Source organism: Primulina eburnea, chromosome 11 (genome assembly GCF_022965805.1).
Source record: "Primulina eburnea isolate SZY01 chromosome 11, ASM2296580v1, whole genome shotgun sequence".
Classification (NCBI taxonomy): Eukaryota; Viridiplantae; Streptophyta; class Magnoliopsida; order Lamiales; family Gesneriaceae; genus Primulina; species Primulina eburnea.
Window position 1 is genome coordinate 40,025,455 of NC_133111.1, and position 108,630 is coordinate 40,134,084.

The 108,630-nt window shown below is 34.4% G+C and overlaps 9 protein-coding genes and 2 long non-coding RNA genes across 22 annotated transcripts; 6 read left to right on the forward strand and 5 right to left on the reverse strand.

Annotated features, from left to right (window-relative positions):
• The first annotated feature begins 8,651 nt into the window (after nucleotides 1-8,651).
• Nucleotides 8,652-12,982, forward strand: LOC140806012 (ammonium transporter 3 member 2-like). The gene is made up of 3 exons (XM_073162440.1): nucleotides 8,652-9,503; nucleotides 10,646-10,931; nucleotides 12,284-12,982. Exons 1-3 carry the CDS (start codon nucleotides 8,844-8,846, stop codon nucleotides 12,805-12,807), a joined length of 1,470 nt encoding a protein of 489 aa, XP_073018541.1. The 5' UTR covers nucleotides 8,652-8,843; the 3' UTR covers nucleotides 12,808-12,982.
• Nucleotides 12,983-20,792: 7,810 nt separating this feature from the next.
• Nucleotides 20,793-22,273, forward strand: LOC140805063 (uncharacterized). 2 transcript variants are annotated; one of them, XR_012112259.1, is made up of 4 exons: nucleotides 20,793-20,955; nucleotides 21,272-21,571; nucleotides 21,656-21,831; nucleotides 21,938-22,273. It is a non-coding gene; the product is annotated as an uncharacterized lncRNA (long non-coding RNA). The 2 variants fall into 2 exon arrangements; XR_012112258.1 differs by having other exon boundaries at nucleotides 21,656-22,273.
• Nucleotides 22,274-23,173: 900 nt separating this feature from the next.
• Nucleotides 23,174-24,843, forward strand: LOC140805274 (E3 ubiquitin ligase BIG BROTHER-related-like). Its single transcript, XM_073161529.1, has 7 exons — nucleotides 23,174-23,285; nucleotides 23,381-23,510; nucleotides 23,589-23,641; nucleotides 23,902-23,946; nucleotides 24,199-24,317; nucleotides 24,492-24,600; nucleotides 24,686-24,843. Exons 1-7 carry the CDS (start codon nucleotides 23,226-23,228, stop codon nucleotides 24,761-24,763), a joined length of 594 nt encoding a protein of 197 aa, XP_073017630.1. The 5' UTR covers nucleotides 23,174-23,225; the 3' UTR covers nucleotides 24,764-24,843.
• A 3,278-nt stretch (nucleotides 24,844-28,121) lies between these two features.
• LOC140806015 (beta-1,3-galactosyltransferase 7-like) lies at nucleotides 28,122-31,521 on the forward strand. Of its 2 annotated transcripts, XM_073162444.1 has the most exons (11): nucleotides 28,124-28,557; nucleotides 29,294-29,390; nucleotides 29,495-29,556; nucleotides 29,781-29,992; nucleotides 30,063-30,126; nucleotides 30,210-30,282; nucleotides 30,364-30,484; nucleotides 30,576-30,663; nucleotides 30,755-30,880; nucleotides 30,994-31,103; nucleotides 31,218-31,521. In XM_073162444.1, exons 1-11 carry the CDS (start codon nucleotides 28,430-28,432, stop codon nucleotides 31,364-31,366), a joined length of 1,230 nt encoding a protein of 409 aa, XP_073018545.1. In that variant the 5' UTR covers nucleotides 28,124-28,429; the 3' UTR covers nucleotides 31,367-31,521. The 2 variants fall into 2 exon arrangements, with proteins under 2 accessions (XP_073018546.1, XP_073018545.1); XM_073162445.1 differs by lacking the exons at nucleotides 29,294-29,390; nucleotides 29,495-29,556 and having other exon boundaries at nucleotides 28,122-28,557.
• Nucleotides 31,522-32,651: 1,130 nt separating this feature from the next.
• On the reverse strand, nucleotides 32,652-35,260 carry LOC140804628 (pentatricopeptide repeat-containing protein At2g36730). Of its 2 annotated transcripts, none has more exons than XM_073160702.1 (2): nucleotides 33,765-35,260; nucleotides 32,652-33,364 (listed from the first exon to the last, which is right to left on the reverse strand). In XM_073160702.1, exons 1-2 carry the CDS (start codon nucleotides 35,211-35,213, stop codon nucleotides 33,140-33,142), a joined length of 1,674 nt encoding a protein of 557 aa, XP_073016803.1. In that variant the 5' UTR covers nucleotides 35,214-35,260; the 3' UTR covers nucleotides 32,652-33,139. The 2 variants fall into 2 exon arrangements, with proteins under 2 accessions (XP_073016803.1, XP_073016804.1); XM_073160703.1 differs by having other exon boundaries at nucleotides 32,655-33,266.
• A 466-nt stretch (nucleotides 35,261-35,726) lies between these two features.
• Nucleotides 35,727-61,840, reverse strand: LOC140806017 (DNA topoisomerase 3-alpha). Of its 2 annotated transcripts, XM_073162446.1 has the most exons (24): nucleotides 61,475-61,840; nucleotides 60,503-60,681; nucleotides 60,345-60,417; nucleotides 59,918-60,040; nucleotides 59,664-59,785; nucleotides 59,518-59,590; nucleotides 59,314-59,430; nucleotides 58,708-58,791; nucleotides 56,415-56,594; nucleotides 56,187-56,315; nucleotides 56,011-56,085; nucleotides 54,858-54,947; nucleotides 54,087-54,191; nucleotides 43,165-43,199; nucleotides 41,431-41,560; nucleotides 40,843-40,895; nucleotides 40,678-40,777; nucleotides 39,878-39,916; nucleotides 39,183-39,261; nucleotides 38,961-39,032; nucleotides 37,933-38,016; nucleotides 37,296-37,451; nucleotides 36,638-36,758; nucleotides 35,727-36,189 (listed from the first exon to the last, which is right to left on the reverse strand). In XM_073162446.1, exons 1-24 carry the CDS (start codon nucleotides 61,757-61,759, stop codon nucleotides 35,964-35,966), a joined length of 2,730 nt encoding a protein of 909 aa, XP_073018547.1. In that variant the 5' UTR covers nucleotides 61,760-61,840; the 3' UTR covers nucleotides 35,727-35,963. The 2 variants fall into 2 exon arrangements, with proteins under 2 accessions (XP_073018547.1, XP_073018548.1); XM_073162447.1 differs by lacking the exon at nucleotides 35,727-36,189 and having other exon boundaries at nucleotides 36,636-36,758; nucleotides 37,206-37,451.
• Nucleotides 61,841-64,650: 2,810 nt separating this feature from the next.
• On the forward strand, nucleotides 64,651-68,254 carry LOC140806018 (protein PSK SIMULATOR 1-like). Of its 4 annotated transcripts, none has more exons than XM_073162450.1 (12): nucleotides 64,651-65,272; nucleotides 65,583-65,902; nucleotides 65,991-66,083; nucleotides 66,169-66,259; nucleotides 66,361-66,454; nucleotides 66,607-66,713; nucleotides 66,986-67,094; nucleotides 67,143-67,246; nucleotides 67,329-67,445; nucleotides 67,539-67,615; nucleotides 67,705-67,749; nucleotides 67,866-68,254. In XM_073162450.1, the coding sequence occupies exons 1-12, from the start codon at nucleotides 64,982-64,984 to the stop codon at nucleotides 68,113-68,115; spliced, it is 1,698 nt and encodes a 565-aa protein (XP_073018551.1). In that variant the 5' UTR covers nucleotides 64,651-64,981; the 3' UTR covers nucleotides 68,116-68,254. The 4 variants fall into 4 exon arrangements, with proteins under 4 accessions (XP_073018551.1, XP_073018549.1, XP_073018552.1 ...); XM_073162451.1 differs by having other exon boundaries at nucleotides 64,652-65,272; nucleotides 67,025-67,094; XM_073162448.1 differs by having other exon boundaries at nucleotides 66,986-67,246.
• Nucleotides 68,255-69,417: 1,163 nt separating this feature from the next.
• On the reverse strand, nucleotides 69,418-76,710 carry LOC140806020 (uncharacterized). 3 transcript variants are annotated; one of them, XM_073162453.1, is made up of 15 exons: nucleotides 76,448-76,710; nucleotides 75,836-75,986; nucleotides 75,103-75,200; nucleotides 74,060-74,121; nucleotides 73,883-73,974; nucleotides 73,678-73,801; nucleotides 73,019-73,105; nucleotides 72,307-72,385; nucleotides 71,912-72,019; nucleotides 71,008-71,108; nucleotides 70,731-70,796; nucleotides 70,551-70,642; nucleotides 70,379-70,435; nucleotides 70,001-70,064; nucleotides 69,418-69,677 (listed from the first exon to the last, which is right to left on the reverse strand). In XM_073162453.1, exons 1-15 carry the CDS (start codon nucleotides 76,506-76,508, stop codon nucleotides 69,543-69,545), a joined length of 1,377 nt encoding a protein of 458 aa, XP_073018554.1. In that variant the 5' UTR covers nucleotides 76,509-76,710; the 3' UTR covers nucleotides 69,418-69,542. The 3 variants fall into 3 exon arrangements, with proteins under 3 accessions (XP_073018554.1, XP_073018553.1, XP_073018555.1); XM_073162452.1 differs by having other exon boundaries at nucleotides 72,304-72,385; nucleotides 76,448-76,709; XM_073162454.1 differs by lacking the exon at nucleotides 70,731-70,796 and having other exon boundaries at nucleotides 72,304-72,385.
• Nucleotides 76,711-82,915: 6,205 nt separating this feature from the next.
• LOC140806021 (germin-like protein subfamily 1 member 14) lies at nucleotides 82,916-84,271 on the forward strand. Its single transcript, XM_073162455.1, has 2 exons — nucleotides 82,916-83,453; nucleotides 83,529-84,271. Exons 1-2 carry the CDS (start codon nucleotides 83,330-83,332, stop codon nucleotides 84,071-84,073), a joined length of 669 nt encoding a protein of 222 aa, XP_073018556.1. The 5' UTR covers nucleotides 82,916-83,329; the 3' UTR covers nucleotides 84,074-84,271.
• Nucleotides 84,272-84,735: 464 nt separating this feature from the next.
• On the reverse strand, nucleotides 84,736-101,738 carry LOC140806022 (lysine-specific demethylase JMJ27-like). 3 transcript variants are annotated; one of them, XR_012112433.1, is made up of 14 exons: nucleotides 100,663-101,738; nucleotides 100,451-100,566; nucleotides 99,988-100,087; nucleotides 99,773-99,914; nucleotides 99,265-99,328; nucleotides 98,372-99,185; nucleotides 97,333-97,662; nucleotides 96,467-97,171; nucleotides 95,936-96,008; nucleotides 95,751-95,836; nucleotides 86,212-86,331; nucleotides 85,736-85,805; nucleotides 85,490-85,568; nucleotides 84,736-85,010 (listed from the first exon to the last, which is right to left on the reverse strand). XR_012112433.1 is itself a non-coding variant. In XM_073162456.1 (13 exons), the coding sequence occupies exons 1-13, from the start codon at nucleotides 101,506-101,508 to the stop codon at nucleotides 84,985-84,987; spliced, it is 3,492 nt and encodes a 1,163-aa protein (XP_073018557.1). In that variant the 5' UTR covers nucleotides 101,509-101,738; the 3' UTR covers nucleotides 84,736-84,984. The 3 variants fall into 3 exon arrangements, 1 of the variants encoding a protein (XP_073018557.1); XR_012112434.1 differs by having other exon boundaries at nucleotides 85,454-85,568; XM_073162456.1 differs by lacking the exon at nucleotides 85,490-85,568.
• LOC140806023 (uncharacterized) lies at nucleotides 89,524-95,742 on the reverse strand. The gene is made up of 3 exons (XR_012112435.1): nucleotides 93,018-95,742; nucleotides 92,805-92,922; nucleotides 89,524-92,726 (listed from the first exon to the last, which is right to left on the reverse strand). It is a non-coding gene; the product is annotated as an uncharacterized lncRNA (long non-coding RNA).
• Nucleotides 101,739-108,630: the final 6,892 nt, after the last annotated feature.

Below are 108,630 nucleotides of genomic sequence, written 5' to 3' on the forward strand. Positions count from 1 at the left end.
AAACAATCGAGTTATTTTTGTTTAAAGAAATATATCTTTAATAATAACACATTGTATATCATATAATAAAATTTGAAAATCAAGTCTTGTAATTTTTTTAAAAAATAAACAGTGAATAAAGCTAGGTGTTGAAACTTAAAATATATAATAATCTTGTAGTAAAGCAAAAAATGCAAGGCTAAAAAAGTGAGAGAGATCTAGAATTTTCTCATTTAAATGTACAAACTGTAGTATGTGTGGTTTCCGTATACATATTCATATATATATATATATATATATATATATATATATATATATATATATATATATATAAAATAGTGTGGTGAATTTCCTATCTAATTAAAATATTAAGCTCGCATATATAATAATAATGATGATGATGATGATGGGTACAAGCTCAATATAATTATTTAATCCAACTCGATTAATTATTTGTTGGATTAATAAAAATAAACCCAATTTAATAAGCTTAATTCAATTAGTTATTTGTTTAGTTTTAACATTATCTAGTTCCAAAATTTTGGATTGTGATTGTGAAAGCTCAAGCCCATTAAGCACTCCTAAAAATCTATAAATAGAGGAACTCCCACACAATTCAGGATATGCTCTCATTTTTATAAAATTCCTCTTGTTCTCTGAGTTTTCTTTGAACTGCTTACTGACTTGAGCGTCGGAGTGTCTACGTCGGGAACCCTCCCGATGCCCATTTGACGAGTGTTCGTGATGTAGTTGACGTCCCACAAATTAACTTTGTATTGTCTACATGGATCCGTTTACCAGCAAGTCTACTTGATTCATTTATTTTAGCTGCATCAAATAATAATAATAATAATAATAATAAATTTTCTATCAAGGTCATCTTCATAGTTTGTCGTATTACTAAGAATCTTTTCTAAGTATACAATTTGTCAATTTTTGAAGAATTATATATATATATATATATATATATATATATATATTTAAGTTATAGAACTTAGAAACAATTTGACAAAAAAAAATTACAGAATATAAGAAACAAGAAATGATACTTTGTTAAAAGTCAAATTATATAATCGGGCATGATCACACCCACTTAGAATAATGTACCTCGTTTCCTCATCAACACATCAAGGGAAAACAGCATGAAAGATTCCTTCAATCAAGAAAGGGCCTGCAGAAGATTACGATAATATTAGAAAATTAATAACATTATATTAAAAAAATGTTTGTATTAAGTGTGCGCGCGTTTGTGTGTGAAAAGTTATAAAAATGTACGATAAATCAACTAAAATATTAGAATTTTGATCTTATAACTATGAAAATCATATTAGATGTGAGTGAAATTTAATCAGTTTATTATACTAAGAACGAATTTTAATCAACTAGATGACCAAAAATCTATATATACCAACTTAATTAATTTTAGAATTTTCTGCTTTCACGCAAGAAGTCATCATATCTGACAATCAAATATGAATGTTTATATATATAATATATATTATATATAATAATATTTTGAATTTATTCAATATTCAAATGATGTAAAAATCAGGCATCACGATTCATTTGTCGTTGACATTTGGATTCATGAACACAAACAATTATTACATAATTGTGCGAATGCATGTCAATTTGAGACGATGATGCATAAAAGTTAAAATCTTGCGTCATAAATATTAAATAAAATGAACAAAATTAATTAATTAATTAATCTATCTTACTAGATTTTAATTCGTAAAATTGTCAATTTAGACAATGATGGAGGAGAATATTACATGTTTTTTTTTTTGTCAGAATAATGACTTTGCAAGTTACTACAAGGCTAATGATTTTTTTAAATGTCGTACAAGAGTTCATGGAAATATTGATAATCGATTTGAGTTTTATGTCACATGTGTATATGTGTGCATATATGTAGAAGTGAAAAATAATAAATACAATATTTTTTTTAAAAAAATATCACCTTTCTTGATTAGTTGGCCTTGATAGCACACCAGAACCAACAAACATTTGACGATACAATCTTATAAATTCTAAAATAAATTTACAAAAGATTCTAAAATTGATATAGTAAGAAGTATTATAAGATCAAACACTTGTCACTTTACCAAAATTTACAGTTTAAGGTAATAATACAACTCTAATATTTTAAACCATCCAGCAGCTCAAACAGCATATTTCGATTGTTCTATCGGATAATTAGTGCATCAAACAGTGACTATATAGTTAAAGATTCCAATGGATCCACATAGAATGAGGGCAAAAACTTGTGATCTCACATGTCGTATTTTATAAGACGGATATCTTATTTGAGTCATCCATGAAAAAATATTAATTTTTATGCTAAGGGTATTGCTTTTTATTGTGAATATTGGTAGGGTTGACTCGTCTCACAGATAAAGATTCATGAGACCGTCTCACAAGAGATCTAATCTAGAATGAGTATCATCATAATTGAACCCGATCCGTTTTAAATTTTATTATTCACTACCTTCCTCTCTTGGACATTTTTTATAATATGAGATTTTTTGTAGGTTTTTTTAAATTTATTTATTTATTTTTTAAATCTAATTTTAAATTATTAAAATTAATAATAAAAAAATTATAATTATAATTAAACATTTGTTAAAAAAACGAATGGGATGATTTGGTTGTTGTAGATCAATAGTTATAATCATATTATTTTAAAAAAAATCATTAAACAAATTAAAATAATCTTAGTCTCTTAATTATGTGTCTTTAAATATTTACGCGTTATTTTTTTAACTTTATATATTATTTTTTAATTATATTTTAAAAATAATGTGTAAGCTTTTAAATTTTAATTATATATAATTTTATTGTATATTTAAATATTCAGATATTTAATGAAGTAAAAAATTAATATTTCAACATCGCCAGCATGTAAACAAATGCGACGACATTTTAATTTGCTTCGAAACATTGGGTTCTGGACAAAAAGAAAGAGCTCGCAAAGGAGCCAATAAAATCGGCGGCTCTTTAAATAATTTTTAATCTCTCCAAATTTTTTCCTAATAATTCTACTAACGTATTTAACCAGACAATTTGAAATGTAAAATTTGAATTATTCGAAAAATCGCTTGTGATTAGCTAAACTTCGATGGGTGAATTTGTAATCTCGATTTTATATTTTGTTAAATTTCAGTCTCAATTTGTTATTTTTTTTCCATAATTTTAGTTTTTTTTAAATGTGGAGTCGGTGAGACATTGACGTAGTGCAATGTTACATCAACATTTTCACCGTAAAAGGAAATAAAAAATCAATATTTGAAAGATACATTGAACTAAGATATAAAAAAAAAATTACAATATAAATGAACCAAAATGGGAAAAAAATTATAATTGTCAAAATGATGGATACATTTATGTTCATATGGACGCAGCTATTATTGACATTTTGCCATGAATGGCGAATGCGTGCAATTCCAGCAAATATGTTTTGTTTTTGAGTGGTTCTCTGTGATACCGTCTTACGGATACTAATCTGTGAGACAGGTCAACCCTACTCATATTCACAAATAGAAAGTAATACTCTTAGTATAAAAAATAATACTTTTTCATTGATGACCCAAATAAGATATCCATATCACAAATATGACACGTGAAACCGTCTCACACAAGTTTTTGTCTTTGTTTTTTTTTAAAATAAAATTTCCAGCTAATTAATTTACATTTTTTAAAAAATATTTACATACCGTAGGAGACGACATTAGCAAATATTGGTAAGAATGTGATATAAAATTTTACTATAGGCATATATAGATTGCAATATATAGTAAATTTTATCTTTAAATAATATCATTTCGTGATAATTTTTTATATGATAATTAATTATCTAAAACTATTTGATCCATTAATTAGGGAAATCATTATACGTGATAATTTTTGAAGTAATTTTTTGGGGGATAATATTTCGGTTAATAAAATTTTAGATTAATTTAGTATATGGGTAAAAAAATTATTTTTGTAGTGGCACCAAAAGACCAATAATGATTTTTTTGCTTTGTAGCGCCTTCATCTTTTATCAAATAATAATAACATACATTAAAATATTTATAAACTAATAATACTTATACCATGATATGTTATTAATATAGAGAGTTATTAGCGACAAATTTAAAATTTATTATTTTAAAGAATACTTTACTAGAAAATCCAACATTTTAAAATTCGTTCAGGGATGAAGTACCCTCAAATCTATATGAGTTTAAATCATTAGATAAAGTAGTAGTGATGCCTTGGAAAGGACTTGAGTCATCTTTGAACTCAGACAAGAAGGGAGGTGTGAGACCCGGGGTCGAAGAGGACGGGGGGTGATCGTCGGTGCCATCAGTTGCACAGACAATGAGCGGCTCCTGGCAGGCTTCTAGGTGGAGGGAACATGAATGAACCGACCCACACTGGAATGAGAGGGATTCCGAGACTGTTCAATGTAATGGACTGTACAGTTGAAGAGGGCTTAAAAGATTTTATTGGTATTACTCATATCACGAATGTGCATCTTCTTTTCGGTAGCTCGTCACATAAGAACTCTAAAGTTAAGCATGCTTGACTTGGGACAATTTTGGGATGGGTGACCTCCTGGAAAGTTTCTCAGAGTGCGTGTGAGTGATGACATAAGCACGTTGGAAAGACTCGTCTTGTTACAGTGAGAACAGTCGTCGAATATTGGGCGTTACAGGAGGACCAACACCGTACCAGTCCACGGTTGGTCTCAGGAAACAAAGAGGAGACCAGAAGGAAGTCATCCTGGGTAAACAACCTCGGGCATGCAACAATCCAAGAAGCATACCAGATCACTATGGACTCATAAAAGTATGAGCTCATATTCTTGGCCAGATAAGAAAGTGTTGAGTGATATTGCTTGGGTAAAAAAAGTATTTGGCCAGGCAGGGAAGCCGTTGACATCCCGAGCACTTACAACACTTTGGAATCTTCCTTATCTAGGCAATGTAGAGTACCCGAGAATATTAAGTTAAATGATCGTGGACTCTATCAACGGGTAATCGAGGAGTCCGATCCATGTTCTAGTCCAGGCCACTCGAGCTCATCCTACCAAGTCAAAGGTATGCACAGTACAGGTCAGGTCACCCAAGCTTATCCTACCCGATCAAGAATACTCACAGTAGATGCCAGGTCACGCCACCTGAGCTCACCCCAACTTGGTCAAAAGTACTCACAGTGCAAGTCAAGCCACCTAAACTCATCATACCCAGTCAAGATTACTCACAGTAGATGGCATACAAAGCCATCTGAGCTCATCTTACTCGGTCAAAGTGCTCATAATGCAGGTCAGACCACCCGAGCTCATCATAACTGGTCAAGATTACTCACTGTACAGCCATGCCGGAACACCTGAGTTCATCCTACCTGATCAAGAATGCTCACAGTGCAGGCTAGGCCAACCTGGCTCATCTCATCAAGTCAAAAATCTTCACATGAAAAGTACACATCTTTGTCTGATAGATTGCCCACCCAGTTCACTCAATCGACCCTGACAACATCATTGACGTCATGTGTGAGAAATCAAATCTACAGAAACTCGACTCAAAGGGATCCATTCGGAAGAGAGACTATTATAATGAACTCATACAAGCCCGAGCTCATACTCTTGGCCGGATAAGACATGGTTGAGTGAAACCGCCCAAGTAGAAAATGTGTCTGGCTAGGCAGGGAAGCTCTTGGCATCCCTGGCGGCTGGCATCCCAAGCAACCCAGGCTCATCTCGTCAGGTAAAAAATATTCACACAAAAGTAAACATCTATGTCCGATAAATTGTGCACCAATTCACATAATCGACTCGGACATCATCAAGAAGCCTCAATGAACTCAAATGGAGAAACTATATACGAAAGACCACATTCAGGGACTTGAGAGTTGAGACAATGATCAACGATCTCGGTTACCTAAATAAAATGGACGTCGATCGCTTATTAGATCATATGAGTGAACGAGATGCATGTTTAGAGTTTCAAATCTTATAAAATCATTATTTTACTAAATTGTCCTAATTATGCTTGTAATTTTAGAGAATTTTTAATTTATGATTAGTGGGATTCCGAAAAATTATTGTCTCATTAATTTATCGAAATTATTAATTTAGTAAATCGTCCAAGTTGGAACTGAGGAAAAAATATTATTTTAGAAAACTATTAATTTATTGAGTATTATTTATATGGAAGAGTCTAAGATAGCTAACTTTGTTGTTATTAAATAGTAAAAATATAACTTATTATTTTTAAAATTCTATGAATTTAACCAGGTCGTTGATATTCTTCGTATTTTTTTATTTTGTGGGTCAAATATTTTGACGTGTGTATATTTTAAATGAGTAATACTACATGTACAATAATTTATGTATTATAAAAAATTCAATATAAAAATTTTATTTATCAAATTTCATGTTACATTAAATATAAAATTTCACGATATAATATTAAAATATTTCGATATAATTATGGTAAATATCATTATATAATATATCGATTTTATTTAGAAATACTGATTTTAAATATGATATTATATTTTTATTGTATGTATATAATGTTCGGCAAAAACTTGTGTGAGACGGTCTCACGAGTCGAATTTGTGAGACAGATATCTTATTTGGGCATCCATGAAAAAGTATAATTTTTTATGCTAAGAATATTAATTTTTATTGTGAATATGGGTATGGATTGACCCGTCTCACAAATTAGTATCTGTGAGACGGTCTCACATGAGACCCACTCATATTATTCAGCCCAAAGAAGTTGGGATTCATGGGAGAATCTCAAACCTTAGATCACGGAATGCTACACTGATCAATTAAGATTCTCTCTATCAAAGCATGTGATTGCCAAGATACAGTTGTCACACACCCTTGAATAGTTATATTATATATATAATTATATATGTATATAACTTTGTAAGTCACGAGTATTCCATTTTAATTAGAATTAATAAAATGACTTCAAAAATAAAATCATTTGTAAAAATATTTTTATCAGACAAATTAGGAATTATATTTCCATCCTTTGTATTTGAATCTTGGTGATTCTCATCCGCTATCTTATCAATTTTAGTCATATATATTTCATTTTTTGAAAATTTTGTCATTTATTTTACAAATTTAAGCTCCAAATTGGAGGGGGAAGCAAAGATAACTTGTTAAAATAAAATTTAATAACACAGAAGACCAAAAATTGCAAATCGACGCATTTTAGTTAGGGGTGATCACAGTGCGTTTTACGGTTTTTTTTTTAAAAAAAATTCAAACCGAATTGCCATATGCGGTCGGTTAGTATTTTGAAAAATTAATCGCGGTTTTACATGAAAAATTAGCCTTACGGTTTTGAGCGGTTTCAAGCTGTTGTGGTTGGTTTACGATTTTTTAATGAAAAATATTAGAATATATATTCTAATTTATTTGAAAAATAACAATAATATATTGTCTTCAAATATAAAATATAGTTTTAAACAAATAAAGATCAAAATAGAAAAAACAATAATCAAGATTCAAAACTAAGTTAATAATTTAACAATACAACACATTCACAATAAAAATGACATTTACATTATTTTATCCTTTTTTTACTTTCACACTTCAAACAAAATATTGTAGTAAAAGAAATAAATAATTAATAAAAGACTAATATGAAGAATAATTAAGAAAAAGATGAGTTCAATTTGTAAGAATAATAATTTTGAAGAGAGTTGAGATATAATGAATGCTGACTTCTTTATTTGAATATGTTGTTTACAAATTATTATAATTCTAGGCCAAATATTATGACAAGCGGTTTAAGCGTTGCGGTTCTTGGCAAAAAAATAATCGAAACGCGTATGCAGTTCGGTTTATGGTTAATATTTTTAATCGCGATTTTTATAAAACATTATGAAAAACGATGTGGCGCAATTCGGTTAGAGTGGTTCGGGCTGTTAATAAAAAAATTTGATCACTCCTAATTTTAGTAACCAAACTTGTAATTTTCCCCACAAATTTTTTATGGTATAATTGGCCCTTAATTCTTATTATTTAGTAAATAAATATTGTATCCAATTGAAATTATTATACGTAATCAGGATTTCAATATAAAGGTTAGAGGAAACTTAAAATTATATTTTTGGTGGGGAAAACATAATATTTTTATTGTTTTTAATAATAAAAAATATGGGTAAATATATATATATATATATATATATATATATATTGAAGAATTAATTGAAAATTAAAATATTTTAGAGTTGAAGGATGGATCCATTTATAAGTATATGATTCCATGTACCGCTTAATTTCGAATCTTTTTAAATATCCATTCGTGTGAACAGCGTAGCAAGCAAATATATTCCCTGTGATGTTAGATTTCGATAGATGAGATCATATCTATGTGGTATTATCTTTATTTCATTTCAACGGGTAAGATTTTATCACATATATAATTTCAAAAAAAAAGTGGGTCCTATATATGCATGGACAAATCTTAGTCCATCCATCCTATCATAAGAACAATATCTATATAGATATGATGAAATAAACCTTAGAGTTCTACATTTAATTACATGGATCGTATATATATATAATTTATGCGTAAAATAAAAGATCTAATAATTAAAAAATGACACTATATATATAGAAATGGGATTCCCTTTTTATAAAATAGCAATATAATCATTCTTTCCTTAATCTATTTTCCTTTTATAAAATCAACGTATTTCAAGATTCCTAGCAGTTGAATATTCTCTCCGAATTTCATTCTCCTTTCCCAGAAAAGATTTCCATTCATGCTGTTCATTAACTCTTATATATAAACCTTTGAATTTTCAGTATATATACATATAGTAGCCGATTAAGATCTGTAATCATGGCGGCAAATGCTAGCGTTGTACCGTCGGCGTACCAGGCCTACACCTCTGCGGCGGTGCCTGACTGGCTTAACAAAGGAGACAACGCATGGCAGATGACCTCCGCCACCCTTGTTGGCCTGCAGAGCATCCCCGGTCTGGTGATTCTATACGGCAGCATAGTGAAGAAGAAATGGGCCGTCAACTCCGCGTTCATGGCGCTCTACGCCTTCGCCGCCGTCGTCTTATGCTGGGTGTTGTGGGCGTACAAAATGTCCTTCGGGGAGAAGCTCCTCCCATTCTGGGGGAAGGCCGGCCCTGCCCTCGGCCAGAAGTTCCTTATCAACCAGGCGGCGCTTCCTGCCACCGTCCATTACCACAAAGACGGCACGGTGGAGACGGCCATGGCCACGCCCTACTATCCAATGGCTTCGATGGTGTGGTTCCAGTGCGTGTTCGCGGCTATCACGGTGATCCTGCTTGCGGGGTCGTTGCTGGGGAGGATGAACATAAAGGCGTGGATGATGTTCGTGCCGCTGTGGCTGACGTTCTCGTACACGGTGGGGGCTTTCAGCTTGTGGGGCGGCGGCTTTCTGTTCCATTGGGGGGTGATTGACTACTCCGGCGGGTATGTGATCCATCTCTCGTCGGGGATCGCCGGAATCACCGCTGCATACTGGGTTAGTGCTGTATTGTTCTCTTTACTTTTTTCTTCCATTTTGTTCTCTCATGCGACGACCAAAGACTAATAAAATTCCAAGAACCATGATTAAATCATTTTAAATTTAATTCACTAGTCAAATAATTTCTTTAGTTATCACCTTTTAAATTTTTGGGAAATAATTTTTTGTCCACTAAATTGTTTTATTTCCGGTTTTGATCTAACAAAAATTTTCAAAATTTTCTTATCGAAATTTTTTATTATTTTAGTCTAATCGTTGACGTATCATCAACAAATCAACAATTTCTGATTCCAAATCAATTTTTTCAAAAATTTCATGCTACCATAAGAGATTATAATTGAGATTCACTGAAAAATCAACAAATTTCTTATGTATTTTGATAAATGTCCCCTGTTGGATATATATATATATATATATATATATATATATATATATATATATATATATTAAAAAATAAAATTAAAGTTAGTATATCAAATCAAAATTTTAAAAATGAGTGGATCAAAACAAAAATAAGAAAATTTAATCGACAAAAAAAAGTAATTTCCTCATTTTTGTAAAATAACATTCGAATATCTATTACAAATAACAATTAAATAAATTTGAACTTTAAAAATTTATATAAAATTTTTGGGAAAAAAATATGTTTTAAATTTATTTTAATACTTTTAAGGACGGGAATGGGAAAATTAAATGCCTGAGATAGGGTAATAGGAAGTGGAAGACTCATTCAAGGAAATAGGCATCCCCAATGAATGCGCGTAGGCCCGTAGAGTTTGGAAGAGTCTTGAAAAACAACAAATATTAATCAATTAATTAATGGTGCAAAGTCTCATGCATGCTTGCCATTCACTTTCCGAGCCATCCACCTCCTTTGTCGACTTTTTTTTATGAGTAATACTAAATTTACATATCAATCAAATTTTAAAAAATTATAATTTTTATTTATCATTTATAATAAAAATATTTCAAAGAATAATATAATTTGAAATGGATATTTTTCAACTGGAAATTGACATACTTTATTATTTAATTAATCATATTAAAAATATACCTTTTTGTTTATAATGAACATAAAATTCGCATGAAATGGACTAAGAATTAATATATGTATATATATATATATTTATTGAATTCAGGTTGGTCCGAGGACGAAGGCGGACCGGGAGAGATTCCCGCCGAACAACGTATTGCTGATGCTTGCGGGGGCGGGGTTGCTGTGGATGGGCTGGGCGGGGTTCAACGGCGGTGACCCTTACAGCGCCAACATCGACTCTTCCATGGCGGTGCTCAACACCAACATCTGCGCCGCCACCAGCCTCCTCGTGTGGACTTGGCTCGACGTTATCTTCTTCGACAAACCTTCTGTTATTGGCGCCGTCCAAGGGATGATCACTGGCCTGGTTTGCATCACTCCTGGCGCAGGTAATTTTATCATCTTCTCTTTGTCAAATCTGATGAAATTCAGTCCACGCACCAATCATCGTCATTTAAAAATGGCTATACAACTAGTTTTAGATTCTATTACTGCCCCCTAAATACTTCTCATGATTTAATAATAGTTTTTGAAAAATCAAGGTTAATTTGTACGTTGAACAAAATTTTCAAAGCTTTCAAAACCAAAATTCGAAATGAAAAAGTTAGCAGACAAAATGTTATTTTCTAGTAGTTTAAATACGACTAGCTCGTTTCGTTTTCTTTGCAATGCGACGTGACAATGATGTGATGTTAATATGACATCGACTTATATACGGTTATATTAATATTCTAGATAGAACAAATAAATTTATTAAAATTTTAGGATATTAAAAACTAAATAATTTGATAATATTGATAATCAAAATCATAAATCAATAAATATATTTAATTAAAAATATATTTTTTCTTTTTAAAATTATATTCACAATTAAATAATAATAATAATAATAATATATTTATATTACAACAAAACAAACTACATCACATATCCCACGAAGTCGCCGGACGATGGACTCCACAAATTGTTCCAAACTTCCAAACCGAATGCCGCATGTGAAATTAAGTCCATATTTCTACGTATAAACGGTAACTTACGAGACATCTCTACATTCTGTAGGAAAATATTTAGAATTCCCCTTGCAAATAAATCTTGTACATTTATTTGCAAACTAAAAGTTGTATTATGAAGCTCTGTCAAAAAAAAAAAAAAGTTGTATTATGAAGAATAAAGTGATACTTATATAATGATAATAACATAAATAACGGGTGCGCTTGGATCGAAGAGTTTAAAACCGTGAATTCAAATCTATTTGATTGTTGAGTAGGTCTCATGTGAGACGGTCTCACGAATTTTTATCTGTGAGACGGTCAATCAAATCGATATTCACAATAAAACATAATACTTTTAGCATAAAAAAATAATATTTTTTCATGAATGACCCAAATAAGAGATCCGTCTCACAAAATATGACCCGTGAGACCGTCTCACACAAGTTTTTGTCTTAATTGTTTGAATCAATTTATATTATGTTAGATGAATTATATTTATGTTACTTTTAAATCCATCTATTTGATTTATGGATGTGCATTGGTAATTACGATGAATATGAAATGCTTAATTTAAAATCCCAACGTTTAAATCAAATTTTTATATCCAATCGGAACCTAAAATAACATTAATTGGTAAAAAAAATATGAATGTAAAAAATGTATTTCCATTATATGTCAATTGTTATTGCAGATATTATAACTCATTATGATTAATTGCCCTTATTGCCTATTAAAATCCGGTTCACCAGGTCTGGTTCAAGGATGGGCAGCAATAATTATGGGAATCCTCTCCGGAAGCGTGCCGTGGTTTACCATGATGATCATCCACAAGAAGTGGTGGCTCCTCCAGGCAATCGACGACACCCTCGGCGTCTTCCACACGCACGCGGTGGCAGGATATCTCGGCGGCATACTCACTGGTCTGTTCGCCGAGCCGATCCTCTGCTCGCTCTTCCTGCCTGTCACGAACTCAAGAGGCGGTGTCTACGGTGGTGTGGGCGGAGTGCAGCTCCTCAAACAGATCGTGGGCGGCGGCTTCATCATCGGATGGAACATCGTCGTCACTTCCATTATTTGTGTTGTTATCGGTTTCGTGACGCCACTGCGCATGCCGGAGGAGCAGTTGCTGATCGGAGACGACGCGGTGCATGGGGAGGAGGCGTATGCATTGTGGGGAGACGGGGAGAAGTATGATTCTACTCGGCATGGTGGCACGTCGGATGATCAGACGCTGCGGCAGAAGTCGTCCATTGGTTCTACGCAGGTGGTTTGAGGCGGAAGATGCATGGTTCTGCAAAGCTCTATTGTGTGTGAATTTTAGGAAAATAGATTTGAATTTTTTATTTAGTTACTCAACTCGTAATTGATTATACTGTTTACATGAGATATCTTTGAATGTAAAAGTGTTTGAAAAGATTTTTTTGAAACAACTTTTGGAAGTTTTTGTGATTTTATTATTTAAAAATATATTTTGATTTTATTTTGAAATATTCTTTATAATAAAATTTAAATATACAAAGGGTACTTTTTTACTCCTTTTTTTGTGAGCAAAAATTTGTGCGAGATGGTCTCATAGATCGTATTTTGTGAGACATATCTCTTCTTGTGAATATCGATAGAGTTGACCCGTCTCACATATAAAGATTTGTGAGACCGTCTCACAAGAGATCTAATCTTATCGTTTATTTGTAGGTGTTGGAAGGGATAGCTGAGGTTGGTGAATTAACAAAATACTTTTTTTATATACAATGAGATTACATGTTATTTTTTAATTATAAAGTTATCTCAACTGTATTTTAAAAAAAAGTTTTTCAATTAAAGTGTGTTTGAGGTAGTTTCGTAATTTCATATATAACATGTAACACAACGTACAACTTTTATTGTACATATAACACAACTCGTGAATGAAAGTGTAATCCAACGAGGTTTTGAGCAGGTCGCTTAGTTTTTTTTTTTTAAAATAAAACAAAATTGCTAAATAAGAAGGGTATATTCATTCTAAAAATTTATGACGGTTTAAATGATAGATTTAGGTGGATTCGAAATATTGTTATTGATTTGTGTACAATTCCATGAAAATTTGAAAAGATTTTTATAAACTCTTATAAATTTATTTTACCAGATTTTTATAGCCAAAATTTATAACTTATTATTGCAATTGAATATGGAGAACTTCCTTCAATGTAAATTAATTGTTATTTGTTTTTATAAATGGATTTTTCTTAATAGCTAAATCTATTGATTAATAAATAATAATAAAAAAATCTAGTCCAAAGCACACAGCGCGTAATTGAATTAGAGTTTGAACTTGGATAGGATGACAGTGGAAGGATCAGTAGAAGCAAGAACATGTCGAATCGAGGATGATGAAAACTCGAATATATTGTTAAAGAAAGAAAGGAAGAAAAACAAAAGGAAGAATTGAAGAGCTTGATGAAGGAATTAAGCCGAAAAGGCGGGGAGTTTTCTATTTAAGTAGGGTACGTACCTCCTCATATGGATCCGAAGTATCTTAGTTTTTCAGAAGAAATGGATGGAGAAATTATTGATTCAAAAGGGAGTTTTTGGGCTACATGTTTTAGTTACTTTTTTTTACCAACTGCAGATTTTATAGAATGGTATATGTTTTAGTTAATAAAATGCTATCTATGTCAAGCAAGAAAGGTATTCGAAATTTTTTACCAGACTGAGACTGCTATATATTAGCTAGTCTTTACTTGCAGATCCTGCTGCACAAGTCCGTCGTAAAAAGTCCGGTGGATTCCGAGGACAAGAATTCTCAGAGGGGCATGTTTAGTGCCCAAATGTCTCTGTAGTTTACTTTTGTTATATTCAACATGTAAGGAATTGTTGTACAGGAAATAAATTAAAATAATATTATGTGTGTATCAGAAGTTAGTGTTGTGTCCGGTGTTGTCAACACTGTACACAACATGACAGCGGAATTAAGTATTTAACACACAAATATAACTTTAATAAATTAACTCTAGATTTAAATTATGCACAAGTACGAATACTTGTGCGATGCCTCATGGTAAAAAATTCACTAGAAAATTATGTAAATCGTTTACACCAAAAACAATACTAGTGAGAAAACAAAACAAAATTCCTTGACACTCCAAGGAATTAAAAATGCATCAAAACACACCACATAAAACTAGATGCATTAAATAAAAAAAGTGTGTTGCTTAAAACCAAACGAAACCACTCTTCGATCAACACTCTGCGTCAGTGTTGTTCTTGAGTGTTGGCAACACCAATCGGCAACACGGTATAACAGTGAATCAATCACACAAACTCTTCACAATCTGAACTCCGTGTGTGCACTCCCGAAAACCTCCAGCAGATCCTCTCCACAGCAAATTGATCACACGATCACACAAAAACGCCTCAACAAAATATAGGTTCGGCTTTTGTATTTTTCGTCTGTGTATGCGCTCTTCTACCGACCTCACGAAAGAGTCACATCAAAAGACTCACACGAAAAGCTTCGACTCTCCAACTCTCTCCTCTATCCCACACACATGACGGCTACAAGGCACTCCATATTTATATCTAATGCTTGACCTAAATATCTTCCCATAAAAGAGTCCTACAAAATATAAAAAGAAGATTTCATTAGATATAAAAACCTTTTAAACAAAGATAAAATATCTTGGAGATAAAAATCGTATTAAAACAAATCATATAATATCTATACATAATATTATCATTTAGAAATAAATCAAGCAAGATTTGATAATCTAGAAATAAATCAAATAAAATCTTTTTAGTCTAGAAAGGCAAAATCTTAAACTGATATTATCAATTTAACAAAATAATAAAGGAATAAAATATTCCTTTCAATCTCCCCTTTTTGCTTTTCTGGACAAAACATCCAAAAATGATAATCTTGGTAAGCATCACCGTCATTAAGCTCCCCCTGCATTTGAGTATGTCTCCCCCTGAGTCAAAGTTCGTCTCCCCCTGAATTAGACATGTTAGAGCACTGGTGTTGTTGACAGTGTTGTCAACACCATCGTTAGAACACCTGAAAACATAAGAAGACATACGAAAGAAAGATTCAATAATCAAGCAAACAGATATAAGAGCAACCCACAAACAACATTACAGACAGAGTCTCAGCAACTCGAGATGCTTCAGCACCATCCATAGAACCATGTCATTTTTGGTTCTCCTTCTCCCCCTTTTTGGCCAGAATGTAAGCCAACTTCCAAAAGCAGATTATACTCAGTTATATGTAGAACGTGAGAGAAAATTATAAAGATATATCAGGAGTTGAGCACAGAAAAAACCTCAAAGAAATCACGAGAGTAAGGAAAGATGCGAGAGTAAGTGAAAATAAGCAAGAGTAATTAAAGGCATTTAACGACAGCAAAACATATTTACTCTTACACAAAAAATTGATTCAATCATTCAGCACCAAAAAAATCCACATGGTAAAGGTAATATTTATGAAATTTACCAAAAACACTAATTACGGTTCTATCCCAAAAACAAACAGTAAAATTGATTCAAACTCATGTTATGACAATTTCAAAAGAATATCCAGTGAAACCCACATCGATTATAACCCACTGACACAAGTAGTCACATAAATTCAAAATTTAGGTAATCAAGGTTTTCATCAACCGTCATAAGTCAATACTGATATGTCACTATACATGATGAATTCACGAAACAAACATCAATATGCATGTCCTAAATATGCCTCCAATATGATGAATTATCGAAATGTCAGGCAGTGTAAAAATTGTGCAGTGTCTGAACTTGGTGTTGGCAACACCTCCTGGCAACACCACTGAGTTTTAGTCAAACTTCCATAAAATTTTATTTTGATTCAGAAATGGTAGCTCCCACACTAGAAGAACGGTCTTCAATGGACTCCCCTAGGTAGCTTTTTCCATTACTTTTTACTTAGAAGTGGTAGCTCCCACACTAGAAGAACGGTCTTCAATGGACTCCTCTAGGTAGCTTTTTCCATTTTCTTCTAAACAATTTTTTTTTTTATTTACCTCTTTTCTGTTTTTCTCCTTTTGCTTACATTTTCCAAGTCATCTTTTCACTTTAGACAAGATCATGATTTTCATGAATATCCTCAACTACTCAATGCCTTGGATTTGAGCAAAAACTATTTCTCAACATACGATTGGAAGTATGAACAATCAGATGGTACCTTTCAGAAATTTGCCTTCATTGTTCAGTCATTACAAAAATAAATAAGATGATTATGATTATGCAGTATGCCTAACATCCTAAAAATAGTCATGCACAAACGGATGTTGTCTCTGGTGTTGGCAATACCTTGGACAACACTGAACAAATGTTTAAAGTACACACATGCTGAGAGATTTCCAAAGATTGGAAAATCTCTCAAAAATCCAAAGGTTTCGTGAATATATCAGTCAGTTGATTCTCAGTCCTAACAAATTCCAGTCGAATTATGCCTTTTTCAACCAAATCTCGAATAAAGTGACGCCTTATATCTATGTGTTTTGTTCGAGTGTGTTGAACATGATTCTTAGAAATGTCTATAGCACTTGAGTTGACACAATGTACCATCATTATTATTGTTGGGTTCAATTTGAGATACAAAACACGAGTGACTTACCTGGGAAAACGTGGAGCTCATGCATATTAAACCAATCATTTTGCGGTAGTCCACCTTTTCTTGGTTTCTTGTTTGCACACCATCATGTAATTCACCAATGATTTGTGATGATGGATGATTCTTCTGAATCTTGCTGGGAATTTCTCTTTCACAATTAATCACCACATCATCATTATCATTGTTATCATTATCCACAGTTTCTGTTCGGTTCAGAGGCGGTGTTGTGCTTGGTGTTGCCTCACTGGTCTCAACACCAGGCTCAACACTGTTTCTGGTCATTGCCTCACTTATCTCCAGCCATTCTTCTACATCAGCCTCCGATGTTTTAACTGTCAGATCTGCAAGACCATCAAACACAACGTTAATTGATTCCATTGTAGTCCTAGTTCTCAGATTAAATACACGATAAGCACGACCATTAGTAGAGTATCCAAGAAAGAGACATTTAACACTTTTTGAATCAAATTTAGCTAGATGATCTCTATCATTCAACACATAACCTACACATCCAAAAATATGAAAATTTTTGAGGTTTGGTTTTCTTCCCATGATAATCTCATATGAGGTCATTGTAGAACCACTCCTTAAATAAACACGGTTGGAAATGTGACATGCCGTATTTAAAGCTTCGGCCCAAAAACATTTTAACACATTCTTAGAACTAAGCATGACCCGAGCCATTTCTAGGAGGGTTCGATTTTTCCTTTCAGCTATGCCGAATTTTTGAGGGGTCTTCGGAGATGAATATTCATGAATGATACCTTTCTTATGACACAAAAAAACAAAATGAGAATTTTCAAACTCCTCACCATGATCGGTTCTTATTTTAACCACCCTCATATCATACAGATTTGTTATCCTAGCATGCAACTTCTTAAAAGCATCAAATGTATCCGATTTTTCTCTAAGAAAACTTACCCAAGTAAAATGTGAAAAATCATCAACACAAACAAACGAATATTTCTTACCACCCAAACTCTCAACATCCATTGGACCGAGTACATCCATATGCAAAAGTTCAAGGCACTGTGTTGTCCCAAAGTGTTGCAACACCGGGTGCGCAACACGGGTTTGTTTACTCTTCTGGCATGGACCACAGACATACACAACACCTAAATTTAAATTGGGCATACCTCTCACAGCATCAAACTTACGCAGATTCTTCAAGGAATTGATACTCACGTGTCCCAGTTTTTGATGCCATATGTCTAAATCACTCACCTTGGCACTTCGGCAATCATCACCTTCTCCCAATTGATAGCAATTTTCAGCGGAACGAGTACCTGACATTACACAAACATTGGAATCATTAAAAACTTCACAATTATTTTTATTGAACTTAACATGTAAATCATCATCACAAAGTTGACTTATGCTTATTAAGTTTGAGTTAAGTCCTTCAACATGTAGAACATTGTGAAGTTCAGGAAGCCCATCAACATTCAGGGTTCCTTTGCCTACAATTCTTCCTTTGGCACCACCACCATAGGTTACACACCCACTTTTTACTTCAACATAATCCGTGAGGCGTGCTTTAGATCCTGTCATGTGGTGTGAGCACCCACTGTCAAAGTACCATGCACCTGCAATGTTAGTTTTTAAAGAAGTATAAATGATATTGCAATGAATAACATTTTTAGGTACCCAAACTTTCCCTGTGGAAGATTTCTTGACTACGGTGTTGCGCCTGGTGTTGGACAACACTGTGGGCAACACCCGATTTGATTTCCAATTCAGGTAGTCGTTTCTTAGTTTGTAGCAGAAGGGTCTGATGTGCCCAGGCTTATAGCAGTAGTGGCAAATAAAATGTCGCTTTCTTTGCTTTGGTTTGGAAGTTGACACTGGTTTCTTGATTTGTGATATCTTCACTGGAGGATCAACTTTCAAAGGAGAGGAAGAAGCTCTATTTTGTTTCGGCCTTTGTTCCGATGCTAGCTTTGAGATTGCCAGATTCTCCATAGGAGGGTTCACCATTAAAGGGACAGAATTGTCTTTAATTCCCTTTACAAACACAGTTGGTTTTGATCCGGAGTTGGAAGATTCACCATGTTCATATGCGCTTTCAACATATCCAAGACCAGTTCTGCCATCCTTTCCCATTGTTAACATTGAGTCAAGTTTTGACGAACTTGAGTTGAATTTTCCAATAGTCTTTGAGGCCTTCTCAAGCTCATCCTTGACTTTGCACAATTCAAGATCTCTTCTATTCAACAAGACTTCGAGTCGCGACAAATTGCCTTTTAACTCAACATTTTCTTTTGAAAGAATTGAATTTGTCTCGTTTCTTTTAAGCCAATCAACATACAACTCTTCATACATAGCCTGCACACTTTCAAAGGTGAGTTCCTCAGAATCAGTATCCTGTATTTCATGATTACCTGAGTCATTGTGAGATTTAGCATTGAGACACAAGGATTTTGAAGTGGTGTTGCGGCCGGGTGATGCAACACCAGCGGCAACACCGTGTGGGTTGACTTGCAGCCAGCATTTTTCCTTCAAAACAGCAGTGTTCTTGGATAATATGTCCATCGGGATTCTGTTAAATTTCCTGAAAAAAAAAACAACAATAAATCAGAATCAATCACTTAGTGTATCAAGCGTTGGCTCTGATACCACTTGTAAAGAATTGTTGTACAGGAAATAAATTAAAATAATATTATGTGTGTATCAGAAGTTAGTGTTGTGTCCGGTGTTGTCAACACTGTACACAACATGGCAGCGGAATTAAGTATTTAACACACAAATATAACTTTAATAAATTAACTCTAGATTTAAATTATGCACAAGTACGAATACTTGTGTGATCCCTCATGGCAAAAAATTCACTAGAAAATTATGTAAATCGTTTACACCAAAAACAATACTAGTGAGAAAACAAAACAAAATTCCTTGACACTCCAAGGAATTAAAAATGCATCAAAACACACCACATAAAAACTAGATGCATTAAATAAAAAAAGTGTGTTGCTTAAAACCAAACGAAACCACTCTTCGATCAACACTCTGCGTCAGTGTTGTTCTTGAGTGTTGGCAACACCAATCGGCAACACGGTATAACAGTGAATCAATCACACAAACTCTTCACAATCTGAACTCCGTGTGTGCACTCCCGAAAACCTCCAGCAGATCCTCTCCACAGCAAATTGATCACACGATCACACAAAAACGCCTCAACAAAATATAGGTTCGGCTTTTGTATTTTTCGTCTGTGTATGCGCTCTTCTACCGACCTCACGAAAGAGTCACATCAAAAGACTCACACGAAAAGCTTCGACTCTCCAACTCTCTCCTCTATCCCACACACATGACGGCTACAAGGCACTCCATATTTATATCTAATGCTTGACCTAAATATCTTCCCATAAAAGAGTCCTACAAAATATAGAAAAAAGATTTCATTAGATATAAAAACCTTTTAAACAAAGATAAAATATCTTGGAGATAAAAATCGTATTAAAACAAATCATATAATATCTATACATAATATTATCATTTAGAAATAAATCAAGCAAGATTTGATAATCTAAAAATAAATCAAATAAAATTTTTTTAATCTAGAAAAGCAAAATCTTAAACTGATATTATCAATTTAACAAAATAATAAAGGAATAAAATATTCCTTTCACAACATCCTTAAACTAGGATGCTTCTTTGTTACTTCGTATGGTTTTCTACTTTCCCCCCTCCTTCTGATGCAGGTCTTAAAATCAGTGAAGTTTTTACGCCTTTTTCGCTGCAGGTGGGTTGAGTTCACTGAGAAAGGTGTCGCTAAGAGCCTAAGAGGAAAAATCTTAAATGGTGAACAAATTGGTATGCTGCAACTCTTTTTAATTGTTGCTCTCTATGCTGTTGTTGCATTGTGGTTGTAACTTGCAAGACTACCGTATCTGATCGCGAACGGTATCCTGCACTGATCAATGCTGTAGCTGTTCTTGATTTCTTTACATGAAAGAGAACCATTTATTTTTTCCATGCGTGATAGTGTTATCTTTCCCTAGCTATTTTTCCCAAAAGGGAATCATGTGTTTCTATAGGAATCAATTCAGTTTGATGATTTCTTATAAATTTAATTATTCTTGTATTAGGAGCATTACTTTATGATTGACACTTTCATACTCTGCTTCAGGTGGCAGGAAAAGGCCAGCATTCTGTTATGTCCTTTGGGATATCAAACACTTGAGAGTAAATTCAAATGGGATGATCTTACTGAAGAGATAGGTGCTTCAAATTTCAATTAAGTTGTTCCATATCTTCCCACACAGTACAGTCCGTAAATTCGACATGTAGTGAGCTAATGCACACAAATGTTTAGAACAATCAAGAATGCCACTCAGAGATCAGAAACCGGCCTTGGAACTCTCCGCTGCCAAAGAGAGTGGGGCTTTAGCATATCGAAAGTCGACCAGTCTGATATAATTTATCTTGCGTAGGATTTCATCATCTTGATGAACATAACTCAAGTTTTCCCCTTCAAATTAACCACCGTTGACATTATTTTTTGCTGATGCAGAAACACACAGTGGAAATGACACCTAAAAGTGATACTCATCAATTCCCTCGGAAAAACCAGTTGATGAAACTGGAGAGAACAAGGAACCCTCTAGCCTCTAGGGATATCCTAGCAGGAGTAAACTATCTCTTAGTGGAGGATTTTCTTGTGATACTTCTGATATAGTAAACGACATGGTATGTTTATTAACTAGGTAGTGCATCCAAATTTTCAAAAATAACACAAGCAAAATCATGTTTGTGTTCTAAATGAATATTACTCGCGATGTACGCTTCTATCAAGGTGTTCTCCTGTGTCTGGATGTATCAGAAACTGGCCAGGCGTTGATCGATTACTTGTTAACGCCGAGATGAAGCATGTTTATCATATCAATAAAATCGCTAGCAGTGTGAAAGTTTAAAAGTATGACGATATATATTGTCCAGGCTTGAGATAAATGGTTCCAGTATGGTAGTAGAATGAGAGGCTGAAGGGGTTAAGAGCATTGGAGAAAGATTATTTCATTAAGCTAGCAGAAGTTGCTGAATCAATTAAGTAATCCAGGAATAATGGTTTTCCAAATGAAAAAGGGCTGAAAGATTTTGAAAGCAATAGGACACAACATGAAAAGAGTGAAAAGGGTCAATAAAATTGTTAATTTGTTAAATCCACTACTCTTTTATACTATCTTATATTTTGAAAAGCTAATTATATTATTATTCTAACTCTACCTAGGGGTGAACATAAATTCAATTAAACCGACCGACCCGAACCCAACCGAAATAAGTTGAAAATTCTGTTCGATTAATTTAGAAATTCAGTTATAATATCGGTCAGCCCATTTAACTATTTGTTTATTAAAAATAATTTTATGTTAAATGTCTTACATCTGATTGATTAAATCTTTGATAGTTGTATATATGAAATTGGACAATTCTACTCTTTTAAGCTAAATTTTGAGATTGAGTTATGTTTAAGTCTTAATCTAAAACATATTTATTTTTTGACAAAAACTTGTGTGAGACGGTCTCACAAGTCGTATTTTTGTGAGACGGTTTCACGGATCTTTATCCATAAAACATGTCAATTATGTCTATATTTAAAATAATAATTAATATTTTTTAATGAGTAACTCAAATAAGAAATACATCTCACAAAATTGACCCGTGAGATCTTTCGGTTTTTGTGTTTTTTTAATACACCACAATTAACATAGAAACCCACAATCATTAATTTAATCAAACAAATACCCTTCAAACTACTCATACATTCTAACTTGACTAAATTTAACAGACGAATTATATAAAAATTGACGTTCGGAATTCGATTTATTCCGATCCACAAAATAAAAAACCCGACCCTTTTTTTTATTTATCTAATCTAAATCTAAAAGGCAAAAAAGGTCGATGATGTACCCAAAATTGAGAGGCCTGGAATATCGGAATGTTGAGATGAATACGGAATGTTTTAGGATTACTTTTCTTTGAACAAAAGTTTGCCTTAACTCTAACACACCATTCATATACAATCTTACTATTATTTCCCTTTGCTCGACATTTAGCTTCTCACAGACTAATACCTCGACACGACAATGGACGAGGAAAGAAGGAAACGAGCGAGAAGCGCGACCTTAGACGACGAACTCGAAGAGGTTTTTTATTTAGTATTTTACTATTCAAGATTTTCTTATCTGATCAAAATTGCATCATTATATTAAGTGATTGGTTTTCTTGATTTCTGATCTAGGAAAGAACAAATGAGATGATATCCATGGTAGAAAGTGAAACCGACGAGGACGAGACGAGTTCTTCCGACCTATCGACTGATGAAGATCTTGAGCTTAGTGAAGATGAATTTTTATATAGTGAGATCCAATGTAAGTAATACAATTAATGGTATAATTTTTTTTAAAAAAATGGAAATAGTTATTTAATCTGGTTTGTGATTATTGCAGCTGAAGAATTAGGGTTTGTGGATGAGGATCAGTATGACTTCGACTACCATGAGGTTTCATTCTATTTTTCTATCAACTTAGGCTCATTATTTGATTAAACTTATTAATTATTTTTAATTTGATCAAGTTCTTTTCAATCCATTAATGGCGATTTACTTCGATTCAATCGAAAAATCGAGACTCGATCGCGTATTTTAGTTAATGTTTGCGACCTCTAAAAAATTATATTATGAATTAATATTTTTCCTTCACAAATTTCTGTAATGGGAAACATTCTGACCTATAATAAATATATGTGCTGTAACATGTATAGGAAATGGAGGAAGATGATATTGATCCAGATGAATTATCATATGAGGTAAATAAAATCAAAACTGACGCTAATTTTAATTAACATATATCTATAATTTTAATTGATTGTCGAGAAGCAATAATTGTGTCTGTCTGGAAAGCGATTGAAACGTAATTTTTTTTTTCTTTTTGCTATTATACGGTTTAAAATAATTAGGTTTTACGAATACTAATAATTATAGTTTTGGTTTAAACAACAATCATTCGATCCTATATTAATATGCATGATATGATAAATGAACATGTAATTTTTAAACAGGAATTGATTGCTCTTGGGGAAATGGTTGGAGCAGAGAGCAAAGGAATATCAGAAGCTGAAATCAGTAAACATTTGAATCCATTAACATGTCAATCTACTACCAATTTGCTAATTGACAGGTATTCATTCTAATCTATGCCATTTTTCCTAATTCTATTATTTTTTCTACATAGTAATAAAAAGAAAATTTATAATTTTCGCCTATTATTTATACGACATAACACTACCAAATTTAATTTTGATTATTAATTCGGGTCGAATTTGAAATTTTTATCGAGGCGATATATATATAGGTGTGTGATATGCCAAGTTGAGTATGAAGAAGGGGAAAAAATAGTCACTCTACAATGTGACCATCCATACCATTCCGATTGTATAACCCAGTGGCTTCAGATTAAGAAGGTAGATTTAATTTTATTATATTTTTTTTTATTTAATAGCATTATGGTTTCTAAATTCAAATTATATTAATATATTTTATTTGCAGATTTGCCCCGTATGTGGGAAAGAGGTTTCAACTGCTGAAATGGCCAATAGTAGTAATTTGAATAAAAAAATAGGGTAATTATTTTGTGCAGCTTCGTTCAAATTTATTTGTATAATAGTTGAAATTTTAGTGCAAATTATATGTTCTAAATTATTAGTTATTACATTTTTTTACGCAAGTAATTCGCATAAATTTTTCAATATTTTCATAAATTAAATGGGTTGGTCCAGTCATTTTACAATTTTTTGGTTTCAGTCTACTAATTTTTCAATTTTTTGTCTCGATACATAATCTTTTCATATTTGAGTTTTCTCTCTGAGTGGTCAATTTTTGTTGGAAAAAGCTGATTAGGCAATGCATGAAGCTGGTGCAACTTAAAAATTGAGGATTTCTTGATTTATTTCGTTACATTTCCACTAAGATATCACGTTATATCCAAGTCTAGTCAGTTTTTAGGCAAAAATTGACAACTCCGGAAGAAAATTGACCAAAATAGCCAAATATGATAAGTTAATATATCGAGACCAAAATTGAAAAGTCAGTGAACTGAAACTCAAAAATGCTAATTTATGGATCAAAACATTGTATTAACCCTTTCATAAAATATTCCGTTCTTGAATAAAACGAAAAATTAAATTATCTTTGAGCCCATATCAGAATTATAATCGGACTTTTCAGACTATAAATATATACAAAATTATAACTAACGATTACGATATAATTCAAATCTATATATATATAAAAGCAGAGTTTTTGCCAAAAATAGTAATTTCCCGCCAAAATGTCATTTCTATAAAAGGAAAGATTTATCATCAACATTGAAATATGTGCCCTGCAATAAATGATCACTTCAATTATTGTTTGCATTGATTATATCAATTCATTTAATTCAATTTTGAATTTAATTAATTTTTATATTAATTCAAATGTAATTTATGTATTAAATATTTTTTTATTTTTTTACTCAAATTAAAACTAAACTATATTGAAAAAGTAAACTATATTAAATTTTTTTTCATTAATTATATCAATCAGTTTAAGTAAAAACTATATAAATAAATTTAAAATAAAAATGATTGCAATGTTCAGTATCACTTATGAAGTAAATCATCCAAAAATAAATTTTGCTATTTTAAGTAATTTATTTCTCAAAATACTTACTAAAAAAGAAATACTTTATTTAATTAGTTTATTTAAATTTTCTAAAAATAAAATTGGTTGAGTGTTAAAAATTATCATTACAACAAAATATTCCAATGGACATTAATGTACTATTTAATAATCATAAATTTTTTATCTCAAATACATATTATTTCGAAATTACCTTAATTTTAAAGAATTATTGCATTGTAGTTTTCTTCCAAAATCATATGTATATTGTATATCTTGATTTGTCTTCTTAAAAATTCAAATAAGATAGCACAAGAAAATTAAAAGAAATAGATTCAAAAGAATTTCAAATGGTCATTAAATTACTTTCAATACACATGTATATTACTCTCAATAATCAGAAATGTTTGACACTCAATGCATGCAATTCGAGATTTTCATAATTTGAAAGAGTTATTAATGTATGTTATAATTCTGTCAAAAGCATCCAATGTATACTTTTTATCCCTTGAGATGTCTTATTTGAATTTTAAATTATAAATAATGCAATATTGTATATTATATTATAAACCAATTTTATTAAAATTTATCTTATTAAATTTATCTATTCCAAAATTTAATTCTGAAATGGATCTTCTTTTCAGCACCATATATGAGTTGAATCCTTTCAAGATGTAATGTTCGTTTAAATTTAGATTTATTCGTTGTTATGAAATACCTACATATGAAAACAACGAGACATTGAGTCTGAAATCTATCTTTCATGATCAAGAAATAAAAAATATTATTATTCTATTTATACAAAATTTTAATTATTTATTACTGATGAGATAATTTTCTTTTATATTACAAAGTTCACGGATACATGATAGTATAATATCCCGTAATGGAAATGATTAAACCAATTCTAAAGAAAGCAAATATCTTATTAGAAGACACTTTTTAAAATTTGTTGACATTATTTTGGAATACACATAATAAATGTTAATAAAATAACTTTTCTGATTTATACATAATCTACTTATGATAAAATGTTTCATTTTTCTTTCGGAGTAATAGGCTGTTGTGTATAGTACGAAGAGATTTTGTAAATTAAATCACAACACATTTGGATAAAGATATTGATGAAAAAATTATTGTTATCATTTAAATGTGTCAAACATGTGTCATGTCACAAAATTGTTTGTGAATGTGGATTTAGACGAAATTACTGAATTTTTAAAAAAATATTTTTTATTAATTTTATTGAATGTGATTTAAAAATATTTTCTTATTACTTTTTTAAAAAATAATAATATATAACTTCTCGAAAAGTAAATAATTAAATATGTATTGAGGTTGATGGCCGATATCAATACACTAAACATGATAAACATCATGTTATTGTCTTAGGCTAACACGATCTAAAATTTTGATATATGATAGAGATTATTATCCAAAAAAATTAATCGATATGCGTTGTATATAAGAAAATTTTTAACATTAGTGAAAAAATAGTTTTTATTTTTATTTTTTATAATTGTATTATTTTTAAAAATTTAAATATCTATTCATTTTTCACTAATTTTTAATAATATCATCCCGTGCATCGCACGGGTTAAATACTAATCTTATAAATAATATAACAGTTCAAACTCAACATGTCAACTATTTTTCTCATGTGAGCAACTATGGCTCCATGACCTCAACGGCTCAATATAAATAATGGCAAATTTGTCAAACACATAACCAAACACCCCCCAAATTATATGCATGTTCCACTATAATTAATGTATCTAAACTCTATAATTTTTTAAATATTTTATTTCTCCTATTAAATATCCATCTCATAATTTTATAAATTATTAATACTATACTGTTTTGAAATCTTAATATTTTGAATTGCTTTTTATTTAATGAAACATCTCACGTTAATAGTAATATTATAGCCCATCATTCACTCAAAAATAAAATATTGTAATACATCAAGTTATGATATTTAAAAGAATCATTGTATAGTATATAATTAATTTAGACAAAAAAAAAAAGAGAAGATATCACAAACTAAATTATTTCAAAATTCTTAAATTCTCTTTTCATTAACATCTCACAATTATATTTTTAATAATGTAATAAATTATCTAGAAATTACATACAAGGCAATAAAACTTATGAAATCTTTTGATTCAAAGATTTAATTTCTCAAAAAAATTACTTATTAATTAAGAACAAAAAATTATGAATTCGTTATGTGAACTGACAATTTTACCCCTGGTTGCCGTTGGAATCTCGTCTACGAATAAATTCAACGAGTTTGGCCATTTCAACCCTCCATTCAAAGAACTTGACCGGAGTCTTGTCCGGTTCGGCAACTCAAAGTCGTGCATGGAAATAACTCTCCATTATTAACAACCTAATGGAAGAATCTAACCAATTTAATTTCCTAATTCTCTCAATTCTAGCATAAAATCCGCATACCCGTCAAACATTATGCTGCAAAGACAAAAATCAGTTCAATAATTGACATCAAACTTAGTAAATCCTGCCCGTATTTGCATATATATATATATATATATATATATATATATATATATATATATATGATTTGAAGATGATTGATGGGTTCACTTGGGCTGCTTGAAGGGTTTATTTGTGATGACGAGTTTTGAAGAATCAAGAATCAGGATGAGGAACAGGAACGGCCGGGGGAAAGTGTCTTTTGAATGGATTTTGATCCTCTGCATCATCATCAGCTTTGGTCTTGGAGTTCTTTTTAGCAACAGGTTTTGAATCTGTAGACAAATAATGAATCTTGGTTTGAATTGAAATTCGAATATGTTGTTGATTTTGTGTTCTTTGGGCTCAAATTTAATGTTATCTGCGTGGTTCATATATTACCATTCATGTAATGGAATTGAAATATTCATGAGATCATATTCAAGTTAGGCAAGTTGACTGGGTCAGTTTGAATTTTTCTGTCACTGCCCTCGTTCGAATCCCCGAGTTATTCGGGTTAAAGAGTTGGTGAAGCCTAGAAGGGTTGGGCAGGCTCATGTATCCAAATTTCATGTGTACTTATTTTTAAAAGATCCAATCTTTACCCTTAGTAGAACATTACATATTCGAACATCAAGTATACTGGTTTGTCTGGAACTTGAAATTATGGTAATTGATATAGTATTATTCAGCTTTAGCAGGTGATAGAATAAGATTTGATCTTGATCCTATTCCATTCCAATTCCATTCAAAAAATGAAAAGTTCTACACAATTGCGATTCTTGTGTTTCAGCAGTAATATATTGTTTTATGGAGCTAATGTCTAAAATATGGAAGAAAGAAGCGTTTTGCTAATATTCGCCGGTCAGCTATATGGCGGTACATAATCTCCAAATGATTTTTTGGAAAAAAGATCTTTTTTATTAATTATTCGAGAAGTGTTGAATATATAACTTTTTTTTGTTGTTGTAAATTTGCTGATTTTCTTGCTCTGACCCTGTGCTTGGGATCATTTGACTGTAGAATCCTGGTTCCTACTGAACCAAACGATCAGATTATTCATGCGAGAAGGGGTTCAGTCGATTTTGAATTAACATCTGAGGACAGTGCAACTAATAAGGTTTATTTCATGGCACCACTCTTACTCAAATAAAATTCATGCTCAAAAAGATTGATTGCTACTTTGTGCGTATCTGTAATTTTTTTGGTGGTTTGGAATGGTAGAAACTGCCTCTGGAAAAGGAAGATGTGGTGGGAGAGTTAAACAAAGCCAATGGAGCAATTGAGTGAGTGATTTGCATCACATTTCCTAACGAAAGTTAAGCATGTTTTGTGTACTTAATGGAGAACATCAATGTAAAACGTCCCACTATTAAAAAACTAATCTTATAAATCTTAGAAGGTTGGTTTTATTGAGAAATAAAGCTGATGTAAAAGGTTATATAAATTTCTGAAGCTACTTTTAATTCATGGCATTTCGATGTTATGGTGATGTGAATTTTCTTGACAGATCTTTGGACAATTCTATAGCTAAACTACGTTTGAAGTTGCCGTCGACTAAGAACTCCCACACGACTGAAAACTTTGAGAATTTTACAGCCGTTGATATCTTTCCTGACAGTACTTTAACTAGGAAGAAAGCCTTCATGGTCGTAGGTATAAACACGGCATTTAGCAGCAGAAAGAGGCGTGATTCTGTTAGAGAAACATGGATGCCTAGAGGTGTGATTTCCTATACTGTTCTTCGTTAATGATGTATTTTTGCTAAAAATTAACGAAGTTGTCTGATTAGGCAGGAGTCTACTTAAACTTGAGCAAGAAAAGGGTATCGTTGTCCGTTTCATGATCGGACACAGGTTAATATTTTCATCAAATACTTGGACATTATGTCGTTTTCTATGCATGTCTCTATGTTAAATAATATTTGTGTTTTGTTCAGCTCAACATCCAACAGCATTCTAGACCGTGCAATTGCCTCAGAGGATGCACAACATAAGGACTTCCTCAGACTTGTATGAGCAAGTAGAATAAAGACATCATTCGCCCGCCCCACTGTTTCTCATTTCATTATTGATGAATTTTCTGTCTTGAAGGAACATGTGGAAGGATATCATGAATTATCAGCAAAAACAAAGGCATTCTTTTCCACTGCTGTGAAAAGATGGGATGCTGAGTTCTATGTCAAAGTGGATGATGATGTTCATGTAAATTTAGGTGCATACGCCTTTTTCATCTACAGGCAACAAAAGTACGTAACTTTGTTTCTTTTCAGGTTGATCAGAGTATGTTGTTTCTCATATTGCAGGAACGCTAGCTGCAACTCTGGTACGTCACCGTGCCAAGCCCCGAGTATACATAGGATGTATGAAATCAGGGCCAGTTCTTTATCAGAAGTAAATGCTGCTACTAATTTTTGTCTTGAACTAACCTGGTTACCTTGATTCATAGTTTTTTCCACTGCTCACCTGTGATTCTCTTTTGTAGAAATGTGAAGTACCATGAACCAGAGTATTGGAAGTTTGGAGAGGAGGGAAATAGGTATTTTCGACATGCAACTGGGCAGATTTACGCCATTTCTAAGGAACTTGCACAATATATCTCCATGAATCAGTAAGAAACAATAAAAGCTCCAATCTGATAAAGATGGTTAATCCATAAACTGCTTCAAAGGCTATTAACAACATTTCGAGTAACCATTATTTACGCTTCGGATGTAATTTCAGACCCATTCTTCATAAATACGCTAACGAGGATGTATCACTTGGCGCTTGGTTTATTGGTCTTGAAGTCGATCATGTTGACGACCACAACTTCTGTTGCGGAACACCACCTGGTATAGAAATTCTCTACGCTCCTTAATTCTGCTTTGTTTCCGTATTTAAATACTGATGCTACATATATTGAGCGAAATCGATTTTTGATAACTTTATTTTTATTCTCTGCGCAGAATGCGAATGGAGAGCACAAGCAGGTAATATGTGTGTAGCATCATTTGATTGGAGCTGCAGTGGAATTTGCAAGTCCGTGGAAAGAATAAAGGATGTTCACGCCAAGTGTGGTGAAGATACTGCCACTCTTTGGAATGCCCTCGTCTAGTTTTAGCAGCTACACGATGAAAAAGGGACTACGGTCGACAATCTCGTTCTTTCTGTTTCCTGGAAACCATTTGTCATACTATTGACATGGAAATTAAGATGGACGCTTGAAGATGGTGGATAACATGTCTTCTGTATATCTAAACGTTTTTTGACCAAGAAAGGTTAAAATTAAAGTTAGATGAGCTTTCGAACCAGATGCTCGTGTTCGACCGAAAGGGAGTAGGATTACAGGGTATAGTTAAGTTAAAAAACCTCATCAACATGATGATTACTTCATGTTTTCACTCTATATATTCCAATTTAGTGTATAGTTTTACACCATTATCGACTCAGATGATCTGTCTCAAAGATAAAAAAATTCTCCAAATCGTTATAAACTAAATGTTATTGCTGACCATGGATCATTGAACCATAAGAGATAATAAAGCAATAAAGAAAAGTTAAGAGAAATGTGGAAATTGTTCATTCTCATCAAAATTTTCAAAACAGATAGATTTCTTCAAAGCTTTAATGCAGAAGGAAGCCTAAAAGATAAATATAAAAATAAACTCTAAATTCAAAGCTTAATTCTTTCAGCTTGATGTATCTCTCTACTTATTTGCGGCTTCTTTGACGGGAACTTTGATTGAGCCTGAGCATATTCCTTGGTTTCTAGTGTATTGTTCCCTCTCCGATTATTATGCAAATTCGAGAGAAATTCACTTACTTTCTAACGTAAAAGACAAAAAAAATACATACTTGATATGCATCAAAAGAAAGAAGAAACCAGCTATGGCTTTGAAATTAGATTTGAATACGAGAAAAATTGGTATCGTGAAATCTATATGTACACCAATGCACGTTGCGTACTTGTATAATTTTCTTTTTTATAATTAATTCGATTTATATTCAATACCATGATACCAAAACCTTTATCTTTGTTATACCCAAACTCAATGATATAGGAGAGATATATGAGACCACTTACGTTATCTTCAGCGTAAATGAATTAATGGAAGCACCCACAGGTTCAATCAATCACCTAAAAATATTGAAGTCCAACCTAAATTTCAGCCATTAATACCATTTTGAATTCGAAGCTTCCAAACTGGGAGGATATGATTAAATTGGGAATTTTGGTGTAAAAAATTGATTATAATGTTTAATTAAGAGAAAAGTTGAATTTTTTGTTTGTAAAATGATATTGCTTCGATATAATACTCACTACTCTAGGCAATTTGCATCTCAAGATACATGTATCAGTATTTTGATATAGAAATACTACACATCTCGAAGTTTATATACTGATATATGTTGGAGACCAAGCTTTTGGCACCAAAGGGAGAATGGTTGTCTCGATTTTCATGCATCTTGAACTGTACTTGGTTGCACAGGTTTCCTGATAATTGCTGTGGATAATCTGCATAACTTGTTAGCGGAATTGGAACTCAATTTTTATGGCATCAGCATTGGCAGAAGACGAAGTTTGTTCATATTTGTGGCACTAATTATGATGCCTACGGTTTGGATAAACAATAGGAGAACTATTTTAGCGTTAGCTCTAAAGTGGCTATCTACATTGCCCTTGTTAGTCCTTAAAATAAGCACTGATGCTAAGGCCAATTATCGACGGATTCGAAGATCTGATACAATCTCATTGTGGAAAGAAATCTTATGGTCTTTTTGTAAGGACAATCTTGGTGATCAGCAGTGCCGTTGTGGCCTTAACATTACCATTTTTGGGTATCGAACGTCACTTGTTGGAGCCTTTTTTAGTGTCACAGCTTCGATATTACTTCCATGCTTTTGCTACTTGAAGATTTCGGGTGCTTATAGAAGATTTGGCATTGAAGTGGCGATTATCGGATTCATAGGGTTGATGGGACTTGCTATCCTTGTTTGGTACCCACACGTCTTTGCTACAAATAATCCAAAATCTATAAATGTATAGGTTTTGGAATTTGGATAACCACGCTTTGCATTCTGAACAGAAAATTATTAGGCCCAAGTGTTTTTTCTGTCCAAAGTTTTCAACATGGAACTTCAAATGCCATACGTTAGACGAGTAGAAACATAGCGAATAGTTGCAGCACTTGTTTTGTTATAGCACAGTGAAACAAAAACTGAAAGTTGAAGATTATAACATTTTCTGTTAAATATTCAAGGAACCCAATGCTATTTTCTTGATGAATGTCACTTATATACTATTTTCCAACAGTAAATCGCATTCCATATAGTGTTCATGTCTCCATTGAAAAGAGTACTCCAAGGACTCGTCAAAATTCATTGATGAATGAGTATTCGCTCAAATTTATCATTTTTACATGCAGATTTAATCTAGTCAATAACAAAAAAAATTCCTCACAAGCAATACAAGAGTAATCTCCAGAAACGAATCTATAGTTAGATCCACCTACCTCCAGACAACTCTCTCCGGCCATCTTCTTTAAACCTCTGTCTCTCATTGTAGCTCTCAAATGCTCCGCTTCCTTCCACATCCCCACTTCGGCATAATTATTTGCCATCATTACTAAATTTCCACTCCTCTTGGGTTCCAGTTCAATTAGTATCTTTCTAACCTTCTTACCCACCCCACAATAGTCGTTTATGTCATGAATATTGCATGCACAGAGCAAAGTTCTCCACACGACACTATCAGCTTCAATGGGCATACACATTATAAACTTGTATGCTTCTTTAAGATGGCCGGCACGGCCTAAGATATCAACCACTGCACCAAAATGTGCCATCTTTGGCTTGATCCCATGCATGTTCTCCATTTCGTGAAAATAACATTTTCCATCTTCTACAAGTCCAGCATGACTACAAGCACAAAGAACCCCAAGAAAGGTCACATGATTAGGCTTGATCAAACAATTACCCATCTCAGTGAAAAGTTCGAGGGCACGATTTGCATAGCCATGTTGTGCAAACCCAAGAATCATTGAACTCCATGTCCACACGTTTCGATATACCATCCTATCAAACACTAATCTTGCATAATTAACTTCTCCAGACTTCCCATACATGTCAACAAGAGCGGTACCTAACTGACAATTTATCAAAATACATTTTGAGATTATTTGGGAATGGATCCATTTTCCTAGACTCAAGTTACCAAGCTCTGCAATGGCTGAGAGCACCACTACCATGGTAGTCTGGTCTGGCTCAATCCCACTGTCCGTCATCTTAATGAAAACCTCAATCGAATCGTAAAACCACGAACTCTCTATGCAGGCCAAGATCATCGAGTTCCAGGAGACAACAGTTCTATACAACATTTCATCAAACACTTTGTATGAATCTACAACTTTCTTACAGGACCCATAAAAATGAATGAGAGTATTCTGTACATACACATTGAAAATGTAACCATGCTTTGTCACATCTCCATGAATCTGTCTCCCCTCGTTTAATCCCGAGAACGAAGAACTCCCCTTGAACAGAAAAGGGAAAGTATGCTCATCGGGTCTAATCCCCAAACGCCGCATATCAACAAAAACCCATATGGCCTTTCTTTCTGAACCACGATTCGAAGTGGCGTAAGCCCTTATCACGTTGTTCCATGAAGAGGGTTCCAAGATTCCCGATGAATATAAAGTGAACTGGGCATGATTGATTAAGTTAACTTCATGATTTGTCCTCAATGCATTCGAAGTACAAAATTGGATTATTCTTTCTGTTATATCAGAATTATGTTGGAGCCCAGAGATCAAGATCTGCGCTCGAATCTTGAAGAATTCCTTCAGAGAAGAGCAAGAGTTTAAGAGAGCAATGAATCTTTGCAATATTAAAGAATCGGAACTGTAGTTTAACGGCTTCGGCGGGTGAACTATACTGGCCGTTGAGATAGTTAATCGAACCATGCCAAGCCCAAAAACCAAGGGTATCCACTCCAATAAATCTCATATAATTCAAGTTCGTTCTTAGTTTAATAAACTCTTTTATTTTTTTTTTCCACTTTTAGTCTTTTTCATTGGTACGTTGAAGAGCTGATGTAACATCGGATGATCAATCCAATTGAACTCGTAATTTATTTGGGAGCTATGAGTTTAGTAAAATTCAAGTTGAATGATCATTTCATAAACATGAGTTGGCCTAATACGTAACTAAATTATAAAATCACGTGTATCAGTATTTTCAATTCCTTGTCAGATTTCTAAGTACTTATTAATATCAAGTAATAACTACAAAATCATCTTCTACACCAATAATTTTAGCACTTTTAAATTGAATCACTAATGAATGTTTCTCGAAGTAAGCACGACTAAACTTGTTTAAATTGTCTTTTACTCTATCTAAATGATTATTACATTATGCTAATTATACCATTTTGTTTTCAATCGATTCACATGACTTGAATAATATCTAAATATCGCTGTTGCTTAATATGGTGAACGGTATCATATATTAAAGTCGAACGTTCACATTAAGATTACTATCCAACGAGATATTTCTGCAAACAACCTACAGCAGCAGTTTCCATTGCTTAAGGAATACATAGAGCCTAATAACATAAGATATACTGATTCTATCACTCTTCGGTATGGACAATTATGCATCCACCTCAAATCGATAGGATGGTATAGACTCCACTAAACGAGGAGGTTCGAGGGTTACCTACCACGACTTGGACATGCGTTTGCAAAGTGTGATGGATCACCACATACAAAACATCGACCTGATATAGGTTCACCAGTTGCAGAAACAAATGCTGAATCATTGGCTTGTCTTCCACCTCGTCTAGTCCTGCCACGACCACCTCTCCTGCTGGGATTTGATGCTGATCTACTATTGCTTCCGTGGGAAACTGAACCACCAGCATTGGCGTCGTCTTCCCAACTGCATATTGGAGAAATATAACTAAAAATAAATCATGGGCATAGGGATCCATTAGATTTGTTTCTATCAGCAAGTGTGATGCGCCTGAATAGAAATATGTCTAGCTGGTTTTATTATCTCAATATCTTTCATCTTTTTTCAGTGGACTACTCATATTATTGTTGAAATTTCGGCATACTCTAGTTGTAGTCGTCCACACTATATATACACACCACCCTGATTTCTATCTGGACACTCAAAAACGAGGTGGTGCTTGAGGTAAACATTTGGCCATGGGATGACATTTTCTCTTGCTTGAGGTCAGAAGCCATGAAAGAGTCAAACAAGCTATATATGCAGTAATTGGTTAATGTCAGAGAAATGCCAAATAAATCTTTGGGCAGACACCAACAGTTTTCATGCAAAGAAGCACTCAAAAAACAAAATAATTGATGGGCAAAAGGCATACACGAAGAAGTTGCAACCGTGGCCTCGACATGAATAAAACTTCCTCCCCCTGTTAGCTGAAGTGGTAGCAGTGAGCAGATTACAAGGTGCACCACAAGAGGTACAAGGAATTGAAGATTCTCCTGCATCATCATGATACAAGGAAAACATAAAAGAAATTGGATTTCTGTTTCTAAAATACCCGTTTCATGACCTTAACTTAGATGGAATGGCAGACGTGACATTAACATGCCTGATGATGCAGTGAAAGCTTTCATAATATGAAATTGTTATATACTCTTTCATCGCGTCTTTCTCCTTAAAATAAGGGAACAATACCCTTGACAAGAACCATGCATAGTAGAGGCATAGCCCATCCTACACGAAGATTGTAAAAGGTGGCAATACCATGACAAATACACTTTATACTCGTAAATATTTTAGAAAGATACACCAGCACACATTATTTTCTGCCACTTTATATATTATTTTGGATAAACGGCTTGTTTAGATCAACTCAGTTTTTCACAGACCAGAAGATGGGTGCAACATGTTAAAATTAAGCAATAAAAAAATCATGGCTATCTTACAAGTGCCACAGTGTAGATTGATATAGCACCCACAAGAACAAATGCCAGAAAACACAAATAACGCACTAAAAAGTTGTAAAGCCATCAAACCATTTTGCCCATTAGCTTCTTGTGATCGCATATTACGGCCAAGTGAGTTCTGAGAAGAAAATGAGTCAGATGAATGTGTGGTCTGCCAAGCACCCTGGCCTCTAGAATTACTCTGCTGAGCATTGCTGGATGATGATGCATTCCCTTGTCCCCTTCCTGGGAAAGAGTAAGTAAAAAATCTTAAATTGCAGTACAACATGGTAAAACAATAGCAAGGATTTGACGCCATTAAATTTCCATGCATGCAGAAGTTTCACTGTACCTACCTTATTAACTTCCACTTCTGTGCCAATGCAAAAAAAAAAAAAAAAAACCACTGAATCACATACATGGGGATCAATTTAACATGGTTTAATAGCCAAAAATATATGTACAATTTAAGTTCATACGTAATGTGAGTCTACCCTGCTATGCCCACATATAATTTGTGAATGGACTAAGAACATCAGTTTCAGTTTTTCATTAAGCTGATCGGGTAATGAAATAACCTAAATCCAACCTGGTACAGTTGAAAATGCTGTTCCACTATTTTTCCTTTTCTTATAAGAGGATTATTTCCCCTCCATAAACCCATCGAGAACTTTCATGCGCATCAGGGATTTAAAGCCACTAATCTCATAGTCCTAAATGTATATACCAGGTACACTAGAGTTGTTGCGAGAACCAGTTCCACAAATTTCCACTAGCTGTTTTAGGGTATTGTCACAACCACCAATGCAACCTGACAAGATAAAAGAACACTGTTAAACGTTCTTTACTTAACAGGTGCAGCATATTAAAACATACAAATAAGTCCATTATAATATAAGTAATTTAAGCACCACCACATTAAGGTAAAAGTAAGATATGGAAAGTAAACTAAAATGTTAGAGAAGCACAGTTCCATGTGACGAAATCCATAACATTGTATTGTCTCAATTCTCAAAGCATTTTAAAAATTTTCCCCAAATTATGCATAAAAGGTAAAATGACCAGAACTACCAAATCCCAGAAGTCTATTCACACATATCTGGTCAGGGAGCACTCTGCCGTTCTTAATTCAGTCATTGCAAAGAAAACTTCATCTCTCCAGGTTAATCAACTTCGTACCAAAACATCAAAATTACATTCAGCGAAGAACGGAAAATGAAAGTTCTTAGGGAGCTTATGTGACTCAGTCATGATATAGCCGCAGGATCTAAAATTGATTATACCCTGAATTGAAGGCAAATCGGATATCAACAATGTGAATAATTTGATTTTTAGGCACCAAAATTTCATTCTAAACCATATTTAGTTTAGTGCAAATACATGGTATTTGGATTGCATAATAGTGAAGTTATTCAATATATCTAGAAGCATAGACCTCAATCTAAAGCATACAATCTTCTCAGACCAAAGATACAGTAGTAACAGAGGCATTTCTGTTTAGCTTTACTCTAAGCCCACATAGATCGTGATTATAATTCCCAAAAACAGCTTACAATCTTTCTTCTAGAGAATTAGACTTTTTGATTTCTCATTCCAACCTCTCAAGCCATACATAACACCACCAAGAGCTTCAAGTTAAGTCATCCCTTAGGGGTACTCAGAATATGAAAAAAATTATAGGAAGCAGAACGTTTAAAGAAAAAAAATAAAAGCATAAACAAAACAGAACAAAAATTTCTTAAACTCCTATCTCACCCAAATGATCAACACTGTAGTTTGGTGGTATTTCCAGCCGACGAAATTTAAATTGGATCATATAAACAGGTCCTGAAAAATAAATGGTTTGCATATCAAACAGGAGTTTCTTGAGACAAGAAATATGGATAAAAGTATTTTTCAGAGGAGATTTAAAGCACGGTGAACTTGATAGTGTGGTATATATCAAAAAATTAAAAAACAATAATCAATATCAGAAACCTGGATTGCAAGTACTGCAGATGTTTGGGGTAACAATTGCTTCTGAAACAGATCCCGGAAGCCAAACAACATTCCTACACTGGAAAGATGCGGGAAACAGCAAGACTTACTAGAAAAGATTAGAATAATTCTAATTCTCAGTTTTCATAGTTTTATTCTTCAATCCATGTAATTTTAACAAATGGGTGCGGATTAGATCCACAACCAATCTAATTCTGCCAGGTTTTATTCCCAAAAACATCTGCATTCTTGAAAATTGTGATCCAACCAGTTAGTCTAGTTGCAAGTTAAATCCTATGTAGCACGGATACTCCTAAAAAAAATTCTGAAGTATCAGACACAGATACAGATACGACACGCTGATACCCGTGTCGGATACGGAAAAATCTATGTCATTGACTTTTGTAGGGTTGATCATTCGGATACATCTTGGACACAGCTAGGATCCTAATCATATCGTATCTTATATTTTCAAAATTTATCATATCCGTAGCGTATGCGATACGATACTCGTATCCGTATCCATACTACATAGGTTATATCTGATTTAGTTAATGGCCATAGATACACTACATTACAGTTGTAGTAGTTCAAGTTTTGTTGTTTTCGTCTCATCACAAGATTTTTTAATCTAGTAAATGTTATACAAGTGAAAGGAAGTTGCTAATTTTGTCAAAGTAGTTGACAGCACGTACTTGGGGGTAGCCCAAGCAACCAACCATGAAATTTCCATCCTGCACATAGGAGAAGCTAGCAGTAAAGTGCGCCCAAAAAAATGCCAAAACGTAACAATCCTATTTAATATACAGATATACAGTTCAGGCATTCCCAAAGCAACAAATATACCTATTTCCCATCCACATTAATTACTTTTTGGGGCCGAGGGTGTGGGTGGTTGGAGGTGAATGTCAGACACAGGAAATAGAACCACTACAGAAAAATGAAAATATACTAATGGAAAATAACCAAATATATGTGTGGACGGTCTTTTGTTTCATCTAAACTTGAATGGGCAATGGGCATTCGAAAGAGAGGAAATAGTTTCACAAGGCTTACACTTGGTGATAGAGGCACTGGATGTAACTTCCTGGAACTGTCTTAACCCAAAAAGTAAGCATTTACAAAATAGAAACACGAGGAACATCTGACTGGTGGCTAAAGGAAGTTACATCATGCACAGTCTAAGTTGCTAAAATACATCAAAGGTCTTAAAGAATAGGCACCAAGGACATATATTTTTACCAATACAACTACTTCCGGGAGAGCTTATAAACATCAAGAGAGGAATTTAATGAAGAAAACGATTGTAAATAAAAGTGTGGAGTCGTGTCAAACAACAGTCTAAACCACATATAAATCAATGCCAAAATTATTTAATAATTAATCTCACGCTGCACCTAAGTAATCACCAATGTCCCTGAAAACATTTCACGTCAATTTAATGTCTGACGTTTTATTAAAACCAGCAATCTGATAAACAGTATCATGGAAATACCGGCTTTTTCCTGAGCACCATGTCTGATTCCTGGCAGAGACCACATCGCCTAACAATGTCCCCAGTTGTTTGCTGCTCATTGCCGTTAGATCTATTTGACCTACACAGACAGCTTAGGTTAATCAGTAAATTACAGAACCACACATCACCGAGTACCCAATTTACCTCTCAAAGAAAACTGCCATAGCATCAAAGAGTTTTCCTTTGTTTGATTTAGCCTGTAAACAAAGTATTTACATAAAAAGGATGCAAAGAAACGATAAAAATAAGAGAATTCTACAAGTCAAAAACATGCACAAGGGAAAAAGGCTAAATAATAATAATAATAAACCACAAATGAAATGCATATGCTGAAATCATATTCTAAGAATTGGCTGAATTTCAGACTACAATCGACTATTGTGATTTGTTGTGCTCATTACAAGGGCGGCACAAAATATTCCAAGTTATGGCACATAAATAATGAAGTAATGCACATGCCGATCTAAAGCATTTCTATCACAGTTTCAAACAGACATTCATGCACTAGAGATCTAATTCCAGGTTTTAACTATAGGGCCACTCCTAGAACACAACATTTTATTGCATCGAATATTAACATAGCTAGAGCTCCAACAGAAAATCAACCTAGTGAAGCCAAGTGTCCACGTTCACAATTGAAAAGGGCGTGGAAAAAGAAAGACAAATGATTGCATGCTACTCTAGTGGGGGAGGGAAAAAGAATCTTTATATTACAGAAAAGGGTTAACTAACATCGACAAAACAAGCTTTCATCTGCTGTAGGCAAGTTTCCAGAACTTCAGCTTTTCTCTTTGTGCCCATGCTAACTGCTTTCATATCACTCTCCATCATTGACCTCAAATTTGGTTTCCATAATTCATAACTGAAACAAAGAAAACCCAGTAACTCATCAAACATGAGCTTGGTTTATCAGTCACTAAACACGATTAGTTTTAATTTCTCAGCAAGAGAGTGCATGATGATGTTATGAAGAGTGATATTCACTATGCCGATGCCAAAAAAACAACTTATAAGATTAGAAAAGCCTGATAAATTATTAAATTTAAGCCCAAGACAAAGTTCATAGCATTAATCACGAACTTAAAACAAGGAAGATAGATAAAACTCCTAAAGTTCAAAATATATTCGTATTTCCTAAAGTTCAAAATATATTCGTACTATGTTTGTCTACAAACTAATTGTGGCGTCTGCAGATCATCGTCAATCTCGATTCATAATTCCCCTCGCCATCTACCTCACATTAATCAACACTTCTTGATCAAGTGTGTTTTGAAGGTCTAGAATATCTGAATACAAAACTTAAATCAAAACCACTTAGATAGTTATCAGCAAAATAAATTATGGCGTAAAAAGGTGAAATTCCGCCTGCTCTTATAAGCCGAAGGACTGTGACTCAGATTCAGAGAAATAATTAAAAGGATTTGTTGGATTGACATAAATTCACTTGGTGATCGAGAATTGGTTTGCGCTTTATGGCACTTCCACTAAAAAAAAAAATCCTGCAAAGGATTGTTTATATAGTTATGTAAGTTGAGTGCTGGAAAATAAGAGAAATTTTAAATGTAATAAATTAGGAATGTATATTTTTGACTTCCTAGAATTATGTTGTTATTAGTGGTGATTAGTCTTGTCAATTGTATAGGAGATTTATTTTCCTTTTTCCTTTTACCGTAGTCAAGGTTAGAGATTAGTGTTCATTCTTGAATAGATAGAGGTGTTGACCTTATTCAAATATACAAAAATTATTTCTCTCAAACTAACAGTAAGATAAGATAAGTGGAAACTAGTACTTCCAGACAACTCTTCATATTTCTCATCAAACAGAAGGAAATCGATTTTGATGCTTGAAGTGCAATATGGAGAAAAAGGGAATTTAGGTTGTGTTTGGTTGGCCATTCCATTATTTCATCGCAAGTTTCATGAAGAAAATGAAAGTATGTGGAAGAGATAAATTTTAAAACTATGACTGGATAATCTCTAAGGAAAGTTGATGTATTTAAGGATTGATTTAATGTGTTGATTGTTTAAAAACATATTGAAAAAAGTTTGACTCGAGTAACTATTGTGTATGAAAATGATATTTTCATTCATAAAATGATGTGTGATTTGAAAATGAAGGAAAAAAGATAAAAGATGGATAATTTTTTTGAAAAAATATATAGATAGAATATTAAAAAAGATGCGGAGGTCACCATCAAAAATAGCAACAGTTTGTGAAGACATGAGAAGTATGCTACTGGCATCAGAAGAAATGAGAATCATCTTGCATCATTTAGTTTTATTTGAGTATTTCAACAATTATATCTTCTTGAAAACAGCATTTCTTCTGAAATTGATGTGTAGCGCCAAGGTAATATTTGGTTACATGGCTTCAGTTCATGTCTCTAGCTCTACTAAAGAAGAATAACATGGAATTTGCGATGAATAATAAATGACAAGATGGCAAACTAAACATCATTCACTCACCCCATATCATCATATCCCATTACAAGTGCTTCACCCTGAAATTGCATAAGCTCAAGTTAGAAGTCTCTGACACCCGATAACACATAAATATTGTCATAGCTTGTAAAAACAGATAGATAAGCTGAGTGAGAAACTAATAACTACAGAATCAATTTTATTGCCCGAAAATTTCAGCAAGGGAACACATTAACACAAACAAATTATCAGCATTCAATGGCGTAAAAATGAAATCGAATGAAAGCAAACAAGTCCTCTAAATTTTGCTTCAACAAATATTTTTCAAAGAAACTAGAATATGACACATTCTTCAAAAGAAAAATAGGCAAATGAAATCTTTATTACTTATTTAGCAAGGCCATAAGCACTAAATATTAAAGCAAGGACAGATCCCCAAAATTGTCACTCAAAAACACTAGGCAAAAATTCATGGTGCTCTTCATTAAAGAACTAAACTTTTGCCATGTCTAGAAAGAGATTCTCTCATCTCTCACTAAAACTGAGGCGACATGTGTGTTCACTCTGAGTTCCTCCCTTCTGTTTGTCACCTTATTTCCGATTATTGTTTTCGGTTTTGGTTGGGCTTTTTTCTCGTGTATTCTACTTAGCTACATCTTCAGTTCGTCATGGCCCGTAGCTTGGGACACATCCGTCACAGGCTGTGTTCCCTGGTCGTCCGCTGATTTACGATGCCGAAGATGGACAAGAGAATGAACGTCAGGACCGAGCAAAGCCCCGGTTATTGTGAAACTTCATTTATAGAATAAACGCAGACGAACCTCCTGGAAAATGGCAAATCATCTGGTTCCTCACAACCTTGTGGGGAAAAGAAAGGTCTGCAATTTATCAGGGTAAAGTTCCATATGCCAACTTCTTTAGAGATAATCGTATTCCAGATGACAAGTCAAAACTGGAGTTTATTCATCTCGGGAAAGGCGAATTTGTGGTCCATTTTGATGAAATTGAAACAGTAGAACAAGCCCATGGCTTCAGCTTGGTTGGGTATGCGATAGGCTTACAGAAAAATTGGGGAAAGAATGTGAAATTCGAATAGCGGAAAAATGGCTGAATTATTTTTTACTTTTCCTACTGCGACGGAAAGGAATAAAATACTCAATGGAGGTCCATATCTAATTGTTGGTATGCATCTGATTCTTAAGATGTTGCCCATGTGTTTCTTGTTCGAAACAAAATATGTGAGTTTCATTCTCATCTAGGTCAAAGTTTATGGTCTTCCTTCTAACCGTTGGACCAACAAATTCCTCATTCGTGTGGCCTCGGTCATGGGTAAGGCTCTCTATACTGATAAATTAACACAAATGAAGAGCGAACTACTTATGCCCGTTTGTTGATTGAAATAGATGCCACGAAACCTCGAGTAAATTATCTAAATATCCCGTTGCCTACTGAGGAAAGAATACACCAAGCTAGAGTTTTTGTATGAATATGAGGCAAAATATTGTGTGGATTGTAAGCCATTAGGTCATTCTACAGGTGGTTGTGATAAGAAAAATGGCAACACCAACACGGGAGATTCGGATAAGAGAATGAATGGAACTGCTCATCCAATAGCCACAAGAGAAAGGGAAACACTTATCGTATGAGGGGAAGATCTCGGACCCACAAAATTTGTGATCATGCATTGTCCCAAGATACTTCACCTATTGAAGAGGACTGCAACAAGATAGGGGCTCCCGCTTTGAATCAGACAGAACCAATGATCACTCAAGAAGGAAAACAAGTTGTGCATAAAAAAGTGACCGCTGAGATTGTTAAGCTTGGAGTAATACATGAAGAACCAACTAATGAATACATTTTAGATGTGAATCATCATTCTTCAGAGAGTTATGAAGTGAATCCCAAAATTCATTAGGGGGAGGAAAAAAATAGATGCAGTGACGGAGGTGATGCTTCACAAACATGGACCCAAGAACCTTTAGACCAACGATCATATGAAAGTCTAAGTGATACTGAATGGATACAAGTAATATACAATAAAAAGAAAAAGGCAAGGGATGCACAAAAAAAGATAGAAAAAGAAAGATTTTGAGGGACGACAACCCTTTAATTGCTCCGGTTCTTAGATAAAGGCTGCTTGCTGGAACATAAGAGGTCTTAATAAGCCTCTAAAACTTACTTAAACAGTTAAACATGACTTTGAGATACTCTGCCTAGTTGAGATTAAGATGGATTTGGTTGCGACAGATAAGTTCGTGGGGTTTTATTGCTTGGGTTTAAGGCACCTTAGTAACTGCCCGGTTAGTGGTAAAGATAGAACTCTTCTTTTATTGAATGACAAACATGTAAATGTGGCTTTGGTGGACACGGATTTGCAATATATTCACGTTAAAATGACATGTCTATCTTCTAGGACAGATTCTATGATATTTTTTGTTCATGGGCTACGTTCGATTCCTTCCCACAGACCCTTGTGGAATAATTTTAAGGATTTTGGTGCATCAACCTCTGTTTCGTGGCTGATTATGGGTGACTTTAAGAGTATCTTATCTTCGACTGACAAATGTGGAATTGTTGCTGTCAAGCCCTCGGAAAGTTGTGATTTTGATGATTGTGTCTCGCAATTGGAGCTCTTGGGCCTATAACATGTAGGTTGTTTCTTTACTTGGGCTAATATTAATGTCCGTACAAAGATTTTCAGGGCCTTGGTCAATGCTCATTGGTTACAATCTAATCTAGATCCTTACGCTGAATTCTTAGTTCCTGGATGTCTTTCAGACCACTCAATGGGTATTGTTTCAACTCTTGCTCCCAAAAAAAAGTTGGCTAGACCCTTCAATTTCTTCAACATGTGGACCTTGCATGACAAGTTTGACAAATCAGTGATGAATAATTGGAGGTTTTATGTATGGGACGACCCAGTTTGTACTAAAAAAGAAACTTAACCAATGTAAGAAGCCTCTGTAGTTGTTAAATTCCACTCACTTTAGCCATATCTCTGTAGGGAAACTAGAGCTAAGGCGGAACTTGAATCTCTCCAATTGATATGCTTGAATGGAGGGCTGGTCCATTAAATTTGAGGTTTGTTAAGGGATCAACAGAAAAAATCCTTGGAGCTGAAAGGATGTTTCTCATGCAAAAAGCGAAATGCACTTACCTCAAGAACAGCGATCGTTGCACCAAGTTTTTTCACGACTTGATTAAGAGGAATAACAAACGGAATGCAATTGTAGCAATTGATTTGGATGATTGAAACCCAACAATTGATGAAAACATTATTGTGAATGAGTTTGTGAAGTATTACAAAAATAGAGTTGATGATGAACCTTTGAATGAGAATTGGTTAAAGGATGAGAATATGGTTTCGCAGATCAACATAAGAAGCTTATTGAACCAGTTTCTGCCGATGAGATCAAAATGGCACTCAGGGATATTGACAATGATAAAACCCCCAGACCTGACAGTTTTGGATCATTATTTTTCAAGAAAACATGGAACATAGTTGGGTACGATGTGTGTACGGCCTTCAGGGAAACTTCTCAAACAATGGAATCACACTTCAATTGTTCTAATCCCTAAATAAAAGAATGCTTCCAAAGTTCATGATTTTTTATCGATATCGCGTTGCTCTATCTTTTACAAGATAATTTCGAAAATTCTCACTAACCGGCTTAGCACTGTCATGGAGCAACTTATTGATATTTCTCAAGCGGCGTTCATTCAAGGCAGGTCCATTGTGGATAATATACGTTTGGCTCAAGAGTTACTTCTTCATTATACCAGGAAACATATCTCTCTCAAATGTACTATGAAAGTGGATTTACGGATTGACAAGGAAACTCGACTATCTAGGAAGAGAACCGGGTTTCAAACATCAACCCAAACGTGCTTTTCTGAATATCACACATTTTTCTTACGCATGCAAACTTGAGCTCACAAGGGTTGTCATTCAAGGGATAGAATGCTTCTGGCTTCAGATTCTCCCTATTCCTTTCGGTATCATTGACAAAATTTACTCGTTGTGTAGGAAATTAATGTGGACAAGTAATCATTCACTGGTCGCCTGGTCCACTTTTTGTGAATCAAAAGAAAATGGTGGAATGGTATTATGGGATTTGAGGTCGTGGAATAATGCTCTACTTGCCAAGACATTGTGGAATATTAAAAAAAAAAAGATATCTTGTGGATCAAATGGATGTATCAAGTTTTTCTTTGGGGGAGAAGTATATGAGACAGAAGGGAATGTAAGAATAACTATTGTCTTGTTACGGAAATCTTTTCGATCCGTGATGAGATCCTGGTTTATGGCTCGGTGGATGACAATGATATGTCAAGCCTACAGTTTTTTTGCCCCAAATTATGGAAACTGGTCTTGGAAGCCACTGGTGTGGAAAATTTGCCTCATTCCCAAACACAAGTTCTATGTATGTTGTTTGCTCATCGGAAGTTTTTGGCCAGAGATAGACAGCCTTTGTGGTGGGAAATAAATGTATTCTTTGTGGTGATTTTAATGAATGTGGAGATAGGAAATGGATCGGGTGTCAGCAAAGGAAATCGGAAGGAAGAGCAGGGCTCGAGGAATATGGGGGAGGAGAAGAATATTCCATCTGATTTGAGCGGGAATTCATCAAGGTTTCGGGGTAAGGTGACTAAGATCTTACAGAGAATTATCCCTAGAGAAATTGCGTCATTCGGCAACTCTCCAATCAACACTATGGATGCCAACGAGCCTGCGGTCCAGGGAATCGGGGAGGGTACTTTCAGCAATAAGAAAATATTGCCAACTTTCGGGAATACTTATCAGAGAAGGAAAAAGATGGTAGAATCTGTAAAAAAGGCCGAAGAAGACATCGTCGAGTGTATTAATATGGGGAACATAGGCAGCTCGAAGGGGACGTGTGATATGGATGCCAGTGATGAGTTCGACTTTGAGGATTCCCTTGATGATCCGCTGGAAGTAGATTCAGAATCAGATGACTCAGATTATCAGAATTCAATACAATCTGAAGGGAGTGAGGCTTCGGAGGAAGCAGTTGACTCATTGGCGGGGCTTTTCTCATCTCCACAAGGTTCAATTATTTCTCCCGAATCACTTAAAACGGTAAACACGAAGACTACTGTGGGTCAGGTACTTCCATGTATTAACTCTGATTCTTTTTTACATCATTCCTTCAACCTTCAAACTTTTCTTCCAGCTTCGCTTTCAGCTTTGGGTTTGTCTAGTGGGTTGTTAGGGGGAGGGTTGGGGAGGTTAGATGAAAAGCCGGGAATCCAGAAAGGTAATTTCGAAGGGACAGAAGTGGTTATCACATCGACTGAGGAAGGTATAAGGGAGAAAGATGTTAAAGATGGTATTTGGGGGGAAGGGGTCAAGAAAGCAGATCTTATGTTAAGCAGGGAGTTATACAGACTCAAGTGGGGGATGAGTTACGAGAGAGGCTCTACCTCGAAGGGAGTAAATTTTTCATCATGAAAATATTCTCTTGGAATATCAGAGGAGGAGGGGCGGCTGGTAGGAGAGCACTTGTTCGCAAAGTAATACGTCAAGAAAATCCTAATATTGTGGTACTCTTGGAAACCAAAAGAGAGAGGATAGATAGAAGTTTTATTACCAGTGTTTGGAAACCGAGATTTGTTGAATGGGTTTGCCTACCGTCGGTGGGAAGTGCGGGGGGTATTGTAGTAATGTGGGATCCCAGAATTGTGGAAGTCATAGACAATTTGATAGGAGAGTTTTCAGTCTCAGTTGAGATACGTTGGCAAGAAGCAACTACCTGGTGGTTCTCGGCCATCTATAGGACCTGTCAAGCCGAGTCATAGGGAATTATTTTGGGATGAGTTAGCTGGCCTGAACTCGATTTGTGGGGATAGGAGGTGTTTGGGAGAGGATTTTAATGTGGTCAGAAACACTGGGGAAAAGCTGAATAGCATATCTCTCACCACAAGTATGACATGCTTCGACTGCTTAATAGATGAATTACTCCTTATCGATCCGCCGCTACTTAATGCAAAATTTACTTGGTCAAATCTTCGGGTGGATCCAATCTGTTGTCGGCTTGACAGATTCCTCATCACAAGAGGTTGGGCTGAAATTTTTCCAACATTTAGACAAAAGGTGCTACCAAAGATTCCCTCGGTTCATTGCCCGGTGATTTTTGACACGGCTAAGTTGCGGTGGGGATCGGCTCCGTTTAGATTTGAGAATGTTTGGTTGTCTCATTATAAATTCAAGGAGTTAATTAGGACTTGGTGGATCGATGGTAATATTAGCGGGTGGGAAGGATATAAATTTATGAATGAATTGAAAGTCTAAAAAAAGAGATTTTGAGATGGAACAGGGAGGAGTGGGGAGAAGTGGGCAGCAGAATTAAAGAAATAAGCTTTCAGATTATGAATTTGGATGAACTAGAAGGAAACGGTTTGTGGGCTGAATCTTCTCAAGAAGAAAGGAAAAATTTAAGATGTGAATTGGAAAAATTGATAATACGAAGAGCTCAAATGGATAGTCAACGAGCAAAACTGAAATGGATGAAGGAAGGAGATCATAACTCGAGATTTTTCCATTCTTTGCTGACTAACAGAAAAAATAAAGCTATGATAGACAAAGTGGAATTGGAGGATGGGTCTGTGGTCTCCGAGGATACACTAATCGAGAAGGAAATCATAGGTTTTTATCGGAATTTGTATAGCAAAGTGGTTGGGGCAGAAAGGGGGTTAATCGGGGATGAGGGAAATCTACAGGGCTTGGAATGGGGGGAATTGGAACTAAATCAAGCAGAGGGGTTGGAGCTGCCATTTTCAGAGGATGAGGTTAAAAAAGTTGTGTTCGAAAGCGACGGTTCCAAAGCCCCAGGTCCAGACGGTTTCACAATGGCATTTTACCAACAAAATTGGGAAACGTTAAAAGATGATGTGATGAAAGTTTTTGCTGAATTCTTCGACAGTGGGATCGTTAACGGTATTACTAATGAAACTTACATTTGCCTAATCGCAAAGAAAAAAGATGTGACCAAGATCAGCGACTTCAGACCTATTAGCTTGATTACGAGCTTATATAAGATATTAGCGAAGGTATTGGCTAATAGACTGAAGAAAGTCATGAGCTTCACAGTTGCGAATAATCAAAGTGCCTTTATTAAGGGAAGACAAATTCTGGACTGCTGTCTTATTGCAAATGAGGTCTACTAGGTGTATCGGAAAAATAAGAAAGAGGGGTGGGTGTTTAAAGTGGACTTGGAAAAGGCTTATGACAATGTCGATTAGAAATTTTTGGAGTATGTGTTAAGGAAAAAGGGATTCGGAGAGAGATGGCGGAAATGGATAATGGGGTGCGTTTCAAGTGTATCATTCTCGATATTCATTAATGGAAGACCACGAGGAAAAATCAAGGGGGAAAGAGGACTTAGGCAGGCTGATCCATTGTCTCCTTTCCTTTTCAATTTCGTTGTAGATGGGTTGGGAAGAATGATTGACAAGGCTAAACAAGAGGGGTTTGTCGAGGGACTCGAGGTTGGTAGACATAAAATTCAAGTTTCGCATATTCAATTTGCGGACGACACTTTATTCTTTGCGAAATCAGCTCAACATGTATTGGCTATCGTGGAAAAACTAAATACCTTCGGCCAACTCTCAGGATTGAGGATAAATTGGGATAAAAGCGAATTGTTAGGATTGAACATATCGGCTGATGGAATAGAGGAATTGGCAACCGCAATAGGATGTAAGAAAGGAAAATGGCCGATTAAGTATTTGGGGCTCCCTTTGGGAGGGAACCCGAGGGCAATGGTTTTTTGGGAACGGTGCTCTCCAAAATGGTAAAAAAATTGGCAAGCTGGAAAAAGTCGTTTCTTTCGAGGGGGGACGGCTAACTTTGATTAAGGCAGTGTTGTGTGCTATGCCATCTTACTTTATGTCACTATTCAGGGTGCCTAATCACGTTGCATCTAAGATGGAAAAAATAATGAGGAACTTTCTGTGGATGGTGCAGATGGGGAAAAACATTGTCATATTGTAGGATGGAAGCAAGTGTGCAAACCAAAAGATAGGGGAAGGGTGGGGTTGGGAAATATTCGATTAAGGAACAAAGCTTTACTTGGAAAATGGTGGTGGAGAGGGTCGGTGGAAAAAGAAACACTTTGGAAGAAGGTTATTACCAGTATTTATGGTATTCATGAAAATGGATGGGATTTGGGGCAGGCGGAGAAATCGACGTTTAGAAGTCCTTGGAAATGCATTTCTCGATCCTTCCCGGCTTTTCATCAGTTGGTTAGTGGTGTGTTCAGAGAGGGCAACATCATACGTTTTTGGGAGGATGAGTGGGTGGGGGGAGTTTCGTTTAAAGAGCGTTTCCCATCTTTGTTTCGTCTTTCAAATGTCATTAACAAACCTATCATTTCTTTTTTAGAATATGCTTCTTCTCAAGACAACTCTGTTATCAGTTGGGTTTTACATTTTAGAAGGAATTTTAATGATACAGAAGTAGTTGAGTTTGCTTGTCTGTTGGGGGTCCTAGATACAGTGAGAATTCAGCGGGGAGTGGGGGATTTTAGGGAGTGGTTGGGGGACTCATCGGGTGTGTTTTCTGTGAGATCTTTCTATAACTCTTTCTTCTCAGATCATCAACTCCAGTCTTTTTCTTTTGTGCACAACATCTGAGAGGTACCTGTACCTACAGTCCTACACCTACAAAGGTCCAAGTGTTCTCGTGGATAGTGGCATTGGGGAAATTACAGACGTGTGACTCTGTGCAAAAAAGATGGCCGGAATGCGCATTAAGCCCGAATTGGTGTAGTCTTTGCCGGGAGAAAGAAGAAGATCAGGATCATTTGTTACTGCATTGCTCGTTTTCGTATGGCATTTGGCAGAAGATCTTGCAAAAGTTGGGCTTCCTGTGGAGCTTTCCATGCGAGGCAAAAGAGATGTTTTCAATGCGACCGAGTGGCCACGCAGGGAGATTACATGCGAGATTCTGGTTGGTGATTGTTCATTGCACATTTTGGTCCATATGGTTGGAAAGAAACAAAAGGATATTTGAAGACAAACCGACGCCGCAGGACGAATTATGGGAAACAATCAAATTCAGGGTTGCTAGTTGGTTGGTTGTAATGCCAGAGTTTAAACATCTCTGTCTCTCAGATTTAGTCAGGGATTGGAATTATGTTTGGTCTTGATTTTTGATGTGTTGTAGCTTTGTTCTAGTTTTTCTATAGCTATTTACTCGCGGAACTCTTATCCGCTGTTGAAAAACTTATTATCATTTTAATATATTACTGTTTCTACTAAAAAAAAAAATGTTTTGATCTTTTTTTTTCAGCTGCCACTTGTTGAATTCTCTTTGGACCAAAATTCGAGAATGACCATGAATGAACAAATTCACGAGTTCTCATAAAGCCCTGCTAAAGGCCTTAAGAAAGATTTACCGAGGGACTTTGTCACATGACAGCTATCATTTTTCGCATTTGGAGTGAAAGAAAGAGTAGGCTATTTGAGAACGAAGAACAGAGAGTTGATGACATATTTCGGAAAATAAAGATTAATGTTCATCATTGTATGAGCCTAGGAGGTTTTGAGTAATCTGTGTTTGTTAGATGTCAGGTGGTTAGTGTTGGTTCAAGGAGTTAATGTTCTTGTAGATCTCATGGGCATGCCCAATGTACTTATATCCATTTTTTTTACCTTAAGGATATGATTGTTTCATGTAAAAAAAAATCATGGTGGCATCCAATTGGAATCTACATGCATGACTCTCAGTAAGCTAGCATGAACTGAGTTGTGGTGCCATGGAGGTTGGAAGTGCAGATGAGGTAGATAGTCGTGTGGAAACTCAAGATTCAGTGAAGTAGTTAACTTAACCTAAACAAAGTAAATGTAATTTTGACGGCTCTTCCTTATCTTCTGAATAAGTATTTAAGGTTGTGTTTGGATTAGAGGAAATGATTTGATTAGAAATTCAACTGACACTTATCTTTGGTGTATTAGAAATCCACCACTATTAGAATTGCTTAACTTAATAGAAAACAGATTTAAAATTTACTTTAATTTTGTTCATCCAAATAAGTAAAAGAATTTTTAAATCCATTAACCAAACACATCTAAAATATTTATTAATAACGACACTTTTATTAGATACAAGAAAAATAAGTCATGCAACAAGTTAGTGAGGGAGATAATCCTTTGAACTAATACAAAATTCTCAAAATTATGATGTTCACATAGTGTGCCACCATTCCAGAAAACCTGCAAATGACATAAATTATTGTGTGCATCAACAAAAGGGATGCGAAGTTTAACCACGGATAAACCACTGCATGCAAAAAATTGTCAAAAGTTGCTTTGTTCTCAATAACCACCTTTCCTACCAGCTCAAAGCTAATTGGTGGCAAACATTTGTTCTCAAGTTATCATCTTAACCATAAGATATTAATCCTCTGTATTCAGAATTTTAATAAGTTGAATCTAGCCAGGACCAAAAGTTAATACATATGAACCCATATGCTTTAAATGGTGATAGGAAACATGTTAATACGAAGGTATGACAAACCTTGAGAAAAAAGTCTTGCAAGCATCTATCCTGCTGTCAAATAGATTTTCAGATGTGTCCTTGAAACAATTATCAACTTTGTGAACTGTAAACTGTTCATTGGGGAACATTGTCCATGCTCCAATTTCAAATCTAATTACTATCATGCATTCTTTCAATAATAACTTGGAGCCCATATTGTTGCTGATCAATTAATCACATAAACTCATCACCGTCTACCCTATAGTGTCACTGACATAACATAGTCACTCAACCTCATAATACTTCATTCCTTGGTGAACATAAATTGATAACCACTCATAGTTGCAACGAACATTTGAAGTAAACAGACAATCATAACATTACCAAGAAAGGGAGAAAATCGCAGAAAGAAGGAAATGTTGTACATAAATCATGAAATAAAATCTCAAAGAAAGGAATTAGTTACAAGATTTGTAGGTGAGAAACGAGTGCTTGAATCTTTGGTGGCGTAAAATCTATCAAGAAGCTTTTTTATGTGATCGTGCATAGTTGCATCTGTTCCAATGCCTGCCTATGGAAAATGAATAAAGTTATACCTCATTATCAATAACATTAGTAACTGATTCATAGTTGTCAAAGGCGAGCGCCTCTCGCCTTGATGCGAGAGGCGCCACCAGGCGTGGGCGTTGCGCCTGGGGCCGTCCCAGGCGCAACGATTCACAAAGGCTCGCCCAGGCGCGCGCCTAGGCTCGCCTTGGAAAGGCTCTCGGGCGCGCCTTAGGCGCGCCTGAGTTGCTTTTTTTAAAAAACAAATTCAGTAACAGAGAAGTTGCATTTTGAAAATGCAACTTCTCTGTTTTTTTGTAATAGTAACTTAAAATGTAAAAGCCCAAATCAACCCCAAACGTAACTGCTCAGGATGATTGAAGAATTTTAATTGTGTTACTTATTGTTATAAACTTATTAATTATTTGTTGTTTTGTGTGACAGTGTGACTTAATTAGTTCATATTTTAATATATTATTCTAAGATAAATATATTTTAAAAAAAATAAAAAATGTGCGCCTTGCTTCGGTAAGGCGCGCGCCTCGCCTTGTGCCTTGCGCCTCAGGCTCCAGAGCCCTTGTGCGCCTCGGTGCGCCTTGCGCCCTTGACAACTATGAACTGATTACTGTTTTCCACTAATTTCACCAAATGAGATCATGCATGTTTCCACTACAAAACACAAGTTTCTTACCTTGTCCATACAACTTAATAAATCAGCTTCGCTTAGAAGAGGTGGAGGTCTCGTAACTCCTGAATCAAGTGTCAATGCAGTAGGAGTAAACTGAAAATCATCAACAAGCATTATCAATCAGTATTACATGTTCTAAATTCATAAATTTAAAAGGTAGCCAAAATCAGAATTTGATTAATTGCATAAGCAAGACATATAGCTTTAACATTCCAATGTGACATTTTGGCTTCTTGCCATTTCTTGCTTTCGGCTTCTCCTTGTTTTCAGTGGCGGAGCTTCTCATCCATTTAAGATGTATGTACTCTTTGAAGAAAATTGGCATTAATTCGAACAATTTTTTAAGGCACAATAAGCTATTTCATCCTATTTATTATTCAAAATTATCAGTCAACTGTCAAGCACTGCAAACACTTTTTGAGATTTATATGAACTTAAAACCTATATATATGTATCTATGTTTCATTATCTTTTGTGAAATGTTATTTAATCAAGAATATAATTGAATAAACTACTCTTTTGGATTGACATTAACAAATTTCAACAACCTCATTGATGGACAATATTCCAATTTTAACTGTTTCTGACGAGAAGCAAAAGAGAAAATTCACAAGCCAACGCTAGTGCTTAAGAGTGAAGATAAATAAACTTAATTTCATATCTTGCTTGACCGACTGAACGTGTACATAATATCTATGATAAAATGACCAAATATTTCAACCACGAGACAGAAATCATAGTTGTAGCAAACATTGTGGAATGTGGACAATAATATAGCACTTAGCAGGTGTATATAGAAAGGTATATCACTTGAATTTTTCATCATGAAGCTAAATACAAATTCTAGTTTATTTTTCTTCTCAGAATAGTAAAACAAAGAAATGTTTCAATGAAGGATCACATAATATCCCATTGTAGAAAACAGTTAAAAGAACCTAAGTAAAGGACGTTTTTCATAACAAATCAATTGATTGGCGTCCAATATCTTACCATCTTTGTACTGGAATGAATCTGAAAAGCACAATTATTTGTGGAATGTATGCAACAGTAATATCACAGTAATTTGAATTCAAATATTATTTCTAATCAAAAACAATATAACAGAATTGATCAACACTTTTCTTAATAGCATATGATGTAAGGGTGAGCATAATACCTGTTGTCCAAAGGTATATGTAGGGATCATAGAACCACCCCATGTTTCAAAACGATATACATCCAAGTAATTTTTCTGGACAGTATTAATCAACAAGTTAGCCTACTTAAACGTATTTAACAGAAAGGTAACTACCTCAATCACATTAAAAATAACTCAAGCAGCAGGAAAGACACCTCAATTATCACCCTCCCAGAAGCAGAAAATTGTTCGCCTGCAATGTCAATTTCAACTATAGTTTCAGCTCCTACGGCTGGTTTGGAAACACATGCCAGAAAATGGCGAACAACCAATTCGTACACTTTCTGTTACAAACCAAATTCACATAATACTCAATTTCAAATCAGTTAAAGTTTTAAAAACATGAATGTTATCTACAAAATTCAGTAAAATCACAAACTAACATGGTGATCCTGACTCCATCCAGCTTCTCCATCTGAAAATTTTGTTGGGTGAATGGGAGGGTGGGCCTTGTCATCATGTCCACCACCATTAGGATTCCTCCAAAGACCTGCTTCAGCATCTAGCAAGCGCTGGGCATATGATCCCCATACTGGGTGATGTTGCTGCTCTTGTACCATTGTCTATACCAAAGAAGAAAAGATCCAACTGTAAATTTAAACAGTCAAACAACGTACAGCTCAAATGTTCCTGAGGCTTTAGCGAAGTTACAGAAGTAGCACAATAGATAAAATATTCTAAAAAGTAAAATAAATTCTTTTTTTTTTAATTATGAAACTTAAGATATCAAATATTGAAATCATCTTCATCTTATAAAGATCAAGTATTAAAATGCGAGGAAAAAATATCGAGGTGACACAAGGGCAAAGGTGGGGTAAAAGGCAACACTATGTTGGGGTTTTTGTGCTCTTTTTATGGCAAACAAAGGAGAAATCGCAATTTAAAAGACAATTCACCTCTATTATAAATTTTTTCGAACAAATTCTATTTTTCAAAGAAGCGCGCTTTGGAGCACAAAAAAACGCACACATCATGGAAGTTGTGGGCAATGCGTTTAAAGCACGTACTTCTACGCTTTTGATAACTATGGTAAAACTAATAAAAAATGTCAGGAACCGTAGAAAGTCTCGGTGGGTTAGACAACTTTTTCTTGACAAAGCCGTTATGAGACATCTTTGAAAAGTATTATTGTTATCTTTCAAACCGAAGCACAATAAGGTTTGGGAAAATTTAAAGGACCCAATTGAGAATTATGGGACATTTTCAATCCATATGGGACCTTAAAAGCTTAAACTTTTTTCACATATGCATATCAAATAGATAATTACGTGATTATGTCACATGAAAGTTTCACTTTTTTTACTAAAGAAGTTTAGACCAACTTTAGCCTTCAACTTCCCGCTTTTCTATTTTTCAAATTCATACATAAAATGAGATATATTATTTAGAGCTGGAAACATAGAGCATAAAAGTATATTACAAAACAAAACAAAAATAGAGTCTTATCATAGAGATTTTTCAGTTCATCAATCCTAATCCACCATTCATGACTTCAAAATTACATAATTTGAGTTAGATAATGGAAATCACAAGTTTAAGTAAAATTTGAGGTCGGTGGCCAGGAATGTAATCCTAAACTCAAAAATTTTGAAGAGAGAGCTGCAGATTGATAAAGATGTTATGGGACATCCGGACATCAGACATGCTCAAGTTGAATTTTTAACAGAAATAAGAAAAATAACCATGTTACATAAAATGTCAATCTGTATTTTCCCCAGCTAACAATGCATATGAATTTAACGCTGCTTTAAATCGAACTTTTCTTTTTCTAGTCACAGAAGTTTGAAACTTGGTGAGAAGGAGTTCATGACATTACCTTTGGAAACACTAAAGGTAGAAAGTAATCCATAATTACTTCACCTAAGATAGCATGTAAGTCCAGAATTATTTTCTTCAATGGCAACATCTAGATTCTAGCACTACTTAAGAATCGCCAGCAAGGTTGATTTCAAGCTAGTGAAAATTATCTATCAAGCATTCAAGCTTTGTTAGAAAACAACATATGTATGAATTATCTGGTAAAATGTTAATAGTCTTGTGATTACCTAAATGTTTCGATGGAATTTCTATTCTTGTGAACAGACACCAAAGAAAAGCAAACTTGACTGTCATCGTTCAACCTGATTTCCATATCATATTTCATTTTATATATGATAAATTACAAAAAAAATGATCCCTAAATCTGCATGCTTAGAAGCTTCGTCCATTTAATCATCACTGCAAAGTTGCACCACACAAGCATCTGACAAATTCAGAGAAGCACATTCAAACTCTTTGTTTTTTATACTCAAGCACATTTACCACATTTGCAAGGGGTTTTATGTCAGATTTTAAAACACGTGAGGTTTTAAATGCAACTAATGTTACACAGGATTTTTCGCTTTTTTCAATATTCACAGGGGTGATGATGCAATTTGCCCGAAGGAACAATTAATTTCAGTCTTAATATGATACAATTGGCCTAAACTCCAACTTCATTCTTCACTCTCCTTATGCCTGTGACATTGTTATTTTGCATGTCCAAATTCTTTAGAAATCTGTTTCAATTGTTCACTGACAAGTAATGTTAATTCTTTAGTTTTCTAACTACTTCATGAGTTCACTTCTTATGTGTTAAAAAGCGCTCTGGTAATGAAAACAAATCACTCGAAATCAATTAAACTAGTTGGTACGTACACGGAGATCAGTTCTCTCTGAGAAGCCGTCAGTTTCTGTGCGAGGATAACTGATAAAACCAGCTTGATACAAATCTTCTGCCACCTAGTCGTGAATGAAGATAACAAAATTTAATCTTGTGCTAGAAATATATTTGTTGAATAAAAGTTGTTCACAACAACGTGAAATATGAAAACAACAAAATAAAATTATTAATCTTCATAACATGATAGGGTCATACTACAAAAATCTCCATTTGCAATAATTTTACAGGTCAATACATCTACAAACCACGAATAAAACAAAAACAGTGTACTTAAGGGTAAGCTTAAAGATACAATCATGGAAAATTTACCAACATTTTCTCCTGAAAATAAGTGTAGCTTAAATTTTCAAATCACAAATAAATGTCAATGACAATTTCCTGGGATTCCGATATTGTAAAACTTCAGTAGTGAGTCGGAAATTCTATGCAGACAATAGAAGTATTTAGCTATGCAAAAGTATGGGAAATCTAATCATTCGCATCTAATACATCATCTGATGGTCCAGCACACATCAGTAAAATCGAAAAGGTGAAGAACACTAGAATGTTGACAAAAGCATAAATGGTTGGTAGAAGCTAACCTTCATAGTCTGCTCTGAACTCATTCTAAAGTACCGTGATGCACGCTTCTCAAGCTCAATGGTACTCAAAGGATGAGGAGGATATTTCAGCTTTTCCTGCTGCCTGACATTTATTACCTGAAGATGAAAATCACGGGTTCAACATTCCAACCATTGACACTGAGTTTGGTCTCCAAAAATTATTTTCATTGCACGGAAACTCACAGTTGCAGTGGATTCTAGGGCGCACAATTCATATAAGATTGTTGCACAAGTGTAATCAAACAAATGCCCGCGCCTGCTAATTCACTCTGTTAGGCTTCAACACCAAAAGATTTAATTACTAGATGATGCAAGATTATGACAATTACATCCAACTAAATGTAGCAGTGCCTTCATCTGAATTGTGAGTACAGTTAATAGTCCAGAACTCTTCAGGTTCATGTGATTGAATTTCCCAGAACCTCTCCACAACAAAACCCAAGGTAGGGAACTGCAGCCAACCCAAAAACAAAAATATGCAGAACGCATCTGGTCAACAAGAGTGGAAGAACAAAAGGTAGATTGTACACAACAAATGGTGAATATTCCTTTATACTTTCTAGCTAGTTGAGGAGTTGCTTACCTGGCAAGGACCATAGCTTAGAACAAGATTTCTGTTGTCTGTTGAAACATCAAGAACAAATGCATCTCTCAAAAGCATAGTCTGAAACCGGGTGAAAGAAGCACCAATCCGCAGATCTATTTCCTGTAAGATATTCTTTGTTAAGTCAATTCTTCAGAATTTGAGTCATCAACCCAAATAACAAAAATTGGAAGCATAGATTCATGAAAAGAATCCAAGAAAATGTATTTGGACAAGCCTCCAAGTTTCATCCCCAGCACCATTCCGAGATTTTGCACCAAAAGTATCTTAGAGATAAATTTGTTAAAATAGGGGGAAAATTATGTGCGGCAGATAGCTAAAAAATTGAATGACAAAGTGAAAGAAAGTTATCAGTGCCGCTGTCGACAGATAAATATGTAAAGGATATGAAATATTAAGAACCCACTTGTCGAACATCTACAGCGTCGGCAAATAACTGATTAGGCCGAACAAGGTGCTGCACTGCATAATGAATATCCCTGAGAAATAAAAATTTGTTATTGGATGACAATCAATATAAATGAGAAGACAATCAAGTGTAGAATATTATCCGGTCATCAAGACCTGTCAATTAAAGCAGAGAAACGAGCTCTCCAGATGTTGAGATTATGATTTGCTCGTGTACAGACTTCTACAACCTCAAATGCTATATTTTCACCTTCTCTATCACAATCAAGCCACAAGATAAGCCATTGGCACTTTCTAGCTTCTTCCTCCAGTGTCTTTTGGATGTCTGACTTATCCTATATTAGCCAAAAGGAAGTGAGCAAATCACTCATTGTGAACAACAAAATTCAGAGATCAAGTATAGTGATAACAGTCATGTGTTCATTCTTCAATAAATATTTATACAGGATCTTCTACATGATTTTCAAAATGATATTGTATCATGCTCACTGCCATTGTCCACAAAAACCGAGTTACAATTGGCCATGGTCAACTGTTGTTCCTTCAAAAACAACTTTCATTCGATACTTTTAGTAAAACTTCAAAGATTTAAAAGCGTAGCCTGGAAAGCATAAAAGAGAAGAACCCAACATTTCATCATAGATCATCATGCCTCTAGAGCAAAATTCATAATCTTTAAACATGTAAAATACTTAATATCGGCCGATAGAATATCCGTGTGACAGTTTGTGCCTTGTTCCAAGAAATGTCCTAAGCTGATCAACTCTGAAACATCAACCTCATCAGGTACACGAGCTTAAAAATCGCATATATCACAAGTTTTGGATGCTTCCAAGATCCATCAAATGACCCATTCAACAACAATCAATACAAATCCTCTCGGCTACAAAGCTACTGGCTTTGGTGAACATTGATACAGGGTGTATAACAGTGGATACACGACTCTAGTGCATTGATAACTGTCAATATACACAAAATATTGGCTTCCACCGAAAGAATAACCCGACAGTAAAAGCTAAACCAGCATCTATCTAGACTCAACACCAAGATAAAATCTTTGGAGCAAATTGTGAAAAACAGACGACCGTAATCATAATCCACGCATATTACATAACCCATTTACATTACCTGGGGGACATGTTTCCTGATAGAGGCATGGTAGAGATCGACGGGGTCGCAAGAGTGCCACTTGCGATATCGTTCCTCGAATTCAATCTCCATGAGATGGCCGGTGACTGAAGTGAATGCCATTTGGAATTGCTGATTTTGAATGGGGTAATTGAACTCAAAGATCCTGTTGAATCTCGACCGTCCATCTCTCACCCTCAGCCCGCCGCTGGCTGGGTTCTTCGAGAGTATTCCAGCGACCGCCTTAGCCACCGACGGCTTCTCCGCCACGTTCAGCGCCCGCATTGCACCTGTTTGGTGTAAAGCCTTCGCCTTGCGGCAAGCCAACCTTTTGCTTCTGGGATTTCCCGCCTTTACCTTGGTTAGAATTACTAAAAAATTGATTGAATTGAAAACAAATTTCATAAAATTCCAAATATACATTTGAGTAAATTTTCATACATTAATTACTGTAAATAATTTAATTGATAGATGAATTACTCGTAAATTAACAAATTTTTATATGACCAAGGTAAAAAAATTCAATTTTAATTTTAACCTAAATTGTTTTTAAGTCTAGTTACCGATAATAAATTCAATTAAGTATACAATTTTATTTTCAAGATTTTTTAATTTAATTTGTTGATTGATTTTTTTAAAAAAAAATTATTTGATAAATATTACCAACTCAAATATACAACTAATTTATTTTTATCATATTAATAGAAATATAATAAATGCATATATGTCACAAAAGTTCGGAAGTATTATTTTTGGTCAACCGAAACAAAAAAATATTCATCATTTTTTTCAAAATCTAATATTGATAAATTAAAATTCAGGAAAATGTTTAATAAGAAAATAGTATATCACGAGAAGACAATTTTTTTGTAAAAAAACCGATAGTATGAGGGGCTAAAGTACTGATACGATAACATATGAAAAATCTCACTCATTTCCGATTTTCGTAAAACCATGCTAGAATGTTTTATGCACTGATTTAGACATTTACGGTAAATTGCCTTTTCGACTTCTACAGTAATTAATTAAATTAAGTTTCGTGACTTTTTCAATGGCTTGTGACGGTCGAATCATCAGTACGAAAGTTTATGAACAATATTCACTTATTCTCGATCACAGAAAGTTTTTCATATCTATTCTCGCTCAAACGTCATACGAAAGTAAAATATAATTTCGATCTACTAAATTTCTCGATATGAACAATTTTTGTTTTTATATTAAGGATCAATACCAGATTTTGAAAAACTAAATAATTATTTTTTTTCGATCATTCCGACAATAATATATTCCGAATTATGTTGGCATATAATATATAGATATATATATTATAATATATATATATATATATATATATATATATATATATAAAAATCTCAAAACATTATGTTGAGATTTCGTCACTCCGTCACCTACGTAGGCACCATCACGATCGCATCGAGTCCTTGGAATGAATACAACATGCCTCATTAACATAGTTTGAGCTTTTTTATAAAATGAGCACAAGACTATTGGGTTGAATTCTCGAAAGAAACGAGTTAGGTTGAGCTCCCTTCTATTGGTCGGGAAAGGATATGAGCCACCAAGTGTAGCACACTCGATGGGCTATCCGCTGATGCGGGTTTACACATTTTGTATGGTTTCATATCTGACGATATCCGAGTGAATCGAGTGAGCTGGGTCGGGGCAATCCACCAAATTTGATAAGAATTTTTGTTTAGGGAAAATGAGCAAGTAGATATATCTGTAATGAAGTTTATCTGTGATGAAGGTATATTTGTAAGTTATGGCCTTCACTGTGACCTGCAGACAAAGAAATGAACTCGTGAATGGCGTCGAAAAGGTGTCTGGCATGACCAATCCGATAACATGCTCATTAACTTAGTTTGAGCTTTTTTATAGGCTGAGGTTTATAAAATGAGCACAAGACTATTGGGTTGAATTCTGAAAAGAAACGAGTTAGGTTGAACTTCTTCTATTGATCGGGAAAGGATATGCGCCACCAAGTGTAGCACACTCGATGGGCTATCCGCTGATGAGGGTTTACACATTTTGTGTGGTTTCATACCTGACGATATCCGAGTGAATCGGGTGAGCTGGGTCGGGGCAATCCACCGAATTTGATAAGAATTTTTTATTTAGGAAAAATGAGCAAGTAGATATATTTGTAATGAAGTATATCTGTGATGAAGGTATATTTGTAAGTTATGGCTTCCACCGTGACCTGCAGAAAAAGAAATGAACTCGTGAATGGCGTCGGAAAGGTGTCTGGCATGACCACTTCGATACTTAAGTCAGCAGGTATATGTGAATGCAAGAACTTCGAAACAAGAATGTCTGAATCCTTGAAATGTAAAACATTAATGCTATTTATAGGAAAGAAGTTGATGATACCTTGTATTCAGTGTCTACTTACCACTTGTAATCTTAATGTTGACTTCTTGTCACGCCGTCTTACTTTTCCATCATGTCACATCAGTAGGATTTTGTCAAGAACGCTTATCGATGTAAGATTTTACCTACTGTCGCACTCGAGTGCGGCACTGTTATCGAGGTATCCGGGTAGAAATCATCCGGGAACTTATAAGAGAACCCGGGCTCCGGTAGCCCGAGAAGAAAATGTCTCGGACATCCACATTCTCGGCTTCAGAAGAATCCATCTCCAAATTGACCTTGATTTGGGATATCCATTTAATCAGTTTTGATATGCTGCACACCTACCGTGTACACCTATGTGAGCACCGATGAGGTGTCACTCACCCATTAGACACGGTAAGGTGTGCAGCATATCAAAACTGTCCACTTAATATAATGGTCATGGATGACTCGAGCTCTTATACTAAACTGAGGTGAAATTATTCAGTGGAGCGTGATATTTGTTTTATTGATCCTCTATCCATGCTTCAGTTTTTATTTAATTTAATAGTGAAGTTTGATCGAAATTTTAAATTTATAGCAAATAGATGTAATGAAAAAAATCAATAAGAAATATGGAGTCTGGACAATGATATTTGATGGGAGTTTCACAAACCATATTGAATACAAAATGCCATCCAGTGAGAAAAGGATCAGTTGGAAATTAGGTATATCCCCACCAATTTTTTTCCCACTAATCATGGAACCTTCTAAATCTGATAAATTGAATAGTTCCGAGTCCAATGTGGTTGGCCTTGTGTCATAAAGTCATTCAGCAGCAGCCATTTTCTTTCCCCAGTTTCCACCTCCTTTAATCACCAACAAATCATGTAAAAGCACTTGTTGGAGTTCAACAGTTATCCACTTATATATACAGATAGATATAGATAACACTAGCGCTCTTTTAACAGCATTTTCCTAAGTAATCAATCAAAATAGCACGAGATTCTTTCACTGTTACTTGTATGAACCAGAGACTTTCTTTATGACTTGCAGTTGCTTCAGCATATTGACTTTTGGATTCTTGTTGAGTTTTTTGTGGATGATACGATGTTAAAAGTATTGGGTTTTCCTTAAGGACGAGGAAAGAAAAAGATGGGAGGACTGTGTTCAAAGCAGAATCTGAAGCCGAATCCTTACGCAGGTAGAGGCATGGGTGGAGAAAAATTGCATCATGAGAGGAAACAGGTTCATGCGGATGCGGCTAAGGTTCTGATGACTCCACCTGCTGTGAAAGAACCCATGGAAAAGCATGTGGTAGTGAAGGAGTATCCAAGATATTCGGCTAGGAACAACGCAAGTAGTGGTTGTGATGAGTTCTATGATGGGATTCCACGGTACCAGAGGAGTGCATCCTTGAAATCCAGATCACGGAGAGCCGCCAAGGTGGTTATAATAATATATGTATTTATCACCGTTAGGAGTGGTGTTCTTAACCGAAAATACAACAAAAGACGAAATGTTCGAACACCTGGTGGCAGAGGTAGAGGGTGGCAAGTGGGGAAGCTACCATCCTCTCGCTTAAAATCTTCCACTAGCATGTGTATACTTTCTTGTTTATTATATGTATACGACTATATGAAATTTTTTCCTCTCCATATTGTTGTCGATGACACAAGGTTTTTACGTTGATGTGAGAATCGAGAATGACCCGTGTAATAAATATCATGGCGTTACCTGTTCAAACTTTTTGCAGGTTTCAGATGGGAGTTCTGGTTTAAGCCGGGTCGGCAGTTTTGGGCTTGAAAGAACACTGGAAGTATTGGGGAGACTTGGGAGCAGTGCGAGCTTAACAGGTGGATTTGTTTCAGGAACAACAGCAACCAAAACCAATAAACTTTCGATTCTAGCTTTTGAGGTTGCTAACACGATTCTTAAAGCTTCAACGCTTATGCAATCACTTTCAAGGCGAAGCATACGACAACTCAAAGAAGTGGTTTTTCCTGCAGTAGGCGTTCAACAGTTAATATCACAAGACATGGATGAACTTTTAAGGATTGTTGCCGCAGACAAAAGGTCGGCTATGTAAAGATTTCAGATAGATTGAATAATGTTGTGCCGTATTAGCAGTTTTAACTCTTTGAGTTGTGAAAGTTTATTACAGGGAAGAGCTGAAAGTGTTCTCCGGAGAAGTGGTTCGTTTTGGAAACCGGTGTAAAGATCCTCAGTGGCACGATTTGGACCGTTTCTTCGAGAAGTAAATCTTCATAACCTTATCCATCTTTTTGTGTTTTAAGGTCATTTTGATTTTTGACTATGATTGCAAAGTTTTACCTTTCCAGACGTAGCAGAAACTGTACCCCTCAGAATCAATCAAGGGAACTAGTAGAATCAATGATGCTGCAACTGATGAGCTTGGTTCAACTTACAGCTGTTAGTGTTTTATTTTCTTCTTTACCATTGTCAACTTGGTTTCATTATAAAACTGCCAAAAGATTGAGCAAAATTTGTTTTACCGCGCGGTGTGTCCACAGGAACTACAACGGGAGCTGCACACATTGGACAGGCTTGAACAAGATTATCAGTTTCAACGAATAGAGGAGCTCAAATTCAATGCTGCTGGAAGAGGTTACATTAACTTTATCAATGTCATTGTGATACATTATATCAACATGCACCTGTCAACTGATATTTATGGGGGAAAAAGGCAGTTGAGTGTTCCTGAAAGGCGCTTTCAAAGTTTTGAAGCGTGTAAGGCAATTATTTTTGTTTGATCTTAGGTGACATGGACAGAAGCCTAACCATTTTGGCAGCTGAACTGAAAAGCCAAAGGAAGTTAGTGAAAAACATTAAAAAGAAATCGCTGTGGTCCAAAAGTATGGAAGAGGTAGCCATCTCTCATGCTTATTTTTAAGAAAAATATATTCCCTTTAATTGTATACAAGCTCACCTCGTGTTCGAGATTTTATCTATGAACTTCTGTCTCAGCAGTACGAGTCTAAAATCTTCAATAATAGTCAACAACTCACTTTTATCTTAAGTCAAATGTAGTTTAGCAGCATTTGATCTTGTAAACTTTCAAAATTTTAGCAGTATTATAACATGGCTTGATTTGTTGAATCTTTGCTGTTTTTACTTTCCCTCTCTCAAATTTTCCAGGACGTTTCTTTGCAAGTTCTGTCTAACACCGTATGGCAGGTTATGGAGAAGCTTGTAGATATCGTGCTATTTTTAAATCAAGAAATAAGCAATGCCTTTGGCAACACAGGTAGTAGTTCAGTCTCAAAGGAAGTTATCATCTCTGTACCTAAAGCAGAAGAAAAAACACCAGAAAAAGGATCCGTCACTTATCAGCAAAAGTTAGGATCTGTGGGACTCGCATTACACTATGCTAATATCATTCTCCAAATTGACGCAATTGTGAGTGAGTAGTTAGATTTTCTCCCATGCAATTTCATCTTATGAGTTTCAGTTTCGTGAATCGCATTTCTTGTGTGATTAGGCAGCACGTTCGAATTCCATACCCCCAAACTCGAGAGATACATTGTATCAGAGCTTGACACCAAACTTCAAAGCTTCTTTACGATCCAAAACACATTTTTTCCACATTGAAAAGAAGGTAACAGCTTATATTCTTATGTTAATTTCTTCCAATATCAGCTGTTGTTAGCCATCCTGAAAAACACAAGCTCGAATTTTTGCTTGTTTGAAGCCCAATGTGGCAGACATCAAGGACGAGATGGAAAAGACGTTGTGTTGGCTAGTTCCTATGGCCACAAACACAGTCAAGTAAGATTCAAAATCTCGACCAAGTTCACAGTTCTAAATAGCCTTTTCCACACGTCATGAATGCTTTTCTTCATCATGTATGTCTACAGAGCTCATCATGGATTTGGTTGGGTCGGAGAGTGGGCAAACACCGGGTTAGTACCTAGTACTACTGCTTTTAATGGATTATTTATTTGTTTATACTCATCTGCTTATATTCTTGATAATATTTTGGAATTCGCGGGCATGGTTTGTCTGAACTGAATCGCAGGACAGTTGGAGCAATTGATGTTATGCAAATGGAGACGCTCCACCATGCGGACAGGCAAAAGACAGAAGCTTATATTCTTGAGCTCCTGTTGTGGCTCGACTATTTGGTAAACCAGTCCAAGTCTAGTAAAGCTGGAATTGTCAGGATCGATACTTCAGCTAGTTTCTCGCAAAGTTCGAGCCGAGCCAATCACAGTTTTCAGCATGATATGAAATCCAGGAACCAAGATCAAGAAATCAGCAAAGCATGACAAAAGTAATGTGGTGATTGTAGAGGCAAGCTTAAGATAATGGATGACTTCCTGTGGTTTTTTTTTTTTTTTTACAGAAATAATGTAATAAACTCGTTTATTTTTCATGCCCCAAATAAAAAATGCTTGTTGTGCCTGATTTATGCTTGTAAAGATTGGAACTTGGACCTAACTCAACCCCAAAAGCTAGTTCAAGGGGAGATGATTGTCCAAGCCAATATATGTCACTCAAAGGTTATTTATCCAACCGATGTGGGAAAATTAACACATCCCTCTCACGCCCAGGAATGAACATCTGGAGCGTGGAGTTTACAAATGACCCAATTTTGGGCAGAACGGGTGGCCTAATTATAGGCAGTCCAACACATAACGGTGAAACCCGGGCTCTGATACCATGTAAAGATTGGAACTTGCTCTTGGGGTTGAGTTAGGTCCAAGTTCCAATCTTAACAATACTAGTTCCAAGCAGTGGGAAACTCTCACGAGGGACTTCTATTATGACTATTGAGCTAAACAATGCTTTAAAATATTTAACAAAAAAAGAAAAAATAATAAAAATCACTCAACTTGATTTAAAATATCACGTCTGTCAGATGTATGTTTTTAAGGTATTGGGTTATTCTTTAAAATAGCTATCCTTGAGCAATAAAAAAAAAACCAATTTTTTTATTAGTTTCACAAAATTATTATTACACCTTCAAAATCGGAAAAAAAAAAAAAAAAGAGAACAATAACATGCTTAGAATGATTGGCTAAAAACGGAATAGATCGTAATCTTGAACATATGACATTATTTAAAAATGGAGAATGTTAATATCTGAGAATCTGTCAAACTTGAGAGACTCCTGAATTGTTAAATTGGTATGATAAAAGATAATGGTGCAAATAAATCGCGCCGGATCGACATATCATTCAAATGTTATCCGATTCAAATCGAAGTCATATATGTTTGAACCTCAAGTCGAGATTATTTTTTTTCGATAACCGATGAGCAAGTAAGAACCTTTTGTTAAACCCGAATTATTTTATATACGGTAGTTCACAAAATTTGATATTTTATAAACATAATATAATGATATATTAAACAAATGTATTTCAAGCCATTTGAGCAAATTTTCAAGAAATATTTTAAAAATCTATGAATATTTCGAGGTGAGCTTGATCTCTCGAACTCTAATTGAAGCCAAATTTCTGCTAAAAATATTTGATTATTCAATTTTATCGAGCTCGAGGTCGAATTCGAATTGGTATTCCACTGGATTCAGTTTCTTTATACCGTAGCAAAACCCAAAGGGACAATAATAACAATTATGAAATTGTGATGGTTATTACGGTAAAAGAAAAGGAGACAATCACCATCAACTGATAAAGTTTTGCCAAATTCTGCATAAAATATTTCACTACTTGGGACAAAAACAGTGAAAACATTACGACATATGGGTACCCCTTGTCGGACGACAGACATGGTTCCTCTTACGAGCATGTTCTTCGTTGTGATGCTGTGTTCGACATGCTGATCCGTACCAACAGTCTTCCCTCTGTAGTGCCTCTGGAGGTAGATACTACAAAAATATACAAATAATTTAATCATCAGAAATTGCCATCAAGAAATGATAGTTACTTTCACGAGGAAAAGATCTTGGGATTAGTTCATGCATGTTGATGGGTGAAAGGTTAGAATTTATTCTAGGAGTTAAACTAATCACAAAGAAAGTTGTCCAAAATTGCGAAACTAAAATCAGAAAGAAAGTTGTCAGAATATGTGCCTGTAATATTCTACTTGATTCCTAACTAGTACAGTTACTAACTAAACTTCCAACTCGACAGTGCAGAAAATTATGAGAATAAGCCACTGAAATTGAAAAATTGCTCAAGGAAAGCTTACATGTTTTGGTAATGTGACTCGGAACCAGTATAAGAGAAACGAGACTAATTTGTCGTAGCACTCGCTGCAATTAAAGACGAACAAAAATAACAATTTACTTTGTGCTCGGATTCAAGAAAAAATGGAGGTATGAGAAGAATGAGTTATAAAAAAATTAATCCTCACATGTGCTAATTAGATTTAATGAAAGGCAAAGAACATAGCACGATGGCAGCCATCATCTTTAACCAACTTTACGAGGTCTAATTATATTCAGTCGACAGTAAATCCCAATTCAGTAGCTTGTTGAGTTTTTCAGGTTTACGTAATAATGAAATCGATCTGATTTGCATATAAGCAGACATGTATAATAACATAGTGATGTACAGAATAACTTACTTGCAGATGTATGTCTGTGGATTGATCATCTCAGAATGATTCAACGGTAGCCTTGCCCTATCTAAAAAGAAGGTGAAAACCATTCCCGTAAAACTTTATGAGAGTTGTGTCAAGTGACATAAGACAGTAGTCACAACGTTTGCGTTAATAAACAAAAGTGATAAAAAAGGACTTGCCTATTTCTCGGTTATGCATTTTCATAACCCATTCTGAGATGACATCGTGCAATGATCTTCCCATCTGGCTTATGCATTTTTCAGTTATCTGCAAAGAGAGAGAATAAATGAAGATAACAAACAAAAAAGAAAGAAAAGAACAAAGAGAAGAAAGAGAAGTATAAAGATTTCCACACGTCTTGTTCATGTCTATTCTTTTCGTGCACCAAAAAGGGTATCCTAGAGACAGAGCGCTCCATAATCTGCAGAATAATATTCATCAAGGAAAAAACAAAAAACATAGAAAATGGTATTTTCAACAACAAAGACAATTCACCATGAAAGATATGGAAAATTCTACATTCGGCGCAATTCTCCAAAATTACGAGACACGCATTACACCAAGTCAGAGACAAAAATCCAAAATCACTCAGCTAACGATTAATCAGCATCAGGAGAAAAACATGTGCTTACGGGTTTCAAAATTTCAAGACTGCAGACAGGATGGATATCACTTCCTGTAACCCCAAGGGAATGCCAATAGGCACCACAAAATGCACGATCACATCCTAAACCTTCAAAAGAAAGGAATATTCTCAAGTTCGTACAGATTTGTTGCAACTCATGGTATACGATGAAAATACAGTTAAACGCGGAACCAATGCACCACAACTTAAATATAAGAACAAATGGTTTTCCTACCAATGCTAGTAGTTTTCACATTCAAACCAATTATGGTAGTTCCGAGTTAGATGTTTCCTTCCTCCTTCTAGTAGACTATAGATGCTAGTGACATGTATGATCATTTACAAAGTAAATCACGACCTAACCATCCTCAAGGTAACATACCACTTGAATGGCAGGTATTTATGTGCAAAGGCACAAACCATAGCAGTGAAACAATACCTCAACTATGTGTTAGAAACTGTCACTTCACTGCTTAGGCTTAGTCCTAAGAATATATTTTCATAAATGAAAATACAGGAAATAACCTTTTTCATTATGTTTTGAAAATAATTTAGATAATCCATAACCAATTTCCTTTTCCTCCCTCCTCTTTCGTTCTTTTACTTGTGTCTTGGTTATTAGTGGTTGGGATTCACGTGGAGGCTTTCGTTGAAAGTTTCAGGTTTATTCAACCTAATAACTTAAAGCACATATATGATATGGGGGGAGGGGGGAGGAGAAACAAAACCATTCAGAATTTACAATCAGAATACATCAAAATTTTGCAAGTGCTCTAGTTCTAACAACAGTTGCAGAGCAGCCCACCGCCCAACCCCCACCCCAAAGAAAAGGAAACAGTTGCATTTGTTCAAATACATAAACCCAAATCTGCAGACAAATTGACAGAAAATGAGAATCAACAAGCCATTACAGTGTTGTGGTACACTGGCATTTGATCTGGAAGGCATCATCCCACCACATGTTTGACATTGAAGATGAATTGTGTTTTGGTTGCACTGGAAACCAGCATACTCATTGCCTGAGATACATGCATGAAAATTTCACAAATGAAAGATACATCTAAAATTTGAGTAAGCTAGTGAGAAATATATCGAATAACTGATTAAAAATTTAAAACTCCAGATAAAATCAGCAATGACACTAAAAATTCTATCACCATAAATGAATAAGAATGCAGAAGTTTTGAGTCGTAAGTAGCTAATGGGTTTGCAATGAAAATAGAGTGGTTTATATCTGCCTCCTCTAAAACATTAGCCAGAGTTTTGACACTCAAGCGTCAAGTCATAAAATGTTTATGATCACCACATTGAGGGCATGGTGCATTCTCCTCATCTGGTGAAGCACGTGCTCTCTTCCTGTTAAATTTCCTTCCGCTGCTGATTACCTATAACAACACATTGGCATTCAGCAAGTCACTCTAAACGTATGTACCAAATTCTGACAGCTTAATGAACCTATACCGATATGTAAGATTTAAAAATTACACAGAACCCACATAAAAGGCATCTAGACATGGCTCAAGAGCTTTGTATAGTCATCCATGTTCAACTCAATCAGAATTTTAGGAAATACTTAATATCCAAATACTTATCAAGCATCGTCTACCAAGTTGTTTAGCGGATAAGTGGAAAGTGGGATGAGAAGGTCTAGGATTTCTCTAGTTAGTGGGATGGGTATATGCAGAATAATGAACGGTAAAAGTCAGTTACTTAAAACATTTGAACACATGGTACAAAATAATCCTTCAATAAATTATGGTGTTTCTTCAGAGGAGAGTAGAAACAATACATCAAATATTTTATCATTGATTTTATAAATGCATATATATGAATCACAGAGCAAAAATCTAGCATGAAAGCAGGTTTATAGTTGAGCATATAACTGAATAATATAACCTCAGTGACACAAAGGAAAAAAAAAGATATGAAGAATTCTCAAGTTCAGCGTGCTAAAAATTCATCCACAATTGCAGCTGAAGTTTGACTTATTTTCTGATCAGCGCAAATATACCACTTACAAGGGGAGATTTAATTGATGCATATGAATCTAAAAGTGCAATGTCTTCACTTGAACGCCTTAGAGTAGAATCAGCTCGCAATATATCCTGTGCAGACAAAATATGAATTTAAGACATAAAGAACTGTAACCCATGCCTTTCCAAGCAATTCACACCTTGTTCTTGAAAACAGCAAATAACTGATGCAAGAATGCATTCTGCTTGATTGGACTTCATGTTTTATGGAACTTAACATATGAATATTTTTTCCAAGCTTTGCTCAATAGAAATCAAGTTCAAATACAAAAATTAATATTTTATCAAATTTAATTAACTTCCAAATTTTTACTGAAGAATTGGATAGAAACAGAACCCACCAGTATCTATCTTCACCTACATATGTGCATGATAAAGATTAAAGGGAAGAGAAAAAAGTGTTTTCCAAATGAAATTCGACAAGAAAGCGAATAGGAAAATGCTTGACAAAATGTTCAAGTTTGCTCCCATTATAAAAGAAGAACAAAAAATACAACAAAGATGGAAATAGTCAATTTGACCAGTAAAACATGTAAAAGATTTAAGAAAGTCGTACAAGATAGAGAAAACATTCTTTGATTGAATTTGTGTGCTAATAACAAATAAACAGCTATACACAATACTGGCAGCAGAAAACCCCATACCTCTTCAATATTATGCAAAAAATGGTTCCTTCCAACAAATTGCACAACTGCTCTACACTGTGGACATAAAATACTAGAATGTTTCTCTCGACACCTTTTCAACCACTCCGAGAAGCACCCATTGCTGGATGAGACAGGAAGAGGTAAATGATAAAAAAAATATATGAGATGGAAACTGGTAGGAATTAGAGGTTGGCAGATATACCAGAAATTGTGAAGGCAAGGAGCTACAGTTACAACGTCATGCCAAACACTTAAACAAATAGAACATTTTGTGTGTTCGCTATCAAGAACTATCTGGCACAGACAAATTGAAATCAATGTCAACTGTATCAACAAAATTAAGAGAGCAAAGATTATGCTTGAGACTGGATTCCGTCACCTGCAGCTGTTTCTGGCAAATTTTCTCAGCAGGCATTACTTTGAATCTGTACCTCATAAACCCTGATAGCAGTAAAAGATGGGTAACTTAAGTCCCCCATTTCTAAGAAATTTATAAAACATGATTATTTAACCATCAATCGTTTGTGATGAAACAAACTTCTTAAAAAGCTGGAAATGTATTGAATTTTAACAGATGAATGGTTTTGGGCGAAGGATTACAAGCATCAGCAGAAATTTTGTTAAAATACATTTCAGAAAGCTTTGTCGACTGGCTGATAACAAATCTCAAAGTCCATGTATGCACTAGTTGCTATTATTCCCAAATACTATTGCACCTCAATCTCACGACATTTCAAGCAATCTTTTAAGCCATCGAATACCTGATGCATTTCAATTCCATAGTGTATAGTGATGATAGACATGTGTGAAGCCAACATCATTAGTGTTCGAAAAATAAATAAATATGAACTATGTTGGAAACTTAAAAAGCAGAGCCTCGACCATATGCCGTCCTGGAAAGTGCTTCAGATGCTTGGACACCAAGATAGAGAGAAATGTATATAGACAGTGATTCTCCTTGAACATTAGATTCCATAAAAACTTCTCAAGCATTCACAGCAACTTAGTGGTAAAGTTCCTCCAACTCTCATTGGCAATGTATCACATGTCTGAACTAAACAAAGCTGAAAGCTAGTGTTACACAGATGGTGGGAGAGAAAAAGGAGGACAGGTTCAGACAAGAGACTTAGAAGTGTATGGATTATACATACATTCCTTCATTCTAATACATGTTTTTTCTGCAGATTTTCTACCTGTTTTGTACCAACTCAGCTTCTGTTTCATAATAATTAATTATTCCCTGCAGCTTTTCTTGTAAGAACAAGTACGCATGAACCCTAGTTGCTATTGTAGAGGATCAGCTAGGACACATACAGAGGTGGTTAGACATTTACCACCAACTAATAGTTCCATAATATGACATAGATACAGAGTCAAATGCATAACCAACTAAAAATGGAAATGACCAAAATTAACTTTTACCTTGAGCCTCAGGACCCAGGATTATTTCGCTGCCACAAGTGATGGTAGTTGTATCATCATCTTGAATCGCCGTGTCATCAACAAATATCGAATGAGAACTAGATAGCAAAAAACATAACTGTCAAGTGCTTGGGGATTTTTAAATGTAAGCATCTTATTTTACAAAAGAATATAGTGCACCTCAAAATGAATCAAACATGCAACTGGCTTTCTCCAAATATCTCAATCAGTATCAAATGTCAAGCAAATGATAGTGCTATCGACCAAATTTAATGCACTAGCACATAGATACTTTTCAAAGGAACAGTTCTTGTCGCTAAACTTTTAATAGCACTTATTCTTTGCTAGAGAATCAAATTATTAAAACCATCAAAACTAAAACAAATATTCCCCATTGGTAAATAAATTAAATTTGAACCAAGAATCCATGACATCAACTTTTTGGTTGAAGTCAATTCATCTTCCCAACATCATGTTCATTTCAAAAAGGGAGCTCATTCTCAAAGCCAACAAGCGCATTTTTTACTGGCAACTTCAATTGTTATAGGTAAAAACTTTATTCGGCAATTAAATAGAGGATTTCAAGATCATTCTAACAAACTTCCAGAAAGACATTGACTTTAAATTTTGAGCAGATGCAATTCTATCACAACAAAAACTTCTTCCCAAAACTAACACAAAAGCAGAGAAAAATTCAGCAAACACAAAATAAAGTAGGAAAAAAATCACAAACCACATATTCTTCATCAAGGCAGAAACTTGATCCTTGTTCCTCTCTATCCTGCACCACTCTTGCTTTTCACTTGAAGAACTCTTGATCTCCGATAAGACAGTGACATTATTTGATCTCAACTCTACATCTGGATATCGTGAGTCCAACGGCACTGCAGAAAGAGGGAGCAAATGTTTATGAAGTCCAAGTTAAAGAAACAGTGTATCTAAGTCACCATCAAAAATCCAAAATTGTATAAGGGACACAAAAAGATTCCAACTTGCTCTCATTCCCAAAAACAGGCAGTCATTTGAATTGAAAAAAGAAAAAAAATCAACCAAAAACAAAAAACCAAGGAATATTACATTGCACACCTCTCGTCATGCCAAGCGAAGGTCACAGAACAGTATCTGATCAATCTTACACTACATATCACATACTAGAATTTGAACGCACATTGATCATCAAATTTCCAGAGACCTGGAAACTATACGCATCGCAGAGTTGACTCAATCTAATAAATTTAAATCCACAATCAAAAAGAGAAAAACGAAACAACATGCTTAATCTTTTCTTTTAAACTTAAAAAACATAAAAAAAAACATGTCATGATTCTATTCTTTCCCTACTTACCCAGTTTAGCCCAAATATCTTCACCGGAAGAAGCGGCCCCAGAGTTTTCTCCCCTTTCCATTCTCGATTCTGCAAACGGCGTCCACTTGTATTATTATTGAAAGGCCTAATAATTGGTTTATTACACGGAGAGTTTACATAGAAGAACAGGATGAAGGTTACAGAAAACTAAATTAATAATAATAACAAAAACTTGTCTCGGAAGGATTTAAAACTAACACCGTTTCGTTTCAAAAAAGCTGTTGCTACTCGCGGTGGTGGTTTTTAGTATGGGCTAATTGGACCAATTTTCCCATAAAATATCTATAATGCATTAAATACTTTATTAATAGCTTAGGGGTGTATTCAACGTGGAAATTTATTGATTTTTAATGATTTTTGTAGATTTTAAAAATCTAGAGGTATTCAATCAAGATTTTTGCATACTCTATAGAAGTCTTGTGGTATTCAAAATAGACTTTCATGAGTTTTAAAAAGTCAAGTGGTATTCAACATTGACTTTTATAAACTCTATAAAAATCTACAGGTATTCAAATTTTCCATGGACTTTTAATAACTCCATGAAATTCATTGACATACAAACATTAAAGCCTAAGGTACAACTACAAATTGTAAAAAATTGTATTTGGTTCACCCCAAAGATTTGAATGGATTTTTAAAACTTCTAACTTTCTCTTTGTCGCTTCACATCACATATCTTCATATCTTCTCTCCTCTCATCTATTTTTATTACTCTCTCAAATTTTCGAAGTGTATCTCTATATATATTTTCATATTTCTTTTTCAAATTTTTCATTTTATGGCTGATTGTTCATTTAATAATTTTTTATTTTAATAACACGGGGAAATTTTGAATTATAGAATTGATTTTGTGATTCTTAATTTATGATTTATACAAATTAATGTAATATTCGATAATAATAAAAGATGATCAAAAAAATGTTGTTTAATTCTTAATAATTGAATAGTTTCGTAACAACAATGTTTTTTAAATTCATTTTCGTATTTTTAATTAATATGTAAGCTATGATATTTTTATACAAAATTATATTCACACAATAATAAATAATATTATTTTTACATTTATATTATCAATTTAAAAATAAGATTACATGTTAATCAATTGATGTATTTTAAAAAATTTACAAACATGCATATAAACCCACATATATATACATGTAAGGATTAAACGATTTAACTTTTAAACAAATAAATTTATTTATTAATATAAATATTAAAAAATCACATGTTATAGTTAAGTACAAAATTTATAAAATTCTATAAAAAAAAAATTTACAAAAGTCTATAAAAATCTTGCAAAAAAGTCTACATAAATCCACATAAATCTGTTTATAAATCTGTGAGATTCCATAAAAGTCAATAAAAATTTATCAAATCCATAAAAGTCTATCATTTAAAAAAGTCATTAAAAGTCATCAAAACTCTGAATTGAATACACCCCACTTAGTATATTTTTTTTTCAAAATTATAAAAATTCAATTACATACCCCATCTATATATATAGGTGTATGTAGAACAATCAAAACGGATTAGATGCTCTTTGTCTTACCAAATAAACGAGTTGAGTTGATAATTTCTTGATTCGTCGACACGGTCCACCTTTTAGATGGGTTGGGAAAACATCGCGGATTAATCCGATGAGCTTGTATGTGATTGGTTGGCTGAGACGGGCTTATCCGCAACCCACTACAACCTACTATTAGACGGGGCGGGGTGGCTTATCATTTGGTGGATTGTGAAATTATCAATCCAACTCACCTATTTTGCAAAATGATCGTTCATGTCTAGCATGATATTAGTTCACGTGCCGCTTACGAGAATTAATATTTTGTTCAAATAATATAATTATATATTAAATAAATATTTTTCATCATTTTATTTTCGATACTCGCAAACATGTTTGAATATTTCAAACCGATATCTAGCATTGATTAGAACTAAGAACCAAAAACTTAAAATTTTCTCTAATAAAAAAATTAAATTTCCAATCTTCGAAAAACTCGAGCTTCAATACATTTATTTGAGATCAAATTCAAGTCTTAAAATTGTGGTGATATCTATCTCTTACACAACTATGTTATGATCACAATTTAAAAATCAATTGTCTTCTAAAATCCTAAATGTTTACAACTCTCAAACACATGTATTAATCCATTCATATTTCACTCCCGGAAATACTGTATTTGTGCTTTAAAAGCACGAGATTTTTTTTAAACTTTATTGATTTTACAAGAGTGAATTTCCAGGATAGGAAATGCAATTTGTGCACAACCAAACTACGAACAATAAATATGCTTAATAGAAATAATACATGATATGGTCGTCAGTCAGAGAGCATGGAATGTTCGAGCACATATATAAATAATAATGGGTGAGTGATATTGACGTCACTCAGTAAGCAGTGGTCGTTCGAGTAGATATATAATAAATACACACGATCTTCGAAAAGAAGCATATCATGCAAAACATATTTCGTATAACATATATCATAAGCATAAACATAAGTATAACATTGGCATAAACTCTGATATTCATATATTTTACATAGTTTACTGATATAAGTCCTTAATTTTTACTTCTCTAAAAGAGCGAGACCATATAACGGTTACAATCTCACCGTGTAAGGGCCATAAATTTTTGTACGTTGAGATTCACACTCATATTCAGTTAAATTCTCACATCACCAAAATATTGGGTATCTTATCACAAGAAGAAGAAGAAAAAGAAAAAGAGTAATTTTGAAAAGTTTCAAAAACAAACTGAAACAATTCATATATAAATTATTTTAAAACATTAGCTCACTTACATTAAACTTGATAAAATAAATGTAGATGGATGGCTTGGTTTGAAATCCTTGAAGAACAATTGCAGGTATTCGGTCAGCGTCTGGGCAATACTTTGATACCAAGTAAAACTTTAACTCAAAAATTTGACAGCACTTAGGGAGAGAATTTCGAAAATATATAGTGAAATTTAGGTGTGATAATGGGGCCTTGGTTATTTGTAGAGGAAAAAATCTTACCATAACTTAGTTGATATTTCTTCCATAATTTTGAGATAATGCTTCCATAATTTCGAGATGTTTCTTCCATATAAATATTATCTTGAAAATTTTGAAAACTCGGACGTCAAGTTTATATAATTTTTGAAATTTATATTGGAGTGCGTGATTGAATGTAAACTGTTTTCTTATACAGGTTCATAACGTATCTAGACTGCATTAAATTTATTACCTTCCTTGTTGGGAAAAGTACATTGCATCTGTTATTTTCTTCCAAATTTGATTGATACTCTGATCCCTAAATTTCGAATCCTTGAATATATTGTACTAGATTTTCAAATTTAATATATTTATTGGCTTGAAAATTCTATATATCATGTTTTATTTAATATTTTCGAATTTATTATTACTTACAATAGTACCAAAATTTAGAAAATACAATCTTGTACATGTCTATAATTAAATAAATAATTAAATACCAAAAAATCGTAGTTCTCACATCACTCTCTCTTTACTGGAAGTTTCATCCTCGAAACTCGAGTTAACTTAATCTTCAAAAAAGTAGGGATATTACTTGAGCATTTTCTGTTCAGTAACTTCTATTTTGTGTGGTTGGATCATTGCACCTTGATGTAGGGATTAGCACATCGTCTCAATATTTGGTCCTTGGTGTCCACAATCCTAACAGAGACATTTACATATTTCAGCTCTTCACATAGATTATCTTCGATCATGAGCGGTTTAATTTCTGAAACATGGCTTGCGTCGAGATTTATTTTCTTAAATGGGACACGTGGAAGACATTGTGAATCTTTGACATATCTGGTGACAATGATAATTCGTAAGCCTATGTGCGCATTCTCTCCAGAATTTCGAATGGTCTTACATATCGAGGATTCAATTTTCCAGTTTTACTGAATCAAACGACTCATTTCATCGGCAAGACCCTTATATAGGCTTTTTCACCAATTGTGAATTTCACGTGTCTCTTTTTAAGATTGGCCCAACTCTTTCGCCAGTCTCTGATAATGATCGATTTATCCATTGTTTCTTGGATAAGTTCTGACCAGTTATGACTTTCTCCCCTACTTCATCCCAGTATAGTGGTGATCGACACTTTTGTCTGTACAAAGATTCATATAGAGTCATTCCAATGCTGATGAGATAACTGTTATTGTAAGGGGGCGTTTGGTTTGGGTGACAAGGTGGGTTTATTTTTTTAACCCACCTTATCCCTCATTTGGTACGCGTGATTATTTAACCAAGTCAATCCCTCCTATAAATGATTAGGTTATATTAGGTAGGTTAAAATAATACCTCCTTACCCCCTAGGATTATTTATCCTACTCTTAAACCATCCTATTTTCCAATTTTACCATTCTCCTAAATTCAAACTCACCACCACTTCCCTCCACCGACCGCCCACCGGCCGTCGCCGCCGCAGACTGCCGACCGCCACGATTCCGGTCGGTCACCTCCGGCAGCCGCTTCCAGCCGACCACCTCCGGCAGCCGCCGGATGCCGCCAGCCGTCGGAGCGCAGCTGGCCGTCGGAGCACCTCCGTTGCCGGAGTAAAGAAAAAAAATTATCAAAAAATTCAAAATTATCAAAAAATTCAAAATTATCTTATACTTAAAAATCATACCAAACATAATACTATTTTACGTCATATATTATATTTCTATCACAATCATTTTTTTATCATTTACATACTAATCATTAGTTTATCATATCCTTCCAACCAAACGTAGCCTAAGAGAACTCTATCAGGGGTAGATTTTCACTCTAATTACTATTGAAGTCTAGGGCACATGCTTTCAGCATTTCACTTTTGTTTGACCATCAGTTTGAGGGTGATAAGACATACTAAGAGTAACTTTCGTTCTCATGTCTTCTTAGAAGCTCTTCCCAAAGCATGAGACAAATCTCACATCTTTTCCTGACAATATGCTGGCTTGAACTCCGTGTAATCATACGATATTGTCCATGTACAGGATAGCCAACTTTTCCAAGCTATAGTTCACGTGGACGGGGCAGAAAGTGCGTAGATTTTGTGAGTCTATCTAATATTATTCGTATTACATCAAAATTCTTGAGGTCTCTGTACATTTTTGTACTATCAGGGTGAATCGAGAATTTTGATTTGTGTTCGGTCATCAGTTCCTGGCGAAGGTTATCGGTGTTAGGTACGCACAAGTGTCTTTTCATCCTTAAGACTCCTTTGTCATCAATATGAAGATATTGGGACTTCCTTTCTTTGACTCGTTCTTTAATTTTTTTCAACATTTGGTCTTGATCCTTATTTAACTTGACGGTTTTCGCAAATATGTCTGAGTAAAGAGTGAAATTATGATCACTTTACTCATGTTCTTTCGACTTAAAGCATTAGCCACCTTGTTTGCTTTACCTGGATGATAGCTTATGGTCAAGTCGTAGTCTTTTAAATCTATCGTTTTTGTCTCATATTTAACTCTTTTTGGGTAATCAAATATTATTTGAGGCATTGGTAGTGTGTGATGATTTCACACTTGACACTATATAGATATTGTCTCCAAATTTTCAAAGCAAATATCATTGCTACCAACTCGAGATTGTAAATATGATAGTTTTGTTCATGTTGTTTAAACTGTTTGGGTACATATGCAATCACTATTCCTTTTGGTTGAGTACGCATATCAGTCATTGCTTTGATGCGTTACTGTAGATGGTAAAATAATTACCCTCGGTAGGCAACACCACACTGACGTGGATGTGAGCTTCTCTTTCAATGTTTGGAAGGTTTTCATGAGTGACTCAAATTAAATATGTCTCACAAAATTAATACGTGAGACTGCTCACTTGAGTTTTTGTTCTAAAAAAACTATAATTTTTTGAATAAACCCCGAAAATTACCAGTTTTAAATTATTTGCTTTCTACAAAACATTTCTCACCCTCTCTAAAACCAGATCCAAAAACAAATCTAAAAAGCAAAATAATATATTCAAATAAATATTAGATCAGCGAAGCATTAACATTCATATGTTTGATTAAACAAGATTTCAACCAATAAATTAATTAGAACAGTAAAAATATACAAAAGGAGAGCAATTCCACCAACCAACACGTCTGTGTCATAACTGAACCGAGGGAAAACAAAATCGTAAGACAAATTTGTAACATTTTTTCCTCGTGCAAACACATATATATTTATATATTAAAAATATGTAGCAGGACAGAAATAATAAATCTAAATATCATAAAAATTCATTTTTTACGATATGTTGTCAACTTCGATTGTTGTACATTTTTAGAAGTAAATTATCTACGAGTAGTACTAAAAAGTAGGTGATCCAATGTTGTCCCTACAGGGAGAAAAAAAATACAAATCCAGAAAGTTTTTTTTGGCTGCTAACTTTTATTGGATTAACGTGGCATCTACTTATAGTGTAACACCCAAAATCAAGTGTCAAAGCTCAAATTTCAAAGGCCAATTAAGTGAACAATGTTCCTTAGGTTGCCTATTTAATTTTTTTTATTGTTCGTGAATTTTCCTTCCGATTTTCTTCATGTTTCTAACTTAGTTTCATCGTTTAACCGAAGGAGATGGAGCTATCGGGACCTATTCTTGCTTGATTTCGAAGTTCGATTTCAAAATATTTGGCAGGTCTGCGGAATATTTTCCTGAACTTCTTCAAATTGGCAACCTCTTCATTTTAGAAAATTAAAGAAATTAAATAAGTTATCTTTTGACATACTCGAGGCCATGAATTTTCCCACGTACCCAATTCTGTAACCTTCAATCTTCAACTATAAATTGCTGGCTTTCTTGAACAAATACGCAGCATATATAAATTTGACGTATTCTTCTTGCAAATAAAAGATGTTGGCTACTCGCTTTGCGTTGTTTTTGGCCATTTTGGCCGTGGTTTGTTCAGTTTCCTATGCCGCCGATCCCGACCCGTTGCAGGACTTCTGCGTCGGATTCAACGACTCTTTCTCTATGGGTAACATTCTTGGATTCATGTCTTCATATATATGTATATAGGTGTAGATTTCGGCTAACCATCATTGTATTGCAGTATCTGTGAATGGACAGTTCTGCAAGAACCCGGAACTCGTGAAGCCGGAAGATTTCTTCTACTCGGGCCTGGACAAAGTCGGGGACACCTCAAATCCACTGGGATCAAAGCTCACACAGGTCTTCGATGACCAGCTAGGAGGCCTCAACCATTTGGGAGTCGGGATGGTCAAAATCGAGCTGGAGCCGAAAGGCCTCAACCCGCCCCACGAGCACCCTCGTGCCTCCGAGATTATTTTCGTGTCCGAAGGGACCATGTACGTTGGTTTCATAGAGTCGAATCCTTCGGACCCGAATGTGCCCAACAAGCTTTACGCCAAGACACTATCTCCAGGAGACGTCTACGTGTTCCCGCGGGGGACGCTACACTTCCAATACAATTTTGGGAAAACTAATGCTGTTGCATATGCCAGCTTCAACAGCCAAAATCCTGGAGTGGTGACGGTAGCGAGTTCGTTATTCGGATCGATACCGCCTGTTCATCCTGAGGTTCTTGCTAAAGCATTCCAAATTGATGTGAAAACGGTGGAGTATCTCAATCGCTAACCTGGAAAAGGAACAACTGAAACTATATATTGCATGTGTTGCCGTTTTATATATATGTTGTAGATATCGATATTGAATGTATACAAAAATAAATAAGCAAGGCCCTTCGCATGGCCGAATATGTATAAATAATTAAGCATGTTTGATTTTGTATTGATAATTTGGAATTGAATGAGCAGCAAATGAAGATTTTGAATAGGAGTGAAAAAAAACAATTTATTAGATGAAAATCAAACACTAACAAGTTATAGAACTAAAACGCAAAAACATGTTAATTTACAATACTAGAATTGTAATTTTCTTTAAAAGAATGCTTTTGAGAATCAAGAAATCTATGCTTTTGCGGAAACGCGTGTGGATTTGGAATAAATATGATATTTTGGTAAATTAATTTTCTAATTCATGATCAACCATTCAAAACTAACTACTACGAATTTTGATATCTAAAGTGTGTACGCCGGAATACCATTAATTATGTAAATTTTATTCATTATTATTGATAATAAAAATTTAATTTCATTAATATATGATTTCTTTCGCCTATAAATTGTTCAATCCTTAAGACAGTAACTTATCATGAAACATTTCACCTACGACCATATTGATACGAATAGCAGAGTTCAGGAGTCGCGACCAAAGTTGAAAAGTTGAGCATGCCAAGATAAGAATAAATCTGAGGATAATTGCACTAAACCCACACTCGTAATCTTGTAACATGGTACACATAAATAATGAAGTGAAGGATAACTAGTCACTGACAATAGAAATTGCCATGTCCAGCAGTTTATCAGTAATGCAACTAAATAACAATAACACACCCCACTGAAGTCTACCTACGCAAACGGATCGAGGAAACAGATAGCGTCCCGTAATTCGTGTTAAACAATAATGATGTTCCTTTGCTTGAACCATCAAGAAGGTGGCATCCCGTTGACACCTGCAGAAACACAGTACAACAAAAAAGAAGAGGTTGGATCTCAACACGAGCTGCTAACACAGTATTTATCATTGGGACAAAATATGGGGGCATATGCATTGGCCAATTGGGTATTTATGTACAGCAGATTAATATTTTTTAGGAAGTTCCTGAATCCGGCATTTGCTTTCAACCTCCAGATAGAAATGGCTGAACAACTATAACCATCTTAACAATCCATTCCCTGTACCACTAGCACTACCACTACATCGAGTTGGCACATCACAGAACATAGAAAATACAAGGAGCCAGAGTCAAATCTAGGAAATACGACACAACATAATCGTGAAAACCTCGAATACCAAAATATTTGCCGGTACAGTTAGAAAGTTCAATAAAACATAATCGGTACCTTATATTTGATTCTCAGTAGGAAAAGGAAGAGAATAAAAAAACATGGAGACCTTTCATAAACTGTCAAGAGGATGGAATAGAATCACAATTTTTTTATTGTGTTGTCAACCCATCCTTGCTTAGCAAATGTTTCAAACAAAAGTATAAGGATTCAACGTGATTGAGCTGACAGATTCAAGGGTGACAAGATTCAGAAATGAAAAAGAGAATATAGTCACTTACAATTTTATCTGAAAATAAAGTACACATATTGCACTTACAATCTTATCTGAAAATAAATACCTGTATGGGCAAGAGATGGATCAAAATAACTTTACATGGGAAAAACCTACCTGTTGAACTTGAAAGTGCTTCCAAATCCTTAACAGCTTGTCCAATTGCGTGAAGAGCGATTTTCTTCACCTTCATATAAAAAAAGAAAAATCAAATTTCCAGGTCCATAACATTAATTTTCTTTTTCTCTCAATTGAAACTTTTAATTGCTTCGTTTGAAACACCCCTTCCGTTGCACCAGCAAATCCAAGCATCATATTAGTAAAAAATGTGTTCCAACTGAGAACTTCGCATGCAACCCCTTGAATGAGCGTAAAGTGGCTATAGTTGCTGGAATTTGAGCACCAAACAAACCAATTGCCTTTTATGGTCATAGAAGAATGTACGATATGACCATACACAAGTGACATGGATGCAAATCTAGAAGATATGAAATCAATATAAATGAACCATAGATGGTGCCACAATGTTTCTTCTCCGAAGCAAAAAACAAGTATGGCTCAAGATCCCAAACACATGCCCATAAAAATTGTACCTCTAACTTGTCTTCCTTAGCAATGTGATTCCGGGGAAGAATGCGGAATTCCTCAGTCAACCGAACACATTCTTGGACATTTTCTGGCGAAACAAAGTCGACTGCAACCTTTATGCAAGACTGCTAACAGAAGGAAACAGTTTTAGCCAAAAGGAAAATAATAAAGAAGTAACTCCAGTTTTCATGAGCTACAGATCTCATGAAAATTTGCATCCAACTGTAAACTAGCTATTGACAGTTGTAAATCCATTAAAAAAACAAAAAACCAAAACAAGTACCTTACGAGATAGTCAATGTTTCAGTTTGCAATACAATCTACATGTTTCCTTGGTTTCCATGGATCACAAACTATATTAATAACTAGGAGAATTTTGAATATTATATTGACATCCATAATTATTGTTCTTCCATACTTATTAAAGGCCAAAGTGCATCAAGATGCAAAGATGAAAGGGCCTAGGGCACGGCACATCCTACCATGTGAGTCTCGAACTGAATCCTGAAAGTTTAGCTAATTGGAGGCTAAATATGAAAAATGATAGAAAAAATATGAACCTTGGAACCTGAGAATAAATATGTTACATATTAAAGTATCAAATCATGGGAGGTGCAAGAGGGAATTCTTGTAAGAAAAACTTAATTGAGGACAAAACATTAATTCTGTTTTGCCTTCTTATACTCTCGTTCATATCCACATAACCTTTATATTATTACATGCATCAGTTTGCCTCAGCTGACTATGTCCCACAACACAATCAACCCTCTTATTATTAATTGCATATATTTAACTCAAACAATGCAACATTTCTTATATTACAACACGTTTATGTTTATGATTAAGAGAAGGCATTTGTATTATAATTGCACGATTAAATAAATGAATGTTATCTGAATATATAATTTAATAACAAAAGTATTATGAAAGTAAATGAAAATTGGTCTGAACCATTGTTCAACACAAACCCCTGACAAATCCTTGAGTTTTCATTCAAATTCCAATCAATTTGTATGTGATTTTACAATAGACTTATTTAACTAGATGCTTTTAATCGCACAATCGTTATACAATTACTTCATCATAATTATAATTGTTATCTAGAATTCGAGATATATCAAATTACATCTAACAAGTGTTGAACAGGCGATGCAATTAATAATGCAATGGATAAAGTCGTCTAACTAATGATGCAAGTGGAACCTATATAGAATTCATATAGTTGAATAGATAAACTGATGTGATTGGCAATATGAAGGAGAAGTGAACACAAACTATAGTTCAATGGGGTAAATCGAATCAACATTATAAAGATCAAATTGCAAATGCACTTTCAGAAAAGCCAGACTTGTGGCAAAATAAATAATTTCAGTCAAAAGTGTAAGTTGACAGAGAAGAAATAATGGATATGTTTTTATTATTTCTCCACCCTTGCTCAATACATTACACGCTAATTTAAAGCAAAAGAAAAAAAAATAAAGGAAAGTAAAGTGAATAAAATCACATATGCAATGGGATTAAAATCAACTACTCTATCAGTCCCTTGTGTTGAAAATCTAATCTTATCTCATTAGTTTGGTTGGATAGAAACTTATCTTTCTTTATTTATATTTTAGTATTTTAAATTCTTAGGATTAGGTTGTTTTACCTTCTAAGCTTGTTATATAATTCTTTTTAAAACTCTAATTTTTATTCAGTGGAATGAAACATTTGTTTCCCATTCTCCTTCCTTTCAAGCTACATGGTATCAGTTAGCACAGGTTTGACATGACCAAATACGGCATGGCGGCCCAGCCCAAACTACATAACCCACCCTGCGGCTACTGAGTTTCCTTCTGTTCTGATCACCTGTCACAAATTGAATGGTAGAAACTTTCTCCACTGGTCACAATCTGTGGTGATGTTTATCTGTGGCGAAGGGAAGGATGAATTTCTCTTTGGCTCCTCGTCCTGTCCAGCAGCAGACGACCCAAAGTTTCGGGCCTGGAAATCGGAAAACTACACGGTCATGTCGTGGCTGATTAACTCAATGACGATATAGATTGGCGAGAACTTCTTTCTCTATCGCAGTGCTAAATAAATCCGGGATGCTTCCCGCGACACCTATTCCTCCAAAGACAGCAGCTCCAAATTATTTGCCATCTAATGCAGCCTGCAAGAACTGCATCAATGGGAGTTCTTTGTTACAGAGTATTTCAATTCCCTTACCCGCCTATGACAGCAACTGGGTCACTTCGAAGTTTATGAGTGGAAGTATAAAGTTGATGGGGGTCGTTTTCATGAAATTGTTGATAAGAAGCGCATCTACAAACTCTTATCGGGCCTCACTCCTCACTCGATGATGTGCGCAGCCGGATTCTGGGATCCAAGCCATATCCGAGCCTTTGAGGTGTTTTTTCCAATGTGCATCATGAGGAGAGTAGCCATAAGATCTTATTGGGCCATCAGCACCGTCTTCCTCTGTTGATGCATCGGCGTTGGCTGCCCAACACCACATGTCCCATCACAGCGACGATTCTGGTAGTGTGCGTCATTCACAGCCACAGCCCACCACTGGGCAATTCAAATAAGGTCGCATGTGGTATCCTAAATGCCGCTGGCCAACACATACACTGGAAACATGTTGGACGATACATGGGAAACCTGCTGATTGGAAGTCAGCGAGTGACAGACATGCCAATACACAGCAGTTTCCGAGACTCCACTTTCCGAGCAACAACCAGTCACGAAAGATCAGCTCAAGGCACTTCAGAATTTGTTTGGCCAGCAAACTCACACCTGCTCAATCACTTATTGGCACCGGTAATGTGGCCCAGTCAAGTATTTTCTCGTTTTCGATTCCATACCATGCTTTTTCATCATCTTGGACCAAATGACTGGGAGCTTCAGCTTGTTTAATTTTTTTCTGACTTGTCATGCTCCCAATACCGTGTTTACAGCAAATGGTACACTTTCTCAAGTTACTCAGTTCTGTTCACTTGAATAAGGATCTTTGTCTTCATTCGGTCTTACTTGTGCCAGCCCTTGTAATCTGCTGTCAGTCGATAAAGTCAATCATGATCTCATCTGCACGACTAAGTTCTTCGTTGATTCTTGTGTTTTCCAAGATTTCGCATCGGGAAAGACGATTGGCAGTGTCAATCTTTCTGCGAGCTTGTACGTTCTCAAGACGGATGCTTCCTTGGCCGAGACTCCTGTCCCACCATCCGTGTCTCACTCCGTTTCTGCCTTGATTCAAATGATGTTAAGGATGTTTTATTGTGGCATTATCGTTTAGCTCACCCAAACCCATTATATCTAAAGACATTTCCTTTTCCTTTTTAATAATAAAAGTTCTCTTTCTTTTTCAATGTCATTTTTGTCAGGTTCTCTAAACATACTCTTGTGCATCTTTCACACCAAACCACTATATACGGTAATGCTTCTCTCTCTTATACACATCAATATTTGGGGGACCTATAACGTACCCAATCTTGGGTGTACTCGTTGGTTTATCTTATTTGTCGATGATCACACACGTGTCTTGGGTCTTCATCATGAAAATAAAAAACTGCTCAGATTTTCAAGCATTTCCATAGCTTGGTTCAAACACAATTTATCCAGGTATTACGCACTCGTAGAGCTCGTGATTATTCAATTCTATTTTTGGGGGTTACCTGCAGACACGGCATAATTCACCAAACCTCGTATGTTGACACACAACAACAAAATGGGGTCTGCGCGAAAAAATGGGTACCTTCTTGAGGTTGCTCGTTCATCAATGTTTACCACAAACGTTCGCAAATACCACTGAGGTGATGCCATCCTATCAACCACTTATCTTATAAATAGGATGCCCTTCCGGGTACTGACTTTTAAAACTCGTATCCAAACCTTCCTAGAGTCTTACCTTTATTCTCATCTCATTCTTCATGACGTTCTTCTTAAGGTGTTCGATTGTTCGTCTTTTGTTCACATTCACTCCAATAATCGTGGGAACTTGAACCACATGTTGTCAAGTGTATCTTCCTCGGTTATTCTCCTAACCCGAAAGGCTGCTAGTGTTATTCCCCCGTCACCAAAAAATGCTACATCTCAATGAATGTCACCTTCTTTGAATCTGAGCCATTCTACCCCAATTCCTCGGTTTAGGGGGAGTCTTCCACCAATGAACCGCGAGGTTGGGAATCTACACTACCATCCATCTTTATATAGAAAACCGCCTACATTGGATACTACCCCATCACATCCACCTCATTTCCTAGGAGAATAAAACTCAATGAGCCAATTTCTACCTATTCTCAAAGGAACCATCCTCATCAAGATAATATACAAGTACATGCACAAACTCAAGGTCATGAACTCTCTGCTGCAAAATTCAGGTACAAACTCACAAGACTTAAACTGGTTCTGATTCACCTGTCATTAACATTATAGATCTCGATGACAGACCCATTGTATGGTGAAAAAAAGTCCTAACATATGCATGGCATCCTATTAATAACTTTGTCTCACTTGAGCATTTTTCACCTACGTATCTTGCCTTTCTTTCCCATCTTGATCAGGTCAACATTCATCCCACTATTGACGAGGCCTAAATGATCAAGACCGGAACGTTGTTGCCTGCAAACAAATAAGTGCACTTGAAAAGAATTATAGATGGAACATCATTGATCTCCAATCTTGGAAAAACTTGTTGGATGAAAATGGATATTCACCATGAAGTATAAATCTTATGGGAGCATAAAATGACTAAAGATGAGACTTGTAGCCGAGAAATACACAAAATTCATTTGCCATTGACTACCAAGAAACTCTTTTCTGTTGCGAGACTAAACACTGATCGAGTTCTCCTATCAGTTACAGCTAACTCGGACATGCCATTATATCAACTTGATGCTAAGAATGCAATTATTAACGGTGATCTTGAGGAAGAAGCATACATGAAAATTCAACCTGGCTTTGAATCAACATTGACAATGAATAGAGTGTGCCAACTTCGAGAGTCTCTTTGTGGGCTTAAACAATCACCTAGAGCTTGGTTTTACCGATTCACAAAGTATTAAAGAAAGATGGTTACACTCGATGTCAATCCGACCACAACTTATTTGTGAAGTACTCCAGAGAAAGTAAAATTGCAATCCTCGTTGTGTATGTGGATTGCATTGTACTTACAGATAACCATGCTAAAGAAATAGCTCATGTGAAACTTCTCCTCACAAGATAATTTGAGATGAAAGACCTTGGGCGTTTAATATATTTTCTGGGAATGGAATACACATTTCTATCTCTGATGGCCAAAAGTTACCAAACTACACATTCTCTCATAATGTTGATTATTTTATTTTCTTGGCACACCAGATCACCTTAATCTCATTTTGCATCTCTAAAATACTACCCATCACGATTATTATAAGTAACATTACAACACACACATTACATGAGTATATATATTAACTATAAATATTAGTGTTAATTATGTATAATATATTTTTATTTTTCAAATAAATGGTTTAGTTAATGATTTTTTACAGAATAAAGAGTTTTAATTATTTGATGTAGAGATGATTATCAAGATTTTTTACATTTAAATTGATTAATAAATAGATTAAAAAGTGAGTAATTCTATCTGTAGAAGTTAATCGAGGAAAAGGTGGAAAAAATTAGTTAGGGATGTTAGAAATTACTAATATATACACGGAGTAAAATTTACACAAGAAAAATAATGTTTGGGCAAAGGTGAACAAAAAATTTGGTATGATAAACCACCATATCAAAAGTGGTTACTCTAATACCCTCAAGTATTATAATCAATGTTGTAAATGGCAGAAGCCGGTGGCGGGCGATCGGTGACCACCTAGGCGGTGTTTAGGAGATTGAATTTTTTTAAGTTATTTTTTATAGATGATCATATATAATCATACAATATAATCACAAATAGTCATCATTTTTTATGTAAGATGTGTAATAAAATAATGTTTAAACATAAAGAAAATTCTTACACTATAATATCATCTAGATAATGTGCAAATAAATATATAAATGCAAACTAACAAGATAATTAATAAAGATTCAACATCATGTTAATGCCATAAATAATTACTTTCACCAAAAAACTAAGTTCAATCCATCTTTAGAACAAATATTATACTAAACATAACTAATCTTCCAAATCATATACATATGCATCATCTACTACATTCATAATCCTCTCATCATCGGACTCAAAATCAATATCTTCTTCATTCTCCTCCTCCAATGTATCTAAATCTTTGTCAAGTTCTCTAATGGGGATGTTCCTTGCACTCCTTCTTGGTTGTAGCACTTCATCCGCTCCCGAGACCTCCGCTACCATTTCCCAGGTAAGTCTTGAACCCGGCTCGGCCTCATCCTCATCACCACCATCAACAAGCCAACCTTTAAGCAAATCTCCACCCATTTCTATTTTACTCTTCTTCTTCATAAGATTGGCATTAAATTTGACGTATACAAGATCATTCAATCTTGATGTCTCAAGCCTATTCCTCTTCTTAGTATGTATCTAAAAATTTTAGACCATTGTTATTAATAAAAAAAAATGATAGATAACATAATTTATGAATTAATTCTCAATATTTACCCCTTCATATTGACTTCAATTCCTTTCACACCCCGATGAGCTACTTGTCAAAGAGAGAAATCTCATTGCCATTTTTTGTAAGTTGGAGTGTCACCACCATAATTGGATCACCATCCAACTTAAAAAAGCAAAGAGGAAAAAACAATTAAACCAAATATGGGTAAAACAAATACATGTACTAACATGAATAAAAATAAAGGAAAAATGATTTACCCGACTCAAAGTCAAGGTACACATTCACCTTCTCATATGCCGCGACCGCCATTTTTCTTCCAAAGTTTCCAGATTTACTCATACTTCAACAATTCATCATTAGCAATGGTAGATTGTATATCCTCGTCAGTGGGAAAAATTATCTCAACACACTTCAAAAACTCATTCATAACATTGGTGTCATTTGATATGCTTGAATATTGGAAGTAAAAAAACGGATTCAATAAGTAAATGGTGGCATAATGCAAAGGACTATCAAGTCTACCCTTGAACTTCTCATTAATAATCTTCAAAATAGGGATGGCATTTTCCTCTTTTTTAAAAGATTTTTTAATGTCTTCTTTGGCTTATTTAAGAGCACCCAATAAAAAGGTCATTGAGGGCTTCTTGTCACCGTCAACAAGACGTAAAACTTTCACTAAAGGGGTGAACATTCAAAGCCAAATAAACATCATTCCAAAAATATATACTTGTTACTGTCGCCTCCGCCGCTTTCCCCATCCCACTACTCCTTAACTTTGTTTTGCTCCACTCATCGGATGTAAACATGAGTCTCAATTTTGTTTCTTGTCTTTGAGACTTTCCAAAGTCAAACTCGGGCCTCTCACGATATCACTCTTCTTGGTATATTTTCTCATAATAGCCAAAGTTCTATGATGTGCATAGATGAATATGGACAAGGCCTTTGCTTTCTCAAGCATTCCGCTAAACTGAGTGGTTTACAACTGCTTCAAGCATGAGGTTGATTGTATGAGTCGCACAAGAGGTCTAAAAAATTTAAGGTTGTGTAAGCTTCAATGAATCCGTTGCCAAAATATTGTTTGTGGCATTGTCCATCACTGCTTGAACATGTTGCGGGCCAATCTCAATGATATATTTTTCAACAATCTCAAATATATAAACCCCAGTGTGTGCTCCATGGATTCTTCAATAGAACCAAGGAATGAAGTGCCTAGCTTGCAATTAACTTTGATTGTCAATTGAATGAAAAGGAACCCTCGTTTCGTATATACATCTAGCAACATACTCATGCACATCATTTGTAAACTTTAACTTCAAGGTATCATTTATGTTTTGTTGTCTTGCCTTTGTTGGATCGATTGCATATGTCCATTTATCAATATGCCCGAGGTTTTTTGGCTTCTTTTTTGAAGCATCTCCCACCACTTGACAATCATCATCCTTTCCATCAACACATATGTTTACCTCCGACCCTTCTTCTTTAAGTTCTTCCACCCTTAGTTACTTTTATTCTTGTTATTTTCAAAATAGCCTCACTCTTTTTTGTCCTCATCGGATGCTTTAGGACATGCTTCAACTTGTCATAAAATACCCGCAATATGATGTTTCATCTCATAAACTCCTCCTTTAATAAGCCTCTTACACAACTTGCATGTGATCCAATCCTTTTTTCTCTTTATTATACAACACCTCATATTCTCAAATATTATCATTAAACTATGGCTTAAATTCCAACTTAGGTTGTTTATCCTTTTACGTCATTAATATGCAACAATATATCAGTAATAATAGAAAACTAAAAACAAATTTGATTTTTGAAATCACAAAATATGAAATATTATAAAAAATATGTTATATAATAAATATACAATGCCTGACCTCAAGCTTCTTGCTGGCGGCGGCGGTAAGCGACAGCGGCAGACAGTTTGTGTGGTAGGCTTTGTGGTTGATAGTGAGAGAGTGAGAACCAAAAGTTAAAAAAAGAAAGTGGGATGTCATTTAAATAACTAGGGTTTTGAGTTTTAAAATTAGTTGATTTTAACTATGTTTTTAAAATTTGTTGACTAGAACTTAAAATTGTTGATTGTCTCACCAAGCCAGCCTGATCACCGCCTCCACCAACCTCGAGCGCCTGGCACTGTTGTTAGCTTGGGCAGCCTAAAACAGCCGCCTCATGCTTAGGCTGCGCGATCGAGGGCCGCCTACCTCCTAGGCACTTCCTAGACAGCCGACTCGACCCATTTAGAATACTGATTATAATATAATAATAACAATAATAATCAGTGTTCTAAAAGACGCGAAAAAATGCCGATTAAGCGTGAAGTGTGAGGAAAAAGCTTTGCTTTAGGTAAAAGCGTGAAAAAAATGCTCGATCAAATGGTTGACCATATTAAGCGTGAAAAACACTAAAAAGTATGAAAAAAGTGCAATTTTTTTAAATAAAATTTTAATTTATTTTTTTATAAAATTTAAATTATACATTTTATTTTAAATAATATATATTTAATAACATAATTTTTTCAAACAAAATAAAAACGTTAAATGCACCGAAATAAAAATTGTACTCTACATAATTTGTGATTTTGAGACTTAAAGTGTTTGATAACTGTAAATATATGCATTTATTCTTAAAATTTGTATGTTTATTTATTATTTAATTATTTGATATAATTAAAATATAATAAAAATTAAAAACGTTTTTTCAAGCTTATTCTCATACTAAGCTCGCTCGAGTTTATAAAGTTTTAAGCACGTTTCGCAATTTTTAGAACCTTGATAATAATAATAATAATAATAATAATAATAATATTATTATTATACATAAGTCATCCATCCAACAGTTGGTCTTTGGAGTAAAGAATTATAAAATCGATATAGATGCACATAAACATATGGATAGCCCGCGTAACTATGGCACACTATAGTTAAATACACATAACATCAAAACTTCATGCAATCAAAACATAAAAAGACTTCTACAAACTAATCTACCTTTAAATTTCTGACTTGATGCGGGCAGCCAGCAGGAATGAAAACTGCATCACCTAATTTCTGAATAAATGTCCACGGTTCGATTCCTAAACAAAAATAAGAAAAACAAAAGGCCAAAAATCAACACAAAACAAATTATTTAGATTGATCGCAGATATTAGATACATTATGGTGAGAAGATTGACCATATTCTTCCTTGAGTTTCCTCTTATGCTGCCTAGTCAAGTAAACAGTTTGATCGTGAATAGGATGGATAATCTACATCAAATGAGATCACAAAATAAGAATAAACAGTCACACTAAGTCAAATAAGACTTTCCTGATATCCAGAAAAGAGCAGAACCATAAGTCAAATTCAACAATACATAAAGATGCAGACCAGAGAGCAAATCAGACTCAACAACTGGCATATTTGAGCTGTGCTTCTAAGTCATAAGGTTGCCAAGACCCATGCTCATTGCACTGAACGAAGAAAGACTGGTTTATTGGTACTTTACACATATTGAGAAGGGAATGCTACAATAAAATTAATATAATATACTGATCATAGTTCGAATGGATGTGCGGCTGTGCGCTATCTATGAGTCAATTTCCCTAGAAAATCCAGCCTAGCTGATCTTAATCTGGTGAATGTATCTTCCTTTTTAACACCTAAAATGCAAACAGAAGATACATCATGAACCTTTAAACTGCTTAGTTTTTCATATTAACATTACCTGTGGCAAGGGATTGCCATAGATGTGTCTGAACTCCTTGTAGTGCTTCCTCACATATTCCTCCAATTTTGGGACATCTTGCCTTCTAAAAATATCCCAGAGAGCACCACCGTCAACATCTTCAATATTTTCCAACATGTTTCTTGAAATCGGTATTTCGTAATTTGCACATTCTTCCTCTTGGGACTTTTCCACTATTTCAGAAGCTTCCAACAATTTCTCCCGACCATCATTAATTATTATGTCACTCGAGCTCACCATTTCTACTTCAACACAAGATTTTCCACAGGATTCATAGGTTGAATTGTTGGTCTCAGTTAAATAATTTTGGCTATCTAAGTTTTCATCTTCATTCCTTCCTATGTTAAGCCCCATTCCCTCCTCTATATCACTGACTTTCTGATCCAATATTTGAGTTTCAATGCTGGCCTTTTCATGAGGTCTTTCATTTAGTCTGTTTCCTTTTGCAAGATTAGGAGCTCTAACTTCATTGGTATTATTCCTTTCAAAGGCTGGTAAGAAAGTCTTTTCGTTCAACCTAGACAATCCGTTTTCATTGAGTCGCTGACTTTGTAGCATTTCAGTTGATTCCTGATTATTTCCATACAATTCACGTTCATCCTGAGCAGCATGCTGCTTTTGCAGCTTTTTTATAGTCGAAATATCCTTGATGGTAACTGCCTCAGAATGGGTCAATACATTCACCTAGCGGACAAAAAAAGGTAAATGACTGCTACATAACACAAAGTCAGAGTAATAAAAAAAAACCCAGAGTATCAGGCAAAACAGAGTTAATGGCGCCCTATCATAACCAACATAAAAAAGGTAGCGGCAAGATAACGCGAAGTTAGAAGGGGAGAGCTTACTGCATCAGACATATCACAATGTAATTTTGTTACAGAATCTCCTCGAAGCAATTCCTGAGAAAATCCATAAGCAATGTATGTTTTCGGCCCCATATCAGGTTTAAGAGAGTTCTCGGGCAGTTTAACAGCAAGGTTTAAGTAACCACAACTAGGATGTGTATATTCTTTGAAAGGCAAGCAGCTGAGAAACTCAGCACCATGACGAGGTAACCGTTCGTCAAACAAGTTAGATGGAGGCCAGTCTTTCAACTTAAGAAACTGAGGCCAACCAAAAGGGTCAGCCCGACCATTTGAATATCCTTGGAAAAATTGGCTGACATCTATGTTAACCTGCGCATCAATGACAACTAATAATTTATCCATCACTCACACCTCTAAACACCAGGATAAAGGCATGAAAAAATCTAAGAAGTAGGCAAGTAGGAAGCAAAAAACCTAGATGGTCAGCAAAGCCATTTTATAAAATTTTAAAAGCCTATAATGCCATAAATGTCAAAATTCCGCACTATTTCATAGTTTCAGCAAGGGAGAATTAGGTCAATGACCTTACTCAAATTTGAATTTAAAATAATAACCACCATTACTTAGAATAGCGTTGTGCAATAGGTTGCATTATGTGTTTGTAGGAGGTCATTCTTTTAAATAAATGCGGAGGGGAGGCCATAAACTTAAATGACTCACGCATAAAACTATTATCATAAACAATCCAATATATAGTAAAAATTCAGAGTCTGCATTTATTCCAAAAGGGAACGGCCCAAAACAAGCACCCCAAAGGTGCACTAAACAAATTAGTAGAGCTTGAAATCGGGCACTGCATGAAACAATCATCAAGGAAATCAGACAAGATTCATTAATGGGATCAAACGAGAAATGGCTTACATAAGAGTTCATAAATCAATCAGCTACTCCAATTGAGGGTACTTTCATAAAAAAAATATACATAAAATTTAGAATCTTAACAATCTTAAATCTTGTTTCAGTATAAAAACTTCAGATTACAGTTGCTTGAAGAAACAAAAAATGAAGAACAACTGACCTCACACCAATTTAAGCAATTTATAGCAGACACATCAAGTAGAGGTTTGTGTTTATAGCCAGATTTCTGACGAAAGGCACGCCACATAACCATGGGTTCCCAGCTCAAACCAGATGTACTTTCAAGGACATCGCTAATGATTACTGGCTCTCCCTTTAACCAATGAGATTGAAAGTGCTTCAAATCAGTATAATGAAGGTCTTTTGCCGATGGGTTATATAAGAAATTGTCCTCTAAGTTTCCTCGAGAAGAGACCCTGCGTGATTTATCCATGTCAAAATTTTCACCAACAAATTTCGAACATGAACACTCCTGCCCAAAATTTTCAGTCACTTTCTCAAGGTCATGTTTTCTGTATATTTCTTCCACTTCCAGTAGCAACTCGGAGACCCAGTTATCTGGAAAAATGCATTTGAAATCTAAAATCCCTTCACCACAGCCACCAGCACTTGGTGGCGGGCATGGGATGGCACCTGCTTCCGTAGATCTCCATTCATACTTGAACTTGGCAGCGTCCCCAGCAATAGAGTTAACCACTTCGCTACATGTGTCATTGTTATTCGAAATCGCATCATGTAACTCAAAAGGATCTCTGGTATCAACGTTTACTCCACCACAAGGTTCATGATGAGTTGGAGTAGCATCACCACCGTGCAAGTATTTAAACCCGCGATTCTCATATCGCATTATCACTTCCTCGTCACCTCCTTGAAGGAAACCATCCCGAAGCTCTCGACAACATGTAAGGCAGAGATCATAGAAACATTGTGGGCAGCTTCGGTGAAAGTCAACAATGGAAGTCTGGCAATTATTGCTGCATAGATTCATAGCCAAAATAAGTCTAACATGTACCTACGGATGAAGGAAAGAAGAAGAGTTCCACCAATATCTACCAGTATATTCTCTCATTCGCCTGGCAATTTGAATTCTTTGGTTTTATTTCTGAGACCGGCAACCCTGCTCAAACAAGCTTCAATAGTCAAAGAATTTCCAAATTGGAAGTTGAAATTAACATGAAATTTATATCATTGAGGCACAGAATTTGACATTGCGGGTGAGAATTTAATATACTTTTAGTAAAGCAAATAGGTGCATCCATAATTCCACAAAAATCTAAAGCACTCCATGATTTAAGTCTGGACAAATGTGTTCCCCACTACATAAGAGTGACTTCTTGACTAAAACGCTTTTTCAAACAACAAATTACCAAAACCCCTTTTGCAGTTCTCAAGCAATCTTTGAACATTAAGAGTAATAGAAAAGCCCATATTTTTCAATCATATGACACTAACTTGTTTTATTACTATATGAGAAACTCCGACACTAACCTGGAGATTAGAAGAGTTTCAGCCAAAAAATACACACTGAATTCATTTTACTCCCAGGATCATAAAAAAATACCTTTTATCTTAGCCTCCATTTCCCTCTCACACATTTGCTCTGCATGGAATTGTTTCAAGAAAGGCAGAAGGATTCGCAAAATGTACTTAGAATACTGCAACTTCTCTTCATTACTGAACTTCAGCATCAAATTATTCGATTTCTATTAAAAAAAATAAGTATTCAGATAAATGTGGAGGAAGAGGAGGAGAAGAAAAAAAGGAGCAATAACCAACCGCAGTTGGCCCATCCAACCGCAGACAACTCTTGCAATTGCAGTTGTTGCGACAAACAGGACAAGCTTCAACAAAAGCCTCTTCTGACAGCCGCGGATACCTGAGAACATGCCAGATTGATACAATGCCAGTCCACGGGTTGAAGAGAACAGGAGAAAATTACGAGAGAGTATCAAGTTATTTGTGGCTAGATATGCATGCTAAGATTCAGAGCATAACAAACAAATAGGGAAAAATGATGTATGGCTTGAACAGATTGTACTCCAACTCTTTCAGGTTAGTACTTATACTATTCTTCTTTGAATACATGCCTCTGTCAAAGAAAGTTCTTGTTCAGCAAATGGAAATGTTTAAAAAATATATATGCTATGCGCACCACATATTCCACGGCACATAATATAATCTGTAAGATACTATTACAGTGAAGTGCCAAAAAAAGCTGACCCAGCAGAACTGTACATACCATCTAGTTATGCAAAGAACGCAGTATCTCCTTTTTTCACATCTGGTGCATCGTACAACTCTCCCTTTATCATTCCTCTTGCACTGGTGACACGTGTTACGCTCTATCTCCTTACCCTGAAAATGGAAAACCGAAAAAAATTAGCCAAATGACATGGAAGAAACCGCAAATTGCTAAGAATTCAAAAAGGAACAACAAAATAATATGTTTACATCTTCACTAAGCTCCTTCCCACCCTTGCAGTTGAATTCATTTTCCGGTCTAACCTTCTTCGCTCTTTTCTCCTCGCCTTCCTCCTCTTCACCAGCTCTCAACGACTTTGTGCAGTTTCCTCGAATCTGGCTACTGTCGTTTTTTTCTTCTGCCACAGTCTCACCATCATTCTGCTCATTTTTTACTCTCGTCCTCTTTGACGGACGACCCCTTCTCCGCTTTTCCTCAATTCCCTGGTGTGCCACAGTCTGATAATCAATCTGCTCATTATTGACTCCCTCTCTCTTGGACAGATGACTGCTTCCCGGTGTCTCCTCGTTTACATGTGCCACATTCTCATAACCATTCTCCTCATTCTTCACTACCTTAACCTTTGCCGGTCGCCCCCTTTTCCGCTTCTCCTGTTGTGTCAAAATCTCGTTATCAATCTCCTCGTTTCTAACACCCTTCATATTCCTCTGACGACCCCTCCCCGGCTTCTCGTCAAATTCCCAGTCGTACACATCCTCACTCGATTTCTCGATTTTCTCTTTCGCCAGCTGACTACACTTCCTTGAAGATTCCCTCTTACTAAGAACACCATATTTCACCGCATTTTCGTCCATATCAATAACCTCATTTGCCTTTCCCTCTTCTTTCCTCTTCCTACCCCTCCTTTTCCCTCCACTTCCCACTGTTACAAATACTCCATCAATCTCCAGTTCTTCTCGCTCCCCAAGTTTCCCTTTTTTCTTCTCATCCTCTTCTTCCTCCCTCACATCTTCCAACCCCTTAGTCACACTCTCCATATTCTCTTCCGCCTCAAGTTTTCCCTCTTCCACTACTGCTGGAAAATTCAAATCCATGATCTCACTTGCCAAGAAACCTATATTCTTCGTTCAAAACCCTCCTCAGGATCTTTTCTTTTGCCTTCAATCAGACAGCCTCGAGAGGTTTAATAGCACAGATTCCTGGGTTTCGAAAATTTGAGAATTCCTCGTCGTACGGCGACTTTGGGATTCTCAAATCGCAGATGGTCTTGCCCTGCAACTGAAATTGGGCCACGTTTCATTTGAACTTTTCAAGGGAATTAAACAAAGTAATGTTATTTTTTTTAAACAAACTCAGTACTTAGAAAACCGTAAAAGGTGAAATGTAATGTATGTGAACATTGGGAAATGCAAATAATTTGTATCTTCTTCCGATCAAGGAAATGCAACAAATTGGTGTAAATAAAATTAAATTGGCGTCCACTGTTTGAATTGAAAGAAATATAATTTTTTTTTTCAATCAAAAGAGTGGACTTACAATTTAGACTATTTCATTCTAGCAAAATTTTGTGTGAGACAATCTCACGGATCGTATTTTGTGAGACGGTCTCACGGGTCGTATTTTGTGAGACGGATCTCTTATTTGGGTCATCCATTAAAAAATATTATTTTTTATGAAAAGAGTGTTACTTTTTATTGTAAACATCGGTAGAGTTTACTCGTCGACTAGTGAGACCGTCTCACAAGAGATCTACTCTTTCATTCTTATGATACACAAACTCAAGCTATTTTACACAGCAAGCATCTTACCGGGCTATTTTATTTTTGGAAAAAACTTGTGTGAGACGGTCTCACGAGTCGTATTTGTGAGACGGATCTCTTATTTGGGTCATCCATGAAAAATTATTACTTTTTATGTTAAAAATATTACTTTTTATTGTGAATATCGGTAGGGTTGACTCGTCTCACATATTAACATCCGTGAGACGATCTCACATGAGACACACTCTTTATTTTTAACCCAAGTCAACACTTTTTTAAAAAAAACTCATTTAGTATATTTGTTCAACACATGGAGAGATTTTTTTTAAAAAAAATGTGGACTTGGTCCATTTCCCCAAATATCCTACATCCTTACCATTACAGTATCATATATTTCATTGAACACTTGGGTAAACAATAAAATAAAAACATAAATTTTATGTCAAGATTTTACATTTGGGTCAAGTCTGGTCGAATTTTTATTTTTTGGATCTAGTTTTTTATATTTGGATAAAAAAAATTATATATTTGGGTTGAGTTTTCATCATTTAGTCAAGCTTTTGGGTGGTTTGGGTTGAGTTTTCGGGTGGAGTTTTTGGCTCTAGTTTTTTTATGTCTGAGTTGATTTTGAGTGAAGTTTTATTTTGATTAATTTAGGTTTTTATTTATATGGAGAAATAGTAAAATTATGGTGACTCTCTTTTTTCGATTTAGAACATAATCGTCTATCTATCCCCTAATTTTTCCCATTAAACGATATATTTATAATATGAAATACCCAAAAAATTTAGTTGTTTAGTCGAAATTTAATAGATTTGAATAATAATATTAAATTATTTATTTAATAAAATGAAGTGAATATCAAAATAAAAATAACTTAAATAAAATAATATATATAAATATAAATTAAATAAAACTTAAATATTAAAGTATTATATTAATTAATGAAAGTTATTTGTTTATAATTAATTTAAATGGAAAATAAAAGTCATCAAATTAGGCCCACACTTAATTATGTATAGTGACTCGTCTCATATCACTTACTTATAAAAAGGCTTCATGTGATGCATTTCATCACAAAAAAATCCTCTAAATTCGTGGCTTTAGAGAAAAAATGAGAGCGGAAATAGAGCAGGAGAAGTGGAGAAAACAATAAGAAACGGTAAAAAAAATTACAAATCATCTCCAAAATTCCGAAAATTTTACATAAAACTCATCTTGACTCAATTACTGTGTGTAGGTATCAGATACATTAAGTTAAATTAGTAGGTTAAATAGTTAGTTAGTTAGACGACGGTTATGATAGAGAGCCAACAGAAGAGATATTAATACACAAGCTTGCAAACTCTGCATGTTGGTTTTTTCACGAAGATTACGTTCAATGAGAATGAATTCTCAGTTCGAGAAGTTCTACATCTGCACGTAATAGTAGGAGCCGTGAAAAAATCATCAACTAATTTTCTCCAAAAATTCAAGATTCACAAATAACAATTTCTGAAAAAAAAAAATCTAGGAACTTGTTTTTAATGTAGCTACTTTCAGTCAATATTCATCCTTATTTTTGAATGATTTCAATGCAATTTTTAAATAAAATTTATTCAAAATGTTTTATAGTTTACAAATGTGCCGATCAATCATTTAATAGATGATTTCAACTTTTGTGTAGGAAATGTTTTTTGGTTTACAAATGATTTCAATTTGGATGGTTTATACTGGTAATAGGTTGTGGGTCCTGATTAGTTACCAATCACATATTGACTAATGACTGAATGACTGGAGCGCTGGACAACGATCAATGTAACGGATTGCTAGTTCGATAAACAGCGCGACTTCGGCCCAGAAAGTGAGTTCAATAACCAATAGTTTAAGCACCGGTATATGGTTCATCTAAACAACGTAACTAAGATCCGAAACTCATGAATAAGCGATTATATAAATCCTGCTTGACTAAATGATAAAAACGTTACATCGAATGTTAGTGAGAGCTACATCTTTAGCTAACAACATTCACTTTAAAACCATAAACAATCACTATATTTCACTTAACAAAATATTTCCATAATCATGCCTAATCAAGATATAAATGTTCGTTGATAAACATTGGAAATGGCAAATGATTGGCGTTATAGAAAAATATATTTAATTGATTGGATTAAACAATGATCAATAAAACCGAGCTTCTGCGTGTGATTTTACAACTTCCTTTGTTTCTCACAAAAAATTATAGAGACGTGCCAAGGACGTAATGTATTAAAGTTTGGAGTAAGTCTTTTGTAAGACGATCTAACGAATTTTTATCTGTGAGACGAGTCAATCATATCGATATTCATAATAAAAAATAGAGTGAGTCTCATGTGAGACCGTCTCACAGATATTAATCTGTGAAACGGTTTTTAATGGATGACCCAAATAAAAGATCTGTCTCACAAATACGATCCATGAGACCGTCTCACACAAGTTTTTGCCTAAAAAGTAATACTCTTAGCATAAAAAGTAATATTTTTTATGGATGACCAAATAAGATATCCATATCACAAAATACGCCTCATGAGACCGTCTCACACAAGTTTTTGCCCTTTGTTTGAAATCTAACTCATGAACGTAAGCGGAAATATCCATCAGCTGTTATTTCTAGTCGCTCAAGTATTCAACCAGTATTTAATTACTATAATAATGAGAGAGAGAAAAAAAATAAAAATTTAAATGAAATAAAAAGACTGACTTTCTCAATTATTTAGTTTTCATTTACTTTTTCGATTATCTCAAATGCATAGTTCTATTTCTATGTTAATGGTATTTTTAGTCCTATTTCTATGTTAATGGTATTTTTCGTGACTGATATAATATAAATATATCAAATGAGTCTTGAAAAATATGCAAATTTATGGAATAAATTAAATAAAAATAAAATAGAAAATATATTGATAAATTTTATTTTTATTATGATTTTAGTTATGGGTAATTTGTAGAAAAATACATCTGTGCAAGATTAATTTAAGATTCAGTACCCAACAGTTTTTTTTTTAAATTTAGTACCTGACAAAACACCAACTTAGCTTTTACTACATATTTCATGCATTTTTACATTTTTACCCTTTCAATTAATAAAAAAAGTATATAAATACTTATTTTGGTTGCACATCTTCTCTTTCCACTCATCAATCCCGATTCATTTGGATGACTTGTATATTTAATTTAAATATTTTTTATTAAAAAAAAAACAAATTCACAACTAATTGAATTTTTTGAAATACTTAGTTTTACTTATGAAATACTTAATTTCAATTTTAAAATACTTGATTTAGTAAATGAAATACTCAGAATGTTTATTAAAAACTGGATATTCGAATATGCATTTAAATAAAAACCGCAACTAATTGAATTTTTTGAAATACTTAGTTTTACTTGTAAAATACTTAATTTCAATTTTAAAATACTTGATTTAGTAAATGAAATACTCAGAATGTGTATTAAAAACCTGGATATTCGAGTATGCATTTTAAAAAAAAAACTTTACGCAACTAATTGAATTTTTTGAAATACTTAGTTTTACTTATGAAATACTTAATTTAAATTTTAAAATACTTGATTTAATAAATGAAATACTCAGAATTTGTATTAAAAAGCTGGATATTCGAATATGCATTTAAAAAAAAATCGTAACAAACTGAATTTTTTGAAATACTTAGTTTTACTTGGGAAATACTTACTTTTAATTTTAAAACTACTTGATTTAGAAAATGAAATACTCAGAATGTGTATTAAAAACTGGATATTCGAATATGCATTTTAAAAAAAAAAACAAATTCGCAACTAATTGAATTTTTGAAATACTTAGTTTTACTTATGAAATACTTAATTTTAATTTTAAAATACTTGATTTATTAAATGAAATACTCAGAATGTGTATTAAAAAGCTGGATATTCGAATATGCATTTAAAAAACAAAAACAAATTCGCAACTAATTGAATTTTTTGAAATACTTAGTTTTATTTGTGAAATACTTAATTTAAATTTTAAAATACTTGATTTAGTAAATGAAATACTCAGAATGTGTATTAAAAAGCTGGATATTCGAATATGCATTTTAAAAAAAAATCGTAACTAACTGAATTTTTTGAAATACTTAGTTTTACTTATGAAATACTTACTTTTAATTTTAAAACTACTTGATTTAGAAAATGAAATACTCAGAATGTGTATTAAAAACTGGATATTCAAATATGCATTTAAAAAAAAATAAATTCGCAAATAATTGAATTTTTGAAATACTTAGTTTTACTTATGAAATACTTAATTTTAATTTTAAAATATTTGATTTATTAAATGAAATATTCAGAATGTGTATTAAAAAGCTGGATATTCGAATATGCATTTAAAAAACAAAAATAAATTCGTAACTAATTGAATTTTTTGAAATACTTAGTTTTATTTGTGAAATACTTAATTGTAATTTTAAAATACTTGATTTAGTAAATGAAATACTCAGAATGTGTATTAAAAAACTGGATATTCGAATAAACATTTAAAAAAAAAATCGCAACTAATTGAATTTTTTGAAATACTTAGTTTTACTTGTGAAATACTTAATTTTAATTTTAAAATACTTGATTTAGTAAATGAAATACTCAGAATGTGTATTAAAAAGCTAGATATTCGAATATGCATTTAAAAAAAAAAAAACAAATTCGCAACTAATTGAATTTTTTGAAATACTTAGTTTTACTTGTGAAATAATTAATTTCAATTTTAAAATACTTGATTTTGTAAATGAAATACTCAGAATGTGTATTAAAAAACTGGATATTCGAATATACAACGCAAGTTCACCAAATGCTCGCATTTCCATCCAAGATTCATTTGGATGAAATGTTTATTTCATTTAATTATTTTTTTTTGTTAAAAATCAAATTCGCAACTAAGCATTGAACTTTTTCAAGTACCTAGTTTTACTTGCGAAATACCTAATTTCAATTTTAAAATACTTGATTTGGTAAATGAGATACTCAGAATGAGTATTAAAATACTGGAAATTCGAATATGCAACGTAAGTTCACCAAATGCTCGCATTCTATCCAATATGCATTTGGATGACATGTTCATTTTATTTATATATTTTCTTTATTTTTTTTTAAAAAAAATCGCAACTAAGTATTGAACTTTTTCAAGTACTTAGTTTTATCTGCGAAATAATTAATTTCAGTTTTAAAATACTTGATTTGGTAGATGAGATACTCATAATGAGTATTAAAATACTGGATATTCGAATATGTAGCGTAAATTCACCAAGTGCTCACGTTTCCATCCAAGATGCATTTGGATGACATGTTCAAGGACTTTTCAGCAGCCACAAAGCTTTGAAAAAGAAAAAAGGCTTAGAGCGAAGATTTGAAGATTTCCGGACAATGTTCTTTAAGAGAATATCCCGTGATAGGAACAAGTAACTTAATCCGTGTATTTAAAATTTACAGATAAATATGAAGTCGGATATACGTCGATAGTCATAGTTCAGTAGGTCGAAAGCTAGTGGATTTAATAAAACGACATGCAATTCACCCTTGATAAATAATTAAAGAGATTTAATTACTTCACTGAGTTGAATTAGTTTGGCATAGCTTGAGAGGGCGTGTTCAATTGGATATGAAATCTCGTCGAAAGCATAGATCATTGTCGAACCAATTAAGTAGTTTAGCGATGGGTAAATGAAATACTTAGAATGTTGTATTAAAATACTGGATATTCGAATATGTAACGTAAGTTCACCAAATGCTCGCATTTTCTTTCAAGATACATTTGGATGACATGTTCATTTCATTTTAATATACTTGATTTAGTAAATGAAATACTCAGAATGTGTATTAAAAAATTGGATATTCGAATATGCATTTAAAAAAAAAAATTCGCAACTAATTGAATTTTTTAAATACTTAGTTTTACTTGTGAAATACTTAATTTTAATTTTAAAATACTTGATTTAGTAGATGAAATACTCATAATGTGTATTAAAAATTGGATATTCAAATATGCATTTAAAAGAAACAAATTCGCAACTAATTGAATTTTTTGAAATACTTAGTTTTACTTGTGAAATAATTAATTTCAATTTTAAAATATTTGATTTTGTAAATGAAATACTCAGAATGTATATTAAAAAAATGGATATTCGAATATGCATTTAAAAAAAAGTCGCAACTAATTGAATTTTTTGAAATAATTACTTTTAGTTGTGAAATACTTAATTTTAATTTTTAAAATACTTGATTTAGTAAATGAAATACTCAGAATGTGTATAAAAAACCGGATATTCGAATATACAACGCAAGTTCACCAAATGCTCGCATTTCCATCCAAGATCTATTTGGATGACATGTTCATTTCATTTAATTATTTTTTTTATTGTTAAAAAAATAATTTCGCAACTAAGCATTGAACTTTGTCAAGTACTTAGTTTTACT

What these genes read in the sequence shown, in the direction of transcription:
- LOC140806012 (XM_073162440.1), top strand. Translation starts at nt 8,844, where the DNA reads ATGGCGGCAAATGCTAGCGTTGTACCGTCGGCGTACCAGGCCTACACC. An exon ending in GAATCACCGCTGCATACTGG is followed by an intron (nt 9,504 to 10,645) that starts GTTAGTGCTGTA and finishes TATTGAATTCAG; the next exon opens with GTTGGTCCGAGGACGAAGGC. An exon ending in TTGCATCACTCCTGGCGCAG is followed by an intron (nt 10,932 to 12,283) that starts GTAATTTTATCA and finishes CCGGTTCACCAG; the next exon opens with GTCTGGTTCAAGGATGGGCA.
- LOC140804628 (XM_073160702.1), bottom strand. Translation starts at nt 35,213, where the DNA reads ATGGTTCGATTAACTATCTCAACGGCCAGTATAGTTCACCCGCCGAAG. An exon ending in CCGGAGAGAGTTGTCTGGAG is followed by an intron (nt 33,365 to 33,764) that starts GTAGGTGGATCT and finishes AACTTTGGACAG; the next exon opens with AAAAAACACTTGGGCCTAAT.
- LOC140805274 (XM_073161529.1), top strand. Translation starts at nt 23,226, where the DNA reads ATGGACGAGGAAAGAAGGAAACGAGCGAGAAGCGCGACCTTAGACGAC. An exon ending in TAGACGACGAACTCGAAGAG is followed by an intron (nt 23,286 to 23,380) that starts GTTTTTTATTTA and finishes TTTCTGATCTAG; the next exon opens with GAAAGAACAAATGAGATGAT. An exon ending in AGTGGCTTCAGATTAAGAAG is followed by an intron (nt 24,601 to 24,685) that starts GTAGATTTAATT and finishes TTTTATTTGCAG; the next exon opens with ATTTGCCCCGTATGTGGGAA.
- LOC140806017 (XM_073162446.1), bottom strand. Translation starts at nt 61,759, where the DNA reads ATGCGGGCGCTGAACGTGGCGGAGAAGCCGTCGGTGGCTAAGGCGGTC. An exon ending in TGAAAGCTTGTTTTGTCGAT is followed by an intron (nt 40,896 to 41,430) that starts GTTAGTTAACCC and finishes CTTTGTTTACAG; the next exon opens with GCTAAATCAAACAAAGGAAA. An exon ending in GTTGCTTGGGCTACCCCCAA is followed by an intron (nt 39,262 to 39,877) that starts GTACGTGCTGTC and finishes GCATCTTTCCAG; the next exon opens with TGTAGGAATGTTGTTTGGCT.
- LOC140806015 (XM_073162444.1), top strand. Translation starts at nt 28,430, where the DNA reads ATGACGAGTTTTGAAGAATCAAGAATCAGGATGAGGAACAGGAACGGC. An exon ending in AAAGCCAATGGAGCAATTGA is followed by an intron (nt 29,557 to 29,780) that starts GTGAGTGATTTG and finishes TTTTCTTGACAG; the next exon opens with ATCTTTGGACAATTCTATAG. An exon ending in GGGCCAGTTCTTTATCAGAA is followed by an intron (nt 30,664 to 30,754) that starts GTAAATGCTGCT and finishes TCTCTTTTGTAG; the next exon opens with AAATGTGAAGTACCATGAAC.
- LOC140806018 (XM_073162448.1), top strand. Translation starts at nt 64,982, where the DNA reads ATGGGAGGACTGTGTTCAAAGCAGAATCTGAAGCCGAATCCTTACGCA. An exon ending in GGTCCAAAAGTATGGAAGAG is followed by an intron (nt 66,714 to 66,985) that starts GTAGCCATCTCT and finishes CAAATTTTCCAG; the next exon opens with GACGTTTCTTTGCAAGTTCT. An exon ending in GGAGAGTGGGCAAACACCGG is followed by an intron (nt 67,750 to 67,865) that starts GTTAGTACCTAG and finishes ACTGAATCGCAG; the next exon opens with GACAGTTGGAGCAATTGATG.
- LOC140806022 (XM_073162456.1), bottom strand. Translation starts at nt 101,508, where the DNA reads ATGGATTTGAATTTTCCAGCAGTAGTGGAAGAGGGAAAACTTGAGGCG. An exon ending in ATTGCTTAAATTGGTGTGAG is followed by an intron (nt 97,663 to 98,371) that starts GTCAGTTGTTCT and finishes ATTGATGCGCAG; the next exon opens with GTTAACATAGATGTCAGCCA. An exon ending in ATGGCAATCCCTTGCCACAG is followed by an intron (nt 96,009 to 96,466) that starts GTAATGTTAATA and finishes CATTTGATGTAG; the next exon opens with ATTATCCATCCTATTCACGA.
- LOC140806020 (XM_073162452.1), bottom strand. Translation starts at nt 76,508, where the DNA reads ATGGAAAGGGGAGAAAACTCTGGGGCCGCTTCTTCCGGTGAAGATATT. An exon ending in GCCTTGATGAAGAATATGTG is followed by an intron (nt 75,201 to 75,835) that starts GTTTGTGATTTT and finishes TTTGCTATCTAG; the next exon opens with TTCTCATTCGATATTTGTTG. An exon ending in TTTGCCAGAAACAGCTGCAG is followed by an intron (nt 73,975 to 74,059) that starts GTGACGGAATCC and finishes TGTCTGTGCCAG; the next exon opens with ATAGTTCTTGATAGCGAACA.
- LOC140806021 (XM_073162455.1), top strand. Translation starts at nt 83,330, where the DNA reads ATGTTGGCTACTCGCTTTGCGTTGTTTTTGGCCATTTTGGCCGTGGTT. An exon ending in CAACGACTCTTTCTCTATGG is followed by an intron (nt 83,454 to 83,528) that starts GTAACATTCTTG and finishes ATTGTATTGCAG; the next exon opens with TATCTGTGAATGGACAGTTC.